General features: G+C 41.3%; 5 protein-coding genes across 10 annotated transcripts; 1 reads left to right on the forward strand and 4 right to left on the reverse strand.

The window, feature by feature from the left end:
- Window positions 1-8,557: 8,557 nt before the first annotated feature.
- LOC129857995 (ubiquitin-conjugating enzyme E2 D2-like) lies at window positions 8,558-28,534 on the forward strand. Of its 2 annotated transcripts, XM_055926820.1 has the most exons (8): window positions 8,558-8,902; window positions 20,407-20,470; window positions 20,556-20,587; window positions 20,677-20,754; window positions 20,893-20,998; window positions 21,113-21,206; window positions 21,386-21,435; window positions 27,715-28,534. In XM_055926820.1, the coding sequence occupies exons 1-7, from the start codon at window positions 8,879-8,881 to the stop codon at window positions 21,432-21,434; spliced, it is 447 nt and encodes a 148-aa protein (XP_055782795.1). In that variant the 5' UTR covers window positions 8,558-8,878; the 3' UTR covers window position 21,435; window positions 27,715-28,534. The 2 variants fall into 2 exon arrangements, with proteins under 2 accessions (XP_055782795.1, XP_055782797.1); XM_055926822.1 differs by lacking the exon at window positions 21,386-21,435 and having other exon boundaries at window positions 8,559-8,902.
- Window positions 28,535-31,486: 2,952 nt separating this feature from the next.
- Window positions 31,487-65,330, reverse strand: LOC129857996 (nuclear factor NF-kappa-B p105 subunit-like). 2 transcript variants are annotated; one of them, XM_055926823.1, is made up of 24 exons: window positions 64,904-65,330; window positions 64,336-64,376; window positions 58,062-58,134; window positions 51,823-51,863; window positions 51,583-51,681; window positions 45,048-45,196; window positions 42,577-42,740; window positions 42,194-42,352; window positions 39,729-39,833; window positions 38,160-38,251; window positions 37,934-38,072; window positions 37,609-37,752; window positions 37,296-37,394; window positions 37,099-37,218; window positions 36,772-36,913; window positions 36,442-36,556; window positions 36,136-36,337; window positions 35,891-36,060; window positions 34,509-34,611; window positions 34,236-34,369; window positions 33,930-33,999; window positions 33,629-33,795; window positions 33,188-33,326; window positions 31,487-33,056 (listed from the first exon to the last, which is right to left on the reverse strand). In XM_055926823.1, the coding sequence occupies exons 2-24, from the start codon at window positions 64,369-64,371 to the stop codon at window positions 32,977-32,979; spliced, it is 2,742 nt and encodes a 913-aa protein (XP_055782798.1). In that variant the 5' UTR covers window positions 64,372-64,376; window positions 64,904-65,330; the 3' UTR covers window positions 31,487-32,976. The 2 variants fall into 2 exon arrangements, with proteins under 2 accessions (XP_055782798.1, XP_055782799.1); XM_055926824.1 differs by having other exon boundaries at window positions 64,336-64,394.
- A 3,549-nt stretch (window positions 65,331-68,879) lies between these two features.
- Window positions 68,880-92,778, reverse strand: LOC129857997 (diacylglycerol kinase theta-like). 4 transcript variants are annotated; one of them, XM_055926826.1, is made up of 24 exons: window positions 92,308-92,778; window positions 91,789-92,016; window positions 90,425-90,504; window positions 90,018-90,117; window positions 89,627-89,712; window positions 88,722-88,847; window positions 88,454-88,607; window positions 85,066-85,128; window positions 84,650-84,750; window positions 83,973-84,187; window positions 81,678-81,762; window positions 81,263-81,317; window positions 81,050-81,111; window positions 80,801-80,951; window positions 80,565-80,603; window positions 79,932-80,047; window positions 79,648-79,799; window positions 77,523-77,671; window positions 77,235-77,413; window positions 76,900-77,000; window positions 76,664-76,810; window positions 76,363-76,474; window positions 73,128-73,280; window positions 68,880-72,989 (listed from the first exon to the last, which is right to left on the reverse strand). In XM_055926826.1, the coding sequence occupies exons 1-24, from the start codon at window positions 92,336-92,338 to the stop codon at window positions 72,894-72,896; spliced, it is 2,781 nt and encodes a 926-aa protein (XP_055782801.1). In that variant the 5' UTR covers window positions 92,339-92,778; the 3' UTR covers window positions 68,880-72,893. The 4 variants fall into 4 exon arrangements, with proteins under 4 accessions (XP_055782801.1, XP_055782800.1, XP_055782803.1 ...); XM_055926825.1 differs by having other exon boundaries at window positions 88,722-88,852; window positions 89,626-89,712; XM_055926827.1 differs by lacking the exon at window positions 68,880-72,989 and having other exon boundaries at window positions 73,187-74,095; window positions 88,722-88,852; window positions 89,626-89,712.
- Window positions 92,779-101,221: 8,443 nt separating this feature from the next.
- Window positions 101,222-103,954, reverse strand: LOC129857998 (tubulin beta-4B chain-like). Its single transcript, XM_055926829.1, has 4 exons — window positions 103,736-103,954; window positions 102,926-103,034; window positions 102,653-102,763; window positions 101,222-102,421 (listed from the first exon to the last, which is right to left on the reverse strand). Exons 1-4 carry the CDS (start codon window positions 103,790-103,792, stop codon window positions 101,361-101,363), a joined length of 1,338 nt encoding a protein of 445 aa, XP_055782804.1. The 5' UTR covers window positions 103,793-103,954; the 3' UTR covers window positions 101,222-101,360.
- A 1,608-nt stretch (window positions 103,955-105,562) lies between these two features.
- On the reverse strand, window positions 105,563-115,779 carry LOC129857999 (lipid droplet-regulating VLDL assembly factor AUP1-like). The gene is made up of 12 exons (XM_055926831.1): window positions 115,543-115,779; window positions 115,053-115,190; window positions 113,534-113,684; window positions 112,613-112,800; window positions 112,111-112,183; window positions 111,738-111,811; window positions 107,332-107,398; window positions 106,994-107,099; window positions 106,717-106,860; window positions 106,382-106,530; window positions 106,147-106,235; window positions 105,563-106,028 (listed from the first exon to the last, which is right to left on the reverse strand). Exons 1-12 carry the CDS (start codon window positions 115,581-115,583, stop codon window positions 105,938-105,940), a joined length of 1,311 nt encoding a protein of 436 aa, XP_055782806.1. The 5' UTR covers window positions 115,584-115,779; the 3' UTR covers window positions 105,563-105,937.
- Window positions 115,780-131,248: the final 15,469 nt, after the last annotated feature.

Here is a 131,248-nt window from a genome sequence, read left to right on the forward strand (position 1 = left end):
TTTTTTAAACATTTATTTATTTTACTATGTCAGTATGTATTTGTTAATGTTTCGGCTTTACTGGTGGCAGATGTGAAAAAAGTCAGTAGTTGGATGTTGCAGAGTTAATGGAGAAGTTTACAAAAAAATCCAGAAACTCCCAAGTGATTCCTTATTTTGAAACTAGTTCAGTGGAGTTTGCCCACTCTCCCTGTATTGCATAATTGAGACGGCTGAAAAAATGGTCATGTGACTTATGATGTTGCTGGATGCAGGCCTCGCTCTGCACTGTTGTCAGTGAATGCGTTATTCAGAAATTCGTGAATTGTGGACAAATTCATTGTTTTATTGAAAGCGTACAGCAGAATTAGCTCTTTTTTTCAAAAGTACTATCGGTTTTGAGTCAGGAAATGTGCACTTTTCCACTTAAAACATTTGCGATTATTTCAAATAATTATTTTATGTAACCGACTGCCACACCAGTGGAGCTGGGTAACAACTGCACATGTGTACCCTCGTGGGGGAAACCCTGCTCATGATATGCCCTTACATTTTTTATTTTATTTTTATTTCACCTTTATTTAACCAGGTAGCCTAGTTGAGAACAAGTTCTCTGTCACGATCGTGTGGGGGATTGACGGACCAAAACGCAGCAGTTGGAAAATAAGCCATCTTCTTTTATTTTAAAAGATGACAAAAATAAACACGAAACACTTTAACAAAACGAACAAAACGACCGTGAAGCTACAAACGTTGTGCACATACATACAGGCTACAAACGTTCTACATAGACAATTACTCACAACCAATGAGAGCCTATGGCTACCCTAAATAAGGCTCCCAATCAGAGACAACCGAAATCAGCTGTCTCTAATTGGGAACTCATTCAGGTAACCATAGACTCTCCTAGATAACTAAACATACATAGACAACGCTAGACATCTACACTCAACACAAACCCATATACTACACCCCATAACCCCTTTACCATATAAACACCCAAAACCAACAAAACATAAACATTCCCCATGTCACACCCTGACCTAACTAAAATAATAAAGAAAACAAAGAATACTAAGGCCAGGGCGTGACATTCTCATTTAAAACTGCGACCTGGCCAAGATAAAGCATAGCAGTGTGAACAGACAACAACGCAGAGTTACACATGGAGTAAACAATAAACAAGTCAATAACACAGTAGGGGGGAAAAATGAGTCTATATACATTGTGTGCAAAAGGCATGAGGAGGTAGGCAATAAATAGGCCATAGGAGCGAATAATTACAATTTAGCAGATTAACACTGGAGTGATAAATCATCAGATGATCATGTGCAAGTAGAGATACTGGTGTGCAAAAGAGCAGAAAAGTAAATAAATAAAAACAGTAAGGGGATGAGGTAGGTAAATTGGGTGGGCTGTTTACAGATGGACTATGTACAGCTGCAGCGATCGGTTAGTTGCTCAGATAGCAGATGTTTAAAGTTGGTGAGGGAAATAAAAGTCTCCAACTTCAGCAATTTTTGTAATTCGTTCCAGTCACAGGCAGCAGAGAACTGGAAGGAAAGGCGGCCAAATGAGGTGTTGGCTTTTGGGATGATCAGTGAGATATACCTGATGGAGCGCGTGCTATGGGTGGGTGTTGTTATCGTGACCAGTGAACTGAGATAAGGCGGAACTTTACCTAGCATGGTGATATGGGGATTGACAGAATCGAAAGCCTTGGCCAAGTCGATGAAGATGGCTGCACAGTACTGTCTTTTATCGATGGCAGTTATGATATCATTTAGTACCTTGAGCGTGGCTGAGGTGCACCCGTGACCGTCTCGGAAACCGGATTGCACAGCGGAGAAGGTACGGTGGGATTCAAGATGGTCAGTGATCTGTTTATTAACTTGACTTTCGAAGACCTTAGATAGGCAGGGCAGGATGGATATAGGTCTGTAACAGTTTGGGTCCAGGGTGTCTCCCCCTTTGAAGAGGGGGATGACCGCGGCAGCTTTCCAATCCTTGGGGATCTCAGACAATATGAAAGAGAGTATGAACAGGCTGGTAATAGGGGTTGCGACAATGGCGGCGGATAGTTTCAGAAATAGAGGGTCTAGATTGTCAAGCCCAGCTGATTTGTATGGGTCCAGGTTTTGCAGCTCTTTCAGAACATCTGCTATCTGGATTTGGGTAAAGGAGAAGCTGGGGACGCTTGGGCGAGTAGCTGCGGGGGTGGGGGGCGGAGCTGTTGGCCGAGGTTGGAGTAGCCAGGTGGAAGGCATGGCCAGCCATTGAGAAATGCTTGTTGAAGTTTTCGATTATCATGGATTTATCGGTGGTGACTGTGTTACCTAGCCTCAGTGCAGTGGGCAGCTGGGAGGAGGTGCTCTTGTTCTCCATAGACTTTACAGTGTCCCAGAACTTTTTGGAATTAGAGCTACAGGATGCAAATTTCTGCTTGAAAAAGCTAGCCTTTGCTTTCCTGACTGACTGCGTGTATTGGTTCCTGACTTCCCTGAACAGTTGCATATTGCGGGGACTATTCGATGCTATTGCAGTCCACCACAGGATGTTTTTGTGCTGGTCGAGGGCAGTCAGGTCTGGAGTGAACCAAGGGCTATATCTGTTCTTAGTTCTGCATTTTTTGAACGGGGCATGCTTATCTAAGATGGTGAGGAAGTTACTTTTAAAGAATGATCAGGCATCCTCAACTGACGGGATGAGGTCAATTAGAAAGGCCTGCTCGCAGAAGTGTTTTAGGGAGCGTTTGACAGTGATGAGGGGTAGTCGTTTGACCGCGGACCCGTAGCGGATACAGGCAATGAGGCAGTTATCGCTGAGATCCTGATTGAAGACAGCAGAGGTGTATTTGGAGGGCAAGTTGGTCAGGATCATGTCTATAATAATGCCCATGTTTACGGATATAGGGTTGTACCTGGTGGGTTCCTTGATGATTTGTGTGAGATTGAGGGCATCTAGCTTAGATTGTAGGACTGCCGGGGTGTTAAGCATATCCCAGTTTAGGTCACCTAACAGAACAAACTCTGAAGCTAGATGGGGGGCGATCAATTCACAAATGGTGTCCAGGGCACAGCTGGGAGCTGAGGGGGGTCATTGAGCTTGATGTCACTGTTTTTTGAGGTGGGAGAAGGAGCTTGTGCGAAAGTTGATAAAGTTAGTTACGCAAAGTGGCAGCAAGAGACAGCTGGTTTTTGGTCCTTGCCTGCACTTTATAGGCTATATATCATTTAATCATGGCAAGGCGACTGGAAACATGGCCGAATACAAACAGTGTAGTAATTCCCTCCGTAAGGCAATCAAACAAGCAAAGCGTCAGTATAGAGACAAAGTGGAGTCGCAATTCAATGGCTCAAACACAAGACGTATGTGGCAGGGTCTACAGACAATCAAGGATTACAAAAAGAAACCAGCCCAGTCAATACGTCTTCCTTCCAGCCAAATTAAACAACTTCTTTGCGCGCTTTGAGGACAATACAGTGCCACCGACGCAGCCCGCTACCTAAGGCCTTGGGCTCTCCTTCTCTGTGGCCAACTTGAGTAAAACATTTAAACGTGTTAACCCTCGCAAGGCTACCGGCCCAGACGGCATCCCTAGCCGTGTCCTTAGAGCATGCGCAAACAAGCTGGCTGGTGTGTTTACGGACATATTCATTCAATCCCTATCCCAGTCTGCTGTCCCCACATGCTTCAAGATGGCCACCATTGTTCCTGTTCCCATTAAAGCTAAGGTAACTGAACTATCGCCCTGTAGCACTCACTTCTGTCATCATGAAGTGCTTTGAGAGAGTAGTCAAGGATCATATCACCTCCACCCTACCTGTCACCCTAGACCCACTCCAATTTGCTTACCGCCCCAATAGGTCCACAGACGACACAATCGCCATCACACTGCACACTGCCCTATCCCATCTGGACAAGAGGAATACCTATGTAAGAATGCTGTTCATTGACTACAGCTCAGCATTCAACACCATAGTACCCTCCAAACTCATTGTTAAGCTTGAAACCCTGGGTCTCGAACCCGCCCTGTGCAACTGGGTCCTGGACTTCCTGACGGGTAGAAGGTAAGAAACAACATCTCGACTACGCTGATCCTCAACACTGGGGCCCCACAAGGGTGCGTTCTCAGCCCCTTCCTGTACTCCCTGTTCACCCACGACTGCGTGGCCATGCACGCCTCCAACCCAATCAAATCAAAGTTTATTTGTCACGTGCACTGAATACAACAGGTGTAGACCTTACAGTGAAATGCTTACTTACAGGCTCTACCCAATAGTGCAAAATAGGTGTTAGATGAACAATAGGTAAGTAAAGAAATAAAACAACAGTAAGAAGACAGGCTATATACAGTAGCGAGGCTACATACAGACACCGGTTAGTCAGGCTGATTGAGGTAGTATGTACATGTAGATATGGTTAAAGTGACTGCATATATGATGAACAGAGAGTAGCAGTAGCGTAAAAGAGGGGTTGGTGGGTGGTGGGTGGCGGGTGGCGGGACACAATGCAGATAGCCCGGTTAGCCAATGTGCGGGAGCACTGGTTGGTCGGCCCAATTGAGGTAGTATGTACATGAATGTATACTTAAAGTGACTATGCATATATGATATACAGAGAGTAGCAGCAGTGTAAAAAGAGGGGTTGGGGGGGGCACACAATGCAAATAGTCCGGGTAGCCATTTGATTACCAGTTCAGTAGTCTTATGGCTTGGGGGTAAAAACTGTTGAGAAGCCGCTTTGTCCTAAACTTGGCACTCTGGTACCGCTTGCCATGCGGTAGCAGAGAGAACAGTCTATGACTGGGGTGGCTGGGGTTTTTGACCATTTTTAGGGCCTTCCTCTGACACCGCCTGGTGTAGATGTCCTGGATGGCAGGCAGCTTAGCCACAGTGATGTACTGGGCCGTACGCACTACCCTCTGTAGTGCCTTGCGGTCAGAGGCCGAGCAATTGCCATACCAGGCAGTGATGCAGCCAGTCAGGATGCTCTCAATGTTGCAGCTGTAGAACCTTTTGAGGATCTCAGGACCCATGCCAAATCGTTTTAGTTTCCTGAGGGGGAATAGGCTTTGTCATGCCCTCTTCAAGCCTGTCGTGCCCAATCATCAAGCCTACAGTGGTAGGATTACCAACAACAACGAGACAGCCTACAGGGAGGAGGTGAGGGCCCTCGGAGTGTGGTGTCAGGAAAATAACTTCTCACTCAATGTCAGCAAAACAAAATAGATGATCGTGGACTCCAGGAAACAGCAAAGGGAGCACCCCCCTATCCACATCGACGGGACAGCAGTGGAGAAGGTGGAAAGTTTTAATTTCCTCGGTGTACATATCACTGACAAACTGAAATGGTCCATGCACACAGTGTGGTGAAGAAGGCGCAAGAGCGCCTTTGGCTTGTCACCGAAAACCCTCGCTAACTTTTACAGGTTGAGAGCATCTTGTCGGGCTATATCACCGCCTGGTACGGCAACTGCACTTCCCTCAACCGCAGGGCTCTCCAGAGGGTGGTGCGGTCTGCACAACGCATCACCGGGGGAAAACTACCTGCCTTCGAGGGCACCTACAACACAAGATGTCACAGGAAAGCCAAAAAGATCATCAAGGACAACAACCACCCGAGCCACTGCCTGTTCACCCCGCTACCATCCATAAGGCGAGGTCAGTACAGGTGCATCAAAGCTGGGAACGAGAGACAGAAGCTGTTTTTCAATCTCAAGGCCATCAGACTGTTAAACAGCCATCACTAACACAGATGCTTACATACAGAGTAATGTAAGCTGTAACATAAGCTGCCTACATACAGAGTTGAAATCATTGGCCACTTTAATAAATGGATCACTAGTCAATTTAATTATGTTTACATATCTTGCATTACTCATCTCATATGTACCGTTGAAGTCGGAAGTTTACATACACTTAGGTTGGAGTCATTAAAATTCGTTTTTCAACCACTCCACAGATTTCTTGTTAACAAACTATAGTTTTGGCAAGTCGGTTAGAATATCTACTTTGTGCATGACACAAGTCATTTTTCCAACAATTGTTTACAGACAGATTATTTCACTGTATCACAATTCCAGTTGGTCTGAAGTTTACATACACTAAGTTGACTGTGCCTTTAAACAGCTTGGACAATTCCAGAAAATGTCATGGCTTTAGAAGCTTCTGATAGGCTAATTGACATAATTTGAGTCAATTGGAGGTGTACCAGTGGATGTATTTCAAGGCCTACCTTGAAACCCAGTGCCTCTTTGCTTGACATCATGGGAAAATCAAAAGAAATCAGCCAAGACTTCAGAAAAATAATTGTAGACCTCAACAAGTCTGGTTCGTCCTTGGGAGCAATTTCCAAATGCCTGAAGGTACCGTGTTCATCTGTACAAACAATAGTACGCAAGTATAAACACCATGGGACCACGCAGCCGCCATACCGCTCAGGAAAGAGTCCCGTTCTGTCTCCTAGAGATGAACGTACTTTGGTGCTAAAAGGGCAAATCAATCCCAGAAGAACACCAAAGGACCTTGTGAAGATGCGGGAGGAAACGGGTACAAAAGTATCTATATCTGTCAATGGTGTGCGTACTGGGAGAGGAGTCAGGTGCAGGAGAGCAGGGAGTTGTGAACAGGCGCACACTTTATTTAGGCCAAATACATTTAAACTCAGTTTTTCACAATTCCTGACATTTAATCCTAGTAAAAATTCCCTGTCTTAGATCAGTTAGGATCTCCACTTTATTTTAAGAATGTGAAATGTCAGAATAATAGTAGAGAGAACGATTTATTTCAGCTTTAATTTCTTTCATCACATTCCCAGTGGGTCAGAAGTTTACATACACTCAATTAATATTTGGTAGCATTGCCTTTAAATGGTTTAACTTGCGTCAAACGTTTCGGTAGCCTTCCACAAGCTTCCCATAATAAGTTGGGTGAATTTTGGCCCATTCCTCCTAACAGAGCTGGTGTAACTGAGTCAGGTTTTTAGGCCTCCTTGCTCGCACACGCTTTTTCAGTTCTGCCCACAAATATTCTATAGGATTGAGGTCAGGGCTTTGTGATGGCCACTCCAATACCTTGACTTTGTTGTCCTTAAGCCATTTTGCCACAGCTTTGGAAGTATTACTCAATATGGACCGTGGGCCCAGAGTTGAATTATTTTTGTTAATTTGGGGGGGGGGGTTCGGGTTGGGATTCGACTCCTGGTATGATATGATACACATAAGACATGGAAAAATGTAAAATTGCAGGAAATTGGCTTTTAAACTGAGCTTTAAAACGGCTCTAAATCTTCCCTTCGCTCCATGGCATAATTATGGAAGCTTGTTCCCGCCACCCCCCAAACAAAAATCAGACTATGCACTATGCACGAGATTGTAAATCAGAGTTATGAGATAGTAAGTCATTATTATGAGCTAGTAAATCTGAATCATGGACATTAAATAGTCCTGCAGGTCTTCCACTTTTAAAGGGGAAATCAAACAATAACAAAGCATTTCCCCACTTTATTTGGTAAACAGCTGAGGAATGGGGCAGCAAAAATGTACACATAGACGCAAGAACTCTCACATATGGATGCAAGGACTGACCATCCTTGAGATCAAAATTATAGTTGTAATCATGTTTTGAAGCAAAACAGTGTTTCTGTATGGCTTGAAGTAAACCAAGCTTATATTTTGGGTTCTGATGGGGTAAGACTGTTGCTCATGAGGCATTTCTAAGTTACATTCTTCAAAAATCAATGGCTATATTTTAATAATTTAAAAGTCCAAAAATTGATGTACCAATCCCAGATTGCCCCTTTAATGGATTTAATTAAATGAATAAATTAATTCAATCTGATGTCAACCAGATGTCATCAAACGGGCACCAACTCACATCAACAAAACTCTCCAATCCATTAATATGGAAAAATAACACCACAAACTCTCTCTCATGCACTCTCTCTCTCTCTCTCTCTCTCTCACTCACTCACTCACTCACTCACTCACTCACTCACTCACTCACACACACACACACACACACACACACACACACACACACACACACACTTGTGACTGACTATAGGATATACAGTATATGATGATTGTATGTGCATGTGTGAGTCAGTATGAATGTGTGTGAGCAAATTAAGTGTGTGTGTGTTGGAGTGAGTGTGTTGGAGTGAGTGTGTGTGAGTGAGTGGGTAGAATGTGCATAGAGTATGCATAGAGACAGTGCAAAAAATATATATATAATATAAGGGTCAATACAGATAGTCTGTGCATCCATTTTGTTAGCTATTTAGAAGTCTTATGGCTTGGGGATAGAAGCTGTTCAGGAGCCTCTTAGTACCAAGCAGTGATGCAGCCAGTCAAGAGACTTTCAATGGTGCAGCTGTCAAACGTTTTGAGATTTCAACAGATTTTTGTTGTTTATTGTAAAATGAATAAATGATTGTCTTTATGTAAGGACATTCCAACCTTGTTTAGCATTACCTAGTCCAATTGTGGCATGATTGAACTATTTGTATCCGTTTGCATCAGTTTCAATGCGGGACTTTTCTTTTGAAGGCGAACCACTGATTGTACTCATCGCGAATATTGCTCACATCACAGTCGTGACCAGAAGAACGAGCCGAGCTAACGTAATCATTCGGCTGGTCAAGTTTGTAACGGCAACATTATAATATCAGTGCAGTCAAAGGCTGTCGACAAAGGAAAGCCAGAATATCATTCTATATTGATACCCTTGTCTCAACTGTAAAAGTAAAATTGTCAGTTTTTGTAAAGCTAGCTAGGTAACTAACACGTTAGGTAGTTCGCCTTACACTACAGCTAATTGATATATGCTAGTTAGCATCACGTAGCTAGCCTGTGCTCTCCCTCTTCGACAACCGCTCCCTGCTACGCACTGGCAGAATGGCCTTAAAACGAATTCACAAGGTAAATGGATTGTTTGACGCTTTGCCGTAAATACTGCTTAATAAGTTATATCTTCTGTAGCAGGTAGCTAATGTGGTGAAATTGATATGTCGTTTTAGTTAGATAACTACGTTAGTTAATGTCGTTGTACAGTGGGCAGCTGACTATAACGTTAGCTAGCTCGCTGTAACGTTAGCTAGCTCGCTATAACCTTAGCTCGCTATAACGTTAGCTAGCCAAGCGTGCTGCCTTGGCTTTTGGTTAGCCATTTTAGCTAGCAGTAGCAAGGTGTCAGCAGGGCCTAGCTTAGCTAGCTAATGTCAGCTAGTTTTAGCCACTTTAAAGTGAGTGTGACCAAAACATTAGTAAAGAATCTAAGTAGCTAAAATCCAAGCTAAATGACTCGACTAACGTCAGGTTAGTTCGTGTAAAGTTTGTAAACTAGTAACGTTATCCCTTAAACTTCTACTGGAGTTAACAAGATATGGTGAAACCTGATGAGAGAGAGGATAAGGCTGTTGCATACCACTAACGTTACCAGCTCGTGGCATGTTTCGGGTTGGAGTTCCTTGCTGGAAATATAAACCTTGTCATGCAAGTTGGCCGAGTCAAGTGTTATCCTGGTGTGGGTATTTTTTTCTGGCCTCTACTATTTTAAGAAACACGGGCATAAAAATAGACTTAGCTAGCTGCTGTGGTGTTACTACTATGTTAGTCTGGAATTGCTGTGCCCCCCTAAGCCAAGTTCTACATTAAACACCTCTCCTAATCTTGGTTTAGAGGTGTCATTCACTGACACTTGAGTTGAAAATGCAAGAAAATGTAGTTAGTTGAAAGCATACCATATTACTCAGCTTTGAATGTTATAGGGCCATGGCATTAAGTGATAGGTATGCCTATTGTCATTGGCAAACATTCAAACTAAAACACCATGGATGAGGTCACCAACATTACATTGCTGTAGTAGGTGTTAAACCAATGCCTACATCCTTGAAACTTTTTTTTGTTGAGGATGTTTTTATGTAAGGAGTATCTTATAAACGTTCAGTTTGAATAGATGTAAACTAATGTTGGCTTATGCTGCTAGCTGTTCACCTTAAGTGGGACAGGGCCCATGCCTAAAAATAAATTGTTGGTATCCCTGGATGTTGCTTCAAAGCCCTTTGAGTCCTGCCTGAAAATAAAGGGGAACATTGGTTGTTACTGTACAATTAACTTCTACCATAAAGAACCTATTGGAATTAGTTTCAAAGGTACTAGTAGATTAAAAACATGAGCTGGCACACACCCAGAAAAATAAGTTTGTGTGGAGGTGCCGACTAACGGTGAATAACCAATAAGGTACAGTTATGCCGACACGTTGGTAAATACCCATTAAAGTGCTGTGAGTTTATTTATGGAGTGTGCAACTTTATTTTGATAGATTATAGTTTCAAAGATACTGACACAATTGAACTGAATTGAACCCAGCATAGTTTATGAAACCAACAACAAAATGTAGACCTAAACATTAAGTACGATGCATATAACTTTGCTTCTTATCAAAAACCTTTCTAATTTCACTAAGCCCACTCTTTAGGTTTATTCAACCACAGAGAAGGGCTTGAGTGCAGATAGACACATACTGACAGCAATGCTGCTGTTGTCTTTCCCTCCCGTTTGGGCTCCCACAGTATAACACTGGTCAGGCCAATCCTCATTCTGACTCAGGTGTTTGAGTAAGACATTGCCACAATTTGTTAGGCTTTCATCTATCATGCAAAGTTCTGTATTCCCTATCGCTAGATACTAATTACTTGCCTCAACTCACATACGCATCACTCAAGTCTTTACAGTCCTATGTTTATTACTGAGTTATAGCAGGTCTGTATTTACATAATGGTTGAGTGTTGATCTTTCTAACCGGTTAGTTGAACATAGTAGAGGAATCCTAAGCCCATGTCACACAGGCTGTTAGCCTGTTACTGGTTGAGTGACAGCTGTGTATGTTTATACGCTATCTCAGCTTTGCACAGACACCACCTGTGCCTGACGGAAATACAGCCCACAGCTTCCTACCTGTTCAAGGCTTGACTTACACCTCTTTTACTGATCTATTTGATGACAAACATTCTCATCCTCTCCCAATCAGACCCATATGGAATATAGACTGTAATCAACAGGACCCTGAACAGCTTCTACCTCCAAGCCTTAAGACTGCTAAATATTTAGTACAGGTGGCTATTGGTTATCTGCATTGAGTCTTTTTGCACTAACTCTATTGACTCACCGCATATGCTGTCTATCCTGTTGCCTAGTCATTTTATCCCTACCTACAGTGTGTTTGGAAAGTATTCAGACCACTTCCCTTTTTACACATTTTGTTAGATTACAGCCTTATTCTAAAATAGATTAAATAATATATTCAAATCTATCTTCCCCCTAATACCCCATTATGACAAAGCGAAAACGGGTTTGTAGAAATTAGTGATGCACCGATACCCAATATTTTCCTTGCCCCAAAAAAACGATACCGATAACCAATATATATAAAATTAAAAAAAAATCAGCCTTTTAAGCATTCTAGTACAGTTAAATAGTTAAAACACACACATGGACACAGCAGTCTAAGGCACTGCATCTCAGTGCAAGAGGTGTCACTACAGTCCCTGGTTCGAATCCAGACTGTCTCACATCCGGCCGTGATTGTGATTCCCATAGGGCGTTATTGTGATTCCCAGCGTCGTCCGGGTTTGGCCGGGGTAGGCCGTCATTGTAAATAAGAATTTGTTTTTAACTGACTTGACTAGTTAAATAAAGGTTACACACATCACACTGACCAAAGGTTATTGTGTTTGTGTTTATGTATGTCCCCAATACCAGTAAAACATAATCAAAACCAATTTTTTTCACTTACTTGCTGTGCTGTTTCGTTTGTTTGTTCAGTCGTTTCATTCTCAACCAGGATTTCTATGGAATGCTGTTTGGGTCTTTGCTATGGAACGCCGTTTGGGTCTTTTCGTGTCAAAAAATATACTATAACACTATTTGACGTGTCAAATAAGCTTGTTGACCAATCTGGACCTGAATATGACTGCATATGAATATGACTGCACGTCATATAATAATTTAATTTAATTTTTTACGTAGTTACACATTGATTACACTATCACTCATATTTCATGTCACAATGATTCATCGATACGTATGCTATGGTGCTGGTAAAGTTGTCTTGCGCACCTAGAGTGCTGGTCATAAAAAAAGCTAGCTAGCTTATGGATGCAAACAATGTTCTTCCCCAAAAACATAGCAAAACATTGTTTCATTAGCTATAGCTAGCTAGATAACTATATTGCTATGTGTCATCTAAAATAACCGTAATTTATAAGACAGTTCTTATTTGATTAATGGTTGGACCCATCTATGTGAAGCTAGCCACAATAGTGGACTTTGCAGTTAGCCTTCAAAATATAAGTATGACGTAATTCTGCTGTTTGTATTCATTTGCATCACTGTCATTGACATACTTTTATTTTGAAGGCAGACGGCAAATCTCACTATTGTGCCTAATTGTTGTGGCTAGCTTCACAAAACAACCCGGTCCAGTCGAGCATAACTAGCCAGATGAAGCTAGCTGGCTGCTTATAATGTTATCTTTGGGCAACAGGGTTAAGTAGCTGGCTAGCTATTTATTTTCATGAGCTGAAGTTCAATTTCAATAGGCGAACAACAAGTGGCAACCTAGCTAATACTTACTCACAAGGATTCCTAAATCGTTGCTAAGAATAATGGAAATGACTTCAGTTTTTACTGGTCATTGTTTTCAGGCTGGTTGTATTGGTGCTAGCTAGGTACCAAGCTAAAGCTAGCTACCCCAGAAGTTGCGGTCGAACAAATGATGCTGTATTACCAAAGCGCTATTGTAAACACATCGTTCGTGGCCCGTGTTTGCTTGTTTGCAGACTTTTTCGTACAGCTTTGACAGTGCTATTATATATTTTGACACGCAAAATGTAATCAATTTTAGGATAAGGCTGTAACGTAACAAAGTGGAAAGGGTCAAGGGGTCTGACTACTTGCATACTTTACTGTATATGTACATATCTACCTCAATTACATCTGCACATCGACTTGGTACTGGTACCCCGTGTATATAGCCAAGTTATCGTTACTCATTGTGTATTTATTGTTGAAGTGCCCGTAAGTAAATATTTCACTATTAGTTGCATGGTATACCGATACCACGGTAATATCACAGTACCAAAACATCATGATACTTATGATACCAACATTTTAGAGTACCGTTTCATATGATACTACCACGTTTTTCAGCTCTTCTAAAGAACTAGCTGGCACCTATTATAAAAGTTTTATAAAGGCAGTTTTGTTCCTAAATTCAGTTGAATTTAAGCAAAAGCCACTAGTATGCGCCGGTCTAATAATATCCACTTCACTTTAATGTGCAAATCACGTGGCAGCTGTAATCCGCCAGCCGCATCCCCTGCCAACCCTCACTCACCTGCTTCTCTCCATCCGCTCTTCCTGTGCATCTGTTGCGCCATCCGTTTTTAAAATATAGTTTAACCGTGATGGTGAGCAGGGATGCAGACCCTGATGAGTCTTCTGTTATATTTGTACATTTGTGACATTGGAGCAGAGCGAGAGAAGTTGATACATTGTATAATGTAATCGCCTGTTATAACCATGAGCACAGGCCAGTCTGATTACACTGCAAGTGGGGAAATGGAGCACAGTTTTGCGGCTGGCATGCTTGCAGCTTTACAGCAGAGAACGGCTTGTCTCTAGCCTAAATGGTTTTTAAAATTACCCTTATTACAGGTTACCTTTTTTTCTTCCTATTTTGATTTGCGCAGATTTATACTGGTCAAAAATCTAAATGCAACAAGTTCAAAGATTTAACTGAGTTACAGTTCTTATAAGCAAATCAGTCAATGGAAGTAAATAAATTAGACCCAAATCTATGGATTTCACATGACTGGGAATACAGATATGCATCTGTTGGTGAGCCTGATGAACCAAACCACACATTTTTCTGATGATACCAACATATTTCATCACTTGGCTGCAGACAAATTGAATATGATTTTTCCAGGATAACTTTTCATAAATTAGAACTCCAAGGAATCTAGTGGATGTGACTTGTTCCATTTCATTCCCACCAATTGAGATCCTTGCTCAGTATTACAATATTTCATGTTCTTACTAGTGAATACAATAAAGTTGGATTTTTGTTAACGTTTAAAGATAATTTGTTTATCTGGAACCATTCAGAAAATGTGGCCATACCTGAGTTGGCTTCATTAATTAGTAAATCAAAATTCTTGTGTGATGTAAATCTAATTGGTATCATCAGCAAAGAGAATGGGAAGTACGGTAGAAGACACAGCAGCAAGGTCATTGATATAGATTATGAATAACAAAGGTCCAATTATCAAACCCTGTGGGACGCCACAGGATATCTTGGCCCTGGTAGATGCTAATGCCATTTGCCTAAAGAAATTCTCTATCATAAACATAACTATATAATCATGAAAACCGTAATAATGCAATTTAGAAAGTAATAGTTTGTCAACCGTGTCAAACGCTTTGGATAAATCTAAAAAGATGCCAAGAGCGTATTCATTTTTAAGGACTGTAAATATTTTATCCACAAGTTGCAAAAGAGCTTTATCTGTGGAATATTTTTTACGAAAACCATATTGGTGCTCACAGAGAATAGTTGATTTTTAAAAATGTTTCAACATTCTTTTATACACCAATTTTTCTAGGATTTTAGAAAAACATGGTAGTACAGATATTGGGTGACTATTTGTAAAACATCTTTGATCCACAGATTGTAAAGATGGGATAACAATTTTCTAATATTTAGGAACAATACCCGTTTGCGTAGATTTGGTAAAGATATACAGTTGATGTCAGAAGTTTACATACACTTAGGTTGGAGTCATTAACTCGATTTTCAACCACTCCACAAATTTCTTGTTAACAAACTATAGTTTTAGCAAGTCGGTTAGGACATCTACTTTGTGCATGACACAATACATTTTTCCAACAATTGTTTACAGACAGATTATTTAACTTATAATTCACTGTATCACAATTCCAGTGGGTCAGAAGTTTACATAGACTAACTTGACTGTGCCTTTAAACAGCTTGGAAAATTCCAGAAAATGTGATGGCTTTAGAAGCTTGAGATAAACGTACTTTGGTGCGAAAACTGTAAATCAATCCCAGAACAACAGCAAAGGACCTTGTGAAGATGCTGGAGGAAACAGGTACAAAAGTATCTATATCCACAGTAAAACAAGTCCTATATCGACATAACCTGAAAGGCCGCTCAGCAAGGAAGAAGCCACTGCTCTAAAACCGCCATAAAAAAGCCAGACTACGGTTTGTAACTGCACACGGGGAAAAAGATTGTGCTTTTTGGAGAAATGTCCTCTGGTCTGATGCAACAAATATAGAACTGTTTGGCCATAATGACCATTGTTATGTTTGGAGGAAACGGGTACGCTTGCAAGCCGAAGAACACCATCCCAACTGTGAAGCATGGGGGTGGCAGCATCATGTTTTGGAGGTGCTTTGCTGCAGGGGGGACTGGTGCACTTCACAAAATAGATGGCATCATGGGGATGGAACATTATGTGGATATATTGAAGCAACATCTCAAGACATCAGTCAAGAAGTTAAAGCTTGGTCACAAATGGGTCTTCCAAATGGACAATGACCCCAAGCATACTTCCAAAGTTGTGGCAAAACGGCTTAAGGACAACAAAGTCAAGGTATTGGAGTGACCATCACAAAGCCCTGACCTCAATCCTATAGAAAATTTGTCGGCAGAACTAAAAAAGCGTGTGCGAGCAAGGAGGCCTACAAACCTGACCGTTACACCAGCTCTGTCAGGAGGAATGGGCCAAAATTAACCCAACTTATTGTGGGGAGCTTGTGGAAGGCTACCTGAAACGTTTGACCCAAGTTAAACAATTTAAAAGCAATGCTACCAAATACTAATTGAGTGCATGTAAACTTCTGACCCACTGGGAATGTGATGAAATAAATAAAAGCTGAATTAAATCGTTCTCTCTACTATTATTCTGGCATTTCACATTCTTAAAATAAAGTGGTGATCCTAACTGATCTAAGACCGGGAATTTTTACTTGGATTAAAGGTCAGGAATTGTGAGACTGAGTTTAAATGTATTTGGCTAAGGTGTATGTAAACTTCTGCCTTCAACTGTATATATTGTTTTTTAAACCATCTTGCCTATGCCGCTCTATCATTGCTCATCCATATATTTATATGTATATATTCTTATTCCATTCCAAGCTCCTAAAGCCATGACATAATTTTCTGGAATTTTTCAAGCTGTTTAAAGGCACAGTCAACTTAGTGTATGTAAACTTCTGACCCACTGGAATTGTGATACACTGAATTATAAGTGAAATAATCTGTAAACAATTGTTGGAGAAATGACTTGTGTCATATACAAAGTAGATGTCCTAACCGACTTGCCAAAACTAAAGTTTGTTAACAAGAAATTTGTGGAGTGGTTGAAAAACTAGTTTTAAAGACTCCAACCTAAGTGTATGTAAACTTCCGACTTCAACTGTACGTATGAGATGAGTAATGCAAGATATGTAAACATTATTAAAGTGGACAATGATTTCAAGTCTATGTAGGCAGCTCTGTTAGTGACAAGCCACATTTCTTCAGCCTCCTGAAGAAAGTGTGCCTTCACCACACTGTGTGGGTGGACCATTTCAGTTTGTCCGTGATTTGTACACCAAGGAACATACCTTTCAACCTTCTCCACTGCTGTCCCGTCAATGTGGTTAGGGAGGGTCTCCCTCTGCTGTTTCCTGAAGTCCACGATCAGCTCCTTTGTTTTGTTGACGTTGAGTGATAAGGTTCTTTTCCTTGCACCTCTCTCCCAGGGCCCTCACCTCCTCCTTGTAAGCTGTCTCGTCGTTGTTTGTAATCAATCCTACTACTGTTGTGTCGTCTGCAAACTTCCTGATTGAGTTGGAGGCATGCATGGCTACGCAGTCATGGGTGAACATGGAGTACAGGAGGGGGCTGAGGACGCACCCTTGTGGGGCCCCAGTGTTGAGGATCAACGAAGTGGAGATGTTGTTTCCTACCTCCATCACCTGGGGCGGCCCGTCAGGGGTTGAGACCCAGGGCCTCCAGCTTAATGAGCTTGGAGGGTACTATGGTGTTGAATGCTGAGCTGTAGTCAATGAACAGCATTCTTACATAGGTATTCCTCTTGTTCAGATGGGATAGGGCAGTGTGATGGTGATTGCATCATCTTTGGACCTATTGGGGCGGTAACCAAATTGAAGTGGTTCTAGGGCAGGCCTGGGCAATTCCAGTCCTCTGGGGCCTGATTGGTGTCACACTTTTCCCCCATCCCTAGAAAGCTCATCTGATTTTAAACTAATTGCATTTTTAACTGAAGATCATGATTAGTTGATTATTTGTGTTAGGTGTGTTAGGTGTGGCAAGTGTGACACCATTCAGGCCCCAGAGGAATGGAGTTGCCCAGACCTTGTCTAGGATGACCGTTAAGGTGGAGGTGATATGATCCTTGACTAGTCTGTCAAAGCACATCATGATGACAGAGGTTAGTGCTACGGGGTGGTAGTCATTTAATTCAGTTACCTTTTGCTTACTTTGGTACCTTTGCCTTCTTGGCATGTGGGGACAGCAGACTGGGATAGGGAGAGATTGAATATGTCCGTAAACACTCCAGCCAGCTGGTCTGTGCATGCTCAGAGGACGTGGCTAGGGGTGCTGTCTGGGCCAGCAGCCTTGCGAGTGTTAGCGCGTTTAAAAGTCTTACTCACGTCGGCGAAGGAGAGCCCGTAATCCTTGTATTATCCTCAAAGCAGGCAAAGGTGTTTTGTCTGTGACGTGGCTGGTTTTCCTTTTGTAGTCCGTGATTGTCTGTAGACCCGGCCACATGCGTCTCGCGTCGGAGCCGTTGATTTGCGATTCCACTTTGTCTCTATACTGACATTTCACTTGTTTGATTGCCTTGTGGAGGGAAAAACTAGGCTGTTTGTATTCGGCCATATTGCCAGTCACCTTTCCACGGTGCAGTGGTTCGCGCTTTCAGTTTTGTGCGACTGTCACCATCTATCCACGGTTTCTGGTTAGGATAGGTTTTAATAGGCAGTGGGTACAACATCTATACACTTCCTTATAAACTAACTCACCGAATCAGCGTTTACGTCGATATTACTCTCTGAGGATTCCCGGAACATATTCCAGTCTGCGTGTTCAAAACAATCTTGAAGCGTGGATTCCGATTGGTCAGACCACCTTTTGAATAGTTATTAGCACGGGCACATCCAGTTTTGAGTTTCTGCCTATATGAAGGGAGGAGCAAAATGGAGTCTTGGTCAGATATGACGAAGGGAGAGCGGGGGAGGGTCTTGTATGCATTGCAGAAGTTAGATTACCAGTAATCCAGTGTTTTTCTTGCGCGAGTGCTACAGTCAATATGCTGATAGAATTTAGGTAGCCTTATTCTCAAATTTGCCTTGTTAAAATCCCCAGCTACAATAAATGCAGCCTCAGGATATATGATTTGCATAAAGTCCAGTGAAGTTCCTTGAGGGCTGTCGTGGTATCGGCTTGAGGGGGGATCTACACGGCTGTGACAATATCCGAGGAGGATTCTCTTGGGAGATAATACGGTCGGCATTTGATTGAAGAATTCTAGGTCGGGTGAACAAAAGGAATTGAGTTCCTGTATGTTATTACAATTACACCATGAGTCGTTAATCATGAAACATACACCCTGTCCATCTTCTTCCAGGCGATATATTTATTCCTTTCGGCGCGAAACAAAGAATCCAGGTGGCTATATCCCGAGAGAGCCATGTTTCCGTGAAACAGAGTATGTTACAATCCCTGATGTCTCTCTGGAAAGCAACCCTTGGCCTATTTTCGTCTACCTTGTTATCTAGACTGGACATTAGCAAGTAATATACTCGGCAACGGTGGGTGTTGTGCATGCCAACGAAGTCTGACCAGAAGACCACTCCGTCTGCCTCTTCTTCGGCTGCGGCGTTTTGGGTCAGCCTCTGGGATCAGTTCAAATGCCCTGGGTGGTTCGGACAAAGGATCCGCTTGAGGTTAGGTGAAACGCATGAACAAATTACAGTAAATATGTGTATCTGTTAGTGTGAATGCGTGTGTGTCAAATCAGTGTAATATAGCTGAGTGACTTGCCATAGGCCTATGAGATGGGGGGTGAACGACCAGCTGATCATACTTCAGGTATGCGATGTTGCCTTTCTTTTGTTCTTCAATTAGTCGTGGCAGCAGTTCCTTTCTTTTGAGGTGTTCCTTTTCGGAGAAGTTTTCATTAATGAATGAATAATTTTGGTTCCCTTCAGGCACTTGGCTCACCTGAGAATAGATCTATAGATCTGGGCTGTAAGTGCCATTCATATGCGTCCTCCATCTCGATGAGTTTAGGGTCCAGTTTAAGTTCATCTGCTAGGAGTTTCTTGGGCTTGACAGTAGGTCTAGGCAAATTTGATTGGCACAGGAAGAAAGGAAAAGGGTCTGCTACTCATGAGATGTGCTTCAATGTAATCCTAAAATATATTTAAATTATCTTTCTGGTGGTTCTTAAATGTTATATGGTGCCTAACGTTATAAGTTGGGAGCTGTGTGTGTGTGTGTGTTAACTGAGTAAAAGTTTAATGCAGTGTTTTCCCTTACTGCCACAATAACTTGCAGATCATTATACATGTATATTCCTTCCTCCCATTCCTCCAGCCAAATCACAGGTAGGCCTTTGCAAATCAGAAATTCTATGCAGTATTCTATTATACAGTGTGAAGTTAAATTCAGTTTGTTGTATTGAGTAGAATGTGAATTTCAGTGACAGGTTTTTGCGAAGCACATGCGTAGAACATTTAGAAAATGTGAACAAGGGGATGGGGCGAACAGAACTCTAGGCTACTCAGAATTTTTAACCCTGTGGTATTGTGACCACTAGTCTACACCTGTTGTTTACGAAGCACATGACAAATATAATTGTATTTATTGGCCGAAGAAGTTCTTACCTAATTTGGTTTCCTGAAGTGTTTGCTATGGCAGGGCTCATGTTTTCTACCACTGCAATACAAGCAACCTGTTAAGTCACTTCCCACTTTCACTAGGGCCAAGACTAGTCATTGTGCTGTGTCATTATGAAAATTGATTCCTCTTTTCCTCCGTCCCTAATTAACCTTTAGAAATACTTACTGTGCAGTGCTCTTTGCAATGGCAGCAATGTAAATGCCCTTCGAAATACAACTGTGAGGTCTGTGCAGTAGCATTATCATGGAGTTTGCTGTTTCCAGTTGTCCTATAAAATAATCACCAATGCACACGTGTTTGCAACCACAGCCATTATGCTGGATCAACTAAATAGGTGGAGTTGAAGGGATGAGAAACTCAATAACCATGTTGGTAGGGGAACAGTGGGACTGATGGTGTCCTGGTTTGGTCCCTCTTTCAGGAGCTGAACGACCTGGCCAGGGACCCTCCTGCACAGTGTTCCGCCGGCCCTGTTGGAGATGACAGTAAGGCCAAACTAAGCACTTTTATTTGAGCGAACATTCTCAACATTGAAACATGTTTCTAACTATCTACTTTCTGGTTTTGCAGTGTTTCATTGGCAAGCTACAATTATGGGGCCTGTAAGTATAATTTATGAAGTGTTTGCTCATGGAAGTTGCATTCGTTTTGGCTGGTCAGTGTGTCCGTTGACATTTTAGTTTCTTTTCAGAATGACAGTCCATACCAAGGTGGCGTTTTTTTCCTGACCATTCATTTCCCCACAGACTACCCCTTCAAGCCACCTAAGGTAATTATTTCCTCTCCTGTTCCTCTGTTCTATTACAATTAATAGTTTTCTTGATGCATGTAGTCGATTGAGGAGTATGGTTTCCGTTGATCTTATGTAATCATGTGTTTGATTGCTGCTCCAACCTTTTCATTGCAGCTAGCATTCACCACAAGAATTTATCACCCAAATATTAACAGTAACGGCAGCATCTGCCTGGATATTTTGAGATCACAGTGGTCTCCAGCATTAACTATCTCTAAAGGTAGGATGTCCGTTGTTTTTCATGCTTTGTGATACACATTTTTACCTTGTGACTTCATTTCAATTCACATGCCTAAGATCCACTTCTAATACTTATTTTTAATCTCCTTTTCAGTACTTTTGTCCATTTGTTCTCTCTTATGTGACCCCAACCCTGACGACCCGTTAGTGCCAGAAATCGCCCGTATCTACAAAACAGATACTGAAAAGTAAGTATACTGTAGACCCAGCTTTGTTCTACATTTTGTTCATGAACTGCATACTCTAATATTTGTGAAAAATATTATGCTACTTTTTGATCCAAGACTTGAACAAGATAGGTGCTAAATAATAGTTAATTCCTATAATGTCATATCTTTATAATATAGGACTTTTCCTTCCATATCAGGTATAATAGACTAGCGAGAGAATGGACAGACAAGTACGCTATGCTTTAGGGTAAGACTGCCCTGCATTGTGAAGGGAGTGGACCGTGTGTGTGTCTGTGGTGGAGCTTTATGGGTTGTGACCAGGGGAGAAGGACTCCTCTCCCTTCTCATTGAATCCACGAAGTTCAAGGCCGACCGTGGTACTACAGGCATTGTTTGCAGAAATCAAGATCCCCCCATTATAGTGAAGGGAAAAATGGCAATCTTTGTGTAAATAAAAATATAATTTTTGATGACAATCATGGCACCAATAATTACTTTTACTACACCAGGTGTATTTCCTGATTATTTTAAAATCGAACACAGAAGTTATGAGGATCATTTTGTAGCTAATGGCAGCCTGCAGTACCCTGGTCGGCCTTCAATTTGAGATACTCAATGAGAGGGGGCAGCACTGAGCTAGCCTGCAACGTCACTTCCCGGTGTAGCTCAAACTGCATGTTATGTCTACATAAATCTCTGACATGGGACGCCATCTCAACTAACTTATTTGACTTCAAATGCGGGAATGAGTGGTGTCACGCGATCAATAGCTTTGGCCAGACATTTTTTGTGGGTGGGCCTGCAGAAATGTGGGTTGGCCCAAAAAAAACACAACGTCTAAGTTCCTGCAATTCTACACATTTTGTCATTGGGTAGAGAGGAAACTGCTGTTTTTATAGCTAATCTCATGCTATTCTACACGTTTTGCCATGGGGTTGAGATAATTTTGCATTTGAATCTAATTAAAGTATAAGTGTGACTGTGATAAAGGCACTGGATTATGAGCTGTCTTGTTTGCTAATGAACTAAGCAGTGGCATGGTGCATATAGCCATAGAAGCACAGTGGTTTCTGCCTCAATGCAGTCCTATTCTTGGCTTATTTGGGGTGTGGCTTTCAGTTAGATGTCATTCCAGCCCATCTGAATGTCAATCCAGTGCATTGCTTGCTGTGAATTCTATCTGATGGTGTTTGCATGTTTAGGTAAAAAGACAAATGTCCTGTTTGGAACACTAACAAGTAGAGAGCGTTAAAAAATATGTACACAGTACCAGTCAAAAGTTTGGACACACCTACTCATTCAAGTGTTTTTCTTTATTTTTACTATTTTCTATATTGTGGAATAATTGTTTAGACATCAAAACTATGAAACAACACATGGAATCATGTAGTAACCAAAAAAGTGTTAAATATATATTTGATGAGATTCTTCAAAGTAGCCACCCTTGATGACAGCTTTGCACAATCTTGGCATTCTATCAACCAGCTTCATGAGGTAGTCACTTGGAATGCATTTCAATTAACAGGTGTGCCTTGTTAAAAGTTAATTTGTGGAATTTCCTTCCTTAATGCGTTTGAGCCAATCAATTGTGTTGTGACAAGGTAGGGGTGGTATACAGACGATAGCCCTATTTGGTAAAAGACCAAGTCCATATTATGGCAAGAACAGCTCAAATAAGCAAAGAGAAACAACTGTCTGTCCTTTGGTCTGATGAGTCCAAATTTGAGATTTTTGGTTCCAACCGCTGTCTTTGTGTGTGGTTCCCACCATGATGCATAGAGGAGGTGTGGGGGTGCTTTGCTGGTGACACTGTCAGTGATTTATTTAGAATTCATTAAAAAAAAATTCTTTTTTACTCATTTTCCTCCACAATTTCGTGGTGTCCCACTTGTCTCATCGCTGCAACTCCCATATGGTCTTGGGAGAGGCGAAGGTCGAGAGCCATGCGTCCTCCAAAACACAACTGAACCAAACCGCACTGCTTCTTGACACAATGCCTGCTTAATCTGGAAGCCAGCCACCAACGTGTCACAGGAAACACCGTAACACTGGTGACCATGTCAGCATGCATGCACCCGGCCCGCCACAGGAGTCTAGAGTGCGATGGCAAAACCCTCCCCTAACCCGGACGACGCTGGGCCAATTGTGCGCCGCCCCATGGGTCTCCCGGTCGCAGCCGGCTGTGACAGAGCCTTGACTCGAACCAGGATCTTTAGTGGCACAGCTAGCAACTGCGATGCAGTGCCTTGGACCACTGCACCACTCGGGAGGCCCCAAGACACACTTAACCAGCATGGCTACCACAGCATTCTGCAGCAATATGCCATCTCATCTGGTTTGCACTTAGTGGGGCTATCATTTGTTTTTCAACCGGACAATGACCCAAAACACACCTCCAGGCTGTGTAAGGGCTATTTGACCAAGAAGGAGAGTGATGGAGTGCTGGATCAGATGACCTGGCCTCCACAGTCACCCAACCTCAACCCAATTGAGATGGTTTGGGATAACTTGGACTGCAGAGTGAAGGAAAAGAAGCCAACAAGTGCTCAGCAAATGTGGGAACTACTTCAAGACTGTTGGAAAAGCATTCCTCATGAAGCTGGTTGAGATAATGCCAAGAGTGTGCAAAGCAGTCAAGGCAAAGGGTGACTACTTTGAAGAATCTCAAATATATAATATATTTTGATTTAACACTTTTTTTTGTTACTACATGATTCCATATGTTATTTCATAGTTTTGATGTCTTAACTATTATTCTCCAATGTAGAAATAGGAAAAATTAAGAAAAACCCTTGAATGAGTAGGTGTCCAAATTTCTGATTAGTACTGTGTGAGATGTATACCAAACATTAGGAACATCTACCTAATATTGAGTTTGCACCCCCCCCCCCACCTTTTGCTTTCAATTTGTCAGGGCATGGACTCGACAAGGTGTCCAAAGCGTTCCACAGGGATGCTGACCCATGTTGACTCCAATTCTTCCCCCAATGCTTCCCACAGTTGTCAAGTTGGCTGGATGTCCTTTGGGTGGTGGACCATTCTTGATACACACTGGAAACTGTTGTGTGGGAAAACCCAGCAGCGTTGCAGTTATTGACACAAACTTTTGCGCCTGGCACCTACTACCACCCTCTGAATTGCACACACACACAATCCATGTCTCAAGGCTTAAAAATCCTTTAACAAGTCTCCTCCCCTTCATCTATACTGTTTTGAAGTGGCTTTAACAAGTGACATCAATAAGGGATCATAGCTTTCACCTGAATTCACCTGGTCAGTCTGTCATGTAAAGAGCAGGTGTTCTTAATGTTTTGTACACTCAGTGTGTGTGTATATACACTGAACAAAAATATAAACGCAACATGCAAAGATTCCACTAAGTTTTGCTAACCTCTGGATTAAAACCAAATTATGTGTGCTATATTATGTATTGGATCACAAAAAAAATCGCATTTTACATTACCGTGTAGTTTACCAATAAAATGGTCTGACGGGGATGTGGACGTACTCGGTATACAAATCCGAAAAGAAAGAAATGATCTCACTAATAAATGTTTATAGAAAGTTTGCAAAAATAGATAAGATCTTGCTACCATGGAAAGGAAAATACCTGTCTATTTGTGGAAAAATCACCCTGATTAACTCTTTAGTCATATCACACTTTACCTATTTGCTTAAGGTTTTGCCTTCAATTTTATTTGGAATGGCAAGCCAGACAAAATTAAAAAGGCCTATTTATATACTGAATATGAATTGGGAGGGCAGAAATGATTAAATATTAAAGCATTAGACCTCTCACTAAAGGCATCCGTCATACAAAAGTTATACTTAAATCCAAACTTGTTCTCTTGTAAATTGGTAGGAATGTCTCACCCCATGTTCAAGAATGGCCCTTTTCCCTTTATTCAGAATACATTATACAACTGCTCGCTTTCGGGTTATTTGAAAACCAAATAATTTCCAAACTTTCGTTCTTTTTTTCAACAAGCCTTTGAAAGTTGGTTGCAATTTCAGTTTAATCCACCTGAAAAGACAGAACAAATAATACAACAAATATTGTGGTTAAACTCAAATATACTAATTGATAATAAAAAATACTTTTTCAGATTAATTGTTTAAAAAAATGTATACTTTTAGTGAATGATATCATAAATAGGACTGGTGGAGTTGTCACACATGCAGCTAACACAGACATATGGAAATGTCTGCTCTTCCCAAAATTAAAACCAATTTATTGCATCATTACCACAAATGGAAGAGGCAAGTAGAAGGGGGAAAAAGTAAGGAACTTGTCTGTCGACCCTGCATTAAAAGAACATAAATGGTTAAAGAAAAGTGTGATAAATAAAAACATATACCAATTTAAGGACTAAAAGATTGACAGCTGTGCCATTATAAATTGCAAAATAGTTGGAAGAGATTTGATGTACACATTCCATGGCACATGGTTTATGAATTGACACGCAAAACAATGCTGGATTCAAAACTTAGATTTTTTTCAATTTAAATTACTATACAAAATTCTTGCAACCAATAGAATGTTATATATTTGTGGGATACAATCTTCCCAGCTCTGCAGATTTTTCTGTGAGGAGGCAGTCATTAGATCATTTATTTTGATACTGTCCATATGTAGCTCGTTTTTGGTCACAGGTCCAGGAATGGCAACATTTGCCCAGAACTAACGCTGCAGATAGCAACACTGGGTGATTTGAAAAGCTATAGTCGATCAATAATATAATCATTATTTTAGCAAAGAAATGTATCTTTAATTTACTATCTGTAGAAGCTATGAGAATAGAAAGGTTCAGTACTGTTGTGAAGCATCACAGCACAGTTGAAAAATATATGGCAAATAGAAATCCAAAATGGATGGTGTCAAGAGATAGATGGGAGGGGTTGAATGGAGCTGAAGGGTGGGACTAATAACAAGACAACAAATGTAAAACATACGGGGTCTGTAAAATGGATATAGGTTCAGAAATGTTGCGAAATAGCACAGTTACAAATAGAAATCAAACTGGATGGACATCAGAAATAGAGGAAGGACTCAAAACAAACAAAATATAACTATTGTAAAATAAGTATAAACTGAAGGTAGAAGCCTAAGTGTTATTGTTTATTAGTTTACTCCAATTGGGGGAAGGGTGGTAGTGTTTGCGGGGAATAATAAAGGTATATTTAAAAATAAGTATGTATATATGTGTTTATGTATGTGTTAATACATATATATATATCTCAAAAAAAGATATGGGGGATTGGAAATGATGCAGACAATTACATTGATTGAAGCAACAATCTTTCTGCAATATTAAGCTGATCCACCCCTAAGAAAAAAAAAGAAGATTTTACCGAGTTTGGGTTTGTAGAAAAAAATCTAGCAATTGAAATAAATGAATTAGGCCCTAATCTCTAAAATTATGTTTACATCCCTGTTAAGTGAGCATTTTTCTCCTTTGCCAAGATAATCCATCCACCTGACAGGTGTGGCATATCAAGAAGCTGATTAAACAGCATGATCATTACACAGGTGCACCTTATGCTGGGGACAATAAAAGGCCACTCTGAAATGTGCAGTTGTGTCACACAAGACAATGCCACAGATGTCTAAAGTTGGATGGAGCGTGCAATTGGCATGTTGACTGCAGGAATGTCCAACAGAACTGTTGCCAGATAATTGAATGTTAATTTCTCAACCATAAGCTGCCTCAAACGTTGTTTTAGAGAATTTGGCAGTACATCCAACCGGCCTCACAACCAGACCACATGTAAGCGCACCAGCCCAAGACCTCCACATCCGGCTTCTTAACCTGCGGAAGCATCTGAGGATGGGGAGGGGGGTGCTCAGGAGTATTTCTGTCTGTATTAAAGCCCTTGTGGGGAAAAACTAATTCTGATTGGCTGGGCCTCGCTCCCCAGTGGATGGACCTGGCTCCCAAGTGGGTGGGCCTATGCCCCCCCCCAGGCTCACACATGGCTGCGCCATTGCCCAGTCATGTGAATTCCATAGAGAAGCTTTTTGTGCATATGGAAAATTTCTGTCAACTCATGAAAAATGGGACCAACACTTTACATGTTGCGTTTTATTTTTTGTTCAGTGTATATATCTTTTTTTGTTGCTCAATATGATTGGGTGGTCCTGGCTCTTCAGTGGATGGGCCGGGACCACCGCTGCCTAAAACAGTTGATATATACAGTCATTGGTTGTGACAGTGATATTATTGACAGCACTTCAACTAACTCTAGGATGACATATATTTGGCCGCTCTAAATAAATCTGCCTTTGCATCGGTAGATTTTGGCTTGGTACTGACAGTATTTCTGTCTGGGACTGTTTATTGACAATATTGAATGCCATTTTGGTGGGACTATGGGGGGTTTTATGTGTGAACGTCGTGGATCTCAACTTGGGTAGTTGGCAACCTGTTGCTGTGTTGTAATGCATGGCGTTCGTGATCTTTACACCCCTTGTCTATTGTGTATTGATAGTCTATTTTCTTTTTGCTGATTTGTTCTATCTCCACAGGTACAACAGAATAGCCCGGGAATGGACTCAGAAGTATGCCATGTGATAATCTGTCATGGTCGTAACAACTTGCATTATAGATGGAATAAACTTTCAATTGCTGTAATTATTTTGCCCATTCGGCCGCAACCCCTTAACATCAGCCAATAACAGTAATTTTATTTTTCGCCCCCCCACCCCATGAATTTATTTACATGCTCTTAACAAGGAAAAACGTCTCCATGGCCCCCTTCTTTCCAAAAGATGCCAATTGATCAGAACTCTCAATGGAGCATGTATAAAGCCAACCACAGCCACTTTGAAGAGCTCTTGATTTCTCTAAGTTCACACAGAAAGTGCCAACTAAAAGGAATAAGGATTCTCCAAATGCCACAATTTCTGTATTGAGAGGATCAACATGGTGCAATCACATTTTTGTAAGATTTGCCAATAGCGTTAGAGAACTGAGGTCTGTGAATATTATACACTTACTCTTAACTGTTTGAATGGAGAATTGCTGAAGTTAGCTATATCTGCAGTAAATAAGGACAAACATTTTATGCATGTTGATAAGATAAATATTTGGTTTATGTGCTGCTGAGAATGAAAAGAGTTGAGAGCAAACGTGTCCACTTTTTAAAGATTCACCTTTTTTTGTTAATCCTTTTCCTTTTGTCGTTTTTAGAACGGGAGCCATTAGTTAATCCATCATCCACAACACTGTTCTCGCTTTTGCACTGAATACGTTATTCAAAGCTCTCGATGGCTGATCGATCAACTAATAGCTCTGCTATTTAATGGTTACTTTTATTTTTTTTTCTCAATAAAGTTGAACAAATAACCCTCTGGTATTCTGGTGTGTTTTGTAACATAACTACTTTTTAAATGTATGAACATGGAGATGCATTGGGACTGTTGTTGTTAGTCTGTTCTGGTTGCACTACAAGTAGAAAACGATATGCCGCTGAGAACCCCTCAACAACTGTGGGGCTATTTATAGGCCCCCCATGACTAGAACAGCTATGGCCTTTCAGATGTAATAGTAGCCATGTCTTTTCCTAGACTCCTTACCTCTATTTAAGCAAATCTTTGAAGACTTGGAATGGTCAGAGCAAGTCCACATCAGTATTGAGATGCACCTGGACGCTGTTCTCTGGAAGCTGAATGCCTGCATTTTGAATCAGTAAATATTTATTTACAGTTTAGTCATTTAGCAGACCTATCCAGAGTGACTTAGATACCCATTACACTGAATACAAATGTAAAGTGTTGGTCCCATGTTTCATACGTACCAAAATCATATTTCTCTCAAATTTTGTGCACAAATTTTAGTGAGCGTTTCTCCTTTGCCAAGACAATCCATCCACCTACCAAGAAACTGATTAAACAGCATGATCATTACACAGGTGCACCTTGTGCTGGGGACAAAAGGCCACTGAAATGTGCAGCTTACTCACACAACGCAATGCCACAGATGTGTTACGTTTTGAAGGAGCATGCCATTGGCATGCTGACTGCAGAGAATGTCCACTTCTCTACCATAAGTTGCCTCCAATGTCATTTTAGAGAATTTGGCAGTATGTCCAACCGGCCTCACAACCGTGTAAGTAACCACGCCAGCCCAGGACCTTCATGTCCGGATGGAGGGGATGCCAAAGAGTAATTCTGTCATTTTGTGGGCCTATGTGCTCCCATGCCCACCCATGGCTGCGGCCTGTGAAATCCATAGATTAGGGCCTAATGAATTTATTTAAATTGACTGTCCTTAACTGGAACTCCACAAAATCTTAATTGTTGCATGTTTATTTCTGTATAAAATATTGTCCTATTATACAGTTGTGGCCAAAAGTTGAGAATTACACATTAATTTCCACAAAGTTTGCTGCTTCAGTGTCTAGATATTTGTCAGATGTTAGTATGGAATACTGAAGTATAATTACAAGCATGTCATAAGTGTCAAAGGCTTTTATTGACAATTACATGAAGTTGATGCAAAGAGTCAATATTTGCAGTGTTGACCCTTCTTATTCAACATCTCTGCAATCCGCCCTGGCATGCTGTCAATTAACTTCTGGGCCACATCCTGACTGATGGCAGCCCAGTCTTGCATAGTCAGAATTTGTGGGTTTTTGTTTGTCCACCCGCCTCTTGAGGATTGACCACAAGTTCTCAATGGGATTAAGGTCTGGGGAATTTCCTGGCCATGGACCCAAAATATCGATGTTTTGTTCCCCGAGCCACTTATCACTTTTGCCTTATGGCAAGGTGCTCCATGCTGGAAAAGGCATTGTTCGTCACCAAACTGTTCCTGGATGGTTGGCAGAAGTTGCTCTCGGAGGATGTGTTGGTACCATTCTTTATTCATGGCTGTGTTCTTAGACAAAATTGTGAGTGAGCCCACTCCCTTGGCTGAGAAGCAACCCCACACATGAATGGTCACAGGATGCTTTACTGTTGGCATGACACAGGACTGATGGTAGAGCTCACCTTGTCTTCTCCGGACAAGCTTTTTTCCGGATGCCCCAAACAATCGGAAAGGGGTTTCATCAGAGAAAATTACTTTACCGCAGTCCTCAGCAGTCCAATCCCTGTACCTTTTTCAGAATATCAGTCTATCCCTGATGTTTTTCCTGGAGAGAAGTGGCTTCTTTGCTGCCCTTCTTGACACCAGGCCATCCTCCAAAAGTCTTCGCCTCACTGTGCCTGCAGATGCACTCACACCTGCCTGCTGCCATTACTAAGCAAGCTCTGTACTGGTGGTGCCCCGGTCCCGCATCTGAATCAACTTTAGGAGACGGTCCTGGCGCTTGCTGGACTTTCTTGGGCGCCCTGAAGCCTTCTTCACAACAATTGAACCGCTCTCCTTGAAGTTCTTGATGATCCAATAAATGGTTGATTTAGGTGCAATCTTAATGGCAGCTATATCCTTGCCTGTGAAGCCCTTTTTGTGCCAAACAATGATGACGGCACGTGTTTCCTTTTATGTAACCATGGTTGACAGAGGAACAATGAATCCCTGCACCACCCTCCTTTTAAAGCTTCCAGTCTGTTATTCGAACTCAATCAGCATGACACAGTGATCTCCAGCCTTGTCCTCGTCAACACTCACACCTGTGTTAACGAGAGAATCACTGACATGTCAGCTGGTCCTTTTGTGGCAGGGCTGAAATGTTTTTTGGGGGATACAGTTTATTTGCATGACAGAGGGACTTTGCAATTAATCTGATCACTTCATAACATTCTGGAGTATATGCAAATTGCCATCATACAAACTGAGGCAGCAGACTGTGAAAATTAATATTTGTGTCATTCTCAAAACTTTTTTGCCACGACTGTACACAGGTTTCTTTTTCTTTCTCTATAAAGATCCTCAATGTCTTACGTTTGTTTTCTTGGATAGCTTCGAGTGCTATTATGATGCAATATTAGTACTTGTTGCATTTACAACTTGTCTAAAAAGTCCTATCAACTGATTTGAGCCAGGCTGTGGATTAACTGCATTGTTTGAATGGAATGTTGGCAGTGAATATAAAAAATGTATGGTATCATTCCTCAAACTGTGGCTAGCTATCAGAACATAGTGGAGATAAGATATGCATTTTAAGAGTTTATCAAAGCACTGGCAAACAATGGCTGACCTTTAGACTGTCATAAGATTAATATCCATTCTAGTATTCTAATTCTATGGTCAGATACTTGCCATCTTCTCCCAACTTGTTGTGCAAGTGTGTGAATATGTACTGGACTTTGTCCACCACTAAGAAGCTGCTAGAATATGGGGAAAAGACATGCACCCAATTAACAATTTTATTAAAAAAGTATTACAATAAAACCCATTAAAAAGCAAACCTTTGACTATACAAAAGTTTCACAGAGTACAGGTATAAATATTGAAGCTCCACAAAGTGAAGCGGTGCTTGGCTATTAAATCTTTGGTTTGGGATTGATATTCATCTCAAAATGCCAGTGTTGTCAGGAAAATGTTGGAACAGCTTCAAACTTGATTGAAACAAATCTCTTTCAATGCCCATCTGATGTCGATAACATAAAAAAAGAGGGTTTAGGAATATCAAATGACTCACTGAATACTTAATTGTTCTTCCCCATTTTGCAATTAAGAAAATAAAGCACCACTCATTCTCCAACATGTCTTCACCGTGGTCTTGAAGCAGAACTTGATAACCTGGCTATGAACGTTTGATAAAACAATTCAACTTACTCCATCAAGTGCATTGATAAGAGAAAAATGTTACTAGAAACAAATGGCTTCCAAAAGTGAGTTTAGACCCTACTTCATACAGACATCAATGGATAAAATGAAGGGATACACTAACTGATGATAACTGGTACGATGAAAAGCTTGTCTACACAGGAATGAACTCAAGGCTATTCAAAAGTGGTTTCTGTACTGTAGTCAAGGCTGAGGATTGTGCTTTAACAGGCTTCATGATTATTGCAATAAACCATTATCATACGTACAATTCACTGGTAGCACCACTTCCATAGGAAATTTAATTTGACTTTGTTGTACATGATACAAAAACATTGCAGGAGCATGTATTAGTGGTTGATTGGTTTCAATACAAACCACTGAACAGTAAACCATTCTATCCATGTGATATTTCCACAGCTACGGAGTCACTTTATGAGTGGGGGATACATAACGGGCTATCCTTTTGGCAACTACTGCTGTATAAAGGGGCAATTTTCATTTAATATAATTTATCAGACACTTTTTCCCAAAGTGGCTTACAGTTAGCTCATTCTGTATGGGGTCTACGCCTTGTAAACAAGGGGGTGTTGGAACGTATTTTTCTCGGGCTTTGCCAAGGTCCAGAGTGCCACACTCAAAATTGGTTATTTGAATCGGCTGAATTTTTTACCTCCATGCTCCAAATGAACTGTAGTGTGGGGAGAACATTTCTGATCATATCATTTTGAATCTAATAAATTACAAATTATTTAAAAAGTATTTTCCACATTTATACCAAGCCTCTTGAGTTTTTCCCTGAATAAAACACATTCATGATGTTAATTCAAACAAGATTCAAATAGATTACATTCAGGTTTCCTGAAATGTCATTATGCAAACATAACATGCATACTATGTTTACGTATTCAAAACATTAAAAGTAAGGATATTTAGCATGATGTGTGAGGAGACGAGCTTGCTAGAGTGTCCCTTTCAGAGAGACATTGTCTGTAGCCTGCTTATAGAAAGTAGAAGCCTCATGAAATCCTGACAAGGTCAGGGCCCTGATGTGTGATAAACCAATCTGGCAGTCACGCTGTGGAGAGCTCCACCCCACTGTCACACACGCCGCTGTCCTCCTGTCCGTCCAGCTTCAGATCCGGGACACGTCCTGAGAGACAAGTGGGGGAGGGGGTTAAGGGCAGGTGACTTATATCCCAGATGATTCTATTTAAATCTTATAAGGTATGCTAGTATATATTTTGTACATTGAGCTACTGGCTGAGTCCTTTTTGAGCTTACCTAAGAGCTCTGTGGTGCTTTGGGGAGCTAGAGGAGCCTGCTCTGTTTTACACAGTGCCCCCTGCAGTACTGTCAACGCGGTGGAGTTATCCACCATCCTGAGTCCCTCCAAAAGGTCCATGACCATTCCCCCAGACACCTACAGACAGGGGCATAGAAGTGTTACTTATCGACCAACTATTGAGTCCAAATTAAACGGAAGTGTTGAAAAAAAGTCCCCAAGTTTCAATGAGAACATATGAATTCATTTTCTGTGCTGACTTGAATTCAAGGTGGGAGAAATCCGAGCAAAAAAGAAGAAACTATCAATGTGAAATTTCTAATCTTACAATGCCTATGTTTCCCCCTCATGTCTTTGTCTGAATGTTGATTAATGTGTCCTGGATTAAGTTCCAGAGAAACATCAGCTTTCTTAGGTTGGGATAGTGTGTGTGTGTGTACCTCGTAGCTGTCCAGCAGTGTGCTGGCGGGGGAGGGGCTGAGTCTGAAGGCACTGTTGAGGATGCCCAGCCCCAGCGTGTTTGCCAGGCTCTCCCAGCTCCCTCCCTGGCACTCAAGTGCCTGGCATAATGCCCGCTTTGTGTCTGAGCCCAGGCTCCGCATGTCGCCTACAGAAACATGACACCGTTAGCTGTACTCCACAGTGGACAAGAACCAAGATGAGACAGCAGTATAACCCTATGGCTTAAGACGTAGAGATCACAATGAAAGGGGTTGTTTAAACTGAAGTGCAGGAGCCAACCTTGAGGGGGGATGAAGACTGGGATGGTGGTCTCTGGCTTGTACTCTTTGCCATTCAGAATTTCCAATACCTAGAAGTACAAGAGAGAGAATATTTAACGAACGTTCTTTCAACTCGTGAATTCACGCCAGTAGTTTCGTCGTCATAAAATGACATGCATGTTATCTTTAGAGTAAACATGGAAAGGTGTGAGAAAGGACTGTAGCAATATTAGTCAGTTGAGTGAGATGTGTGCGAGACGATAGCAGAACATGGAGGAAAATGACTTCCAGAAAACACATCAAAGTGTGCGCATGTGGAACCCACCTCAGCAGTGGCAGCCATGTTAAGAGGAGTCATCCCTGGGATGTAGCCTTCATCCTGTTCCTCTTCCTCATCCACACAGCAGTCATCCTCTCTGAAGAACAGGGGCTCAAAGTTTTCTTTGTGAGGATTGGCACCTAGACATGAAAAGATTGATCAAGTCATGTCTGCCTTTGAGCTAGGACTATATTACCAAAGAGCAGTTACAGAGACAACAAAGACATCGAACTAAGCCATTTTCACAAAAGGGGACAGTTTGAAGAAACTCAGTCATACCTGCAGCCATGAGGAGAGCGGTCAGTTTGACAGAGCCCCGGCCTGCTGCTATGTGGAGAGGGCTGGAGCCGTTGTAGGTGCAACAGTCCACATCAGCATTCCCCTGCGGAGGGAAAGAACACTGTCAACACACATCTTACACCCAGTGGCGACCCGTCATTCTGACATTAGAAGTGCCCATCCGTGAAAGCTCACGGTCATTGGCCACAGATAAAATAACGGCAAATCATGTTATATGTACGGAGGCTTTGATTGGACTGATCATGTCAACATCATACTTTCAAGAGCTTAGCTAGCAGTCATCATCATGAATCAAGTCGACAATCTACTGGCAAATCCTTTTCAATCCTTGTCATGTGACGATAAATAATGAAGAGAAATTCTAGATAAAACGTATCGGTGCTCATCGGCCATTACACAAACATTTCACAACAAGTTGGGAATCGCAAATTCAACAATGAGTGGTTTGGAAGGTGAGTCCAAATATGTATTGTATGCTGATGCATAAATTATGTAATATGCCAGGGAGATATGTATACGGTGGCTAAGAAAGTAATCATCTATACCTCCATGTGGCTCACGCTAATAATTTGGTCCCTTTTCCCCTCTTAATTAGCCTATAGCCTGTTTTAGAGAAATGTAATCGAATATTGTAAGAGCTTTCATTGCTTATATGCCCATGTTATTTATCCAACGGTTCTGACTTGGTGTACAGGGAGAATACTGTAAGAATGGCTCATGTCCTGAATTCTGTCGCTGTACATTTCTAAAGTGCTGAACAAATAGTTATCGACTACTTGCTCATTGATGTCTTAATCGAAATTACGGCTTGCCTCTTATCCGCTCATCGTTCCCTTATGCCATAGTTTGTACATATCAATTGTCAGTAGAAACTACATTTGTTTAAACATATCAGCTATGTTTTTTTTAAAGCCAGTAAATGAGGCTGAATGAACTGTTTCGCTGCCAGACAAGGCTCCACTGATAGCCAGGTGTATCAGTGGTAAGATGTTGGGACAGCTTTATGTAGGCCCTAACAGTTTGTGGGCACCGTTTGACACCGTTATAGCGCAATTAATGTATTGTTTAGTGTATTGGCTTTGCTGGCATGCATAATTATTATTTTTACATTTAGTTTGCCCCACCAAAATGTACATGCTAAAATAGCCACTGCTTACACCCATGACCCATCCACCGTCACAAGGAAAGGGCTACTTGAGTTGTGCTAGTTTGTTACGTTCTAGTTTCACCTTACTAAATACACTCTAGGTCTCCCTTCCAGGTATTGAACAGGCCCAATTCTGCTTAGCCTCAAGATGCCAGCCAGTAGAAAGATGCAGAGTGGTAGGTATGGAGGTAGGCAAGGCTTCTACGGTACGTACCTCCAGTAGCAGGCAGCCTGCCAGGGAGACGTTGTCCAGCTCAGTGGCCAGGTGGAGTGCCGTGCGGCCGCAGCTCCTCTCCTGGACCTCCACATTGCCCCCGCTCACCAGGAGGTCCCTGAGGGAACATAGGCTGTTGGCCAGCACAGCCAGGTGGAGGGAGCAAAATCCTGGAGGATAAAAGCACTGTCATGCTCTAGTTGACTCTTCACTTTCTACTATGCATGTGTCTGTGTGTGTTGTACCTGCTGTGTTGGGGAGGTCCACTAGTTCCACCACCTCTCTGTGTCTTAGTAGAAATCCCACCATCCCTCCCTCCTTCTGCTGAGTGGCCAGGTGTAGAGCCGTGTTTCCGTGGCGATCAGACAGAGTGACATCAGCCCCAGCCAATACGAGGGCCTCGGCTGCCTCCTTCTGCTGGGTTATCACCGCTAGGTGCAAAGGAGTCTGGGATAGAGGGATACAAATATAGGATATTACTGCCTGTTCTGTCACAGACGGACTAAGATCACCACAGAAACACAAGGGCTGTTAGTGTATGTGTTTGTTACCTGGTAGAGGTCATTCCTCATGTTGAGGACCTCCTCTCCAGGCAGGGCAGAGAGCACCTGGGCTAGACTCCTGACTGCGTCTGTCTGGCTGTGGATCACCCCCAGATGGAGACCACTGGAGAAATAGAAGTCCAGATTGGCATGTGCTACTAGAGAAACTATGCCATATCAGGGTTATATATCCCATTGGCATCAATGTAAAGCTGAATGCTGATGGACACAAAATGGAAGCAAATCAATGCAGTTAAAGAAGTTAGACAAATGCAGTGAAAGTTCGGAGTTATGTTCATGTTAGGATTAGGTCTGAAGTGATAGGTTGAGGGGACGTACGTGTCGCCGTTCTCGTCCTGAGCCGTCATGAGGTGGCGCTGTGGAGCCATCAGGTAGTGGACGTCTCCAGTGACGGCATAATGGAAGAGGGCTTCAGCCTGCCTCTCAGCCACATCCACCAGCCTGGCCTCCAGCACGCATTCTGGACACAAAGACACTGTCAATAACTACCCTGGCTTCCAGCACAAACACACAGTCCTACGCTGACAAGTACAGTAGTCTGTTTCCTTGTCCAGTGGCTCACTCTGGCTAATCATTATACTAATTTCCCTGTTGGGCACACTGCCAGTCCTGTCCCTAGCTCCACACCAGCCCCTCTCTCCTCACTTGTCTCCCCAGTAGAGGCATCGTCCTCCGACTGGGCTCGGTCCGCCACCACTGCCCCCGAGGACGGGTCATCGCCCATGTCGCTGTCATCACCGCTGTCCTCCGCTCTGCCCTGTGTAGCTGTGTCGAGGGAACATGGTTGAGCTTCATTGCTATCCTGAACTTAAATGGAATTGCGGACAGACAAACACGCTCACCATGTTTAATGCCCGCCCCGCCACCACTCATGCCAGGGGAAAAGCCAGCGCTATAGCCGGTGCCGTAGTTATTGTAGGTGGAATAGGCCTGGAAGTAACCTAAAAGATAAAACAAAGATGTTCTTTTTAAGTGGTTACACATTTCCTTTTAGCCTAAATAGAAAGTAAAGCTTTTGAACTTGTACCCTCTCATCGTGTGAAGGACTTTGAGAAATTGCCCATTTGAAGTGTACATGGCTTGTCTCGTTCACCTTAGAATCACATTCCTTCTGTGTAAAAATGAACGACTCATCAGAATTTTTGGGGGGTGTACCTCCTCCACCTGAGCCGGGTCCTCCCCCCGTAGCGGAGCCTCCTCCCCCTGGTCCCCGGTACATGCCCCCTGATCCACCTTGGCCGCTGTAGTCCTGGAAATTAGGCAGGGTCTTCTGTCTCTTCCTCTGCACCTCTTCCTTATCTGAGGATGAAGACCAGGGGTAAGATGAGCAGATTGACATGACAGTTGACAGAATAGTGGGTTATGTCCAATTTGAACCCTGTGCCATAAGAATGGCACAAACTATAGTGGGTTGGGATAGAGACCAGCATGCACAGGGATTCTCCAGGACCAGGTCTGGGGGTGTTTCAGACCGGCTCACCTATGATCTGTGGGTGGTAGGTGAAGGGCTTGGGCTCGCTCGTCTCGTTGTCCGATTTACGCTTCAGCTGCACAAACACTGAGGTGGGCTTCTGGAGGTTCAGGTCTCTGTATTTGGGGGTCTTGAAAACAATGGCAAACTGTGGAAGGGAGTGGAGATTTTACCAGTGGTTAGGTTATAGTACTGTTACAGGGGAGGAAATATAAAAACAGACTTTATTGTGCACCTGTCGATGCACATCAGTGGGGGAGAAGTCCCCAAAGGCCTCCCATGTCAGCCCGGTCTCGTCATCCTCATAGAAGCGTACCTGGATGTCATCTGTAATGACAGGGGAAAAGGTACACTGTCACAACCCCACTTTCAAACTAGGAGTAAAAGAACAAACTGGTGACGTGAAAGATATTGGAGGATAATAGAAGATGACTAGGAAAAAATATACTTATTTTCAAAACCAACATGTTTGCGCATATAGCCTTCAAGGGTTGATGAGAATCTTTCACGTGTCATCGGTCATGGAACCACAAGGAAATGGCAATGTCTTTCCAAGGTAACCAGGAAGTGGTGCCACCCACAACTGACAGCCCCACAACTACACACAGAAGTATTTGAATATCCTATTGGAATGTTTTAGCTGCACCGTACATGTCCTTGACAAGAAAACTCAAGTCCTGGGAGAGCTGCTGGAGGTGCAGACCTTTGCTCCAACCCAACACTAATATTTCAAAGAATCGACTAAAATCGTGATCTTCAGTATGTTTTGTCTGAAGGAAGTGTCTTAGAGCTGGGCTGAAATAAAAGCCTGAAGGGCTGGAGTAGTATATCACTGATTGACTCTGCAAAGCATGATACAGCGAGTGGACACTTACTGACAGTTGTGGCTGCTTCGCATGATGCATTGTTGTCTCTACCTACTTGCCCTTTGTGCTGTTGTCTGTGCCCAACAATGTTTGTACCATGTTTTGTGCTGCTACCATGTGCTGCTGCCATGTTGTGTTGCTACCATGATGTTTTCATGCGTTGCTGCTATGCTATGTTGTCGTCTTAGGTCTCTCTTTATGTAGTGTTGTGGTGCCTCTTGTCATGATGTGTGTTTTGTCCTATATTTTTAATCCCAGTCCCCGTCCCCACAGGAGGCCTTTTGCCTTTTGGTAGGCTGTCGTTGTAAATAATAATTTGTTCTTAACTGACTTGCCATGTTAAATAAAAAATAATAAATAAAAAGGTAGAACTAGACTCGAGATGAGGCCCTTTGTTTGGAGGTCAAGCAGCAGAGCACAAAAAAAAGACGAACTCCTGTCCCAAGAGAGGATCTTGCATTCCAGGTTTGTTGACGTTTTGCCAACAGGCCAATACGGCTAAGACAAAAAAAGGTAGAGAGAGGACAATACACCGCTATAAACCTCTTCCTGGAAAAGCAGGCCGAAGGACTTCCTTCATGAACAGTATGATGATGTCACACAGAACTAAGAGCCGGAGAGATAATGCTTCAGACTACATGTTGACTACGTGTTGCTTCAGACTACGTGTTGACTACGTGTTGCTTCAGACTACGTGTTGCTTCAGGCTATGTGTTGACTACATGTTGCTTCAGACTGCATGTGGCTTCACACTGCGTGTTGACTACGTGTTGCTTCAGAAATACGTGTTGACTACGTGTTGCTTCAGCCTACGTGTTGACTACGTGTTGCTTCAGCCTACGTGTTGCTTCAGACTACGTTATCATCTTCATGATAACGGTGATAAATGACACTCGGGATCATAGATGACAAATCCATTCCGCTGTCACATACTGTACCTTTCTGGACCTTGTCACAGAGCAGGTAGACCTCTTCTCCTCCTGTCACACAGCCAGCTGTGCGGTCCATCCGCACAATCTTCAGGTTGGATGCATTAGGAGCTTCTGCGAACAGAATAAGGGAACTCAGATCTTCTGTTCAGTGCAGGCAGAATACCGTTACTTCTCATTTATTGACAGCTAATAGGTACAGTTCCTTCAGAAAGTATTCAAGCACCTTAACGTATTCAACATTTTGTTGTATGACAGGCTGAATTCAAAATGGTTAAAAAATGTAAAAATCTCACCCATCTACACACAATACCCCATAACGACAAAGTGAAAACATGTTTGTTTTTTAAAGAAATGTTTGTTTTCACACCCGAGTCAATACTTTGTAGAAGCACCTTTGGCAGCGATTACAGCTGTGAGTCTCTAACAGCTTTCCTCACCTGGATTGTGCAACATTTGCCGATTACTATTTTCAAAATTCTCAAAATTGGTTGTTGATCATTGCTAGAAAACCCTTTTCAGGTCTTGCCAAAGATTTTCAAGCAGATTTAAGTCAAAACTGTAACTCGGACACTCAGGAACATGTCTTCTTGGTAAGCAACTCCAGTGTACATTTGGCCTTGTGTTTAAGGTTATTGTCCTGCTGAAGGGTGAATTAATCTGTCAGTGTCTGGTGGAAAGCAGACTGAACCAGGATTTTGCCTGTGCTTGGCGCCATTCCGTTTATTTTTTATCCTGAAAAACTTCCCAGTCCTTAACAATTAAAAGCATACCCATAACATGATGCAGCCACCACTATGCTTGAAAATATGGATAGTGGTACTCAGTGATGTGTTGTATTGGATTTGCCCCAAACATAACACTTTGTATTCAGAACGAAAAGTTATTTGCTTTGCCACATTTTTGCAGTATTACTTTAGAGCCTTGTTGCCAACAGAATGAATATGTTTAATCTGTACAGGCTTCCTTTTAACTCTGTCAATTAGGTTAGTATTGTGGAGTAACTACAATGTTGTTGCTCCAGCCTCCATTTTCTCCTATCACAGCCATTAAACTCTAACTGTTTTAAATTCACCATTGGCCTCATGATGTAATCCCTGAGCGGTTTTCTTCCTCTCCAGCAGCTGAGTTAGGAAGGACGCCTGTATCTTTGTAGTGATTGGGTGTATTGATATACCATCCAAAGTGTAGTTAATAACTTCACCATGCTCAAAGGGATATTCAATGTCAGCTTAAAAAAAGAAAAAAGTACCCATCTACCAATTCTTTGCAAGCCATTGGAAAACCTCCCTGGTCTTTTTGGTTGAATCTGTGTTTGAAATTCACTGCTCGACTAAGGGACCTTAAATATAAATTGTATGTGTGGGGTGCAGAAAGGAGGCAGTCATTCAAAAATCATGTTAAACACTATTATTGCACACAGAGTGTATCCATGCAAATGTTTACTCCTGAACTTATTTAGGTTTGCCATATCAAAGGGGTATAATACTTATTGACTCAAGACATTTCAGCTTTTCATTTTTAATTAATTTGTAAACGTTTCTAAAAACATTTTTCTCTTTGACATTATGGGGTATTGTGTGTATGCCAGTAACAAAAATAAAAATGTAACTCATTTTAAATTCAGGCTGTAACATAAACAAAATGTGGAAAAAGTTAAGGGGTGTGAATACTTTGAAGGCACTGTAACGAAAACACTTTTCTCTTTACTGTGCATAATCCATATTGGATTCCTTGTAAATCCTTAAAATTGCCCATCGTTATCAAACTGGAACCACTATTTTATTTGTTTCTCTTCAAAAATATTTTCTAATTTCAAAAAACCACACACCAAATGTAGAAAAAATAACTTGACACAAACTGTGTGGATGCTTTCACACAGTAAAGGGCAGGCATCAAAATGAAAGTGAAGGCCTAGTTTCAGCCTGCGAGAGGAAGCCGAGTAAGAAACGTGACGTATAGGAAGAACAGAGCTAGGAAAATGAAACCAGTGCACACTGATGTGGTTTTACTTCAATACATCTTAAACTCAGTGACTAATTACATGAATTCAGTATTGAGAGGCACAAGAATGGTTCTATTCATTTGTTCAAAACAGTAGTTCCTTCCTGAGCTTCATTAAGCTGAGGCACTGCTGGGTACTATGTGGCCTAATATGGTGTGTGTCTATGGTGAGGTGGGGGACCTTTGTCATAGATGGATTTAGTGAAGGGTAATGGAACATCCTTCACTGATAATGTAAAGAAGAAACAAAATGGTGGAGCACAGACAGTTCTTCTTGGGTCATGGCAAAAGACTGTTTCAGCTAGCTAGCTAGAACCGTTGTTTTGTTGGGGTCACAGCGCACTGGGAAACACAGCACTAATGGCCTAATAATTTTTTTCATAAATCATGCATTGATGTCAACGGGCACATTTTCACAAGAACTGAAGTTGATTTGGTGCTTAGTGACTAGGTGGCTGTTAGTGACTTACTGCTGTCGAAAATGGGGTCTGATATGACGGGGTCCAGTCTACGGGAGAAGCCCCCGTCACTATCTGGGAGGAAGGCTGTGAACATGAGGCGCACCACGCTTAGGTCCATCTCTTTAGCCTGCTTGGTTGCTGCACTGCAGATCATGCTTCTCTGGTGATCTGAAGGCACACACACACACACACACACACACACACACACACACACACACACACACACACACACACACACACACACACACACACACACACACACACACACACACACAAAGGTTGAGTGTGAAGTTGGCGATGCGAATATATTCATATATATGCAAAACAACAAATATTCTTAGTGCTCTGCAGAAATACATTCATTCAATCAAATTGTCTTAAAGGTGACTGACCAGTGAGCTCCCGGGGGATGCGAACCTCTCCCTGGATGGCGTCTATCTCGGGGTGGATGACAATGCCACAGTTGTAACCCATCCTGTAGGCCTCAGTCATGCGGTCCTCCAGTGTCTTACTCACATTCTTCTTGGTCACGTGGAGGATGCCCAGGTTGGGGAAACTGTCACAAGGAATGTCTGATTTACATGTGGTACTTTTTTAAGAATTACTGCAAGATATAACACCATAAGGTCAATTCAAGTTAGATGGGGAAACCCTAAGTGAGAAATCCCATCATTACATATGATCTCAAAGGAAGGATCCATAATGGTCCTATAGGATGTCCAGACATTTCTGCAATGTTGTCAATAAGCAAACAGTTAAAGGTGTTAAACATACTCATTTACCGGTAAGCTAACTGGTTCTTTCGGTGGTGTGTGTTAGGGCTGTGAAGATCATGGAATTTTGGTTAACGGTTTGCAAAATTAAGGCAGGCAAATCTTGTCCTCTAGTGGGTAAATCTATCACGTGCAGTGGTCATGCTTCTGGGTTATGCACATAGACTTGACGTTTGCTAGCCTATTTGATCTCAATTTCGTTTTTTATAACATTTATAATTCACTTTTGCTTATACAGTGCATTCAGAAATATTCAGACCTCTTGACTTTTTCCACATTTTGTTACGTTACAGTCTTATTCTCAAATTGATTGTTCCCTCAATCTACACACAATACCCCCTAATGACAAAACCAAAACAGGTTTCTAGAAATGTTTGTAAAAAAATGTTAACGAAAAAACAAATATTACATTTACAAGTATTCAGACCCATTACTCAGTACTTTGTTGAAGCACCTTTGGCAGGGATTACAGCCTCGAGTCTTCTTGGGTATGATTCTACAAGCTTGGCACACCTGTATTTGGGGAGTTTATACCATTCTTCTCTGCAGATCCTCTCAAGCTCTGTCAGGTTGGATGGGGAGCGTCGCTGAACAACTATTTTCAGGTCTCTCCAGAGATGTTCGATTGGGTTCAAGTCCGGGCTTTGGCTGGGCCACTCAAGGACATTCAGAGACTTGTCCCGAGCCATTCCTGCGTTGTCTTGGCTGTGTGCTTAGGATTGTTGTCCTGTTGGAAGGTGAACCTTCGCCCCAGTCTGAGGTCCTGAGCGCTCTGGAGCAGGTTTTCATCAAGGATCTCTCTGTACCTTGCTCCCTTCATCTTTCCTTCGATCCTGACTAGTCTCCCAGTCCCTGCCTCTGAAAAACATTCCCACAGCATGATGCTGTCACCACCTGTAGGGCTGGTGCCAGGTTTCCTCCAGATATGTTTGTCATTCCGGCCAAACAGTTCAATCTTGGTTTCATCAGACCAGAGGATCTTGTTTCTCATGGTCTAAGAGTCCTTTAGGTGCCTTTTGGCAAACTCCAAGTGGGCTGTCATGTAACTTTTTCCTGAGGAATGGCTTCTGTCTGGCCATTCTACCATAAAGGCCTGATAGGTAGAGTGCTGCAGAGATGGTTGTTCTTCTGGAAGGTTCTCCCATCTCTGCAGAGGAACTCTTGAGCTCTGTCAGAGTGACCATTGGGTTCTTGGTCACCTCCCTGACCAAGGCCCTTCTCCCCTGATTACTCAGTTTGGCCGATGGGCCAGCTCGAGGGAGAGCCTTGGTGGTTCCAAACTTCTTCCATTTAAGAATGATGGAGGCCACTGTGTTCTTGGGGACCTTCAATGCTGAAGACATTTTTTGATACCCTTCCCCAGATCTGTGCCTCGACACAATCCTGTCTCGGAGCTCTATGGACAATTCCTTTGACCTCGTTGCTTGGTTTTTGCTCTGACATGCACTGTCAACTGTGGGACCTTGTACAGACAAAAATGTCAAATAACCTGTTGTAACTTTGTCATGATGGGTTATTGTGTGTAAATTGATGATGAAATGTATTTTAAATTTGATCAATTTTAGAATAAGGCTGTAACGTAACAAAATGTGGAAAAAGTCAAGGGGTCTGAATACGTCGCTGAATGCACTGAAAATGTCCACACTCACCAATAATGACATTGGCTTAGCTAAATTCAGCAGACAGAGTGGCGATTCAGGTCAGATTTTGGCATATTTTTACATCTTTACAAACCGGAGAATTATGTGCGCTGCAACTGGCTACAGCAGCATCTAAGGGAGTGTGCATTTTGAAGAACAGTGTGTGCCAAGACAGCGTGTGTCGGGAGGAGGTGGAGACAGTTTGATATCTAGATGGATTAAGGTAGCAACACAATTGTTCATAATCATTAATTGATCCTACTGCTATTGTGTCAAATATATCTACTATTGAAAATAAAGTTAATTAAAACTTTTTTTTAAATGATCTGTGTTATTTTATTTATGGTCTTCATCCATAAATTGTTGGTTACATGTTTATACAATTACCTTACCAGCCCTAGTGTGTGTTCATGCGCGATGCTAACTAGAGAGAGCGGTAGAGACACACACCTGATGCTGGAGTCTTTGGGCTGTTGGTCTGTGATGCAGATGCCTTTGTCACACTGCTTGCCCACCAAACTGTGGGCATGGAGGTGGGCATCTTTAGAGTTGGTCACCAGCTGTACCACCACACGTGCCAACCCCTGGTAGTTGCAGATCTGCAAAGACAACAGCAATGTCCTTTTTAGAGGGAGACACTTTTTAGACAAGATATTAGAACGATAGCCTCGTGTGCCAAACTGCTTACATAGTATGGTGGTGTTTTGTGTAAAGAAAAAAAATCTTGTAAAATCTAAAATGTGCTCTCTGGTTTATTGGCTCTTAGCCTGTGTAGCTAGTTCAGTCATACCTTGACTGAGTGACAGGCTCAGTTAGGAGCTGGAGTGTTACTGTCACTTTGTGCTTTGTTTCTCATGTGGTTATTCAGACACTTTCTCTCGGGGGGAAATGAGTCACTTTTGCAACAACAACAACACACACATCATTCGAAACAGTTAAAAATCCACGTCCAAATGGTAAACCATTTCTGAGTGATGAATTAACCAAATGAGGTAGGTCACACACTTTCTCTAGGGGGGAAGTGTGTCACTCATACGTCAAAAAACACATACATACAAGTCACACATAAACACACAGCATTCAAAACAGTGGAATATGCCAGTCCAAATGGTAAACAATTTCTGAGTGATGCATCAACCAAATGAATACATGAAAGAAATGCTGAATGAAAACAGTTTTACACATGGCTGAGATTTTGACAAATGGCTACATGCTGACCAGACCGCCTGTGTTGTGTGGGAGAGCGTTGCAAAAATAAATGTACACATAAATCTTATTCAATAATTTCATCCAAACGTTACCAGGCGATAAAATAGAACATGGTTCTATTCTAGACACTTGACGCGCTGTCAAGTCCCACCTCTCCCCACACACATACACGCACACGTGGGTGATTGACAGATGAACAAGGCCCACACTTCAGTAGGTTGCAGTAATGCACCTGAAAGTTGGTTGCCAACTGCCATAAAAAAATCCACAGAAGACTGAACTAGGAGAGATTACTAAAAACTAACTAGGTTTCCCCTATGGATTAATTGTCAGAGTAGAGAACACACGATTTTGTGTGACTCAAAAATGGGTCAAAATTCTACAAAGATCCAGCAAAAAAAAAAAAAAGGACCTCGTACATTTCAGGTAAAATAACAACCAATTGTCTATATCTCAGGACAAATTAGCTAGCAACAGCAAGCTAGCTAGCTAAATGTTTCATGTGTGTTTCAACCTTTTCCCAAACAAATATAGTTGATTCAGAGAATGTTTTGAGAACATTCCTGGTCATCCCTACTGTCTCTGATCTGACGGACTCACTAAACACAAATGCTTCATTTGTAAATTACGTCTGAGTGTTGGAGTGTGCCCCTGGCTATCCGTCATAAAAATAAAAATAAATTAATTTGAAATGGTTTATACTTTCACTTTTGATACTTAAGTATATTTACAACCAAATACTTTGACTTTTACTCAAGTAATATTTTACTGGGTGACTTTCAATTTTACTTGAGTCATTTTCTATTACGGTATCTTTACTTTTACTCAAGTATGACAATTGAGTACTTTTTCCACCACTGCTAAAACAGTTTGGGTAAGGCAATTAAAAAGGTAACTATGCCTACCTATGCCTATCACTCCAGTGGCCATTTGATTTGAACACTCCATCACAAGTGTGCTACAGAAACACAGCTAGCCAAACAAAACCATCTGGCTGGTGCACATCTGAATTAAAAGGGTAACTACACAAAAACAAATCAACATTTCTAATATTTTACCCAGACCTAAAAGAATTGTCCCTTATGTTGTTTAAGAATTGTTGTGCAGTTAAGAACTCCAACCTTGTTGTTTTTCTATATAAAAAGTGTGTTTTTGATATTGAAAACTGGGGGAAAATCAGAGTCCTCTAAAATAAATGTAATAAATTATTTTTCAAAATTGGTGCGACCAAAACATGTGCTGGTGTCACAAACTAAAAAAGTCAGTAGCACCAGTGCCACCAGTGGAAAACGTTAATGTAGAACCCTGGGTTAGGGTAGGTTTCACAATCTCAGTCCTTCATGTAACCAGAGCTATTTTCAAACAATGGTAAAATGTCAAGTTCTTCCACAACTTCAGCTAAAGATCCCATCCTTCCAAAACCCCTCACGGGAAACCCCTCAGCGTATCAGTCACCCATTCTTCACAGAAAAGAGAATGCACACTTCTCTTCAGTGAACAGATATGAATGGCATGCAGATGAATGACTTTCTATGACACATACACCAACGTCTCACAAAGTTATGTTCAAACTAACAGGAAGCCAACATAGATCCAACAATAGTGTAAACAACATGCTTGATCTGTCAAAGGCTGATACCATTAATTTAATCCCGCCACAATGATGCATCACATACAGTACCAGTCAAAAGTTTGGACACACCTACTCATTAAATTGTTCTTCTTTATTTTTACTATTTTCTACATTGTAGAATAATAGTGAAGACATCAAAACTATGAAATAACACATGGAATCATGTAGTAATTCATAAAAGTGTTAAACAAATCTAAATATTTAGAAACTAAAGCACTTTATATACAGTGGCTTGCGAAATTATTCACCCCCTTGGCATTTTTCCTACTTTGTTGACTTACAACCTGGAATTAAAATAGATTTTGGGGGGGTTTGTATCATTTAATTTACACAACATGCCTACCACTTTGAAGATGCAAAATATTTTTTGTGTGAAACAAACAAGAAATAAGACACAAAAATGTAGAACTTGAGCGTGCATAACTATTCACCCTCCCAAAGCTCCTTCAAGTTGAATGGGTTCTGCTTGTTCTGATTAAAGAAGCAATAAAACTGGCCTTCTTTAGACTAGTTGAGTATCTGGAGCATCAGCAATTGTGGGTTCGATTACAAGCTCAAAATAGCTAGAAACAAAGAACTTTCTTCTGAAACTCGTCAATCTATTCTTGTTCTGAGAAATTACAGCTATTCCATGCGAGAAATTGCCAAGAAACTGAAGATCTCGTACAATGCTGTGTACTACTGCCTTCACAGAACAGCTCAAACCAGAATAGAAAGAGGAGTGAGCAAGAGGACAAGTACATTAGAGTGTCTAGTTTGAGAAACAGACACCTCACAAGTCCTCAACTGGCAGCTTCATTAAATAGCACCTGCAAAACACCAGTCTCAACGTCAACAGTGAAGAGGCGACTCCGGGACGCTGGCCTTCTAGGCAGAGTTGCAAAGAAAAAGCCATATCTCAGACTGGCCAATAAAAATAAAAGATTAAGATGGGCAAATGAACACAGACACTGGACAGAGGAACTCTGCCTAGAAGGCCAGCATCCCGGAGTTGCCTCTTCACTCTTGACGTTGAGACTAGTGTTTTGCGGGTACGATTTCATTTCAGTTTAATCCACCTGAAAAGACAGAACAAATAATACAACAAATAGTGGTTGAACTCAAATATACCAATTGATTTTTAAAAACAATGTATTTTCCTATATAATTTATAATACATTTTAAAAAGTATCATAAACAGGACTGGTGGAGTTGTCACACATGCAGCTAACACAGACATATGGAAATGTCTGCTCTACCCAAAATTACAACCAACTTATTGCATCATTACCACAAAAATGGAAGAGGCAAGTAGAAGGGGGAAAAAGTAAGGAACTTGTCTGTCGACCCTGCATTAAAGAACATAAATGGTTAAAGAAAAGTGTGATAAATAAAAACATATATCAATTTAATTTAAGGACCAAAAGATTGAAAGCTGTGCCATATAAATTGCAAAATAGTTGGGAAGAGATTTTCGATGTACTGGTTTCATGGCACATGGTTAATGAATTGACACGCAAAACATCCCCGGATTCAAAACTTTTCAATTTCAATTATTATACAAAATTCTTGCAACCAATAGAATGTTATATATATGTGGGATACAATCTTCCCAGCTCTGCAGATTTTGCTGTGAGGAGGCAGTCATTAGATCATTTATTTTGGTACTGTCTATATGTAGCTCATTTTTTGGTCACAGGTCCAGGAATGGCTGAAGAATTCCAAAATTTACCTAGAACTAACGCTGCAGATAGCAACACTGGGTGATTTGAAAAGCCATAGTCAATCGATCAATAATATAATCATTATTTTAGAAAAAAAAAGATCTTTAATTTACTATCTGTAGAAGCTATGAGAATAGAAAGGTTCAGTACTGTTGTGAAGCATCACAGCACAGTTGAAAAATATATGGCAAATAGAAATCCAAAATGGATGGTGTCAAGAGATAGATGGGAGGGGTTGAATGGAGCTGAAGGGTGGGACTAATAACAAGATAACCAACGTAAAACATACAGGGTCTGTAAAATGAATATAGGTTCAGAAATATTGTGAAATAGCACAGTTACAAATAGAAATCAAACTGGATGGACATCAGAAATAGAGGAAGGACTAAAAACAAACAAAATATAACTATTGTAAAATAAGTATAAAACTGAAGGTAGAAGCCTAAATGTCTTTATTAGTTTACTCCAATTGGGGGAAGGGTGGTAGTGTTTGCGGGGAATAATAAAGGTATATATAAAAAAAAAAAACATTTACTACAAAAACAATCATGTGAACAGAACTTAGAGCTTACTGAAAAATTAAGAGAGCATTCCTCTTTCCCCTGACCATTGAATGACTATCCATTCGCATGTCTTGCTCCAATAAAAGATCACTTAAAACCTTTTAGCAAAAAACCCCCAGGTGTAAATGTATTGAAACAAAAGCACGCTCAGAAGATGAGAGGTTGGAGTAAGTGACTCATCACCAACAGACAATACCTACTCTTACTGCTTGAGGGAAATTTTTGGAGGCACAACAAGAGGGGATTTCCCAGAGTACAGTCTGAACATAGTTCAAATTTCCTAAAGATACATTGTTTGTATTTGTGCTGTGTGTGTTTTTGTGAGGGGCAAAATTGTGTTATTTGTATGAACAGATCTGTCAGGATGGACATTTAAATGTTAGCTTGAAATACAAGCGGATCAAAAAGTTTTCATTCACACATGAAAAAATGTATTACACAACACGTGAACACAAAATTCCTAGGAATCTCATGGGGAATTCCTACTTCCGCTGTGAACACAAAATTCCTAGGAATCTCATGGGGAATTCCTACTTCCGCTTGTTTAGTTGAAAGATCAAAAGAAGAAAGGAGAAAAGGACAGACAGCAGGCCTCAAGGAGGGAAAGGAAAAAAGAAAGTAAAGGAGGGGAGGGAAAGAACAAAGGAAGGAAGGAAGGATGGAAAGACAGAATGAAGGACAGAAGGTGTGACTGAAGAAAGGAAGGAAAAAAAGAACATCAGGAAGGACATGTTGGTGGGACCATAGAGATACATAAAGGACTCATCTTTGTATCTATGCCATTATACCATCTGTGACAGCATGGGCAGAGTAGTCAATTTTCTTCTTCACAATTGGCTGATCCCTCATGATGACCCATTCGGACATGACTCCCACCCAGGTCCCACCCAGTTGACTACATTAAAATGGTGGAAGCCCTCAATTAGAGGTCTTCACGGATCCACCTGTACCCGAACAATAACTCAAAATAATGTCACAGGTCTGGGTCGGATCTGATATGTCTTGGGTATGTATAATTTTAAATGACTTGTCCGGAAGGGCCCGTACAGATCCAAACACGACTGCTGCAGTAGAGAGAGAGACATTTGATCCTTTATGCTGCTGCTCTTGCTTTTCACGAGAGTGGAAAGTGTGGCTTGTTGTTTGACAATCTTAAGTCAACAAAGCGGCAATAGGCTACAGTCATAGAGCCTCGCACTGTGGCAAAAGTTAGGAGATATCTAATCAAGGAAAGATTGAATTAAAATGACAATTAAAAGTTAAAGGAGGCGGATAGGCTACAACGACCAAGAGCCAACGTGTAGGCTGCTACTTAATTTTCTGAATGGAGTTGTTATTATTAACTGTAGGATGAGAAAGCGCATGCAGCCTCAATTAGCCTAGCTAGCTAACATTAGCTAGCTTAACTAGCTTCTCCCGGTTTGATGCAGTCAAGACTGGTACTACGTAATCATATTGAATGATAAATAACCTAGCTATGTAGCTATTAGTCTACTATAGCACGCGTCAGCTTGGTTGGTTGCTGTCTCTTCCTACTCAACTTGTCACTCGCTCACACTCGCGCTTTATCAGCGCCGGTTAATAAGGCAGCTTAAATTACTTTTCTGCTTCTTCCCTCACTCGGATCGGACCGGGTCTGCAGCCGACCAGGTCTATACAGATGGGATCTAGCTGTCTTCGGGATCGTTCGAAACGGGTCTCTATATTTAAAAAATGATTTATGCATATTGGGTCTAAGTGGGAAAGTCCCTAGTCCATTTCAAAATGAGTCCAACATTCTGGACCCGAGAAGACCTCTACCCTCAATGGCGCTGCCCATGCTAATACAGCCTTTTGATCACTAGAGGCCTCTATCATTCTCTATGGGTGGGACTTACCTTGACCTGGGGATATGACTTCCTGTTCTTCTCGCTGGAGGCCCCTGGGAGCCCACCGTGAGAGGGCCCCTCACAGCCATAACGGAACCTGAAGCCCCGCTGGAAGAGACATCAATAGTAGTCAAATAAACCTTTTGTAATATCACTTTGAAATTTGTTAACATTTTTATTTTGAGTGTACCTTGTTTACATAGCCTATGCTGTAACTGAGAGAAGGAGCACACTGAAGACAAGGGTTACCTGTTTAGGCTGTTCAATGATTTGGAGGTAGGGTCCATCTGCTGTAATTAAGAACAAATAAACAATGGTTTACGTTAGTTTTACAGCAGGACTGGCTGACCCTCCTCCTACTGTATTGGCTGTGAAGGCTTTTGCTCCAGCTCTGCTCGAACACGCCTGATTCTACTAACTAATAAGCGGCCAATGAGGACATTGATTAGCGAAAGCAGGTGTTAGAGCAAGGCTGGAACAAAACCCTGAAGAACCAGTAGCTCTCTAGGGCCATCCCTCCTCTTAACAAACATCTTTAATTGAGCTCAGGTGCTGTAGTAGAGGATGTATTTTGAATCAGATAAACAAAACTAACAAAGTTATGACCATGTCAACAAAACAATGGTTTTGAGTCTTTTACTAAATATGACAAAACCCCTTGTGATAGTTGTCTCATCTTGCTCCTCAAACAATTGTTTGCTGAGTCAGCCTCTTCCTGCCTAATGCAGAGCCCGCTGCCTAAGCCACATCCTCCCACCGATGTAACTTCAATCAAACACCTTATCAGCCAAATTATACTCGGCTTCAGCTCTCTATAGAACAGACAACCTTCATCCGGACATTGAAATTCGACAATTTCCTTCAGCTCTAAAAATGGAGCAGAGCCCTCACAGGATGGCTGTATCCATACTTGTAAGATTAATGAAGTAATGAGCATCAATATAAGAGATTGTGGGGTATGTCCATTCATCTAGACTGCTCTTGAATATGCCATTTGTTGGTAAAGAGATGGGTATCCCCCATTATTCCCATTCCCACAACCATTACTCTTGCCTAAACAACCACTAGTCTCGCTTAAACCTTGGTTTTAAAACAGCCCACTTGAGAACAATGGAGAAGTGAAAATTACAGAAGGAGAAGTAGGCTTATGTCTACATTGTAACTCTGCAATAATATCATGACATAAAACTGAGTTTAAAAAAACGACCTTTTCATAAAAAGAAGAGAGGTGGCGAGGAAGAGCTTACTCTTGACAATAAAAGTAAGCACTCCAGTTTTAGGCTACCACTGGCATTCACGAAATTACATCTTTGGATAGACCCATTTAATCTCTATTTTGGAAAAAATACCTACAGTGCATTTGGAAACTATTCAGACGCGTCACTTTTTCCACATTTTGTTACGTTACAGCCTTATTCTAAAATGTATTGAATAGTCCCCTCCATCAATCTACACACAATACCCCATGATGAAAAAGCAGAAACAGGTTTTTAGAAATGTTTGCCAATGTATAAAATTTTTAAATATAACTGAAATATCATATTTACATAAGTATTCAGACCCTTTGTTATGAGACTCAAAATTGAGCTCAGGTGCATCCTGTTTCATTGATCATCCTTGAGATGTTTCTACAACTTGATTGGAGTCCACCTGTGGTAAATTCAATTGATTGGACATGATTTGGAAAGGCACCCTGTCTATACTAAGGTCCCACAGTTGACAGAACATGTCAGAGCAAAAACCAAGCCATGAGGTCAAAGAAATTGTCCGTAGAGCTCCGAGACAGGATTGTGGGTACCAAAACATTTCTGCAGCATTGAAGGTCCCCAAGAACACAGTGGCCTCCATAATTCTTAAATGGCAGAAGTTTGGAACTACCAAGACACTTTCTAGAGCTGGCCGCCTGGCCAAACTGAGCAATCGTGAAAGAAGGGTCTTGGTCAGGGAGGTGACCAAGAACCCGATGAGCACTCTGACAGAGCTCTAGAGTTTCTCTGTGGAGATGGGAGAACCTTCTAGAAGGACAACCATCTCTGCAGCACTCCACCAATCAGGCCTTTATGGTAGAGTGGTCAGATGGAAGCCTGCTGTGGGGATGTTTTTCAGCGGCAGGGACTGAAAGACTAGTCAGGATCGAGGGAAAGATGAACGGAGCAAAGTACAGAGAGAGCCTTGATGAAAACCTACTCCAGAGAGCGAAGGTTCACCTTCCAACAGGACAACGACACTAAGCACACAGCCAAGACAACGCAGGAGTGCCTTCGGGACAAGTCTCTGAAGTTCCTTGAGTGGCCCTGCCAGAGCCCGGACTTGAACACGATCAAACCTGTTTTGCTTCGTCATTATGGGTTATTGTGTGTAGATAGATCATTTTTATTTATTATTCATTTTAGAATAAGGCTATAACATAACAACATGTGGAAAAAGTATAAGGGGTCTGAATACTTTACGAATGCACTATATACACTAGAGGTCGACCGATTATGAGTTTTTACCCACGCCGATACCGATTATTGGAGGACCCAAAAAAAGCCGATACTGATTAAATCGGCCGATTTTTCGGGAGTCGGAAGTTTACATAGATTTAGGTTGGAGTCATTAAAACTCATTTTTTTCAACCACTCCACAAATTTCTTGTTAACAAACTATAGTTTTGGCAAGTTGGTTAGGACATCTACTTTGTGCATGACACAAGTAATTTTTCTAACACTTGTTTACAGACAGATTATTTCACTTATAACTCACTGCTTCACAATTCCAGTGGGTCAGAAGTTTACATACACTAAGTTGACTATGCCTTTAAACAGCTTGGAAAATTCCAGAAAATGATGTCATGGCTTTAGAAGCTTCTGATAGGCTAATTGACATAATTTGAGTCAATTGGAGGTGTACCTGTGGATGTATGTCAAGGCCTATCTTCAAACTCAGGGCCTCTTTTCTTGACATCATGGGAAAATCTAAAGAAATCAGCCAAGACCTCAGAAGAAACTGAAGACCTCCACAAGTCTGGCTCATCCTTGGGAGCAATTTCCAAAAGCCTGAAGGTACCACGTTTATCTGTCAAGCAATTGTACACAAGTATTAACACCATGGGACCACGCAGCCGTTATACCGCTCAGGAAGGAGATGCGTTCTGTCTCCTAGAGTCTCCGTACTTTGGTGCGAAAAGTGCAAATCAATCACAGAACAACAGCAAAGGACCTTGTGAAGATGCTGGAGGAAACAGGTACAAAAGTATCTATATCCACAGTAAAACAAGTCCTATATCGACATAACCTGAAAGGCCGCTCAGCAAGGAAGAAGCCACTGCTCCAAAACCACCATAAAAAAGACAAGACTACGGTTTGCAACTGCACATGGGGACAAAGATCATACTTTTTGGAGAAATGTTCTCTGGTCTGATTAACTTCTTTGATATAGGGGGCAGCATTTTCACTTTTGGATGAATTGCATGCCCATAGTGAACTGCCTCCTACTCTGTCCCAGATGCTAATATATGCATATTATTTCAATATATGCATATAATTTCTATCCAATTACTATTGGATAGAAAACACTCTGAAGTTTCTAAAACTGTTTGAATGATGTCTGTGAGTATAACAGAACTCATATGGCAGGCAAAAACCCGAGAAAAAATCCGAACAGGAAGTGAGAATTCTGAGGCTGGTCGATGTTAACTTCTTGACACTAGGGGTCAGATTTATTATTATTATTATTATTATTATTATTATTATTTTTTTTAAATACCGTTCCCAAGGTAAACAGACTATTTCTCAGGTCCAGTTCGTAGACTATGCATATAATTTACAGATTAGGATAGAAAACACTCAAAAGTTTCCAAAACTGTCAAAATATTGTCTGTGAGTATAACAAAACTGATTTTGCAGGCAAAAACCTGAGGAAATCTCAACCGGAAGTTATTTTTATTTTTTTAATCTGTGTTTCATTTCCCGTCTTTCTTCCATTTAAAGGGGTATCAACCAGATTCCTTTTCCAATGGCTTCCTCAGGCTGTGACCAGGCTTTAGACATAGTTTCAGGCTTTTATTTTGAAAAAATGAGCGAGATTTTTAAAAACTAGTCAGGTGTCCTTTGATTAGTTCCTGCGCGCGAGAGGGGTATCTCTCCATTTTCTTTCTCTCTTTTATTGAATAGGTTACGGTCCGGTTGAAATTTGATCGATTATGTATGTTAAAACAACCTGAGGATTGATTCTAAAAAACATTTGACATGTTTCTACGAACATTACGGATACTTTTTGGAATTTTCGTCGAACGGAACGAGGCTGTGGTTTTCTGAACATAACGCGCAACCCAAATGGCGTTTTTTTGTTATAAAAGTAATATTTATCGAACAAAAAGAACATTTATTGTGTAACTGGGAGTCTCATGAGTGCAAACATCCGAAGATTATCAAAGGTAAGCGATTAATTTGATTGCTTTTCTGACTTTCGTGACCATGCTAATTTGGGACTAGCTGTTCTAGCATTGATTGATACACTCACAAAAGCTTGGATTGCTTTCGTTGTAAAGCATATTTTCAAAATCTGACACGATAGGTGGATTAACAACAAGCTAAGCTGTGTTTAGGTATATTTCACTTGTGATTGCATGATTATAAATATTTTGTGTAATATCTGGCGCCCTGCAATTCAGCGGTTGTTTAGGAAAATGATAAAGGGTAAAGGGATCCGTAGCGCCAAGAAGTTAAACTCATCGCCTATTCAATTCCCTGCAATATATGGATCTGTTTGCACTTCCTACGCCTTCCACTAGATGTCAACAGTCGGTAGAACATTGAATGAAGTTTATACTGTGTTCTGGGGCCAGATAAGAGGGGAATGAGTCAGTGGTCTGGCAGATTGCCAGTTCCTGGTCACGCGCTTTCCTCATGATATCGCCTTGCGTTCCATAACTTCTACAGACATGAAGGAATGCTCCGGTTGGAACGTTATTGGATATATATGATAACATCCTGAAGATTGATTCTCTACTTACTTTGACCAGTTTATTCAACTTGTAATATAACTTTTTGAAGTTTTCGTCCGACGTTTGCCTGCAGCTGCGCGAGCGTTTGGACATGTGTACTACACATGCTAGCAAAAGTAGCTACTTGGACATAAGTAATGGACATTACCGAACAAAACAACGATTTATTGTGGAACTAGGATTCCTTGGAGTGCATTCTGATGAAGATGATCAAAGGGAATATTTATGTTGTCATTTCGTATTTCTGTTGACTCCAACATGGCGGAGAAATGTTGTTAAATCTGAGCGCCGTCTCAGATGATTGCATGGTGTGCTTTTTTCGTACATTTTTTAAAAATCTGACAGTGGTTGCATTAAGAACAAGTGTATCTTTAATTCTATGTAAAACATGTATCTTTCATCAAAGTTTATGATGAGTAATTCTGTTATTTGACGTGGCTCTCTGCAATTTCTCCGGATATTTTGGAGGCATTTCTGAACATGGCGCCAATGTAAACCGAGATTTGTGGATATAAATATGCACATTATCAAACAAAACATAAATGTATTGTGTAACATGATGTCCTATGAGTGTCATCTGCTGAAGATCATCAAAGGTTAGTGATTAACTGCTTTTTGTGACTATCTTTTGCTGGGAAAATGGCTGTGTTTTTCTGTGGCTATGTACTGAGCTAACATAATTGTTTGGTGTGCTTTCCCCGTAAATCCTTTTTGAAATCAGACACGTTGGCTGGATTCACAACATGTGGAGCTTTAATTTGGTGTCTTTCATGTGTGATTGATTTTTATAGTAATATATTTGAATTTGGCGCGCTATATTTTTTCTGGCTTTTGGCCAAGTGGGACGCTACCGTCCCACATATCCCAGAGAGGTTAAAGAAAAATAGAACTGTTTGGCCATAATGACCATCGTTATGTTTAGAGGAAAAAGGGGGAGGCTTGCAAGTCGAAGAACACCATGACCCGTGAAGCACGGGGGTGGCTGCATCATGTTGTGGGGGTGCTTTGCTGCAGGAGGGACTGGTGCACTTCACAAAATAGATGGCTTCAATAGGAAGGAAAAGTATGTAGATATATTGAAGCAACATCAGTCAGGAAGTTAAAGCTTGGTCGCAAATGGGTCTTCCAAATGGACAATGACCCCAAGCACACTTCCAAAGTTGCAAATTGGCTTAAGGACAACAAAGTCAAAATATTGGAGTGGCCATAACAAAGCCCTGACCTCAATCCTATAAAACATTTGCGACAGTACTGAAAGTACTGAAAAAGTGTATGTGAGCAAGGAGGCCTACAAACCTGACTCAGTTACACCAGCTCTGTCAGGAGGAATGGGCCAAAATTCACCCAACTTATTGTGGGAGCTTGTGGTAGGCTACCCGAAACATTTGACCCAAGTTATAAAGTGGTTAATTTAAAAGGGGTTTATAAAGTGGTTCATTCAAAAGGGGTTTATAGGTCAGATAAAAAGATTATGCTCTGCCATGAAGTCATGACTTCTTACCTGTCCGGAGTGAGTTGGTGAGTGACATGGGAGGGAAATTCAGAGGATCCCATATTGGCTCTATGTCATAGTACTACAAGAAAAGAAAACAAGAGAGGACACGGTTATTGAAATCTCATTTCACTGACAAATGTAGGGGTACGACTATGAAAGAGACACAGGCAAACCTGTCAGCTCAAGATTCAGAAAGAATTCACTCCTCAACTTCTTGAAAATGTTGCTGTGTTACAGCCTGAATTTAAAATGTATTAAAATTAGATTGTGTCACTGATCTACACACAATACCCCATAATGTCAAAGCGAAATTATCTTTTTAGAAATCTTTACAAATTAATAAAAAATTAAATGCCCAAATTCCTTGAGTCAATAAGTATTCAACCCTTTTGTTATGGCAAGCCTAAATAAGTTCAGGAATAAAAATTTGCTTAACAAGTCACATAATAAGTTGCATGGGCTCACTGTGTGCAATAATTATGTTTAATGTGATTTTTAAAATGACTACCCCATCTCTGTACCCCAGACATACAATTCTCTGTAAGGTCCCCAAGTTAGGTCTCTCTTTATGTAGTGTTGTCTCTCTTGTCGTGATGTGTGTTTTCCAATATATATATATATATATATATATTTTAAAAATAAAAAAAATAAAAATAGAGCCAGTGTCCCCACAGGAGGCCTTTTGGTAGGCCGTCATTGTAAATACAAATTAATTCTTAACTGACTTTCCTAGTAAAATAAAGGTTAAATAAAACATGTATACATGAGCAGTGAATTTCAAGTACAGATTCAACCACAAAGAGTAATTGAACACTGGTCACATTAATACTGTTTAACCCACTTCATATGTATATACTGCGTGCACACCTTTTCTAATCATATACTGTGCATAATGTCTATAAACATCATATAAACTCAGCAAAATAAGAAACGTCCTCTCACTGTCAACTGCGTTTATTTTCAGCAAACTTAACATGTGTAAATGTTTGTATGAACATAACAAGATTCAACAACTGAAACAAACTGAACAAGTTCCACAGACATGTGACTAACAGAAATGGAATAATGTTCCCCTGAACAAAGGGGGGGGGGGTCGAAATCAAAAGTAACAGTCAGTATCTGGTGTGGCCACCAGCTGCATTAAGTACTACAGTGCAGCTCATCCTCATGGTCTGCACCAGATTCGCCAGTTCTTGCTGTGAGATGTTACCCCACTCTTCCACCAAGGCACCTGCAAGTTCCCGGACATTTCTGGGGGGGAATGGCCCTAGCCCTCACCCTCTGATCCAACAGGTCCCAGACGTGCTCAATGGGATTGAGATCCGGGCTCTTCGCTGGCCATGGTAGAACACTGACATTCCTGTCTTGCAGGAAATCACACACAGAACGAGCAGTACGGCTGGTGTCATTGGCATGCTGGAGGATCATGTCAGGTAGAGCCTGCAGGAAGGGTACCACATGAGGGAGGAGGATGAGTTCCCTGTAACAAACACCGTGGAGATTGCCTGCAATGACAACAAGCTCAGTCCGATGATGCTGACACACTGCCCCAGACCATGACGACACCTCCACCTCCAAATCGATCCCGCTCCAGAGTACAGGCCTCGGTGTAACACTCATTCCTTCGATGATAAACGCGACTCCGACAATCACCCCTGGTGAGACAAAACCGTGACTCGTCAGTGAAGAGCACTTTTTGCCAGTCCTGTCTGGTCCAGTGACGGTGGGTTTGTGCCCATAGGCGACAATGTTGCCGGTGATGTCTGGTGAGGACCTGCCTTACAGCAGGACTACAAGCCCCCAGTTCAGCCTCTCTCAGACTATTGCAGACAGTCTGAGCACTGATGGAGGGATTCTGCGTTCCTGGTGTAACTCGGGCAGTTGTTGTTGCCATCCTTTACCTGTCCCGCAGGTGTGATGTTCGGATGCACCGATCCTGTGCACGTGTTGTTACACGTGGTCTGTCACTGCGAGGACGATCAGCTGTCCATCCTGTCTCCCTGTAGCGCCGTCTTAGGCGTCTCACAGTACGGACATTGCAATTTATTGCCCTGGCCACATCTGCAGTCCTCATGCCTCCTTGCAGCATGCCTAAGGCACGTTTATGCAGATAAGCAGGGACCCTCTGCATCTTTCTTTTGGTGTTTTTCAGAGTCAGTAGAAAGGCCTCTTTAGTGTCCTAAGTTTTCATAACTGTGCCCTTAATTGCCTACTGTCTGTAAGCTGTTAGTGTCTTAACGACCGTTCCACAGATGCATGTTCATTAATTATTTATGGTTCACTGAACAAGCATGGGACACAGTGTTTAAACCCTTTACAATGAAGATCTGTGAAGTTATTTGGATTTTTACTAATTATATTTGAAAGACAGGGTCCTGAAAAAGAGACGTTTCTTTGTTTGCTGAGTTCACATATTGTTACAGGCTTTGGTTTTTCCATTTATGTTTTGAGTTTGGACTTTAGCGAGTATAGCTCATTAGCACATAAGGTGCACCGATTGGAGTCACCTCATTAGTCAGTATGTGCTACACCTGTGGTGGTTGCAAACTCATTAGTGGGGAGGTGTTTCACCTGTGCTGGCCCAGTGCTCTTGAGAGATGTGGAGGGTTAAACACCTTTAGTTGGCTCTCCCTACTTTGATTGCTAGACAAACAATCCTTTATCTGATTTCGTTGAGCGCCACCTTTTCGGTTTACTTACTGTCTAAGTGTGGTGTGGGTTTTACATTTTGTTTACCTCTTGTTGGGCAAATTTAGTGGGTGTCTTTTAGGTTCCAGTTGTTGTTGCTAGTCAACTTTCAGTGGGACACCCCCATGAGTTTCTCTCAGAACCCCTCTTAAAACCCCACCGGTTTTGTTGTCGGTTTGTTAGTTCCCCCTTCTGTTTGAGCGACATTATTGGTTTTCATGCTGGGGAACGTAACACTATATATTTATATGTAATGACTGCACTGTCAGAGCTAGAAACATAAGCATTTCACAGCAACTGCGGTAACATCTGCAAATTATGTGTACACGGCCAAAAACATTTGATTGAGGTTTTCCTATTGTTTGCAAAGAAGGGCACCACCTATTGGTAGATGGGTAAAAAAAAGCAGACATTGAATATTCGTTTGAGAATGGTGCCGTTATTAACTTTACACTTTGGATGGTGTATCAATACACCGAGTCACTACAAAGATAAAGGTGCCCTTCCTAAATCAGTTGCCAGAGAGGAAGGAAACTGTTCAGAGATTTCAGCAGGCCAATGGTGACTTTAAAACCGTTACAGAGTTTAATGGCTGTGATAGGAGATAACTGAAGATGGAACAACATTGTAATTTATGTTAGTATTATGGGTAAAAACAGAGTGAAAAGAAGGAAGCCTCTACAGAATACAAATATTCCAAAACATGCATCCTGTTTGCAACAAGGCTCTAAACTTTAGTAATACTACAAAAAAAGTGACAAAGCAATGAACTTTTTGTCCTGAATCCAAAGCGTTATGTTTGGGGCAAATCCAACAACACATCACTGAGTAACTCTTCATATTTTCAAGAATGGTGGTGGCTGCATCATGTTATGGGTACGCTTGTCATCAGCAAGGACTAGGGAGTTTAGGATAAAAAATAAACGGAATGGAGCTAAGCACATGCAAAATCCTAGACGAAAACCTGGTTAAGTCTGCTTTCCAACAGACAGAGACAAATTCACCTTTCAGCAGGACAATAACCTAAAACAAGGCCAAATATACAATGGAGTTGTTTAACAAGACAACATTGAATGTTCCTGAGTGACCTAGTTACAGTTGTGACTTAAAATCGGTTTGGAAAACTATTGCAAGACTTGAAAAAGGCTGTCTAACAATGACCAACAATTTGACAAAGCTTGACATTTTTTTTTAAGAATAATGAGCAAATATTGTACAATCCAGGTTTGCAAAGATTTTAGAGACCCAGAAAGACTCACTGCTGTATTTGTTGACAAAGGTGATTCTAACATGTATTGACTCAGGGGGTTGAATACAGTGCATTTGGAAAGTATTCAGACCCCTACCCTATTTCCACATGTTGTTACGTTATAGCCTTATTCTAAAATGGATCAAATAAAAGTCTACACGCAACACCCCAACATGACAAAGCGAAAAAGGTTTGTCGAAATTTTGCAAATTTATAAAAAATAAAAAACAGAAATACTTATTTGCATAAGTATTCAGACCCTTTGCTATGTCTCGAAATTGAGCTCAGGTGAATCCTGTTTCCATTGATCATCCTTGAGATGTTTCTATAACTGGTGGTAAATTTAATTGATTGGACATGATTTGGAAAGGCACACACCTGTCTATGTAAGGTCCCACAATTGACAGTACATGTCAGAGCAAAAACCAAGCCACGAGGTCGAAGGAATTGTCCGTAGAGCTCAGAGACAGGATTGTGTCAAGGCACAGATCTGGGGAAGGGTAACAAAACATTTCTGCAGCATTGAAGGTCCCCAAGAACACAGTGGCCTCCATCATTCTTAAATGGAAGAAGTTTGGAACGTCCAAGGCTCTTGCTAGACCTGGCCGCCCGGCCAAACTGAGTAATCGGGAGAGGTGACCAAGGACCCGATAGTCACTCTGACAGAGCTCCAGAGATGGTTGTTCTTCTGGAAGTTTCTCCCATCTCTGTAGCACTCCACCAATCAGGCCTTTATGGAAGACTGGCCAGATGGAAGCGACTCCTCAGTGAAAGGCACATGACAGCCCGCGTGGAGTTTGCCAAACGGGACCTAAAGGACTTTCAGACCATGAGAAACAAGATTCTCTGGTCTGATGAAACCAAGACTGAACTCTTTGGCCTGAATGCCAAGCATCATGTCTGGAGGAAACCTAGCATCATCCCTACGGTGAAGCATGCTGGTAAAAGCATCATGCTGTGGGGATGTTTTTTCAGCAGCAGGGACTGGGAAAAATTTACGGAGCAAAGTACAGAGAGATCTTTGCTAAAATCCTGCTCCAGAGCGCCCAGGACCTCTGACTGGGGGCGAACGTTCACCTTCCAAAAGGACAACAAACCTAAGCACACAGCCAAGACAACGCAGGTGTGGCTTCGGGACAAGTCTCTGAATGTCCTTGAGTGGCCCAGCCAGAGCCCGGACTTTAACCTGATCGACCATCTCCGGAGAGACCTGAAACTCCAAATACAGGTGTGTCAAGCTTATAGCGTCATAACCAAGACTTGAGGCTATAATCACTGCCAAAGTTTCTTCAACAAAGTACTGAGTAAAGGGTCTGAATACTTATGTAAATGTGATCATTTTTTATTTGTATACATTTGCACACTTTTCTAAAAAAAAACAGTTTTTGCTTTGTCATTATGGGTTTTTGTGTCGATTGATGAGGGGGAAAAAAACAATTTAATCAATTTTAGAATAAGGCTGTATATAATCAAGATACACTCAGTTGCCCGTTTATTATGTACACCACCCCGTTCAAGAAAAAGCGGCTCCATTGGGCACGCAATCGCCAACACTGGACAATTGAGGAGTGGAAAATCGCCTGGTCCGACAAATCCCAATTCCTGTTGCGTCATGCTGATGGCGGTGTCAGGATTTGGCGTAAGCAGCCGCTTCTTCTTGTTTTTAGCTGACAGGAGTGAAACCCGGTGTGGTTGTCTGCTGCAATAGCCCATCCGTGACAAGGACCGGCGAGTTGTGCATTCTGAGATGCTGTTCTGCACACCACTGTTGTTCTGCACTGTTATTTGCCTGTTTGTGGTGGCCCCATCCTGCATGGTGTAAAAGATACATGCTGGTGGTGGTGGTGTAATGGTTTGGGGAATGTTTTCCTGGCACACGTTTAGTCTCTTGATACCAATTGAGCAAAGTCTGAATGCCACACGTTGTAGAATCCATGCCCCAGGGAATTAAGACTGTTCTGGAGTTCTGGAGGCAAAGGGTGACCAACCCAAGGCTAGATGGGTGTATTGTATTATTTTCCATTAATAAAAGATAAAAATGTATTCCACTTTGACATTAGAGTATTTTGTGAGGATAGTTGACACTTTTTTTTTTTATTAAAGCAATTTTAATCCCACTTGGTAACAACAACATTTTGTAAAAAGTCTGAAGGCACTGTACATCTTTCGCCACAATGTTAACCTATATTTTTATAATTATATTGTTCTGAAGAGTTTTTAAAAAATCTATAGATTTCTGCTTCAAACTCTGTGACAAACGATATAGCCTACAATGTATATATATATATAACAAATACAGAGATCCAGTGTAGACATAGCATGGACATGAAACACCTAGCCTACCTGTGGGTGAGGCAGGTAAGCCTCCTCTTCTGCCATGGCGTCTGAGAGAAGATAAATACCTTGAGAAAAGTCATGACTTATAAAATGTAATTGTAGTTTACTGTACATATGCTTTATTACATAGCTAAATGTTTTACCGGAATTAAAGGTTTTAGTGATTTTCTGCATCTCATCCAATCTCAAATGTGCCCTGATTAGACACCTCTCGTGACATTTGGATTTTCTATTGGCATGCTGTGTATAAACCACTTATCTAACAAGCTAACCAGTTAGCTAACTAAAACACAAGTGTCAAGATATATTAGCTAAAACAGCACCCTCTCTTAAGTCAATTTTTCAAGACACCAAAACAAAGACAAAGCCAACCGTCCGTTTGCTCTGGTCTAACTAACGTTAGATAACTAACTACTCAACTTCATTTTTTTGTGGCTAGCATGCAAATAGCTAGCTAATTTGACAATGAGGAAGTGGACTTGGCTAGCTAGCAAAGTTATAACAATAAACTTAAATTGTTTACTTATTATAATTACTCATATCATTACATTTAAATATTGTAGCCAAAGCTTACCTAGGTCACATGCGATTCCTACATCCACATCAGATGAGTCGAGTTTTGCACATTATTGCGCCATGCTTAGGTGAACTGATTTGACCGAATCTGACAGTATCCTATCGTCAAACGTTCATATTATACAACACTTCTAGGTTAATAATTTTGCTTCAGTTAACGAGGATGAAATATAACAGTGCTAGCTAGCAACATCGACTTGTACAGTTGTTCAGAAACTTCACTTCCCCACTGGAAATTCCCAGTGACGTAGACTTGTGAAGGTCTTTGCAGCACCTGCCCCCAGGTGGCCAAAGCTGGGATATGTTTCCTCACAACTTCACAACTAGGCCTCCTAAGGCAACAAAAACCCAGGCAAAGATTATCAATTATATTGACAAGATAGCCGAATGGCCGCTCTAACAATGGAAATACATGTACTCAACGACTGAGGCGAGATCAGGTGCGACCATTCTAGCCAATGAGAGGGAACTACCCTCTCCCATGGCCGAGCCACATATAGAACAATGATATGGATATTTCACCGGATATGAAGCATCCGCTTTGTGTTTCCACTAACTATATGGTAGTGAGAAGAAGCCCATTGGCCGGCAGTGGGAGAAGATGGAAAGAGATGGATTTTAGCCGACATTCTGCAAATTTTCTCATTAATTAAACATTTGATCTTAATGCAGTTCTGTTCGCAAAACTAACATCGGTTATGAACAGAGTGGACTAAGTTTGGTGGACTTTCCCCTTTACAATAGTAAAACAATTCATCAAAAAAATATATATCGTTGTTTAGACTGCAAAGGCGAATTTGAGTTACTGCACACGCGCACTTCACAGAGGAGGCGTTCCCTAACGGAAAATGTGCAGATGTCTGCTAGAACGCGCCAATTACTTCTCGTCAAGATCAGTATGTAGTAGTGGGTCATTCGCGAACGATCGGCTCTTTTTGGTGAACCGAATTGCATCGGTGGAAGAGCCGTTTATTTGGCGCCCGGATTTGTATACCTCTATTACTGCAGAACGTTTGTCTTCAGATAAGTTACACAATAAAGTATCTAAAAAGGATGAATCCTCACTGCAGAAACAATAAATGGTGGGGAGACCACGTCAAACTTGACCCCCAAAAAACATCTGGGTCAGATGGTTTAGACATTTTTCTTCTTAAGGTTGCTGCCCATATCATCGCCAAGCCTACCTGACCATTTTAACATGTCTCTCCTCTCTGAGGAGGTTCCCATTGCTTGGTAGGCTGCCACGGTTAGTCCTTTATTTAAAGGGGGAGATCAAGCTGATCCTAACTGTTATAGGCCTATTTCTATTTTGCCCTGTTTATCAAAAGTGTTGGAAAAACTTGTCAATAATCAACTGACTGGCTTTCTTGATGTTTATAGTATACTCTCTGGTATGCAAGCTGTTTTCCGCTCAGGTTATGGATGTGTCACTGCAACCTTAAAGGTCCTCAATGATGTCACCATTGCCCTTAATTCTAAGCAATGTTGTGCTGCTATTTTTATTGACTTAGCCAAAGCTTTTGATACGGTAGACCATTCCATTCTTGTGGGCCGGCTAAGGAGTATTGGCGTCTCTGATGGGTCTTTGGCCTGGTTTGCTAACTACCTCTCTCAAGAGTGCAGTGTATAAAAGTTAGAACATCTGCTGTCTCAGCCACTGCCTGTCACCAAGGGTGTACCCCAAGGCTTGATCCTAGGCCCCACGCTCTTCTCAATTTACATCAACAACATAGTTCAGGCAGTAGGAACCTTTCTCATCCATGTATATGCAGATGACACAGTCCTATACTCAACTGGCCCCTCCCCGGACTTTGTGTTAAACGCTCAACAACAAAGCTTTCTTTGTGTCCAACAAGCTTTCTCTGCCCTTAACCTTGTTCTGAACACCTCCAAAACACAGGTCATGTGGTTTGGAAAGAAGAATGCCCCTCTCCCCACAGGTGTTATTACTACCTCTGAGGGTTTAGAGCTTGAGGTAGTCACCTCATACAAGTACTTAGGAGTATGACTAGACAGTACACTGTCCTTCTCGCAGTACATATCAAAGCTGCAGACTAAAATTAAATCTAGACTTGGTTTCCTCTATCGTAATCACTCTTCTTTCACCCAAGCTGCCAAACTCACCCTAATTCAGATGACCATCCTACCCATGCTAGTTTATGGAGACATAATTTATAGAACGGCAGGTAAGGGTGCTCTCGAATGGCTAGATGTTCTTTGCTATTCGGCCATCAGATTTGCCACCAATGCTCTTTATAGGACACATCACTGCACTCTTCTGTAAACTGGTCATCTCTGTATATCCATCGCAAGATCCACTGGTTGTTGCTTATTTATTAAACCCTCTTAGGCCTCACTCCCCCCTATCTGAGATATCTACTGCAGCCCTCATCCTCCACATACAACACCCGTTCTGCCAGTCACATAATGTTAAAGGTCCCCAAAGCAAACACATCCCTGGGTCTCTCGTCTGTTCAGTTCGCTACAGCTAGCGACTGGAACGAGCTGCAACAAACACTCAAACTGGATAGTTTTATCTTAATCTCTTCATTCAAAGACTCAATCATGGACACTCTTACTGACAGTTGTGGCTGCTTTGCGTGATGTATTGTTGTCTCAACCTACTTGCCCTTTGTACTGTTGTCTGTGCCCAACAATGTTGGTACTTTGTACTGCTACCATGTTGTGTTCATGTTGTGTTGTCATGTGTTGCTGCCATGCTATGTTGTCGTCTTATGTCTCTCTTTATCTAGTGTTGTGTTGTCTCTCTTGTCGTGATGTGTGTTTTGTCCACTATTTTTATTTAATTGATTTTTATTCCCAGCCCCCATCCCCACAGGCCTTTTGCCTTTTCGTAGGCCATCATTGTAAATAAAAATGTGTTCTTAACTGGCTTGCCTAGTTAAATAAAGGTTAAATAAAAATACATTGCATTCATGTAATAGTTTAACATTAAAATTGTCAAAAAGCAACAAAAAATAGCTTTTTTAGCAAAAAACTATTTCTCAATCATGAATTTTGCTTGGACTTTCTGGGAGTGGTCGGAGAGAGGAACCTAATGGGAGGGATATACAGTGTACAAAACATTAGGAACACCTTAATATTGAGTTGCCCCCCCCCCCCCCCTTTTCCCTCAGAACAGCCTCAATTCGTCAGAGCATGGACTCTACAAGGTGTCAAAAGTGTTCCTTAGGGATGCTTGCCCATGTTGACTCCAATGCTTCCCACAGTTGTCTCAATTGGGCTGGATGTCCTTTGGTTGGTTGACCATTCTTGATACACATGGGAAACTGTTGAACGCAAAACCCAGCAGCGTTGCAGTTCTTGACACACAAACCAGTGTGCCTGGCACCTACTGCCATACCCATTTCAAAGGCACTTAAATATTTTGTCTTGTCCATTCACCCTCTGAATGGCACACATACACAATCGATGTCTCAATTGTCTCAAGGAATAAAAATAATTATTTAACCTGTCTCCTGTGCTTCATCTACACTGATTGAAGTGGATTTAACACATGACATCAATAAGGGATAATAGCTTTCACCTGGATTCACCTAGTCCTAGACAGTCTATGTAATGAAGAGCCTGTGTTCCTAATGTTTTGTACAATCAGTGTATAACCTGAAAACTAGAGGTTGTTGGCAGAGAGATTTGGAACTCTGTTATTGGTCTATTAACTTATACTGCCTGGGGATGTCACCAGGCAAGCCAAAACGTCACCCATGCAAAACCTCCTGATTAAAAGGTCCTGTGTAAATTGTATTTTCAATCAACAACGATCAGGAAATAACACAAAAAAACTGAATTTTGACAGCCCTGGGCCATTAAATGTGCTACTATCTTGTACCAAATTATGCTTTAATGAAATGTAAAATACCTTGTAATTTCAGTACCGTAAAAATGTGCTACCAGTTTTTGCCTTGTATTATCAGCCCCAGACATGACACCCAACTACAATAATAACTCAGGTAGATATTACATAAGATGTCCCATTTATTTTATTTTAAAAATGGACACAGTATCTTTTCATATATTTTTAGTTTTTGAACATAATGTTGAAATAACAGTAAACAATCTTATCACCTAAAAGCATCTGTAAAACAATACATTTAGTGCAATTTACAGTTAAAACTATACAGTTAAAGACTTAAAAAACAAAATACCTTCTATTAGGAAAATAAAATAAAAATACAGAATTGACAACATAAGTCACATAAGCTCAAAATGGTCTAGAAATGCAGAGATTAAGATATTCAAATCACTGCACCAGCAGGAGTGGACCACATATCATGTTAAACATTTTGACACACAGGTAATACCACCAAGGTTCGAGAAGCACTTGAATGAGGCACAACGTGGAGTTTAGGCCTAATGACACCACTTTGGCCTGAAGGTTCATCGCACAGGCACAATTTACGCAGAAGCTGTAAACTTACTACGAGACGCACAAAAGCGACATTCAACACACAAAAAAATAGTACCTGGGCATTGACATCAACGCTGTTACGCAGTTTTCAGCGCAGCAAAATTGAGAAATCAAAAAAATATATATTTTTAAAATGGCACTTTTGTGGGTAAACACATTGAAAACCCTGATCAAACTGTGTTTCGATGCATTTACCAGCAATCAGTCATCACTTATCCCATGTCTTTTCATATCATCCCTTGGTGTGGACATTCTTCAGTCTTATGAAACGGGTTAAAGGGGCAAACATATTGGACTATCGCCATCATTGGTGTGGATTGCTTTTGGGGATGGAGTTATGTTGTGATTACAGCCTCACAGCAATTATTCTAAAATACTGTCTTTTTCAATGGGCACTGCAGAACAGAGCTGACCATTGACACCAAAGACAGATACCAAAGATACATATTGATCTGAAACACAATACTTACCTCTACATACTGTACATGCATAAACACTTTCTGCCTCTAAATGGAATAAACATGGACAGTATAAAAACTCTGTTTACCCATGTGACTTCTGTACACATGGTGTTAAAAGTACATGCATTTCACAACACAAAAGCTGTGTCCCCTCAGTCTTATATGGGTTCATTAACTTGTCATAAGTCTCTTGACTTGAATGGTGAAAGTATGGTACTGTATATAATGAATACCTATCCAATCCTTTCATTTACTAGTGGTCAGGAAGGAGAGGAGACAAGAAAAGGAAGCCATTGAGAGAATTGGAACACGGCCGATGAGGAACCACAGGTGAAATCACCATAGTGAGTAAGTCTAAATGGCCATGATGACCCAACAGTCTAGGACCCTATTCATTCAAGCCTAGCTGTCAATGCATATTTGATTTCCTGTAGTTGAAATCAAGAACATCAACTGCATGTCAATTCAAAAGCTTTCACACTGTATATAAAGGACTGCAGATTCAGACTCAACCCTGACATCCGCTTATCAGCTTTGATTGAATAGGGCCCGGAAGCTGCTAATGGGGTGAAAGATTCAAACGTTTTGCTACACACTAGCACCAAGCCACAAAAGTGAGTCAACTTATATACAACTTCAATAAAAAATAAAAAAACACACAAATACTGTTCCAGCTACATCACATGTCCTGGGATGTAAAAAAAAAAAAAAAAGAAGAACAAAAAAGAAGAGATCTTTCATATTATGGAGTCTTTTCATGATTGCATTTTCTTGTAAATTATACATCATCAGGAATGTGGACAAAGTGCTGACAACAAGAGAACAGGTACTCAGGCGTACTTTCTACTATGGATGAAACATGATCTCTAGGCCAACTAAATGACTGGAGAAATCCAATACAAGCCTCTAGTTTATAATGCATGTTTAGGATTGGCTAGTGGTCTCCTCCCTGCATTCATTCCATCAACTATAAAAAATGAGCAGCAACAGAGACAAGACAACATATGGAGTGCAACGTTTAAGTCATGATTCCTTTCAAACTTCCTACCTACAGCTTTCAGCTTTCCCGTCTCCCAATGATACTTATGTTTGGAATACATTTGTGAGGCCTTAAGTGTTGGTAAACACATTCTGCAGTGAGGGCAACTGCTACAGAGAAGGGTTGAGGTACTAAAATATGAGGTACTTAGCTACAGACTGAATATTAAGATGGGAGTGTGTTTGTGTGTGCGGCTGTACAGACTGTCGTAAGCCTTCACTTGAAAAGTGAAATATTGTCTCACATTAACCTCATAAAATTGTTATTGAATGGCCACTGTGGTTTTAGATGTATAGTCAGTTTTCTTTTCCTCTAATCTAATTTCGTATGAATTTTGCGATAAGCAAGTTTTTTTTTTACATTAGTACTTTGTAAAACCAAGCACAAGTGTCTGGACTATTTTACATTTTAATCCAGTATTTGGCACAGAGGACACTCTGAAGCAGCTCGATGTCTGAACTTTGAAAAGGCGACAATTACACTTTATTTTACAGTCTGGTATTAACTTTGATTTTACATGGAAGCAGTGTAATTACATCTTATAAATACACTACATGACCAAAGGTATGTGGACACCTGCTCGTCGAACATCTCATTCCAAAATCATGGGCATTAATACGGAGTTGGTCCCCGCTTTGCTGCTATAACAGCCTCCACTCTTCTGTTAGGCTTTCCATTAGATGTTGGAACATTGCTGCGGGGACATGCTTCAATTCAGCAACAAGAACATTAGTGAGGTCAGGCACTGATGTTGGGCGATTAGGCCTGGCTCGCAGTCAGCATTCCAATTCATCCCAAAGGTCAGGGCTCTGCGCAGGCCAGTCAAGTTCTTCCACACCTGTCTCAACAAATGGACCTCGCTTTGTGCATGGGGGGCTAGCCTGAACCATGAAAAACAGCCCCAGACCATTATTAGGGCAGGTAGCGTTCTCCTGGCATCTGCCATACCCAGATTAGTCCGTTGGACTGCCTGATAGTGAAGTGTGATTCATCACTCCAGAGAACATGGTTCAAGTGCTCCAGAGTCCAATGGGTTTCCACTCCAGCCGACGTTTGGCGTTGCGCATGGTGATCTTAGGCTTGTGTGAGGCTCCTTGGCGATGGAAACCCATTTCATGAAGCTCCCAACGAACAGTTCTTGTGCTGACGTTGCTTCCAGAGGCAGTTCGGAAACTCGGTAGTGAGTGTCGCAACAGAGGACAGACGATTTTTACGAGCTACACACCTCAGCACCTGGCGGTCCCGTTCTGTGGCCTACCAGTTCGCGGCTGAGCAGTTGCTCCTAGATGTTTCCACTTCACAATAACAGCACTTACAGTTGACCGGAAAACCTCTAGCAGGGCAGAAATTTGACAAACTGACTTGTTGGAAAGGTGGCATCCTTTGAGGGTGCCACGTTGAAAGTCACTGAGCTCTTCAGGAAGGCCATTCTACTGCCAATGTTTGTCTATGGAGATTGCATGGCGGTGTGCTCGATTTTATACACCTGTCAGAAATGGGTGTGGCTGAAATAGCCAAATCCACTCATTTGAAGGGGTGTCCACAAACGTTTGTGTGTGATGTACTATATATATATATATATATATATATATATAGTACATCTCGGTATCTTATTGATTCATTGTAACTACTTGGTACCAAATTCTACTTAGTACTTACTACTTGTTTCAAAATGTATTATTGAATCATTTTTAATAAGTACCAGATAGTACCACTATAAAATTGTTACCATGTATGTCGCTCATAAAATACCAGGCCATAACAACTCTGATGGACTGTAAAACAAAGAATAAACCAACGAATTAGACAAGAAGCTAATCTGAAGGATCCTAACAGGGGCAAACCGAACCCAACAACAGTGAAATTGATAAGCAGTAAGATGATAATGGGAGTGACTGCTAAATGTTTTGCCAATGTACCACTCTAGGAGCTATAAGTGCTAACTACACAAACCATCTGAGAATCTATTGGGCACACAGGCCACAGCTATTTAGAGCAGCCAACAGACCATCATGCTCTCACGGAGACACCAAGGAGCAGATGTTGGGGGGGGGGGACCTCATTGTCCCCCATCGCTGGACGAAGGGCTTTCAGATTGCCAGCCTAAAAGAGGGGCTGACTGCTTCTTCTGCTTGGACTTCCTCAGCATCCGCACCTGAACACAGCAACAAGAACACGATTACTTAATAGCTGTTGACTTTATAGAAAGGTATGAGAGGTTTGCAACCATAGTGAAGGATACCACAGTGAAATTGTAACTATTTGTCCCATTATAGTAACAAAAAACTGTTACCTTTGGGCCTGCTGCAGATATGATGATATGTCCGGGGGCCTGGATCCAGGGCTCTCCATCCACCTGCACAGGGATGGGCTTGGTCGCTGTGATACGCACGTAGTTGCCCTGGGCGAGACGGATCCCAGAGCGCATGCCACTTTGCACCTGGCCCTAGACAACACAACACACATTCCGTTGGCTTGCACGATTCTTTCCATTCTCCTTCGACCTCTCATTTCGCACACAGGACTGCCGCTGACTGGATGTTTTTTGTTTGTCACACCCTTCTCTGTAAATCCAAGACAATGTTGTGTGTGAAAAGGCCAGGAGGGCGGACGTTTCTGAGATACTGGATTTGGTGTGCCTGGCACCTCATTTAGCCCATTCTAACGTTCAAATAAAACTATAACTGAATGCCTCGATGTCTGATTTATACACTGCTCAAAAAAATAAAGGGAACACTTAAACAACACAATGTAACTCCAAGTCAATCACACTTCTGTGAAATCAAACTGTCCACTTAGCAAGCAACACTGATTGACAATAAATTTCACATGCTGTTGTGCAAATGGAATAGACAAAAGGTGAAAATTATAGGCAATTAGCAAGACACCCCCAAAAAAGGAGTGATTCTGCAGGTGGTGACCACAGACCATTTCTCAGTTCCTATGCTTCCTGGCTGATGTTTTGGTCACTTTTGAATGCTGGCGGTGCTCTCACTCTAGTGGTAGCATGAGACGGAGTCTACAACCCACACGAGTGGCTCAGGTAGTGCAGTTCATCCAGGATGGCACATCAATGCGAACTGTGGCAAAAAGGTTTGCTGTGTCTGTCAGCGTAGTGTCCAGAGCATGCAGGCGCTACGAGGAGACAGGCCAGTACATCAGGAGACGTGGAGGAGGCCGTAGGAGGGCAACAACCCAGCAGCAGGACCGCTACCTCCGCCTTTGAGCAGGAGGAGCACTGCCAGAGCCCTGCAAAATGACCTCCAGCAGGCCACAAAAAACTGTCCGGTGAGTGTATATACACTACATACAGTGCATTCAGAAAGTATTCAGACCCCTTGACTTTTTCCATATTTTGTTACGTCCTAATTCTAAAATGGATTAAATCGTTTTTCCCCCCCTCATCTTTATACACACAATACCCAATAATGACAAAATAGTTTTTTTTAAAGGTTTGCAAATTTATAAAAAATTCCAAACTTAAATTTCACATTGGCGTAACTATTCAGACCCATTACTCAGTACTTTGTTGAAGCACCTTTGGCAGCGATTACAGCCGAGAGTCTTCTTGGGTATGACACTACAAGCTTGGCACACCTGTATTTGGGAAGTTGCTCCCATTAGTCTCTGCAGATCCTCTCAAGCTGTCAGGTTGGATGGGGAGCGTTGCTGAACAGCTATTTTCAGGTCTCTCCAGAGATGTTCGATTGGGTTCAAGTAAGGACTCTAGCTGGGCCACTCAAGGACATTCAGAGATTTGTCCCAAAGCCACTCCTGCGTTGTTTTGGCTGTGTGCTTAGGGTTGTTGTCCTGTTGGAAGGTGAACCTTCGCCCCAGTCTGAGGTCCTGAGTGCTCTGGAGCAGGTTTTCATCAAGGATCTCTCTGTACTTTGCTCCAGTCATCTTTCCCCTTGATCCTGACTAGTCTTCCAGTCCCTGCCGCAGAAAAACAGCCCCACAGCATTTTGCTGCCACCACCATGTTTCACCGTAGGGATGGTGCCAGATTTCCTCCAGATGTGGCGCTTGGCATTCAGGCCAAAGAGTTCAATCTAGGCCTCCCGGGTGGCGCAGTGGTCTAGGGCACTGCATCGCAGTGCTAACTGCGCCACCAGAGTCTCTGGGTTCGCGCCCAGGCTCTGTCGCAGCCGGCCGCGACCGGGAGGTCCATGGGGCGACGCACAATTGGCATAGCGTCGTCCGGGGTAGGGAGTGTTTGGCCGGTAGGGATATCCTTGTTTCATCGCGCTCCAGCGACTCCTGTGGCGGGCCGGGCGCAGTGCGCGCCAACCAAGGGGGGCCAGGTACACAGTGTTTCCACCGACACATTGGTGCGGCTGGCTTCCGGGCTGTGTTAAGAAGCAGTACGGCTGGTTGGGTTGTGCTTCGGAGGACGCATGGCTTTCGACCTTCGTCTCTCCCGTGCCCGTACGGGAGTTGTAGCGATGAGACAGGGTAGTAATTACTAGCGATTGGATACCACGAAAAATTGGGGAGAAAATGGGATAAAAAATAATAAAAAAAATAATAAAAAAAATAATAAAAAATAAAATAAAAAAGTTCAATCTTGGTTTCATTAGACCAGAGAATCTTGTTTCTCATGGTCCAAGAGTCCTTCAGGTGCCTTATGGCAAACTGCAAGCGGGCTGTCATGTGCTTTTTACTGAGGAGTGGCTTCCGGCTGGCCAGTCTACCATAAAGGTCTGATTGGTGGAGTGCTGCAGAGATGGTTGTTCTTCTGGAAGGTTCCTCCATCTCTGGAGCTCTGTCAGAGTGACTATCGGGTTCTTGGTCACCTCCCTGAATAAGGCTCTTCTCCCCTGATTGCTCAGTTTGGCTGGGCGGCCAGCTCGAGGGAGAGCCTTGTTGGTTCCAAACTTCTCCATTTAAGAATGATGGAGGCCACAGTGTTCTTGAGGACCTTCAATGCTGCAGAAATGTTTTGGTACCCTTCCCCAGATCTTTGCCACGACACAATCCTGTCTTGGAGTCGCTAAGGACAATTGCTTCGACCTCACGGCTTGGTTTTTGTTCTGACATGCACTGTCAACTGTGGGACCTTAAATAGACAGGTGTGTGCCTTTCCAAATCATGTCCAACCAATTGAATTTACCACAGGTAGTCTCCAATCAAGTTGTAGAAACCTGATTGGATGATCAACGGAAACAGGATACACCTGAGCTCAATTTTGACTCTCATAGCAAAGGGTCTGAATACTTAATACATTTGCAACAACATTTTTTTTTACCTGTTTTCGCTTTGTCATTATGGGGTATATTTGGGGTAGATTGATGAGAAAAAAAACTAGATTTGATTCATTTCAGAATAAGGCTGTAAAGTAACAAAAAGTGAAAAAAGTCAAGAGGTCTGAATACTTTCCAAATGCACTGTATCAATGAGAGTTATTTACATTTTGATCTGGATAAAACATTTTGGATCACTGGGATCATTTTTTAGCTCTGATCCCTTCTTTGTGGCAACAGGACATACTCCGAGTAAGGAAAGACTTGTAGTGAGTGATTAACTCACCATGTGTACCACCCCAGTCACCCCCACCACCTCCAGCATGCCATCGTCAATGCGAGGTTTCCCGTAGCTCGAGTCACCCTCTGATCCCCACAGGTCTGCCCCGGAGCCCCAGCTACACACACACACACACACACACAGTTGTAAGTGCTGTGTTTCAGATCAATATGTACTGAAGGTGTAGGGGGCCAGTGTGCGAGGCCATTCTTGTTTAGGACCATGCATCTTAAAGTGAATGTCATGCGTCATGAGTGTCTGATTGTTAGCTGTGTGTAGAGTTTAGCCGTTTGTGTGTATTTCCTACCTGGGGATGTTTAGGAAGATGAGGCCTTCTATGCTGGGCAGTTCAATGTCTTGCTTGTCCACCTGTAGTTTGAGGACCTTGTGAAGGTTCCGTGTGTGACTCAGCTTCTGCAGACCCACCTTCAGGTACACACCTTTGTTGTGAAACCTACACAGGCACCAAAGATAAGTCGTTTTGGAGAAATTCCTTTTTTGGGGATTTTTTAAAGCAACTTCTCACCGGAGGTGGTTTCCTACCTGCTGTTGAACTTCCCAGGTTCCTCTTGACGGGCATGGTGGAAGTCCAGACTGACTTCAGCATCGATGCCCAGCCCAAAATAGTTGTTCATCTGCACTATCTGCAACAAGGAAGACCACAAGTTGAACGGCCACGCCAAAAAGTACACCCATACATCGATTAAAATGGCAATGTAGTTAAAACAATGGCAATAGTTATAACATAAATCATATATTTCTATATCTATTAATGTTTGTCAAGTTATTGTTTTGTGTGCATTGTTATATTGTGAAAGTAAACAATAAAAACTACAATTGCAAAAACATGAATCATATCTGCATTATTCTGATTGGACCTTTGGTGGTTCCAAGAAGCCGTTCTCCTTGCCGTCATCTGTGATCTCCTGTGCATCCAGCAGAATAGTCCAACGGTCTATCTGCACCTCCTCCGCCTCGTCCACAGATACCAGGATGTGGTGGGGGTCCTCTCCGCTGTAGCCCGCCCCCCAGCGCAGGATCCGCGCCAGGTCGTTACCTGATGGCATTAGGGGTGGGAATATTGTGAAAAAACGACTGATTGAAGCTAACTTATGCAAACTACAGCAATTAGAAGAGAAGGGTGTGTCCTCAGGGGTCCCGCCCACCTGTGCCGAGTGGGACGATGCCGACGGGGGGCTCGGGACAGACCAGCTTGTGTCTGATGGCCTCCAAGACTCCCAGGACCCAGCCCACTGTCCCATCTCCCCCACACACCAGCACCCGGAAGCGGGGCACCGCCCTAAACGTGTGGAGTCTGTGGAGGATATAAGAAAACAAAAACATAAAAGAGATTAGGTGGGGAGGGCCAACTGAATATTAGGATGTTGTTCTTAATGTTTGGTATACACATACATACATACATACATACATACATACATACACACACACAGTTGAAGTCGGAAGTTTACATACACTTACGTAGGTTGAAGTCAATAAAACTTGTTTTTCAACCATTCCACAAATTTCTTCTTAACAAACTATAGTTTTGGCAAGTCGGTTAGGACATCTACTTTGTGCACGACACAAGTAATTTTTCCAACGATTGTTTACAGACAGATTATTTCACTTACAATTCACTGTATCACAATTCCAGTTGGTCAGAGGTTTACATACACTAAGTTGACTGTGCCTTCAAACAGCTAGGGAAATCCCAGAAAATTATGTCATGTCTTTAGAAGCTTCTGGTAGGCTAATTGAGATCATTTGAGTCAATTGGAGGTGTATCTGTGGATGTATTTCAAGGCCTACCTTCAAACCCAGTGCCTCTTTGCTTGACATCATGGGGAAATCAAAAGAAATCAGCCAAGCCTCAGAAAAATAATTGTAGACCTAAACAAGTCTGGTTCATCCTTGGGAGCAACTTCCAAATGCCTGAAGGAACCACGTTCATCTGTACAAACAATAGTAAGCAAGTATAAACACCATGGGACCACGCAGCCGTCATACCGCTCTGGAAGGAGAAGCGTTCTGTCTCCTAGAGATGAACGTACTTTGGTGCGAAAAGTGTAAATAAATCCCAGAACAACAGCAAAGGACCTTGTGAAGAAGCTGGAGGAAACAGGTACAAAGGTATCTATATCCACAGTAAAACAAGTCCTATATCGACATAACCTGAAAGGCCACTCAGCAAGAAAGAAGCCACTGCTCCAAAACTGCCATAAAAAAATCCAGACTACGGTTTGCAACTGCACATGGGGACAAAGATCGTACTTTTTGGAGAAATGTCCTCTGGTCTGATGAAACAAAAATAGAACTGTTTGGCCATAATGACCATCGTTATGTTTGGAGGAAAAAGGGAGAGGCTTGCAAGCCGAAGAACACCATCCCAACCGTGAAGCATGGGGTTGGCAGCATCATGTTGTGGGGGTGCTTTGCTGCAGGAGGGACTGGTGCACTTCATAAAATAGATGGCATCATGAGGCAGGAAAATTACGTGGATATATTGAAGCAACATCTCAAGACATCAGTCAGGAAGTTAAAGCTTGGTTGCAAATGGGTCTTCCAAATGGACAATAACCCCAAGCATACTTCTAAAGTTGTGGAAAAATGGCTTAAGGACAAAAAAGTCAAGGTATTGGAGTGGCCATCACAAAGCCCTGACCTCAATCCTATAGAAAATGTGGGCAGAACTGAAAAAGCGTGTGCGAGCAAGGAGGCCTACAAACCGGACTCAGTTACACCAGCTCTGTCAGGAGGAATGGGCCAAAATTCTCCCAACTCATTGTTGGAAACTTGTGGAAGGCTACCTGAAACGTTTGACCCAAGTTAAACAATTTAAAGGCAATGCTACCAAATACTAATTGAGTGCATGTAAACATCTGACCCACTGGAAATGTGATGAAAGAAATAAAAGCTTAAATAAATCATGCTCTCTACTATTATTCTGACATTTCACATTCTTAAAATAAAGTGGTGATCCTAACTGACCTAAAACAGTGAATTTTTACTAGGATTAAAATGTCAGGAATTGTGAAAAACTGAGTTTAAATGTATTTGGCTAAGGTGTTTGTAAACTTCTGACTTCAACTGTATATATATTAGAGTCAATCATATATTCACTGGCTGACATTTCTCTGTGTCCGTGCCATGGCTCACAAAAATACATGATAGACAAAACTATTTCAAAGATCTTGCGGAAAATAAACATTGCACAACCCAGACCCCCCCTTCTACAAACACAACAGCTGTGACATCACACTGCTGAATGAGGATAACCACCATTTGTCTCACCCAGACAATGGTCCCCCATTGGTCATGTCAAACACTTGGTGGGGGTTCAGAAGCTTCCGTAAACCGTAGAGGAGCTCTCTGCCCTTCAGCTCACCGCTCTTGGGGTTGACAAACACCAGTAGGGGAGAGTCACCTTTGGGTAACTTGTTGTGCTGCAGGGAAGTTACAACAACAGCAATGTCAATGGAGTAAAGCAAGCCGGCTTCTTTAAAAGGTTAAGTTCACGTAAATTACACATTCAACTGGGATCTGGGTTTGTTTACGTCACATTGACGTAGCATTACCATGATCTCTGGTAGGACAAGAGAGGTGAGCTGCTGGTTGCTGACAGACGTGTCTTTGGCTAACATGTAGATCCTCTCAGCCTCAGAGAAACACGATATCTGCAACGCCACTGCACCTTCAACGCAGACAGATAGACAGGCAAACCTCAGAATCGATGAACCCCCACATTCAATGTTATGATGACATTTTGATGACCACTTTGTATGTAATGCACTAAAACTGCTCCGCATAGAAATCACTTATTATAATAAAGACATCACAAGATAAATGGCTGTGGGCCATACAGCAGGCTTGATATAAATTGACCATTTAGCTCTTGGGCAGTGTCAGCAGCAGTGGGGCACTCACAGTCTGTAAGAAAGGGACTTATGTAACACTGAATGGGGTAGGACCCTGCTGCAGTGGCCTGCGGCAAAAGAGCAGCGATTTGAGCAGTGTCAAGCAGAGACATAGCCCAGAACAGGCCGTCTGGGGATGATGTGGAATGAGGGCATAGGGAGGGAGACAGGGAGGGAATTGTGGGGAGAAGAGAGTTTGATACTTAGGGAGGGGACAGCAGGATTAGAGAGGGGGATAAGATGGAGGGGGGGGGGGTGGTGCTCCACTGGCTGTTTCCATGGCGACGTACACACCTTGGTTCCCGTAAACATGTGTGATGGTGACCAAGTGACCTATGGAGGAGAGCAAATTCGCATCTAGTCAGTTTTAAATAACATTTAAATCAACTATTGTCCATTTCAAGGAAAATGTTCAGGAGGATCTCTGTGGTAAAGTGAAACAAAGGGGGACAGCACTGAACCCTATGGGATTCTGTCCGTTTTATTTCTTGCAAAGGAGTGGAATCGTGATCCGACGTGTGTAGACTCACTCTTGATAGCTAAGTGCTCCTGTAGCAGGTCTGCATATCCCTCCTTGCTCAGCTGTACAGGCAGTCCCTCTAGCAGCAGGTTGACCTGCACAATCCTGTTCCTGCTCTCCACTATGTAGAAACGGGTCTGGTTCATCTGCCTCAGGGAGATCTGTCAGAAACAAAAAGACACAGCTATAAACACACACACAAACACTCCCCCAATTACCCATAAACTTGAATGTCAGTTTGAAGTTCCTCATACTGTACCTTCCTTATCTCCTGCAGTTTGTCCAGCAGCAGCTCGTGGCCTGTCAGCACTTGTCTCTGAACTGGGATGTGGAGAAAGAAAAAACACACACCGTCAATGAACTTTGATAAGATACAATAATGAAGGCATATAAACAAAGAGACTTCTTATTTTATGGAAAAGGCCAGCTTTGATGTTTAGGTCAGACATATTCCTGTTTCTTATTTCCTTACCTTGCTTACTGCCCATATAAACCTCCACAATATTGAAGCTTGATGGGTCTTCATCCTGGAGAAAAGAGTATCACCAAACAAGAGTATTGAACTAGTATTGTCATTAACAGATATATTTTATAGTCAGAGCAATAGTTCAACCATTAATTGAAACTTCCGGGTACAATACATTTAAATATTAGGCATATAGCAGACGTGTTATCCAGAGCATCTTACAGGAGCAATTAGGGTTAAGTGCTTTGCTCAAGGGCACATCAAGAGATTTTCACCTAGTCGGGTCAGGGATTTGAACCAGCGAGTTACTGGCCCAACGCTCTTAACCGATAGGCTACCTGCCGCCCATACAATACTTGTGCCAAGTTGTATTTAAGATAGAGTGGTTGTGTTATGTTGGTGACCTGCTGGTAACCTGTACCTGTTTTCCCAGTTGAGTGAGGACCTCCTTAATGACAGAATCCACAGTGCTGTTCTTGGAGATGGATATGTATGCCACAATAACCCTGTAAACAGACCCAGGCAGTAGCGATGGAAGATATCAAAAGGTATGGTATGAGGGCAACTGTCACCTAGTCGGCTCGGGGATTCGAACCAGCAACCTTTGCATTACTGGCCCAATGCTCTTTTGACCAAAGCATTTTCTGATGCCTAATGAGTCCTTTGAGATTAACTCACTAGCGCATTTGAGATTTGCGCTAGTGATGTGGTTATATCAGCTGGGCGAACGGGTTTAGGTTCATTAAATAGTGTGGATGAAGGGCGAGTTGAATAAAGAGAAAATAATACGTTAAAAAATCCATACATTCTTGTGCAATTTACATCTATAGACTACATTGAGGTTTTTCTTTAAATATTTTAGGCTATCTGGTATTAGTGCGTAAGCCTAAGCTTTAAGATCTAAGTGCACATGCACCAAATAGCCTACACACCAATCACCAAATGCTTTTGGGAATGGGCAGAAAAAGTTCATGTCAATCCACGGAAGCAAAATGGACAATGTCACAGTTTAATACAAGAGAAAAGCTGCAACATGGAGAGTTGAAACTAAAAAGGGAGGGCCAGAAAAGTAATGTTTGGGAAAGATTTCGTGAAGTGGGAAAATAGAATTATAGCAGTACGGGCCAGCTATGTTATGTGATGATTGTGAGGCGCTACACAAATTCGACAGCCACAAGACGGGGACTTCAAATAGGCCTATGGCAGGTCATCGGAACTGTGGCCTACTGTTCAGATGGGTTACATGGAAACTGTAGGTCTATAACCTCTCACACAGCCTTAATATGAACTCCCGCAGAATTAAGCATTTCTTGCAGTAAAATGTGCAAAATTTTGACTCTGGAACAGGAGTGGAGAAATATGATTTATTTCAGCATCTTGAGAGAATGCGATTGCGCAGTTAGATACAGTCTGTAGAGGTGCTATCTTTACCAGAATCATAAAAGCTGAAAGTATTTCAACCACATAAAGTATGCATCCAAGCCGAACTGAAATCTTATCAGAAACATGTTGGGTCATTTTCACAGCTTTCCATTTTCTTACAACCGGTCAAACTGATGTCATTTGGAAATTTTGCACAGAAAATCTTTTCAGTTTTGTTTTTGTAATTGCATTTTCTCTCCGGTCTCTAAACGTCTTTGCTCCATTAAAGAAGATGAAAAAAATGATTTGTTTGCATCCCTGTTAGTGAGCATTTCTCCTTTGCCAAGATAATACATCCACCTGACAGATATGACATATCAAGAAGCTGATTAAACAACATGATCATTACACAGGTGCACCTTGTGCTGGGGACAATAAAAGGCCACTCTAAAATGTGCAATTTTGTCACACAACACAATGCGTGCAATTGGCATGCTGACTGCAGGAATGTTCACCAGAGCTGTTGCCAAATAATTGAATGTTCATTTCTCTACCATAAGCCGCCTCCAACGTTGTTTTAGAGAATTTGTCAGTACATCCAATCGGCCTCACAACTGCAGACCATGTGTATGGCGTCGTGTGGGTGAGCGGTCTGCTGATGTCAACGTTGTGAATAGAGTGCCCCCTGGTGGCGGTGGGGTTATGGTATGGGCAAGCATAAGCTACCGACAACAAACACAATTTAATTTTATCAACAGCAATTTGAATGGACAAAAATACCGTGACGAGATCCTGAGGCCCATTTTTTTAAGGTATCTGTGACCAACAGATGCATATCTGTATTCCCAGTCATGTGAAATCCATAGATTAGGGCCTAAATTATTTATTTCAATTGACTCATATGACCTGTAACTCAGTAAAATCTTTGAAATTGTTGTATATTGCGTTTATATTTTTGTTCAGTATAGATTGAAGCATTCATTCTGTTGATTTATGACATTCTGGTGAGCAGGGCTTTATTTAGTCTTCTAGGGCAACATATAATGACAGAAGAGAAGCTGCTTGTATCTAATTATAGACAAGTTGACTAACAAATAGCTTACCAAAACATTGGAAATTATAAGCAGAAACATATCTAAATCAGGCAAATCGTTCCGCCGTCTTTGACTAACCTACAGCACATTTTCTATATTAGCAGGTTAGGGTCAGGTGCAGGCCTCAGACTTTCCATTTATCACATATGGTTGGGCGGTTGCGGATGGGTTAATAGCAACTACAGGCGGGTGAACAAACAGCTGAGCCATGCATCACTAGTTTGCGCCATAACTGAGCAGTTTCCCTATACATTACTCACTTGAGCCAGCCGGCATAGATCTTGAGGACCTCGGTTTCCTGAGGTTTGGCCCTTAGGAGCCACGCCTCGGGCACATTCTCCTTAAAGATGGCCTTGCTATCGGGGGTGCCGTTATGGTTGAGGACGTCGTCATCGACTAGAGCCTGCTGGCTGTTGTCTTGGAGCTCATATTCCAGGTGGTCATCTGGGATGTAAAAGGCCCTCAACGCTGACTCCTGCAGACAAGGATTAGATCAGGGACTGGTGACCCTCCTCCTGGAGAGACCTATTGGATGTGCAGGCTTTTACTCTATCCCTGCTCTTAGAAACACACCTGGCCTGATTCTACTGATCAGGTGCATGTCAGACCCTTGATTAGATGAATCAGGTGTGTTAGAGCAGGGCTGGAGCCAAAGCCTGCTCTCCAGGAGGGTTGGCCTTGGATTAGGTTGTTCAAAACTATTGTTATTATCATCATTAGTGATGTTACTAGTGATAGTAGTGCGGTAGTATTGGTGATAATAGTATAAATATTATTAGTACCCGTTGTTGCTGTAGTAGTTCAACAATATTAGATCAGTATTACAGTAGTAGTAGTAGTAGGAGTTGTGGACACACAAATGAATGCACTCTTAAAACAAGGAAGCACTTAATTAATGTAGTGTAAATCTGTTTTTAGGGAATGGGGAGAATCTCACCACCACTTCCACATTCTTGGTTATCCGAGGAATGGAGACCAAACGGAAGTGGCTACGCTTGACTGCATCATCCCCATCAAACACCTTGAGAACCTGCTTCCCTGCAGTTTTGCACACACAAAAAAATATTTTGACCAATATGGTCAAATCTATGGACCTGTATGATTAGGATTAGGGTAGACTTGGATTTGATAATTAAGCATTAGCAAATGCTGCAAAACAGGAGCGGTAGGACAACTGTTAGCTTAGTGTCATGCTCTAAATAGCAAAGCTAAAGCATTTTAAAATAACTTTAAACCAGAAACGTTAGGGAATCTTTTTTCTAGCTGAAACATGGGAATAATCATACGTTTACATGTGGCTTCAATGGGGACATGCTTGGCTAAATACAGTGTGACAACTCATCCTGTACCTACCTGAATCTGGTGTGGTTGCCAGCTGGCTCTCTTTTGTAGGTTTGTCAGCATCTTCCAAGTTATCTGATGAAGCAAAGTTCAAGTTTTCGGTACGTGAAAACAAACAATGATGAAGTAGAATGAACGTTGCATTTGCTACAGGTTTTTCCCATATACTTTACATTGCACACAGAAGTGAAACAAACAGTCTACTGAAGAATGGATGCCTTTTTCATTTCAGGTTAAAGCCAAACACAGTTTTATCATTGCTCATCTTGTTTGACAAATGGCTTGTGACTCATCTTGCCTGATGTAGAACAAGTGACCAACATGTTGACACTTGCTCCAAGCACCTCTCATTCCTGGCAGCCTAGGTGCCCAAGTACAAATGCTTACAAAAGGGAGTGCAAAGTTGACTGTGTGGAGTTAGCGGTGAATGAATTAAACCTATGTCTTACATTGTCATAATGGAAACAAATTTTCTTGATTTACACTGAACCAAATTATAAATGCAGCATTCAAAAATGTCAAAGATATTACTGAGTTATAGTTCATAAAAGGAAATCAGTCAATTTAAATAAGTTCATTAGGCCATAATCTATGGATTTCACATGACTGGGAATACAGATAATGATTTATTTCAGCTTTTATTTCTTTCATCACATTCCCAGTGGGTCAGAAGTTTACGTACACTAAATTAGTATTTGGTAGCATTGCCTTTAAATTGTTTAACACGGGTCAAACGTTGCGGGTAGCCTTCCACAAGCTTCCCACAATAAGTTGGGTGAATTTTGGCCCATTCCTCCTGACAGAGCTGGTGTAACTGAGTCAGGTTTGTAGGCCACCTAGCTCGCACACGCTTTTTTAGTTCTGCCCACAAATTTTCTATGGGATTGAGGTCAGGGCTTTGTGATGGCCACTCCAATACCTTGACTTTGTTGTCCTTAAGCCATTTTGCCACAACTTTAGAAGTATTGGGGTCATTGTTCATTTGGAAGACCCATTTGCAACCAAGCTTTAACTTCCTGATTGATGTCTTGAGATGTTGCTTCAATATATCCACATCATTTTCCTGCCTCATGATGCCATCTATCTTGTGAAGTGCACCAGTCCCTCCTGCAGCAAAGCACCCCCACAACATGATGCTGCCACCCTGTGCTTCACAGTTGGGATGTTGTTCTTCAGCTTGCAAGCCTCTCCCTTTTTCCTCCAAACATATCGATGGTCATTATGGCCAAACAGTTCTATTTTTGTTTCATCAGACCAGAGGACATTCTCCAAAAAGAACAATCTTTGTCCCCATGCGCAGTTGCAAATCGCAGTCTGGCTTTTTTATGGCAGTTTTGGAGCAGTGGCTGATTCCTTGCTGAGTTGCCTTCAGGTTATGTCGATATAGGACTTGTTTTACTGTGGATATAGATACTTTTGTACCGGTTTCCTCCAGCTTCTTCACAAGGTCCTTTGCTGTTGTTCTGGGATTTATTTATACTTTTCGCACCAAAGTACGTTCATCTCTAGGAGACAACACGTCTCCTCCCTGAGCGGTATGATGGCTGCGTGGTCCCATGGTGTTTATACTTGCGTACTATTGTTTGTACAGATGAACGTGGTACCTTCAGGCGTTTGGAAATTGCTCCCAAGTGTAACGGATGTGAAATGGCTAGCTAGTTAGCGGGTACGCGCTAGTAGCATTTCAATCAGTTACGTCACTTGCTCTGAGACTTAATTAAGTAGTGTTGCCCCTTGCTTTGCAAGGGCCTCGGCCTTTGTGGAGCGATGGGTAACGACCGTGCTTCGTGGGCGACCGTTGTCGATGTGTGCAGAGGGTCCCTGGTTCGCGCCCGTGTCGGGGCGAGGGGACGGTTTAAAGTTATACTGTTACATTGATGCTGTTGACCCGGATCACTGGTTGCTGCGGAAAAAGAGGAGGTTGAAAGGGGGGTGAGTGTAACGGATGTGAAATGGCTAGCTAGTTAGCGGGTACGCGCTAGTAGCATTTCAATCAGTTACGTCACTTGCTCTGAGACTTAATTAAGTAGTGTTGCCCCTTGCTTTGCAAGGGCCGCGGCTTTTGTGGAGCGATGGGTAACGACTGTGCTTCGTGGGCGACCGTTGATGATGTGTGCAGAGGGTCCCTGGTTCGCGCCCGTGTCGGGGCGAGGGGACGGTTTAAAGTTATACTGTTACACAAGGATGAACCAGACTTGTGGAGGTCTACAATTTTTTTCTGAGGTCTTGACTGATTTCTTTAGATTTTCCCATGATGTCAAGCCTAGAGACACTGAGTTTGAAGGTAGGCCTTGAAATACATCCACAGGTACACCTCCAATTGACTCAAATGATGTCAATCAGAAGCTTCTAAGGCCATGACATCATTTTCTGGAATTTTCCAAGCTGTTTAAAGGCACAGTCAACTTAGTGTATGTAACCTTCTGACCCACTGGAATTGTGATACAGTGAATTATATGTGAAATAATCTGTCTGTAAACAATTGTTGGAAAAATGGATATTGGCGGGAACTGAACTGGAAAAAGCTGTCGTACAAGTCGATCCAGAGCATCCCAAACTTGCTCAATGGGTGACATGTCTGGTGAGCATGCAGGCCATGGAAAAACTGAGACATTTTCAGCTTCCAGGAATTGTGTACAGATCTTTGCGACATGGGGCCGTGCATTATCATGAAACATGAGGTGATTGCGGTGGATGAATGGCACGACAATGAGCCTCAGGATCTCGTCACGGTGTCTCTGAGCATTCGAATTGCCATCGATAAAACGGCATTGTGTTCGTTGTCCATAGCTTATGCCTGCCCATACCACAACTGCACAGCCAGCATGGGGCATTCTGTTCACAATATTGACATCAGAAAACCGCTTGCCCACACAACGCCATACCGGGGATTCATCTGTGAAGAGCACACTTCTCCTGCGTTTCTGGCAAGAGCTCTGGTGGACATTCCAGCAGTCAGCATGCCTGTTGCACTCTTTCAAAACATCTGTGGCAATGTGTTGTGTGACAAAACTACATTTTAGACTGGCATTATATTGTACCCAGCACAAGGTGCACCTGTGTAATGATCATGCTGTTTAATCAGCTTCTTGATATGCCACACCTGTTAGGTGGATTGATTATCTTTGTAAAGGAAAAATGCTTACTAACAGGGATGTAAACAAATTGTTGTGCATATGGAACATTTCTTGGATCTTTTATTTCAGCTCATGAAACATGGGACCAACTGTTTACATGTTGCGGTTATTGTTTTGTTCAGTATAGTTTCCAATGTGTATATTTTTTGTCCAATTTAATATTCCTTTGTATGTACATTTCTGTGAGTGAAACAGTGCTGAGAGGATGTGACTTTGGGTAGGGGGAGTGGAGGGGTAATGGATGTTGGAGACCACAAGCTTACCCAGCTCATTCTGGTAGCTCTCAGAGATGCGGTAGCAGTGCATCTTGCTAAAGTTCCTCGAGCATATTCGCACACAAGCAGGGTGAAGAAGCATGTTGCGTAGCCGTCCCAGACTGCACTCTGGGGCCACGATGAGATAACAGGCAGCGTGTGTCTGCAAAGTATGACACAAACACTGTTAAAATAAGCACATGCAACATGCTGTCTGGCATTATTAGCTACAATAGTTTTTTTGTGGAGGCACTTTTATTTTCGTTTTGAGTCTTACCGTAATACCACACCACTGACACCGCATCCCCGCCAGGACGTCTGAGGAGCTACAGGTGCGCCGGCAGACCTCACAGCGTGCACCTAAAGGAATGTTCCCCTCCCGCCAGTGGTGGGGGAACGTATCCTTGGCCAAGAGGATAAAAAATAAAATAATAATAATAATTTAAAAGACAACCGAGAGCGATGCGTTACAATAAACAAAAAGTAGACCAGTCAAAACATAGGAAGAAACTCATTATCCTGTTGGATGTGCTTTTATGTTAATCTAAAAGGACCAAACATATTTGGTATTGCTCAGCACAGCTGTCATTTCTCTCAGGCCGTTCCAGTGTTATTTCTCAGAATCAGGCCCTTGAAGCCTCTCTATGGAACTCTCTATGGAGGATTCGTCCCTTGACAGTGGCAGGTGATAAGTGTGAAGTGCCCAGTGCATTCAAAAATGTGATTTTCCTGTGTTTTATATATATTTTTCACACTACGGAGGTTGGAATAATACTGTGAAATACTGCCTGAAATTTCAGCCTGTTTTGGTGCGATGGAGTTTTGGCCTACCTGGTGACATCAATAGGCAGTAAATTATTTATTAGACCAATAACAGAGTTCCAAACCTCTCTGTCAGCTATTTTTCAGCTTTCCCCTCCCCATTCAGACCACTCCTAGCAAAAATCTTGCTTCAGAAATTGCTCTGCTTCTTTTTGCCCATTGTAATTGAAAACAATCACAGTACGGTATTTAATTGTTACCCAGAAATGATTTGATATTGAGATAAGAATGGCGGCATTGGACTTTCATTTTAACTCAAAAGTGCACTTGTCTTTTGTTTAGCTGGGGATGCCACTGGGGAAATTAATTGAACATTGTGAACAGAATGCACCTTTTAGACAGAAGGCTTGTGATACTTACAAAGTCCTCACTCCCATCCTGGTGACAGAGACGGCAGTCGCCACAACTGAACGTAGCACAGTCATAGTGGGCATGCAGCTCACAAACTGAAAGCAGAACCAATGGTTACGTTACTTCTGTAAAAGTCACTACTACCACTGATGGACTGGCTCCCAATCAGATTTCCCCCAAGGAAGTTGAAATACAATTTGAATGTACATAGAATGTACTTTATGTGTGTAAACTTGTGCGTTTACTCTGTCATGTAGCCTATCTACACATACGCTGAGGTTTAGCTTGCTAGATTTCACTCATTTGTTACATCATGACCTGTACACTTCTACAAAGTGAACCTGCAAAACTTTGGCCATAAGTTGAACATTGTATGTTGTGAAAGCTCTTAAAAACCAACCTTCACAACGAACGGCAGTGTTTCCCTCCAGATGCTTTCGACACACACAGCAGAATCTCTTTTTCTGCCCTGCTGGACCAAAGCAATGGGCGACAGGGACCTGGAGTTCACAAATGGACAAAAAAGGAATATGACCAAAAATACCATGACAGAGGATTGCCGTGCCAGGGTGCACTCAACAGGAGCATGCACTCAACAGGAGCATGCACTCAACAGGAGCATGCACTCAACAGGAGCATGCACTCAACAGGAGCATGCACTCAACAGGAGCATGCACTCAACAGGAGCATGCACTCAACAGGAGCATGCACTCAACAGGAGCATGCACTCAACAGGAGCATGCACTCACTCATCAGATCACAGGCAGTAACAGAGCAGTGTAACTTTATGGTGTCAGTGTCACTCACCTGCACCTGTGTTGGAGCCATGCATGAACACACAGTCCTCACCATCTTCAGGCACTTTTCATGGCACATAAAGTTACACACTAGCGGTGGGAGGAGACACCAAATACCAGAGTCAGTCAGTCGAGGAGCATCAGAAACGAGGCTATCCAAATTCCCATTCATATTCTTGTAATTAGATTTTTGTTGTAACATCGTCTATGAACCACCTTCAGTGTTTCCCCTATCTTTTTTTTCGCAGCTGTGTACCGCTAGCTAAGATACAGTAATGTTATGCTAGTTAAAAAATTGTTTTGTTAATATAGGATTGGCTGGTGATGTCATTAAGATCAAGATATCAAATTAAACTGTCCTCAATTTTCAGGTGAATTTCAAAGTAAGAGAACATAATTAAATGTTTATGTATTTTGGAATAGAATGTCCCTTTACCACCCCTGCTGAAATAAATCCTAAAGGGAAACATTTCCTTTCTATAAGCTAATGCATTATAAATGCATTAGTAATGCCTTCACCCAATAACGCATTATGGTATTTGCTAAGCATTCACAGTAGCCTAATAGATCCACGTATCTTCAAACTCAGTCATAGTGCATTACATAGAGCAGAGGTTCGTCACAAAGGAGCAGTCGACCTCAAGCTGGCTAGGGAGGCTTTAGTCCTTGTGCATCCATTGCCCTCTAATAAGGCAACCTGTCTAACAACAGAGTTCATGATAAGAATCCAATTTCATGGAGGCGACACGCAGTATACGCTTCAGGTACTAGTCTAGCATAGTTTTGCTAGAATTTGACACATTAACAAATAGGCTGTTACCTCATTTAAGTAGGCACATTAGTCTAAAATATAGCACCATTGTAGCATTATACATTTTTTATGCTGTGTCTAGGGTGATATGCTTTTACAGATGCTCTGCCTCTGCTCTCCAGCGTCCAGGCCCCTGTTGCCATGCCGACCAGTTAAAGTATATCTGCAGCTGATTGCGCAACAGAGGCTTTGAATCTCCCCTCTCCACTCTGCATGGTTAACACTGTGTGTTATCCATCATCTTCTGTTGTGTTGTGCAGTGCTGCTCCTATATGCTTTAGTGCTAGGCGAGGGGGTAGCTTCGCTTACTACATGTTCTATTCACGTTTTCAATCTTTTTCAAGGGAGCAACATTTTCTGATGTCAACCATGTAGGAAAAGAGAGGGAATTTACTAAATTCACATTAATTGATAGAATCACAATGTTAGTCTGTGCATGATGATGGCATAGCCCTAAAAGCCAGTGATTTTCCACATACAAACAAACTCATTGGACACACAGAACCAAGGCACTTTTTCTCAAGAATCAAAAACAACCGTCACGTTCAAGTAAACCAACCTACCTTCACAAATGAATCCGTTAAGACCCCATATGAAATCACTGCAGTTGTGGCAGAACGTTGGCTTGGTGAGAGTCACTTTCCTAAAACTGTGTCCGGGTGCGCTGACCTGGTACCTTGAGCGAGAGCCAGGGGACTGTGGAGGCTTTTCCCTCCCGAACAAGGGGCTAACGAGTGGGCTTTCCATTATGGAATGATCATTCTTAGCTCGAGCGCTGTCTGCCATCGTATCTGTGCATCACAAGGGTCGCGTACAATGAAAACATAGTTAGTTCAAATATGTTTCCGCTGGTAAACTAGCGCGCTCCAAGCAACGCGTTATCCCGCGCGGCTGTGTCATTCATTAAGTTACACCTTGGAACCAGATGCGCCAGCTGCTGAAGCCATAGCGGTCATGCAGTCGGCGAGCTAGCTAACAACAATAACGTTGGACATGGCAGTTAACTGCATTGCAAAACATTTTATAAAAAATAAGTCTTGAATGATCCAGAACGACGGTTAATTCACAACAATACACTTCACCTGAGTCTTGTCGCTCGTCACCTGGAAACATTAAAAATAAGCTTACTGGCTAACGTTAGCTAGCAAGCTACATTTGCTCGCGAAAAGAATAAGAGGAAGAAACGAAAATCCATCAAAAACAAAGTGTCAAGCTAACTAATTATCACATTTTTACGCCCACATAACTAATAAGCTCATTTTGAAGCCCGCCGTTTTCATAGCTCTGTGTAGTCGTTTACATCCACCCTCAGCGTCCAGGCAAAATGAGTGAGTGACTATCGTAAGAGAATATTAACAAAGACAGCACAGTATGAAGATAAGCAGAAACTGCTTATCCAATAGAAATCCCCGATAACGTTTGTAGGCGATGTCATGGCGACGTTGGCTAGCTAAACTCAGACGCAGAAACACGTCGGTTTAACTGTCGTCTCCAAGTACCCCTGACGGCAATGAATTTAAACTATGTCAACTGGGTGATGATACCGCCATATTTGAGAGACAGGAATGAGGTTTCTAAAGCAGTTTCCTGTATTGAAGACTTTTCCTTAGTTTCAGGTTTGAAAATTAATATCAATAAGTCAGTCTTATTTCCACTTAAGGATTGTGTTTTACAGGAAGTATATGGTATCCCAATTAAAGATAAGATAACTTATCTTGGAATTGTTATATGCAAGGATGAAAAACAAAGGAGTGAATTAAACTTTGACCCCATTATTGAGAAAACAAAGAAGAAATTGAACCTCTGGTTGCTGAGAGATATTTCGTTACACGGTCTGGTTTTATTGTCCAAAGCTGAAGGGTTATCCAGATCGTTTATGTCTCGTTATCACTTTAATTATCCCCCAAAATTGTAAAGGACTTAACTCTGTTGGTGGTTTAGAATTTTTGCTTCGACGTAATTTCGATGTTGATAAAATCCCAGTAAAATTGGCCAAATTCCACAAGCAGGCAATTTTAGCTTGGATGTTAGCGTATAAACGCAATTTTCCCCTCACATATACTTTATATGGAACAACAAAGATATACGATTTAAAAATAAGTCTTTTTTTTCGTAACTGGTTTGATAATCAAATTATTTTGGTTGGTCAGTTACTGAATGAGGATGGATATCTACTCTCATATGGGGAATTTCTTGATAATCTTAAAATTCCAATAACCCCGAAAGAATATGTCATTGTTTTTGATGCGATTCCAATAGGGGTTGTATCTCTTTTAAATTCCTCTGTGGTTGATGTAAGTAACATAGATTTACATGAAAATATATTAATTGGCAATATTAACATCAAAGATAAATGTATAAACAGATTAGGAATATTGTTTGTGATACTACAATTCCCTCAGCAAGATTATTTTGGTCAAATATCTATGGTGATATACAATGGGGGAAAGCATGGAAAATTGCTAACAAATATTGTATCAGTAACAAGGTAAAGGAAGTTTCATTTAAAATGTAACATAGAATTTATCCTGTGAAACATGTTTTGGAAAGATTCAAGCTAAATATTGACTATAAATGTGATTTCTGTGGAATGGAGAAGGAGACCATTATGCATTTGTTTTTTGCCTGTATTTATAGTAGAATTCTTTGGATTGAAATAGAGAATAAAAAAATTAAAAATAGGACCGGTGTCACGATCGTGTGGGAGTGAGACGGACCAAAACGCAGCATGTGGAAAATAAGCCATCTTCCTTTATTTATGAAGAAGGCAAAACGAAACAAAACACTTACAAACTTACAAAACAACCGTGAAGCTATAAACGTAGTGCGCGCACGCTACAAACGTTCAACATAGACAATTCCCCACAACAAACTAAAGCCTATGGCTACCTTAAATATGGCTCCCAATCAGAGACAACAGAAACCAGCTGTCTCTAATTGGGAACCCATTCAGGCAACCATAGACTTTCCTAGACAACTACACACAACATAGACACAGCTAGACAACTATACTAAACATAAACCCAACTACTCTAAATAAACCCCCTAAACCTTACAATCACCCTGGACACTACAAAACCCACATGAATACCCATGTCACACCCTGACCTAACTAAAAATAATAAAGAAAACAAAGAATACTAAGGCCAGGGCGTGACAACCGGTTGTACTATTTAATGGTTTTGATATAATGATTTATTTCAGAAATTCTGACATAAAGATGTAGTATTTTTAATTCAACTGCTAATAATACTAGGTACATTTCATATTCACAAATGCAAATGGTCTAATTCACAAAACCTAACTTTTTTCACTTTATAAATAAATGTAAACAATATGGCACTACTTTAACCTTTCTGAACCACCCATCCCGGATCCGGGATAATTGTCATCAGAAATGCTGACTAGCATAACGTAGCATAGCGCCACAGGTAAATAATATTACTAGAAAATATTCATATTCATGAAATCACAAGTGTAATATTGCAAAACACAGCTTAGCCTTTTGTTAATCCACCTGTCGTCTCAGATTTTGAAATTATGCTTTACAGCGAAAGCAATACAAGCGTTTGTGTAAGTTTATCGATCGCTTGACAAAACAATAAGTACACTTAGCATCAGGTAACTTGGTCACGAAAAATCAGAAAAGCAATTAAATTAATCGTTTACCTTTGATGATCTTCGGATGTTTTCACTCACGAGACTCCCAGTTAGACAACAAATGTTCCTATTCATTATTGTATATACTATGTGTAGGCTGTGTGGACTTGCTATGCGTAACTAAGGGAATGGCATCAACGATACACATTTAGAGCCAGCCAAACACAACAAGGCATATATTGAAAAAACACAGAAAATCAATGATCAAATCGATTACATAACTGTACATGTAAACCTGGGCTTACTGCTCAAGTAGGCAAATTTGTACAAATAAGATTCCCTCATTGTAAGCAATTAGCTAGCTCATGTGCAAATACATGCTAATTAACGCTATGCTAACATTGGTGCGGTAGTTGGTCATATAAAAATATACCACTGCACTGGTATAACATGAATATTACAAAGTAGATTATGCATAATGATAGTCTCACTTACTTCCATGGTTTATATTTTTATCCATGTAGATTAGGTTAGGTTCGATTAAGATTCGCTTTCGTTGATGTTGATACCTTTGACGTTTACCTCAACTTGGGTGACCTTGAAGGAGACGGGAAGGGTTCATGTTAAACGTGTTTGACTCCGCCCACGTTGAGCCCGGCCCCGACGTTTGACTCCGCCCACATTGAGCCACCCTGTCACGATCGTCGTAACGTGAAAGAGAAGAGGACCAAGGCGCAGCGTGAAGTGAATACATAATCTATTTATTTAAGCGACGTACTGAAGAACACTTAAACAAAACTACAAAACAACAAACCGACGAACGTGAAGCTATACAAAACAAATAAGTGCAGACACTGGCAACTTACACATAGACATAGACAATCACCCACAAATTACCTAATGACTATGGCTGCCTAAATATGGCTCCCAATCAGAGACAACGATAGACAGCTGTCTCTAATTGAGAACCAATCTAGGCAACCATAGACATACAATCCCCTAGACAATACAAAACACATACATCCCCCATGTCACACCCTGACCTAACTAAAATCATAAAGAAAACAAAGATAACTAAGGCCAGGGCGTGACACACCCCACACTGCACACTGCAGTCAGGGTCTTCTCATCGTCTCGCGCAGAACTGTGCATGTGTAGACCGTCAAAGGCACTACTTCGATATAAAAAGTTGTTCAATAACATGTTCAACTACTAAAGATATTAGCTCGAATCTAGTGTGCGCTTTTAGATTTCGAGAAAATGTAAACTAATAATTTTTCATTTTTCCGATTGGGCTTGTTCGACTTCGCAGCCGACATTTCAGGTGACTGCTGACTGACTGATCTACAATGAACTTTGCATCATAAATAACTACTCATTAGTATAATATCATAAATAACTACTCACAATGTGCGCATGATACCTTACGGGTTTGATCCTATTGAACACGGCCAAGCTCAAACCCCAGACCTTCTTCTGTCACGCCCTGACCTTAGATATCTTTGTTTTTCTATATATTTTGGTTAGGTCAGGGTGTGACTAGGGTGGGTACGCTAGTTTTGTATGTCTAGGGGTTTTGTATGTCTAGGGGTGTTGTATGTCTAGGGGTGTTGTATGTCTAGGTTTTTTTTATGTCTATGTTGGCCTGATATGGTTCCCAATCAGAGACAGCTGTTTATCCTTGTCTCTGATTGGGGATCATATTTAGGTAGCCATTTTCCTCATTTGTGTTGTGGGATCTTGTCTACATTGAGTTGCCTGAGTGTATACCAGTAGCGTCACGTTTAGTTTGTTCTTTATTTGGTTTGTTTTTGGTGAGTTTCGATTTATTAAAATTATGTGGAACTCTACTCACGCTGCGCCTTGGTCTCATCCTTACGACGAACGTGACATCTTCTGATTGGTCTGTTTCGCAAGCGGTCACAAAAATCTCTGGGTGCTGTGCCTCTGGGTTAAGAAAATCTGTGATATTAACTCATTTAATCCCATCAGTCACAATACTGAAGAAAAAACACTTTTGTACGTTACAGGCTCTAGAGAAGTTAAAGTTGTACTTATCAACAAATGTGTTATATGTTATGCCTTATTAAGGTGTCTAGTATGATTCAGAGAAGTTTCATATGATTTCATAAAATGGTCACAAGGCCACAAACATAAATCTCCAAGGTGTACTTTCACAGATTTATTAGGAGTGTGCAAAGCTGTCATCAAGGCAAAGGGTGGCTACTTTGAAGAATCTCAAATATAACATATTTTGATTTGTTTAACACTTTCTTGGTTACTACATGATTCCATATGTGTTCTTTCATAGTTGTGATGTCTTCACTATTATTCTACAATGTAGAAAATAGTAAAAATAAAGAAAAACCCTTGAATGAGTAGGTGTTTCCAAACTTTTGACTGGTAGTGTATAAAGATAAAGAAAGTACTTACGTCATGGAACTCAGATAGCCTCTATAGGCCAATGCAGCAATAGGCCATTGCCAACTAAGTAAATTATGAAGGCCTAAAGCCAACAAATAAAAACAGTAAAAAAATATCCTGAGGAAAATTCCGTTTTTTTCAATGCATTAAGCTCTCTACTCCGCCTGTCTCCCACCCTTTCTATGTCTTAACTTGAGCTATCACCACTGAAGTGCAACATTGTATCAACTTAGCAGGTTGGGTACTCAGCTCCAGCTCCCTCAATGGAGTAACCACACACATGCTCATTGCTCACGTGGATACATTTTTTTGTGGACAAAACTCCTAAATGAGGCTTATGAAATAAACCAAAACTTGTTTCTCAGTAGTGTAGCAGGTTGTGAACCATACGTGAACTCTGCAAACAACGTTTCCACTTCTAGAATGATAATGGTAAATGACCCTAATACATGCATTAACATAAATGAATGTAACCAAATTATGTGGATTAAGGGCACATTTACTAGGCCTACTAGTTACATATGTAATTGTGAATTGATCAAAATAAACAATCAAAGGGCAAACAACTCACACAATGAAACAATGAATGTCCAATAATTGTCAGGAGACAGCAGAGCACATTCTGGAGAGCTGAGTGCATGCATTCTGGAGAGAGATGCCCATATCTTCACCCACACACCCTTCCCCTTCTACTTGTCTCAACATTTTTAATTATACTCAAAACACATTATCTTCCCACATTTTAGGTGATTTTCACTGACTGACACAACTCAATAATCAGCTAGGCCTATTGCCACAAAGAAGCTAATGGTCATCTGTGGCTAAATCAAGCTCTCTGGTAAAGTATTTTGAATTATTAATTTACTGTAGGGGAAGCCAGCATCCAAACAGTGCACTGTGCACCCACCAACTTTCCTTTCTAATTCGAAAATGGCTGAAACCAGAAAACTCTATATAATGATAAGATACTAATTTCCCGCCCTAACAATACAAATCATTGTACCAACGCCGGGATTATCATAGATTGTAAAATAGGAAATGCAGGCGAGAAGATAGGTCTACATATTTTGCCCATAGAATCGCATTGGGATTGTTCAGCACAGATTTTTTATTTGTGAGAGTGAGCCCTTTCGCTTCGCCTCTTCCTCTCCGCTGAAACTAGCGAGCGAAACAGCACCCGTTTTACGATTTGTAGCCAATGTACAATATCATCTGAAACTGTCAATACAGAAAAAGTATGACATGCAATACTCCTTTTGTCCAGATACATGGCCTACACTTACGGAGACAGAGGGGCGCTGTTTCGCTCGCTCCGATGCATTAGATAAGATTGATGGTGTAATATTCATATGCGTAAACATACTGAATTATAATTGGATGCATTTTACCGCCATATCATACTGTGCTATGATTGGTTAAGACCACCCAAATGGTTAGGTCATGGTCAGTTTGATCCTGGTTGGCGATACGTGAACATGGCAGTTATAGCTAGCTAATAAAGAGCTACGTTAAGAAATATCCTGTAGTACTGCATTTTATTATTTTGTACAAAGTGTGCAAAACAAGACATATGGGTCTTTCTGTCGGCGCGCGTCAATAGTTGTTCAATATTTTAGTATTTTATTTGGAAAGGCAAGGAGATACGGTAGGGTGGGGCCAGGCCCTATTGCGCCCGCCCATAACGTCGGCCCTGCGCATAGGTGTGCTTCATCATAAACCCTGGCCTCTGACTTTCATCTCGTCCCTGGCATTCTGGGCAAAGAACAATTAGTGCCACCTAGTGGTATTTAGGTGAAAAGACAACCGACTACTCTCACATGACATGAAACAGTTCATTTGTATTTTTTTTAACTAGGGAAGTAAAATTCTTATTTACAATGACCGCTTACCCCGGCCAAACCCGGACGACTGTAGTGACACCTCTTGCACTGAGATGCAGTACCTTAGACAGCTGCGCCACTCGGGAGCCCAACAGTTAAAGAGAACCCAGTTTCTCCAAAACATTAAATCCAGATCAAAATTGTGTAGCGTTAAATGCTGCTCATTCTTCAGATTTGGTCCTTCATTTTTGGATGTAGTTAAGAGAGAACTGAACCAAATCTCTAACATACATCATATGCTACAAATATAATTTAAATGATCCAATGACATTTGGGCAAAATATAATCTAAAGTGAAGGGGGTACTGAATTTAATGAGGGTTCAGGGTTGAATGTTCTGAAAAACTGGGCCCAGGTGACCCCTTTTCAGGAAAGGAATTTCACATTTTGTATTATATTGTAGTCCTACCTACATAATGTTTAGTAATAGAGAATAGGAGATTGCATGGGCCTTGACCTCACTAGAATTAAAATAATTCCACATCACTGTTTTAGGTTTCATACTCACAATCAATATTAGTCATTTAGCAGATGCTCTTAGTATGGGATTTTCCTAACCAGATTTGAATCGGCTACATATTTGCCTTTTAGGAACCAAAATCCTTGAGATCCAATATTTAACTTTAAAAAATGTATTGCAAATACCAATATTCTCTAAAACAAACATGAATACCGTTCAAAGGCTTGTCTAGAACTACAATTAACAAAAAATATAAATGCAACATGTTAAGTCTTGGTCCCATGTTTCATGAACTGAAATAAAACATCCCGGAAATTTTACATACACACAAAAAGCTTAATTCTCTCAAATTTTGTGCACATATTTGTTTAAATCCCTGCAACTGAGTATTTATTCTTTGCCAAGATAATCCATCCACCTGACAGGTGTGGCATATCAAGAAGCTGATTAAACAGCATGATCATTACACAGGTGCACCTTGTGCTGGGACAAAAGGGCCACAAAAAAATTGCAGTTTTGTCACATAACACAATGCCACAGATGTCTCAAGTTGAAAGGGGGATACCTAGTCAATTGTACAACTGAATGCATTCAACTGAAATGTGTCTTCCACATTTAACCCAACCCCTCTGAATCAGAGGTGAGGGGGGCTTCCATAATCGACAGTCTTCAGCGCCCGGGGAACAGTGGGTTAACTGCCTTGCTCAGGGACAGAACGACAGATTTTTACCTTGCCAGCTCGGTGATTCGATCCAGCAACCTTTCGGTTACTGGTCCAACGCTCTAACCACAGGGAGCGTACATTTGGCATGCTGACTGCAGCAATGTCCAGAGCTGTTGCCTCCAATGTATTTTTAGAGAATTTGGCAGTACGTCCAACCAGCATCACAAATGCAGACCACGTGTATGGCGTTGTGTGGAGGTGAAGAGTGCCCCATGATATGGGTAGGCATAAGCTATGGACAGCACAATTGAATTTTCTCGATGGCAATTTGAATGCAGATACTGAGGCCTATTGTTGTGCCATTCATCTCCCACCGTATGTTTCAGCGCGATAATGCACGGCTCCATGTCACAAAGATCTGTACACCATTCCTGGATGCTACAAATGTCCCAGTTCTTCCACAGCCTGCATACTTCTAGACATATCACCCATTGAGCATGTTCAGGGTGCTCTGGATAGACTTGTACAGCCACATATTCCAGTTCCCACCAATATCCAACAACTTCGCAAAGCCATTGAAGTGGAGTGGGACAACATTCCACAAGCAACAGCCTGATCAACTTTTCTGTGACTGTCACGTTGCATGCAGCAAATGGTGGTCACACCAGATACTGGCCAACACCCCCCTTTTCTAGTATCTGTGACCAACAGATGCATATCTGTATTTCCAGCCATGTGAAATCCTTAGATTAGGGTCTAATGAATTTATTTCAAGTGACTGACTTCTTTATATGAACTGTACCTCAAAATAGTTGCATGTATATTTGTTCAGTATAGCTGAACTGCATAGCAAACAATTTACCGTTACCTCCCTCACAAAATTGTAATGTTAAAGTCTACATTTCTAAGAAATTACCATTAGCTTCACTTACTATACATTACCCATGATCGTATTAAATGACACAAGTGTTTAACCATTTTTCTTTTTATTGCAAGTAAACAACAAAACATTTACATTTTAAAGTACAGCTGAAGGTTGTCAGATACAGGAAACATGAAGTGAAAAACAAACCAGTCAGCTGTTTCACAAGAAAAGAGAACTGACAATTTAAGCCAACTCCTCTTCACCCTCCTCTTCAAACTCGCCCTCCTCCTCTGCAGTGGCGTCTTGGTACTGCTGGTACTCAGACACCAGGTCGTTCATGTTGCTCTCTGCCTCAGTGAACTCCATCTCATCCATGCCTTCTCCTGTGTACCAATGGAGGAAAGCCTTTCGGCGGAACATAGCTGTGAACTGCTCAGAGATGCGCTTGAACAGCTCCTGGATGGCAGTACTGTTTCCAATGAAGGTGGCAGCCATTTTGAGGCCACGGGGAGGAATGTCACAGACTGCAGTCTTGACGTTGTTGGGGATCCATTCAACGAAATAGCTGCTGTTCTTGTTCTGTACGTTCAGCATTTGCTCGTCCACCTCTTTCATGGACATGCGCCCGCGGAAGACTGCAGCCACGGTGAGGTAACGGCCGTGACGAGGGTCGCAGGCGGCCATCATGTTCTTCGAGTCAAACATCTGCTGAGTGAGCTCTGGAACCGTCAGGGCTCTGTACTGCTGGCTGCCCCTGCTGGTGAGGGGGGCAAAGCCAGGCATGAAGAAGTGGAGACGGGGGAAGGGCACCATGTTGACTGCCAGTTTGCGCAGGTCAGCGTTGAGCTGGCCGGGGAAGCGGAGACAGGTGGTGACCCCACTCATGGTTGCAGACACCAGGTGGTTGAGGTCTCCGTAGGTGGGCGTGGTGAGTTTTAGGGTACGGAAGCAGATGTCGTAGAGCGCCTCGTTGTCGATACAGTAGGTCTCGTCTGTGTTCTCTACCAGCTGGTGGACTGAGAGGGTGGCATTGTAGGGCTCGACCACAGTGTCTGACACTTTTGGGGAGGGCACCACGCTGAAAGTGTTCATGATGCGGTCGGGGTACTCTTCACGGATCTTGCTGATGAGCAGGGTGCCCATGCCAGAGCCGGTTCCACCTCCCAGGGAGTGGGTGAGCTGGAATCCCTGCAGGCAGTCACAGCTCTCAGCCTCTTTCCTCACCACATCCAAGACAGAGTCAACCAGCTCTGCACCCTCGGTGTAGTGGCCCTTGGCCCAGTTGTTACCTGCTCCACTTTGACCTGTAATGGACAGAAGTATAATGTTAAAGTAGAGATAACATGAGATGAAACTGAGCCCTAGTGATGATTACACAAACACTAAAGCAGGAGATGACAAAGCTAATTAAGTGACATTGCAACCCTTTATTTTGAGTAACCAATGGCAACGGTTTGCCTGTAGTCAAGTAATGAAGGTTTATTGTAGTAACATGCAACTAATACTGGCCCATAGACCACTTCCAAGTTTCTTACCGAAGACAAAGTTGTCAGGCCTGAAGATTTGACCGAATGGTCCGGACCTCACAGAGTCCATGGTCCCAGGCTCCAAGTCCACAAGTACTGCGCGTGGCACATACTTTCCACCTGAAAAGTCAAAAATAGCACTTAAAAAAGAAATTCAAAACAATCGTACCTGGCTAATGGTAACTAGGAGATCCATTTTTGGTTTTGTTGCATTTAGCCTGAATTGGACAATTGCCAGATTTACCAGACCATTATGGCTCAAGAAATCACCACTTAACTCACCTGAAGCTTCATTGTAATACACATTAATTCTTTCCAGCTGAAGATCACTGTCCCCGTTGTAACTTCCAGTGGGGTCAATGCCATGCTCATCACTAATCACCTCCCAGAACTAGCATAGGGAGACGTCAATTAATGCCAATCCAGAGTCAATTCACTGTTAATTTTTGCAGTTGAATTAAATACAAAATGGCAGCAAACAATCCATTTTGAACTTGTTAATAAAAAATAAAGTTCTGCTTTCTGGCTTCCATGCGTCAAGTGTCAAAAACAAAATGGAGTTTCAAAAGTTGGCACCCATTTTATATATATTTTTTCCTGCGTTGTCCTTCGCTAAATGTACAAATAAAACATGACAATAATGCTCAATATATTATTACATCGATAAGTAAATATAAACCAAACTAAAAACAGCAAGGCTATAACGTAATCACAAAGAGCGCGCCCTGGCCGACTTGGCGCACTCCATGACCTGAACCAGACATAACTGCTAGTTCGTCCAACGCGGGGCAGTCAACAGCCTTGAATTACATTACCTCGATCATTTGAATGGTTCCTCGAATAAAACAAGTACATACAACTTAAAATCATTGAACTTGTTGGAACAGGAAGGCAACCAATGTATAATCGAGAGGATGATACTTTCCGCCAAACAATTATTGATAATCTGAGAACAAAGGGGTTACATGTTTTCGCGCACACTTTGACAGAGCATTATCTCGAGGCCACTTGGCCGTAGTTTTTTTTTAAACCAATAATAATTGACATAATACAAAAAATAGATGGCTAAAAAAAGCCTAGACGTGTACAAACCTTTGCGCCAATTTGATTACCGCACTGCCCTGCTTGCAAATGAACAATCTCTCTCATTTTGTTAGTGGAGTAAAATTAATCTAACTTCCTTCTTCGAATGGCTACAATCTTCAAACTTTTGCGCTCATATGTGTATTTATATATACCTCAGTGGTGCGTACAGGGTATTTTTGTTAGGTCATTCTCTAAAACCGCTTCAATTTACAGCAATTATATTGGTCCGTTTGGTCGCAGTGCCCGCGTTGTAAGCGACGTGATTGGTGGATTTCTGATTGGAAGTGCGACATCACGTGTTTTAATAGGCTGAATATTATAGGAGCATAGGAAATTAAGCGAGAATAAAACACTGGCTACATTAGCCTATGCCTACATTCAGATTGTGCATCGTACTAACATTATCATATTATCAAAAGTCTAGCATGTATGCCGTGACAGAATGAATTTGTTCAAGTTTGCAGCATTCAATGCCTTCAATCATAACGTTTGCATCATGAAACAGCGCTCAATCACTTACACTAATTAGGGAGAAATTATGAATAATCATATTTATATTATTTTTTACCTTTGATTTGGTCTATTTTCTTGGAGGGAACAAACCAGCGACAGACTATATATTTGAAATGTTGAGGCTTTTGCTTAAGTGATTAAATGCCATCTTCAAGACAATCATCCACTATCTGAATTATACGAGTTACAGGCAAAATATATAATCGTTTACCTTTAAGGTTCCACATATTTAAAAAAAAATCTGCAACATTCAACTAACCATTGTCAGTATGAAATCTCAGATTACAGATAGGCCTACTTGAATAACATTTTTTGTATCACCCATTCTTCCCTTCACTCTCCCGACTATGAGATACATACACATTGGTGGTAAAAAAAAATCTAGTTACATAGAGATATTATTTTTGAAGAAATATTGTTTTGACAATATTGCAAGCTTATTTTTGCACTAGTTGGCTATACCTGCACCAAAACAACAGTATTTTTCCTTCATAGCTAGATCCCCATCTTCTTAAATAGGCGCCCATTTGTTTTCAGCACTTTTATTTCATGACTGATCAAAACTTGTTTTCTCATGGCTCTCTTGTCTCTGTAGCAGACATATGGTGAGCAATAAGTTTGGAACATCAAATTGCAATCAAATCACAGTATTGAATCGCAACACATATCTTATCGGCACCCAAGTTTTGTGATAATATATTGAGGTCACTGGTAATTTCCACCCCGTGTACACGATACTGCCACAGTGCCCATAGTGGGGCAGATAACTATAGGTGATGTACTGGGTTAGTGGCCTACTTCTCAAACAAGTATATGAAATAGGGAGAACAGCTTAAGGGGGGGGCTCGGCCATATGATCCTGCGGAGCAGAGGGGAGTGATATACCCGCTGCGCCACAAGAGCCTGGGCCTCAGGCAGAGACAGAAGAACACTCATATGCCACGCCTACACAACCATAACACCTCATTCACAATGGTGTGCTATTCTTATTTCGTCTGACTATTAAACATTTGTTTAATGTTAAGTTTCTTTAGCTAATCACAGGGATGATCAGCCTGTTTTATCTACTGCCAACAATTGGATTCACTTTGAATGACCTCCCTCAAAAGCTATATGCTCTAATTTACGGTTTTATAGTTGGGTTTTTGACTTGATAATTACAAACGTTTATACACAAATGTATTTACTCTGAAAAAAAGTTCAAAAGTATGACATACACTGATTTTATGACCCAATGGTGCTTTGCATTCATTGATTCCAGCCAGGGTAAATCAAAGATAAATACTGGAATTGTGATGCTATTCAAGACAATCTCTTGCATTTATAAATGACTGATTTTATTGAATTTAAAAATGTATACTGCAGAAACACTTACTGACAAATCATAATGAACCTAAGACCTGAGGAGTATTCTCTGAAAGCAGAGCAAGATAGTTTTTACCACCACCTCTGCCATTATAAAAATAATGAGATGTTTCACGTCACTGGGCCTTAATATAAATTGTTATCAAAATAATATTTTTACCAGGACAAACAATTAAAAAGACATGCATGATTTCCATGCAAAAAATAATAAAAAAATACAAATAAATCCATTGAAATCTTCAAGTCTTCTTCCTGTACGTGTGGGTCAACAAAAACTCCTCTGCTCTGCATACACTCCAGTACACTTATTGTCTGTACAATTTTTTGATTTTAACAACTGTCATTCCTAACACGTTTCCCAGCAATCAGATCTTGTTCAGAGGTTTCGTCCTGTTCCAGTTCATGCTTTTCGATGTAGCGTCTAGAGAAAGGAGGGCGGAAACAACTAACAGAGTTGAAAAGTGGACAACAATGACTGAGTGTAACATGTAGGTGAAATTATAAATCAATCCGAGATTGAATTGCAGCTTTGATCTCACCTTCTTGCAAACTCATACAAGGCCTCTTTCCTCTCTTGTAGGGACATGTGTCTGTCTACCGGTGATTTCCCAAAAGATTTGGCAGCAGGCTATGGGTCAAAATGATCAAAATCAGACTATATAGCAAACTCCTGATAACTAGAATAGCGTAGCAAGATGGTACATCAATTACTTTGTGAGCAAGGTAATAAAGACTACCAGTGGACGTAAGACATAATTTAGATGATTGGCAAACCTTAATGGTGGGAACAGGTGCAGCTGAAGAAGAGAGAGACCGCCAGGCTGGGCCTGGTGCAGACGTGGCGCCGCCTGAGGCCTCCACTGGGAACACCTCAGTGCTCTCCAGCAGGTTAGTGATAGTGGTGTCCACACAGTTGGTTTGCACTGTATAAAGGGTAAAGGGAAAGATTTAGGGAAAGCTGCAAGCTACTGTGCCTTTTTCTCCCATTGATCCTAATACAAACTCCATTTGAATAAAATTCACATGCAAATACAGGACTCGAGTCAGTGCACTGCTCATCACCATTCCAAATTCCCAGTCACTGCACTGGAAATAAAAAGGTGGCATACCCAGGTCTCTGGTGATGATGCCAAGGGGGATGTCAGGCAGAACCTCCTTCACCTGCTGAGCCATCCTGCTGATCCTGAGCTCCTCCACCCCAGAGCTGCGGATCATGAAGCCCAGGGGAACTGGACGTGGTCTGGCACTCAGATCTGGACAGACAGCAGCAAATACACACCATCACCAATGGTGCCAACCACCCTCCAAGTGAGCATAACTTGCACCAAGGCCATGCTGTAGGAAGGGCCTTGTCAGGGAAGTTCTCCAGGGCCCTCCCTTACTTACTTGAGGTTGTGGTGTGCGGTGCAATGTGCCTTTTCCTCTTGATGTGCTCTGCTTTGTCTGCTTTGGTAATCTGTGTAGAGATCACGCTGAGCTCAGTGGCTAGAAGCTGAAAATGGACGACAAAGACAAATCAGAGGACAATATAATAATTATTCTCTTTAGTGTTCTATATCATTGTGAATTTTCAGCTCCCAATGTGATAATAACTTGCAATATACAACAAACCCTTTGATAAGATACATACTTGCTTTGTTTGTTTGATATAAATGTGGGCGGTAGGGAATAGAAGGCAGTGCAGAATAAGGGTGTAAAAATTAGAATGACAAAAGGTTTTATACCTCTTGGACTTTGTTGGCAAACTCTTGAAGGGACTCTTCATCTTGTCTTGATACAGGGGGGAGCCATCTGTGAAAGTAAACAAAAACAGGGTCTCTACAAGCCTTGTGAGCATTAATAGTGAACTTATTCTGCTTTCACAACGGTTTTACGGTATGTAAAAAAAAAAAAAAAAAAAGTGGGCAATGTTTATATAACCCCCTTAAACAGGCCAATTTTTACGACATTCTTTCCTGCATACGCCTTTTATTCCTCCCGTGCTCATGCCAATGACGAGTGGTTGTAGTTGTATGAATATACACCATCAAAAAAAACATAGTTTAGGCAGGTCATAAGATGGATAAGACAAAATGTATTTTCAAAATAATGGCATACTGAGTTTAATTACACTACATAAACAAAAGTATGTGGACGTCGAACATATCGTTCCAAAATCACGGGCAATAATATGAAGTTGGTCCCCCCTTTGCTGCTATAATAACCTCCACTCTTCTGGGAAGGCTTTCCACTATATGTTGGAACATTGCTGCGGGGACTTGCTTCAATTCAGCCACAAGAGCATTAGTGAGGTTTGGGCACTGATGTTGGGTGATTAGGCCTGGCTCGCAGTCGGCGTTCCAATTCATCCCAAAGGTGTTTGATAGGGTTGAAGTCAGGGCTCTGTGGAGGCCAGTCAAGTTCTTCCACACAGATCCCTACAAGCCATTTCTGTATGGACCTCACTTTGTGAACAGGGGCATTGTCATTCTGGCCCTCGCTTTGTGAATGGGGGCATTGTCATGCTGAAACAGTTTGGGGAAGCCCCTTTCCTGTTGCCACAAAGTTGGATGCGCAGAATCGTCTAGAATGTCATTGTATGCTGTAGCACTAAGATTTTCCTTCACTGGAACTAAGGGGCCTTGCCCGAACCATGGAAACCCATTTCATGAAGCTCCCGACGAACAGTTCTTATGCTGACGTTACGTCCAGAGGCAGTTTGGAACGCGGTAGTGAATGTTATTTTATTTTTGTACGTGCTACGTGCTTCAACACTCAGCAGTCCCGTTCTGTGAACTTGTGTGGCCTACCACTTCGCGGCTGAGCCGATGTTGCTCCTAGACGTTTCCACTTCCACAATAACAGCACTTATAGTTGAAAAGGTGCCATCCTATGACGGTGCCATGTTGAAAGTCACTGAGCTCTTTGGTAAGGCCATTCTACTGTCAATGTATGTCTATGGAGATTTTTTTTTTTTTTTTTTTACCGTTATTTTACCAGGTAAGTTGACTGAGAACACGTTCTCATTTGCAGCAACGACCTGGGGAATAGTTACAGGGGAGAGGAGGGGGATGAATGCGCCAATTGTAAACTGGGGGTTATTAGGTGACCATGATGGTTTGAGGGCCAGATTGGGAATTTAGCCAGGACACCGGGGTTAACACCCCTACTCTTACGATAAGTGCCATGGGATCTTTAATGACCTCAGAGAGTCAGGACACCCGTTTAACGTCCCATCCGAAAGACGGCACCCTACACAGGGCAGTGTCCCCAATCACTGCCCTGGGGCATTGGGATATTTTTTTTTGTTTTTTTTTTAGACCAGAGGAAAGAGTGCCTCCTACTGGCCCTCCAACACCACTTCCAGCAGCATCTGGTCTCCCATCCAGGGACTGACCAGGACCAACCCTGCTTAGCTTCAGAAGCAAGCCAGCAGTGGTATGCAGGGTGGTATGCATGGCTGTGTGCTTGATTTTATAAATAGCCGAATCCACTCATTTGAAGGGGTGTCCACTGTGACGGCCCTGAATATTTCTGAACCGTCTCAGTGCTTCTCCTTCTAATAGGGCGCTTCCCCTTTAAATAGCCAGCATCAGCTGCGCAAAGGTGAAGTTGTGATTGAGACATGAATGAGGATGTGTACTACCCTCAGTTCATGAAGCTTCGCTATTCTGTTTGTTTTGTAGCCTTAAAGCGAGTTTACCCCGGATTGGATCCACTCTGTGCGTCTGTGGACTACACCTCTCCGTTGTTCAAAGTGGCCTTTTCTCCGCTGGAGATATGTTGGCGGATTGGATTGTTTGACCGACTACAACTTTTTGTACACGGTATTTAATTTGTTTTGGGGTGATGTATACTGTGATTTATGTAGTTGTGAGGACGTATTTGTCTTTGATACGCTTTATAGTTGTGTTGCAAAATAAGTGTTATTTTGAGTGTATGAATATACTGGGTTTACGCTAAGGACAAACGTTGCGTGACTAAGGTCACTGGAGTCCCTGAACTTATTTACCGGGCTGGACTCTTTATGCCCGAGGTACAGGACATTTCTAAATGAACATAAGCGCCTTATTTGTTATTGTTGTGTGTGAGATAATTTATGTTGTTAATACAACCACGCAAAAGAATACACTTGTTTGAAGTTTTTCTAATGTTAAGGGGTTTATGAAAAGTATATTTCCATCCTGACTTTTACATAAGTCCTTTGTATTGGTGTGACTTGACGGACCAGATGGGACTCATTCCCTCCCAAACCAAAAGGAGAAACGAATGCTTTCTCTGGTAGGCACAACCTACCTGGCACCCCTATAAATAACCTCAAGTCAAAACTGTTACACCACATACACAAAAGTATGTTATGTCCAAATGAATGAAATCAATAGTTCATTATTTTGTTCAATAAAGACAACACACCTACCCCAATCACAATCACACATACACTGAGTGTACAAAACATTATGAACACCTGCTCTTTCCATGACATCTACTATCTAGGTGAAAGCTATGATCCCTTATTGATGTCACTTGTTAAATCCACTTAAAAATCAGTGTAGATGAAGAGGAGACAGTTTAAAGAAGGATTTTTTTTTCACCTTGAGACATGAATGGTGTCTACACCATTCAGAGGGTGACTGGGCATGACAAAAGATTTAAGTGACTTTGAAATGGGGTATGTGGTGCCAGGCTGGTTTGTGTCAAGAACTGGAACACTGCTGTTTTTTTCACACTCAACAGTTTCCAGTGTGCATCAAGAATGGTCCACCACCCAAAGGACATACAGCCAACTGTAGGAAGCATTGGAGTCAACATGGGCCAGCATCCCTGTGGAACACTTTCAACACCTTGTAGAATCCATGCCCCGACAAATTGAGGTGTTCTTAATGTTTTGTACGCTCAGTGTATATTTGTAGTGAGAATATATAAGGAAAATAACACAATAAAATACAAATAATATTTTCCCCACTCAACTTGTGTCAAGGGAATGTGTAGAACCGCTGTCATAAAATAACATATATTATTTTATCCATGCTTCATCTCTTTCCTATCCTCACTCAACTTTGTTAGCAAGCAGGCGTAAGGTCTTACATTGAGAGTACCTTCATCATGATACCCATAAAAAATAATAGCAATCCTATTTTCAACAGCATGCGAGTCTCTTCATATTTCACAACCTCCGCAGGCTTTTGGAGTGGTCTATTCGCGATCTAGCAAAATAATAGGCCTACACTTCATTTAGGCTACATTACTGCATGCAACATGTTTCTGATCAGTGATAGAAGAGCAGACGAGCTATACCACCTCAGAAAACCAGCCAGAAACCAATGAACCTATACAGACAGAGATTCAGTGAAACAAAATCACCTTGATTGGGACAAGACAGTGAAGTCACTGGCTTTTGGTCGGGAGTAAGCCTAGGCTACTAAGCGACTGAACAGCAAAATAATCCACTTGTTAAAACTACATAACATAAAATTTGATACATGCCGTCAATTGCATTAGCCTACTTTATTCTAATATTTTGGTCAATCAGTGATATTTATTCCCACAGTAATTCTTTAGGGATCCATCCAGCTGTGGTTAAGAAAACAGTGCATGCTTAGTGGTGGGCTATGCAAAGTTTAGAACTAGCAGGAGGATGGTTAACTGGCGCTGCCTAACATTCATGAAGAGTTTAAGAACCTAGTGCATGCCAATGCCCCCTCAGGTTTACGACTACGTTTCATACTAAGCCGTAGGCAGAAGTTTACCGAAATCATTACTAGGCCGTTAGGCGGAAATAAAAAAGTTTTGGCTTTGATACCAGCAATACCTTTCAGGTATGAGGAAAAAGCGAAAAATAGTTGGCAGTGTGGTAAATTTTGCAGAAAAACATTTAGTATAAAAGTGATATTAAACTTTCCCCGCCTCTAATCAAGCTGAATGAAAAGTTATATTACAACACAATATATTGCTGATCGTGACAAAATGTTAACTCTGAAACAGCAAGACCATCACAAAAACCATTGTTAATTCTAGCAGAATCTTCCAGTGAGTAATGGACTGGACTTTAAGGGCATGCATAAAATGTGTCAATTATCAAAGTGATACCTTTACAAGGTCCAACCAGAGCCCCGACAAAGACAAGTAGTGAGAGACAGTAATTATTTAGTACCTTACATGGTACACTGTACATGGGACGAAAAAGGTCCACAACAGTTCTGTCAGCCAAAAGGACTCTGGCGTGCTCTTGAGAAAGAGGAACAAACTGCATTAGTACTTTCATTTCAGGAAATCCTCTGCATGTGTCTAACAGAATTATGTAAAGGCAGAGTGAAGAATCAACACAAAATCTGTAGGTCTATCACTGGCGTGAACACCAATTTTACAAGAAAGTACTGGTTGTCTATGGACTGTTGGAGGAAACCTTCAACATTTGAAAGACCAACTTTTTACACAAACACTCACCAAATGTAGATGGTTAAATATGCTAAGAGTACTGCTTTTAAACTAATATGACAGAGGCAGTTTAGTTTTGATGGTATTACCAGAGCTACAAATGGCCTCTTCACTTGTAAGGCCACAGGCTGAATGGAATCAGTCATGGAGAAAGGCCAGGAGCTGAGGGAGATAAAACACAGGTTAGCTCAGTAGCTCTTAGAATCAGTAATACAGGGGCAGTACAGAGGCAGCTTACAGCAGTGTTGGCATTCTGCTCAGGACAGATTCTCCTCTAAAAACCCACTAATAAATCACTATTTCCATTTAAATTAATAACAGCAATAGTTCTGTGTTCTGCTGGTGATTAGGGAAAAATTTAAAAACGTATTTGTATATACAAAGACTGCAGATATAATCGATTACAAAAACATTTGTCTTATACACAAGATAAATCCCATGGATAGTACTGATCTGCACATTATGCTTAAACCAGTGCTGTGGGGCAGGGACACTTTTGGTTTGATGAAAGAACACTTCAAACCCAAAGCGAGAGACAGTGAGAACTCAATCAGCTTGATGACAGGGATAATGCAGTGTGTTGTGGATCACCTGAACTTCAGCAGGCCAGCGCGCCCGTTGGTGGTGTCCTCCTCGGGGAAGAGGAGCAGGGGCAGAGTTTCTGGAGAGGAGCAGTATCTCCTGAGGGACTCCTCCATCTCATCCTGGCCCGATATGGCACCCAGCTCCATGAAGCCTCTGGCCCAACACACGAAGCCTGCAGAGTCCTCCAGCATAGGCTGAGCAAAGGAACAGGTCACAAGTCATGGTAAAAATAAATAACAAACACTGGCTGATGGCGTAAGGTTGAGCTCCATGAAGCCTCTGGCCCAACACACCAAGCCTGCAGAGTCCTCCAGCATAGGCTGAGCAGAGGAACAGGTCACAAGTCATGGTAAAAATGAATAACAAACACTGGCTGATGGCGTAAGGTTGAGTCAATACCGCTGCATTTTTTTGAAAAATCTCTCTTTGTTCAGCTGGGCAAGACCAACCAATGATGTTTACAAACCCTGGATTGCTGATGCCATGTATTGGCCATTGAGCGGCTTTGTCACCACCGGTCTGCCATACTGGCACTCCCCAGTAGGAGCAGTCCTCTATAGGAATGAAAGGAATTCTACAGTATTTCAATTAAAAATGTTTCAAGGACAAAATTACATGAGTCATATCTAAAAAATATAATGTTTTTATATATTTCTTTATGTTTAGCTCATATCATATAATGTAAAAGTATGCATGAAGGTGTCTGTAATATAACAAATGTGGCAAAAACTAATGTAGACATTAAATGCATTTCTTTAGCTTCCAGAATATTTTTTACAATGGTGGGGGAGTGCCAAGATGGAGGCCCGGTGGCTTCAACACAGTGCCCCCTATCAGTCATCTATTGTATATATAAAATCATTGAGAACAACTCAAGGAGCTCAAAGTGCAACACGATGAATAGATTCACTTCAACAAAACACTCACCGTATTGCAGGAAGTCAGAAGATTGACAATGTTGTGGTCAAACTGGGTCACATGATTGCAGATGTACAGTTTTGTGCTTTTGTCTCTTGAACGTGGGCTGTTCTGTCTGACGTGCATACCAAGGACTGAGAACATTATTCTCACAATGAATCTGTAACAGGAAGAATTCTTTGAGTTTGATCCAGTGAACACAAAACAGGATAATATGTTTTAAAATGGAGAGATAGTAGACAAACAGCAAATTTGCCAAGACTTCCCACAATTGGTTCCTTCAAATGTGCACCCTTCTTTGGTTGAGGCATACCCATATCGGGAGAAGCCAATAGCAGAGGTGCATAAAGATGGTGACCCCCATGTACATTAAACTATCAAAATAAAGTAGCACACTCCATGTATAATCTCCCAGCAATCCCAGGTATTCAAAAGTGTGCGACTTTATTTTTATAGTTTATTCGCCGTTAGTAAGCACATCCGCACAAACTATTATTCTGGTGTGCACCAGCTCATGTTTTTTTAGACCCCATGTACTTACCATAAATGCCTCGTTTTCTAAGTTTTTGGTATTGTACATTTATTTCCTTTATTATTTTTTGTGTCGTCATTAGCAATGTATACATTAACCCAATTCTAGCTCCAGGTTGCTGGCAATTTGAAAAACTGAAAAAGTATATTGTGCTGATTTATTGGTGCATTGAACCATGTTTAAAAAACATTTAAAAAGCCATCGTTTAAATCCTCAGTGGACAGTGTACCCCATTCATAGACGCTAACTGCTTTAGCACCTATTGATGTTAGTATCTCCTGACCGGGGTTTTTTTAAAGAGCCCTGACGCTTGCTTTAAACATTAAAACGCATCGCTGACGGTGTTTTTAAAAGATAAGGAACATATCAGCGAGAAATACTTTTCTAAAAACAAAAGGTTAAATTACTACACACCTTTTATTCGGTTAATGTTCCCACACGGCCATATCTCCATGCTACATTGCTTATTTTAAAAAACAGACAGAAGACAAGAGGCGACCGCCTGTGCTAATGAGCCATCTAGTGTGCTCCAAACACCTGTGTGTAAGGGTAACTCTGGAAGTGTATAGGAAGTGTAGTTATGTCAGATGGAGGCACCCGTAGCTGAATGGATCTGTGTAAAACTGCTACAGTAAGTGTATATTTTTTATTTGAAGGATTCTTTCTCTTCTGATGAAAGATAAAGGCCATATGTTTTGAAAGCCTTGATTATTGACGTGTCTAAACACAGCGTCGGGATTGTAGTTCACATGAGCGGAGCTAATCGCTCAGAACTGTAGGGAGAAGTCAGAATGCCGCCTAGAGTTAAGCACTATGGATAGCGGTTTTACAATGACATATCTGAATTACGAGATCTTTATGCCCCTTCACCATTGTGGCAGTATGGCAGATTTGTTTTTATTTTAAGCAGGAAGTCACCCCACTGTGTATGATGATGTCATTATGCTGAGTCAACCTAACATTTAGTAAGATAACCAGTTGCAAAACTACCCTTACCTTCTAGCAAGACTGTCTGGGAGTGCACAGCTCACCAAAAACACATGTGCACCTACGAAGAGTCGTAGTAACATCAAACACAGACCAACTGGAGAGTAAAGCAATACCAGCAAAAGGACCAGTCCATCGTTTGGCAACCTGTTTGAGACAAACACAGAGACAGCTCAGTGTTATCCTTGACAGGAAGAATATTCTTAGTCCAAGGGGACAGATTATATGCCTCTAACTATGAAAGTAATGTAACTGCAACCGACCAAGTTACTTGCTAGCTAGCCGTTAATGGATAATAGTATTGATATCTTGTAGGCTAATTTGCGTAGAATAACTAACAAGCTAAATGAACGCCAAGAAGACGGTGACTTAGCTAGCTAATAGCCAGAGCCGATTATGAGCAAGAGTATTGGAAATCTCTGCCATGGGTATCGGTGGACTGATAAACTAATTTAGCTGCTAGCTAGCTTGTCTTGACAACAACACTTCTTGTTCTTACCGCTGGAAGTCAAACATCTGTTCTATTCCTCGTGTTTCCATTATTTCACCTAATCTGTAGGTTGAGAAAGTTAATTACACGCGTCACTTTCCTGCATACTACCTAATCAACCAGTTAATTCGAAACGATAAAAGGTCAAACTGGTAACCATTTATTTGCTCATGTTGATGCTGGCTAACGTTTCCAGCTAGTCTACCTCGGGCGCCATGTTCAACGCTAGAATTAGATCAGAGTCTCGTCAGCAGCACAAAAAGTACTTCCGGGTTACGGAATTTCGGAACATTTCAAAATAAAGGTCCCCATGTAATAGTAGAAAGGTGTCAATAACCTGTATTTATTCATGATAGAAAAAATACTTGTCTAAACATGAACAATTATTCATATTATTCATGTTCATATTTAAGTTACATTTGCATTACAGTTGTGTTTTAACACATGTTCCAAGGTTAAATAAACGCCCCCAATGTGAATCACTGTATATGGTATACACATTGATTTATAGAGCAAAAACTATTCTTGGTGCCGCAGTGAAAGTGGGGTAGGGAATACTCAGTAGGGGCTGTATAATCTATATGGTGTCATTTCATGGGGCTCTGAATAATCCGCCCATTACATTGGCCACAATTAGGGCTGGGTGGTATATTTTATTTTACGATATACCAATATACCGTATTTTACTATATATATTTACGATATAGTATTTGTGCATGGACCGGTTTTGTTTTTTTAAACATTACGTTCTATAACGGTATTTGAATGTTCGGTTTGTTAAATGTAATACGCCGTGTGTAACGTGCATTTTTTTTGTTTACTTCGCTAACTTACTTGAGTAATTTCTCTCCGCTGCGTTCCAGACAGACCTAGCCCTGCCCCTGTCAATCAATGAGCGCATTTGTTGTTCCTGGAGCACGAGACGCTTGCGTTCAATCTCTGCATGGTCAATGCAGCACATGCAACAATGTTGATGACCAAGAGGCTGTTTTCACTTTGCTTCTCAATATAAATCCACTAGCGTTCTATAATTACACTATTCTTAAATGACTTGCCTAGTTAAATAAAGGTTAAAGAAAGAAAGAAAAAACAAGCTTGGCACACCTGTATTTTATTTTGGGAGTTGCTCCCGTTCTTCTCTGCAGATCCTCTCAAGCTCTGTCAGGTTGGATCCAGAGATGTTCGATCGGGTTCAAGTCCAGGCTCTGCTGGGCAACTCAAGGACATTCAGACTTGTCCCGAAGGCACTCCTGAGTTGTCTTGGCTGTGTGCTTAGGGTTGTTGTTGTGTTGGAAGGTGAACCTTCGCCCCAGTCTGAGGTCCTGAGCAGGCTTTCATCAAGGATTTCTCTGTACTTTGCTCTGTTCATCTGTCCCTCGATCCTGATTAGTCTCTGAGTCCCTGCTGCAGAAAAACAGCCCCACAGCATGATGCTGCCACCACCATGCGTCACAGTAGGGATGCTGCCAGGTTTCCTCCAGACGTGATGCTTAGCATTCAAGCCAAAGAGTTAAATCTTGTTTTTCATGGACAGAGTAATTTAGGGGCCTTTCGGCAAACTCTAAGTGGGCTGTCATGTGCTCTAGGAAGAGTCTTGGTGGTTCCAAACTTCTTCGATTTAAGAATGATGGAGGCCACTGTGTTCTTTGGGACCTCCAATGCGGCAGAAATGTTTTGTTACCCTTCCCCAGATCTGTGTCTTGGCACAATCCTGTCTTGGAGCTCTACGGACAATTCCTTATACCTCATGGTTTGCTTTGACATGCACTTCTTCTATGGTATAATGGCGTTGGTAACAATTAAATGTGCATTCCGCCACCTACTGTGCAGATGGATAATAAGGATCCCAAAAAAGGAAAACATTTGGGTAAAAATAAATTAAATATCATACAAATTACCACAAAAAAAAAAAAGACTAAACAAAATCAACTGGCTTTTCTGTACAAACCACATTCTAATCAGGTCCCAACACAGTCTCAGAAGCCTCCTGTGAGGGCGGGACATTTCCTAGCGACAAAAGTCCTTGATGTGCTTCTGCCGTGAAGTCTTGGAGCCCCAAAAACTTCTCAGCTGCAGATATAATGATATCCAGCTTCTTGGACTTCTTAAGACACTTGTGCTGTACAATTAATCACTGTGGCTATAAATGCCACAAAATCCACCTTCTTCACAACGAGTGTATCCAGATCACCCGATTGACTTAAAACACTGGCAACTAGTTGCAATGCATCCGCCGCCATATCTTCAACATTGTTGCCTCTTGCCCCTTCGACTCTCTTCAGCGCCTCCACTTAGGAGATCCGCTGTGCAGCCCTGGTCCTTGACACCTCGACCTCATTCCCCTTAACAGGGCACTCAAGGATGTCCGGAGTATGATCCCCACCACAGTTGCAACATTTTCCATTCACAGATTCTTCAATATCATAATTATCTTGTCTGAAAACATTTGACACGTGACCATATTCTTTACAATTTCCACACTGTAATGGTTTGGACACAAATGCTCTCACCGCATAACTTACATATCCAAGCGTCACATATTCAGGTAGAGTCTCCTCAAACAACAATGCTTTTCCACAGGCTTTTCTCCTTCCTTCCATTTACCATACTGGTCAGGCAACATGCACTGACCACTCCTGGGATTTTCTGACATAGGTACTCATCATTTATATCCAATGAGACTCCAGCTATAACTCCTTTGGCAGGTGCCCTGCTCCGAAAATCAATACATGTTACTTCTGACGTGGACAATTCTGCTAAATTCTTCAACACAATTAACCAAAACAAGGCTGCTACTAGTCCCTTGATTGAATTCACCTTTCCCACTGCTTTCTTCACAGTCCTCGATATTACAAATGGATTTCCCAAAAGAATCTCCTCCAAAAATACACAGCCCAATAAGGCTTAAAGGTTGAGGGCTGGTCCTTGTCTTCTACTACAACTTTTGCTCATTTTGTTCCATTCTTTGATTTCACTATTTTCCATTAATTGTCACACACTTCACTTCACTTCACTTCACTTCACTTCACTTCACTTCACTTCACTTTCCGCCCCTTCGGATTCCAGCACAGGCGCCATTTCCTCCTTCTCCCAACCTGACATTCACTGTCAACTGTGGGACCTTATATAGACAGGTGTGTGCCTTTCCAAATCATGTCCAATCAATTAAGTTTACCACAGGTGGACTCCAATCAAGTTGTAGAAACATCTCAAGCATGATCAATGGAAACAGGATGTAACTGAGCTCAATTTCGAGTCTCATAGCAAAGGGTCTGAATACTTAGGTAATAAGATATTATTATTATTATTTTTTTAATACATTTGCTAAAATTTCAAAAAAACTGTTTTTGCTTTGTCATTATGGGGCATTGTGTGTAGATTGATGAGGAGAAAAAAACTATTTAATCAATTTTAGAATAAGGCTGTAACGTAACAAAATGTTGAAAAAGTCAAGGGGTCTGAATACTCTCCCGAATGCTCTGTATAGATTCTACAGACCCTAGTGAGTAATCCCAAACCCACTTTTACATCAGCACAAATAATGTTTTTTATCTCTCTAAACCGATATTTAATGTATAAAAGTGAACGTTATTGATTTTTACTTTTGACGGTATGACTGTATTTTATGTTTTTGAATAATAAAAGTTCAGAATTTTCTTTATGAGTAGTGCCTGACCCTAGGGTGGCAATACATACATTCTAAGTGATTTCAATGGGTCGTTCTCCATTCTGATTGTTTTATACTGTTCAATTCAACCCAAAATAATTTGTGGTTTTCCTGCACTCATTTGAAATCATTTCCACACTGCCACATAAGGGCTGCACGATATGGGAAAACAATATAGGCCTTATTTTAAACCAAATGTTGGAATTGCGATTTGATTTAGAGCAAAACACTTGGTTGAACTGTTGGAATCATAGAAATAGAATGATTATTCGAATACAGTGTTTGACATGAAACAAATGAGTTATTGTGACAGAGTAGACACCGAATTATTTATATATTTTTTAACCTTTATTTAACTAGGCAAGTCAGTTAAGAACAAATTCTTATTTACAATGACGGCCAAAACACACATCACGACAAGAGAGACAACACAACACGACATAAAGAGCATCATATCCAAGAAGACTCGAGGCTGTAATCACTGCCAAAGGTGCTTCAACAAAGTACTGAGTAAAGGGTCTGAATACTTATGTAAATGTGAAATTTCTTTCTTTTTTTATTTAAAACATTTGCAAAAAATTCTAAAAACCTGTTTTTGCTTTGTCATTATGGGGTATTATGTGTAGTTTGATGAGGGTAAAAAAAGAATTAAATCCATTTTAGAATAAGGCTGTAACGTAACAAAATGTGGAAAAAGTCAAAAGGTCTGAATACTTACCACTGTAAATTACATTTTGGCTTATAGAGAGAACTATTCTAGGTGGCGAAGTCAAATGTATGCCGAACCATGATTTTCTGCTGGCTGCGCAATATCAAGTGTGTCTATATTTAGTGTGGTCTCAATCAAATAATCCATAGCCTATACTATAGGCTTAGGCTATACGAAGAGCATGCTCAGAGAAGCAAGAAATTGTACTTCCTTCCTGAGTTTTTGCGCTGCTGGGATGGTGTATATAAAACTAGGCAACACTGCAATGGACAGGCTATCCCAATAATGAGCCCTGGACTGCCTTGCTCTTGCTGATGTAAACCCTTTTGTGCTGCCTAATGTGAGAAGTTCTGTTAAACCCTACTAATGCTTGTGTACTAAAATATCCTTATTTTAAGCCTAGGCATTGGGCTTGAGATAGTTTCTTTATCTAACTCATATAAGCTAAGTAACAAAGATAATTAAGATGTTTTATCTGCGGAAAATGCTTATATGATTGAACTGTTGAAACTCTTGTTATTAAAGCGTCTCCTTTCAGACGCTTCAGTGTTGGCAGCTGCACATCCTCCCTCAAAAGGGCCTCAGTAACCTTGGGTCCAGAGAGGGGAGAAGTCAGTCTTATCTATCACATGTCCCTGTTGCTATGCAGAATATCAGCAAGGAGTATGGCAAAGGAGGTCAGAAGGAAACATTGTTTCCATATGTGAACTGTGTGTCTTTATTGCAAACAATGTGAAGGGGTGGTGTGAGTAATGGGGAATCAATCACTTGTCTCCACAGTGTTTGTGTGTCAGTCACCTCCTCAGAGGGGAGATTGTTCTCTCCCCTAGTTCAAGGTGGAAACTAAGTGACAACAAATGTTCTTAATACTGAACAAAACAAGTTATTTGTATTTGGGGCCCAATGTCTGGCACAGGATGTGTGAGATTAGTGTTTGGAACCATTGTACGTTATATCTGAAGTTGCACCTATCCTAAGATAGTATATAACCCAGAAGGGAACTCCACTCTGGGGGCTCTCACTTCATTTCACTTGCATGTGTGGAGAGACAAGCCTCCTTGTTATAACAAGTCTTTTAATAAAAGTAATGCCTTGATTGATTATTAATTTAGCGTCTCCTCATTATCGATTTCCATCACACTAACCAATGGCTATGCTGTGTACTTCAGGAGGCAAGTCAAAGGCTTCTTCCGGAAATAATTTTAGATTTGTCAAAAAAAAATGCAATATCTGTGGAAGGTCTGGTAAACGGTGGACCTAGCGCTTTAGTAGGAGTTGACTGTAATGATAGTGACACTGTTGTCTGTGGTGATAGAGTTAACTGTGGAGTTGACTGTTCTGATAAAAGCATAGGTCAGAATAATTTAACACAACAGATAATACATTAAAATAATGCTGTAGAATAACCAAATCTTAAACATAAATTGTATGGGGGTGGCAGGGATGTTGGGGAGGATCAGAAAGTTAAGATAAAATAAATATTTGGATTACCATGCTATTTCAAATGGCAATACAATCCGTTATGCAGAATAATGAACAATTTGACGTCCAATTTTGGGAGGAAGTTGCCAAAACTTTGCAATGACCAATTGGAAAACCCATTGTCATTAAACGTGGTGTCAAAAAATCGTAGGAATATGTGGGACAAGAATAGTGGTAACATTCAAAATTGTGTTATTCAGAGTGAGGACCAACCCTTTGAGCCCGTCACCCATAATGTAATGCGATAGGAGATGAGGGTGACAAGCACAAACTTAAGTCATTTTAACACAGAGTGGGGAAGAGAAATTGATTTAGTTTTAAAGGGGACTGTGACACATTTATACATCCTGTTGCTGGTGACAAGAAGGTGAAATTAAACAAATGTTACAAACAGAATGTAAATGAGGTTCAGGTACAAAACCTATTGCCTGTGGAGAGTTTAAATCAGGGAATGTCATCTGCTCAAAGAAGACCCTCAGACTTCCAACTTAACATGCAAAATGTACACACTTTTAATGGTAAACAACCTGCTTCTAAACTTCATCTTGATGTAGCCAAGAGTTCATGTTTTGGAGTGTCAGTGGTGCAGCCCAATCAATCTCAGACACCCAAGATATTGGGAATGAATACTACCACAGAGACAGGAAGTTGTGGTAGAGGTTTATCAGATGAGGAAATCGTAAGCTCTATGACAACTGAATCAGATGAGCAGTATGTAACTGGAGAGGTTGACGTCAAAATAAGAGAGGATACATTGAAGTGTGTTTTGTCAGATGAGGCACATTTTTGGAAGGTTCAGGCATACCACTCTAAATAATAGTGTGTTTACGTTGACTCGTGACAAATGGGAGAGGGTCCATTCAGAAAGTTCTCATGGTTAGGCTATTTGCACCGCAGAGAAGCGGGGGTCCGGAAAAGTCAGCTCAGCAGCCTCTGCCTAAAAAAAAACAGTATCAGTTGTGGTGTTTATGTGTGCTTATTCTCTAAAGCAGTCTTCTGAGAGGGCAACGTGAATACACTTTTTCACAATGGCATGCAAGACCGTTTTACATGAGTTATCGTAGAGGAAATTAATTGAAATAAGTTTTAAGCTTGAATGATACAGCAGACTGATGAAATTAAGCTATATGCTTAAAATTGAAATTATATTTAAATATGAATGTATTTATTTAATGTAGTGGTAGGCACCAATATCAATCATTTGATATATCGATAGCATTTGATATTGATATGAGCAAGGCATATCGTAATTTTGGTTTATTCTTCCTGTTAAACTACACTATTCTGTGAAAAAAAGCATACATGACTGTTCCTGCATGTACAAACCCTCTAACAGTCATTTTATCCTTCCTGTTTGGCCCTGTCCGGGGGTTTCTTCGGATGGGGCCACAGTGTCTCCTGACCGCTCCTGTCTCAGCCTCCAGTATTTATGCTGCAGTAGTTTATGTGTCGGGGGGCTAGGGTCAGTTGGTTATACCTGGAGTACTTCTCCTGTCTTATCCAGTGTCCTGTGTGAATTTAAGTATGCTTTCTCTAATTCTCTCGTTCTCTCTTTCTCTCTGAGAACCTGAGCCCTAGGACCATACGTCAGGACTACCGGGCATGCTGACACCTTGCTGTCCCCAGTCCGCCCGGCCTTGCTGCTATTCCAGTTTCAACTGTTTCTGCCTGCGGTTACGAAACCCCTACCTGTCCCAGACCTGCTGTTTTCAACTCTTAATGATCGGCTATGAAAAGCCAACTGAGATTTATTCCTGATTATTATTTGACCATGCTTGTCATTTATGAACATTTTGAAAATCTTGGCTCTCTCTAATTTTCTCCTTCTCTCTTTCTCTCGGAGGACCTGAGCCCTAGGACCATACGTCGGGACTACCGGCCGTGGTGACTCCTTGCTGCCCCTAGTCCGCCTGGCCTTGCTGCTATTCCAGTTTCAACTCTTCTGCCTGCGGTTATGGAACCCCTACCTGTCCCAGACCTGCTGTTTTCAACTCTTAATGATCGGCTATGAAAAGCCAACTGAGATTTATTCCTGATTATTATTTGACCATGCTTGTCATTTATGAACATTTTGAAAATCTTGGCTCTCTAATTTCCTCCTTCTCTCTTTCTTTCTCTCGGAGGACCTGGGCCCTAGGACCATGTGTCGGGACTGCCGCCCGTGGTGACTCCTTGCTGTCCCCAGTCCGCCTGGCCTTGCTGCTATTCCAGTTTCAGCTGTTCTGCCTGCGGTTATGGAACCGCCACCTGTCCCAGACCTGTTGTTTTTCAACTCTTAATGATCAGCTATGAAAAGCCAACTGAAAATTATTCATGATTATTATTTGACCATGCTTGTCACTTATGAAAATTTTTGAACATCTTGGCATAGTTCTGTTATAATCTCCACCCGGCACAGCCAGAAGAGGACTGGCCACCCCTCATAGCCTGGTTCCTCTCTAGGTTTCTTCCTAGGTTTTGGCCTTTCTAGGGAGTTTTTCCTAGCCACCGTGCTTCTACACCTGCATTCTAGCTGTTTGGGGTTTTAGGCTGGGTTTCTGTACAGCACTTCGAGATATTATCTGATGTACGAAGGGCTATATAAAATAAAATTGATTGATTGATTGATTGATTAACAGACCTTATCACAGGCTGCTTAGCATACTTTAAAAAAACTAGTACTAAAACAAAAATAGTCTGCTTAGCATATATCATTTCCTGCTTCTCATTGAATTAAAATTGTCTAGGTAAATTTATGTCTGCAGAATAGAGCTGTCCCAATGGGCAATCCACAAGGAGTTGTCTGGACTTTACAGAAAAGTGAACATTCACACAGTTGCAATGTATGTTCTACTAACCGATATATCGAATCGAAAAATGTATTGCATCGGGACCAATGGAATGGGTGGAGTAGAAAGTGTTGCTGGGTATTTATACCAGAGTCCCCTATGTATTAACACCATAATAGATTCTACAGACCCTAGTGAATAATCCCAATGCCACTTTTACACCTAGAATAGTTCTCTCTATATAAGACAATATGTAAAGTATATGCCTATAATGGATTGCATCGGGACCATTGGAGTTGGTGGAGTAGAAAGTGTTGCTGGGCATATAGACCTCAGTCCCCCATGAAATAACACCATATAGCAGGGGTGTCAAACTCATTCCACGGAGGGCCTAGTGTCTGCAGGTTTTTGGTTTTTCCTTTCAATAAAGCCCTAGACAACCAGGTGTGGGGAGTTCCTAACTAATTAGTGATGTTAATTCATCAATCAAGTATAAGGGAGGAGCGAAAACCCGCAGACACTCGGCCCCCCGTGGAATGAGTTTGACACCTGTGCCATATAGATTCCACAGACCCTACTGAGTACTCTCGACTCCTCTTTTATATCACCACAAACAATAGTTGTTCCTGTATAGTGCTATACTTGTACCGTATAGTTTCCTGGCATCTGTTTGACTACAGTAGAATGCCAGCAACACTCCATATTATTCAGAGTCCCATGAAATGACCCCATATATCATTTCTACAGACCCTATGGAGTACTCCCCAACCCACTTTTACATTGGCACATAGAATAGTTTTTTGCTATATAAACAAATATGTAATTTACAGGCCTACAGTGTATTGCATTGGGACCAATGGAATGGGTGGAGTAGAAAGGGCTGTTGGGTATTTAGACCAGTCACCCAAGAAATAGAACCATATACAGTGGCTTGCAAAAGTAGTCACCCCCCTTGGCATTTTTCCTATTTTGTTGCCTTACAACCTGGATTTAAAAATATATTTTTGGGGGGGGTGGGGGGGGGGGGTTGTATAATTTTATTGACACAACATGCCTACCACTTTGAAGATGCAAAATATTTTGTGAAACAAACAAGAAATAAGACACAAAAAAAACAGATATTGAGCGTGCATAACTATTTACTAGTCAGTACTTTGTAGAGCCACCTTTTACAGCAATTACAGCTGCAAGTCTCTTGGGTATGTCTCTATAAGCTTGGCACATCTAGCCACTGGGATTTTGCCCATTCTTCAAGGCAAAACTGCTCCAGCTCATTCAAGTTGGATGGGTTCCGCTGGTGTACAGCAATCTTTAAGTCATACCACAGATTCTCAATTGGATTGAGGTCTGGGCTTTGACTAGGCCATTCCAAGACATTTACATGTTTCCCCTTAAACCACTTGAGTGTTGCTTTAGTAGTATGCTTAGGGTTATTGTCCTGCTGGAAGGTGAACCGCTGTCCCAGTCTTAAATCTCTGGAAGACTGAAACAGGTTTCCCCCAAGAATTTCCCTGTATTTAGCATCATTCCTTCAATTCTGACCAGTTTCCCAGTCCCTGCCAATGGAAACATATCCCCACAGCATGATGATGCCACCACCATGCTCCACTGTGGGGAGCATGGAGCCTCTTAAAGAAGAAGTTACAGGTCTGTGAGAGCCAGAAATCTTGCTTATTTGTAGGTGACCAAATACTTATTTTCCACCATAATTTGCAAATAAATTCATAAAAAATCCTACAATGGGATTTTCTGGATTTTTTTCCTCATTTTGTCTGTCATAGTTGAAGTGTACCTATGATGAAAATTACAGGCCTCTCTCATCTTTTTAAGTGGGAGAACTTGCACAATTGGTGGCTGACTAGATACTTTTTTACCCTACTGTATGCATGCACCACTTTTCAGTCTTTTATTTGTATTTATTTTTTGAAACAAGTAATTTTTTTCATTTCACTTCACTAATTTGGAATTTTTTTCTGTATATCCATTACATGAAATCCAAATAAATATCCATTTAAATTACAGGTTGTAATGCAACAAAATAGGAAAACACCAAGGGGGATGAATACTTTTGCAAGGCACTGTATAGACTCTAGTGCTAGATCAATAGGTTCTGTAGAATATTATGTTCTTTACATTCATTTACTTATACTCCAACCATTTTTCCATGTGCTCCACCTTGCTTGTAATATTATTATTTTATATAAATTAGTCATTTTCTTAAATTTAGACCCCGATGTAACTTTATTTTAACATTATGCACTATACAAAGCTTCAAAAATGATTGATTTCGTATCATACACATAGCGTTATACCGAATACTTTTATTTTGAAGGCAAAATCGGGAAACCGGAAGTTTTAATGTTGCTGCCATGAGCAGAAAGAGCAAGAGTGACATTTTCCACCATTTCCAGTTCCTTATTTTTTTGTTGACAGAACTATGCTTTATTATGGTACGCAAAAGTTATTAAGACATCAAATTACATAGTGCTGTTACAGTCATGTTTTTAAATTCAATTGAGTAGACATCCGGTTATCCCAGTGCATCCACACCTTGTTTTCCTACTGTGTTCAGCGTTGAACCACATGTGTATTCTTACTTTTATCTGGTTCACTGTGATGAGTGAGGAATGAAGTGAGCGCCGGAAAGAGGAACACATAAAAAGGGAGAAAGAGGAGAGAGCAAGTGATAGTACCCTGCCGCTTCACTCTTATGTACTTATTTTCAACTCTGGGACCCCTGGCTCACCCTGAACCCAGACCCAAATGGAAGTGGATCAAATAGTGATTTTAATAAATGTTATATGGAAATATTTTATAAAATTAACTTTTTCCCCTCAAATATGTTAATGGTCGATTTTCTTCAGTCTGTATGGATGTTGAAATGTAAGAGGAAAAAACTGCTCAAATTTTGCAATGGAACCAGACCATAGATGCTACCATAGATGCTAACCACTGTAGATGCTATTATTATTATTTTGTTATTGTATTCTGTATATTTTTTCTTTATTATTATTACTTATTTATTTATTTATTTATTTAACAGTAACATGCAAAACACAAGAAACAGAACAGCCAGAGGGGTGACACAAAGAAATAAAGAGACGAAATAAATAAATACAAATACACATTATTTGTATAAAATGAAATCCAGACACGTAGCAAAACATTTTTTTTACATTTTGTTTTGTATACGTTTTAATGATTCCAAATAGTTTTCCAAGGTTTTTTTCTATATACACTTTGATTATGAAATATTTTCCTAATAAAATAAAGAGATTTATGACATACTGACGTTCAATAGTGGAATCAGTGTAGTAAAATAATATCTCAAACTTAGATATTTCAATGGTTGTGTGTATTCTGTTGCCAAGATATAGTTTTACACCAGTCCAGCACAGCTCACTATGTAAATAATTACAGAATAAGGGTTCAATCGATTCAGTTTCTAGTACACAAACACTGTATTCACTGGTAACATCAGGTATATATTTAGAAATCAAGCTATTACACGGGTAGAATCTATGGATAATCTTAAAGGTGATCTCCTTTGCTTTATTGGTCACCTTAAATTTGTGTGGAGTGAGCCAAGCATGGCGCCAGTTTACATCAAATGATGAAGCCCAACAAAATATAGCAGAGGGAATAGAATTCCTGTAGAAAATATCCCCTAATAAACAATCATTTAATTTCTTATCTAGTAAACCTATGTCATTCACCTGGATATCGCTTACAATAGGATATGTTCCAAAATATGCATTATTCTGAAGTGAAGAGTTTATCCCAGTATGTATAACTTTTATAACAGGGCCTTATTCCTTGCTTGAAACCTCAAAGTTGTATCTTTCCATAAATTATTCCTTCTTTTTTTCTTCATTATATGCTGACCAGACCACATGAGCTAATGAGCGCACATTGATTTTGTCCACCCACATGGGAGAGGCAGGATTTGCAGCGCGTTGGGTATCACAAATTGAACCAAGTTCTATTTTAGAGCCTGGCTATGCAGACGCTCGCAAGCAGACACTAGCTCACAAGCAGTGTGGGTGCAATGATTGAATAACATATATGTGTACATTTATTTTTTGCAATGCTCACACATGCGACTCGTCCGGTCTGATCAGCATGTAACGTTCTCCTGCATCATTGTTTTCCAGTATTTTCAGGTTTTGTGATATCTCTGGGGGAAATGGATGGTAGGAGCATGGAGAGGTCGCAGATAAGTTAAGGTCAAAGGAGTGGAATGGGGTGGTATTTTTGTTTATTTGATCAAATAGTGGTATGTAGGCGTAGGATTAGTTGATGGTGGAATTATTTTCTCCCTTTCCCCCTTCCTCTTATTTTTGGATCACAAAATGTAACTTGATTGACCACAGTAGGTGGCGGCATGCACAAACAAAATGTGCAAAGACATGATACTGATGAAGTCAAATTGGATGGGATTCGGAGTTTATGGTAGCTGAAGGATGGGATTAAAAACAAACAAAAGATAACTATTATAAAATACATTGTGTTCATTAAATGTATATAGTATGCATAAACTGGAAGTAGAAGCGTAAGTGTTGTTGTTCATTAGTTTACTCCAATTACAGGAGTGGTGGTAGGGTTAAGGGAAAATAAATCAAAATACATTTAAAAGAGATGTGTACATGTATGTATATTTGCAGGGTTGGGGAGTAACAGATTACAGGTAAGGGATTACAAAAAAAAGGTAATCCGTTATGTTACCAGCAAAAATATTGTAATCAGATTACAGATACCACAAGTTCCTGAGCAAGCTCTGTACTGGTGGTGCCCCAATCCCGCAGCTGAATCAACTTTAGGAGACGGTCCTGGCACTTGCTGGACTTTCTTGGGCGCCCTGAAGCCTTCTTCACAACAATTGAACCGCTCTCCTTGAAGTTCTTGATGATCAAATAAATGGTTGATTTAGTTGCAATCTTACTGGCAGCAATATCCTTGCCTGTTAAGCCCTTTTTGTGCAAAGCAATGATGACGGCACGTGTTTCCTCGCAGGTAACCATGGATGACAGAGGAAGAACAATGATTCCAAGCACCACCCTCCTTTTGAAGCTTCCAGTCTGTTATTCGAACTCAATCAGCATGACAGAGTGATCTCCAGCCTTGTCCTCATCAACACTCACACCTGTGTTAACAAGAGAATCACTGATATGATGTCAGCTGGTCCTTTTGTGGCAGGGCTGAAATGCAGTGGAAATGCTTTTTGGGGATTCAGTTAATTTGCATGGCAAAGAGGAACTTTGAAATTAATTGCAATTAATCTGATCACTCTTCATAACATTCTGGAGTATATGCACATTGCCATCATGCAAACTGAGGCAGCAGACTTTGTGAAAATTAATATTTGTGTCATTCTCAGAACTTTTGGCCACGACTGTAAATAGCACTTTCAGTAGTGCTCAATGCATGTCATTCCATGAGCACAGCATTTATTTTTCAACTCGAATCAGTGAGCCCAATCAGTCCTCCATGACAACAAAATCATAAACAGAGTAGGGCTGGCTAATAAATCCTTTGTTTTGGGGTTATGCTCAGGTAAAACAATTTGGCTAATCTATACTACCATATTTCCAAGTCCAATTCTTGAAGATCAAGGGATATAACATTTATTGGAATGACTGGAATTCTGATAGACTTCGTTTTTTAATGTAAAGATATAATTTAATTTTATTATTATATGGAGTAGAAAGAGATTGGTTAGAAGAAGCCTACATAACCAACATAAAAAGTAAAATGTAACATCCAGATATGGCCAGCTACATAAATGTTAACATTGATTGATCCTGCAATAGATGTCGTTCAATTGGTATCATACATTTTTTTCTTCAAATGACTCTTAAGGGGAAAGTAATCCAAAAGTAACTGAATGTAATCAGATTACGTTACTGAGTTTGGGTAATGCAAAAGTTACGTTACTGATTACAATTTGTCAGGTAACTAGTAATTGTGACGGATTACATTTAGAATGTAATCTACCCACCCAACCCTGTATACAGTACCAGTCAAAAGTTGACACACCTACTCTTAACACTTTTTTGGTTACTACATGATTCCATATGTGTTATTTCATAGTTTTGATGTCTTCACTATTATTCTACAGTGTAGAAAATAGTAAAAATAAAGAAAAACCCTTGAATGAGTAGGTGTGTCCAAACTTTTGACTGGTATTGTCTATGTATATATTACCCAAAGATATATGGGAGATTGGAAATTATGCAGCTGCTCTTTTTTTTGGTTGCCTACTTTTGATTTGACTGCTAACTACAGTATAATAATGAAGTTTAAAAAAACTGATATTTACACAGGTGGGGAGCTGAACTTGGTTAACACTACAAGCGTGCGCTAGCTGTTCTTCTTCTATGGCGGTCCTCAAACAAACGTTAATGGTGCAGGCCACCAACTACTGTGCTGGAGTGTGTGGTCAGTCACGGTTTACAACATTAGCGCCACATTTCTAAATTTTCCTACTCAACTCAGTACTTCTGAGAAAATAAAAAAGAGCCCTACTAACTTCTAGTAAACCCTCCCCCATCCCAAAATCTCTTCCAACCCCATCCAATCTCGTCCAACGCGTGTCCAAGCCGTCCAATCCCTGTCCAACCTCAATGACCCTACACTTCATTCTGTCCCTCTCTTCAACATACTTACAATAATATAACAACACATGCTTCACCGTTTCATTGACCATACACTCAGAATCTCACAACTACGCCCAGTTTCTCAATTGTCCATAATAACATTAATGCCAACAATAGTAGGTCATTCCTATTAGATTTGGCAGGTGATAAACTATTCAATACAGACATGGAAATTGAGCATACTATAAATCTGACCAATGCACACCAATACCTCATAATGGCAAAGCAAAAATGGAAAAAATACATTTACATAAGTATTCAGACCCTTTACTCAGTACTTTGTTGAAGCACCTTTGACAGCGATTATAGCCTAGAGTCTTCTATGGTATGATACTGCAAGCTTGGCACACATGTATTTGGGGAGTTTCTCCCATTTTTCTCTGCAGATCCTCTCAAGCTCTGTCAGGTTGGATGGGGAGTGTCGCTGCACAGC

This window comes from Salvelinus fontinalis, chromosome 6 (genome assembly GCF_029448725.1).
Source record: "Salvelinus fontinalis isolate EN_2023a chromosome 6, ASM2944872v1, whole genome shotgun sequence".
NCBI classification, from domain to species: domain Eukaryota; kingdom Metazoa; phylum Chordata; class Actinopteri; order Salmoniformes; family Salmonidae; genus Salvelinus; species Salvelinus fontinalis.

Bases quoted from the DNA above. Each gene is read 5' to 3' on its own strand.
- LOC129857995 (XM_055926820.1), top strand. From the start codon at position 8,879: ATGGCCTTAAAACGAATTCACAAG. The intron at 20,588-20,676 runs GTAAGTATAATT...GTTTCTTTTCAG, and splicing joins AAGCTACAATTATGGGGCCT to AATGACAGTCCATACCAAGG. The intron at 20,755-20,892 runs GTAATTATTTCC...TTTTCATTGCAG, and splicing joins ACCCCTTCAAGCCACCTAAG to CTAGCATTCACCACAAGAAT.
- LOC129857996 (XM_055926823.1), bottom strand. From the start codon at position 64,371: ATGGCAGAAGAGGAGGCTTACCTGCCTCACCCACAG. The intron at 38,252-39,728 runs GTACAGTATGTG...CTGTCATTACAG, and splicing joins CTGTGACAAGGTCCAGAAAG to ATGACATCCAGGTACGCTTC. The intron at 33,327-33,628 runs GTACACACACAC...CCCTGTCTGTAG, and splicing joins CACTGCTGGACAGCTACGAG to GTGTCTGGGGGAATGGTCAT.
- LOC129857997 (XM_055926825.1), bottom strand. From the start codon at position 92,338: ATGTTTCCAGGTGACGAGCGACAAGACTCAG. The intron at 90,118-90,424 runs GTGAGTGACACT...TGTGAACTCCAG, and splicing joins TGGCTCCAACACAGGTGCAG to GTCCCTGTCGCCCATTGCTT. The intron at 80,604-80,800 runs GTGAGTCTACAC...TCTCCTCCATAG, and splicing joins GGAGCACTTAGCTATCAAGA to GTCACTTGGTCACCATCACA.
- LOC129857998 (XM_055926829.1), bottom strand. From the start codon at position 103,792: ATGAGAGAGATTGTTCATTTGCAAGCAGGGCAGTGCGGTAATCAAATT. The intron at 103,035-103,735 runs GTTTGTACACGT...TCCCTATGCTAG, and splicing joins GTAATCAAATTGGCGCAAAG to TTCTGGGAGGTGATTAGTGA. The intron at 102,764-102,925 runs GTGAGTTAAGTG...TTGACTTTTCAG, and splicing joins GTATTACAATGAAGCTTCAG to GTGGAAAGTATGTGCCACGC.
- LOC129857999 (XM_055926831.1), bottom strand. From the start codon at position 115,583: ATGGAAACACGAGGAATAGAACAGATGTTTGACTTCCAGCG. The intron at 112,801-113,533 runs GTGAGTGTTTTG...TCCTTTGCTCAG, and splicing joins TTCTGACTTCCTGCAATACG to CCTATGCTGGAGGACTCTGC. The intron at 106,531-106,716 runs GTATGCCACCTT...CCCTTTATACAG, and splicing joins CATCATCACCAGAGACCTGG to TGCAAACCAACTGTGTGGAC.